Genomic DNA, 141,765 nt, shown 5'->3' with positions numbered 1-141,765 from the left:
AGACCCGGGTTTGATCCCTGAGTGGGGAAGATCCCCTGGAGAAGGGAATGACTACCCACTCCAATATTCTTGCCTGGAGAATCCCATGGATAGAGGAGCCTGGTAGGCCACAGTCCATGGGGTGCTAAGCAGAGTGGCATGCCCCTAAGAACCACAGGGAAGGACGTATGAGGACTGGGTCTTCTCCAGAAGCTCTTGGAGATTCCTTAGTTTCTTTCAGAGCCCTCAGGTTACTGCATAACTGAGGCTTCTAGACTCTTCTTTCATCTGTCCTGTGCCTGCAGCAGTTTACAGACTCCCAAGTCAGATTTTTCTGGCCATGGTTCTCAAACGAGCTGGCATCAGAAACACCTGGAGGGCTTGTTAAAACCCACAACTCCACTGGGCTCCACCCCAGAGCCTCTGGTTCAGGAAGTCTGGGGAGGGGCCGAGAATTTGCCTTTTTCCTGATGCTGCTGGTTCGGGACCACTCACTGGAAACCTCCATTGTAGAAGATGGTGAACTGATTCCAAGGGAGAGTTGCTGGAACCTGGGCCAAAGATTGTGGTGGTTTGAATTTACCCCTCCCCGCCCCAGCCAGGTACAAATTTTCCCTGGCTCATACAGTCCTCTTGAGGAAAGAAGGCAGGCCCCCAGGAGCAGGACTCTCTCCCGGAGATCCCCACATTACCCGGATACGCCTCACCACGGCTGCGGGACGGAGAGCCCAGAAACAAGCAGTTCCTGATCCTTCCGACCTGAGTAACATCACACCAGAGGTTGTGGAGAACTGTTGGTCAGTGGAGGTGTGGGCCAGCTTTCAAGAGAGAGAGGGAGTTGGGCTGAGGGTGGTAGCAGGAGGCAGGCTTCCCGGGAAGAGGAAATCCTGTATACTTATCACAGCTTAAGTAGTTATCAACTTATGTATCTGCTGCACCACCAACACGCACGTACACTTTTCCTCTTCTGCCTTCCTCTACTGGATTATTTTAATATAGATCCAAGACATCAAAACCTTCAGAATGTGGGAATTCCCAGGCGGTCCCAGGGCTAGGACTCTGTACTTTTACTGCCAAGGGTGTGAGTTCAGTCCCTGGTCTGGGAAATTAAGGTCCTGCAAGCCACCCAGCAGCCGAATTAAAGAAAAAAAAATTCTTTTTAAACCTTCAGAATGTAACAGGTTTAATAACAGCCAAAAGCATGGCATGGCATCCTTGCTATGTTGTGAAGCGTTAAACCAGGTCTTTCTTAGTTGGACTTTTTGTTTTATATTTGTCTGCTCTTAAATTAAAATGTTAGTTGCTCAGTCATGTCTGACTCTTTGGGACCCCATAAACTGTAGCCCTCCAAGGCTCCTTTGTCCATAAGATTCTCTAGGCAAGAATACTGGAGTGGGTAGCCATTCCCTTCTCCAGGGGATCTTCCCAACCCAGGGATCAAACCCAGGTTTCCTGCATTACAGGCAGATTCTTTAGCCTCTGAACCACTGCTAATAAATGGTAAGAACCAATAAGGAAAAAAAATACTCTGACCAGTGAAAAGCCTGCTTCTCTTAGCTCTGCTTGTTCCACCAGGGTTGCCAGAGTCCCCTCAGCCTTCCTGTCCCTCCGAAGGGTCAGAGACAGTCTTCCACTGTGTTACTGTTTATTAGCTAATACATGTGGATTTCTAGGCAAGTGCTGTGGGGACCTTCAGGGTAGATCATATGTCTCCCAACTTCTTTGCTCTATCCCTTTCCTCCAGCTCTGCTTTCCCAGTTCTCTAAATTTTTCCAGGAGCAGGAGAAAATGAACACAGTCCAGGTGAATTATTTACTTATTACTCAGGTTTTTTCAGTGACATCTTAAAGTTACTTTGCATTGTTAATAACCATGCTTTCTTGTCGATGTTCTTCATCTTTTTCATTTGCCAGTGTTTTCCTGTGTTATTATTTTACTTTCCTCTTTTTTTCTTCTTCTGGTTTTGAAGGCCCACAGCTTATTTTTATTGTATTGATTGCTTTTGATGTGTTACTTTCCCTGATTCTGACTAATTTTAATAGAGGCCTCTGGAGTATTCTGCAGAATCTCTATGGGTTACATGCCCTCTGAGTCTGGGAATCTGAAAGGGCCTTTTTTCTGCCCCGTTCCATGACTGACTGGCTGGTTATAGAATTTTAGTTTGAAATCCCTTTCCTTCAGCAGATCATAGATGATCTATATTATCTCCTAGCATTTGGGGAGACAGAGGAGAAGTCATGTGACAGCTTGATTCTTGATCCTTTGTTGTAGCCAGTTTTATTTTTTCTTCTTGTAAGTTTTTTCTTTACCCCTGGGTTTCAGCTATTTCCCTAGGCAGTGTGTCTGGCTGCCTGTCTTGTTTCAGAATTCCTGCCTGGTAATTGGACGGATCCTGTGGAGATGAAAACCCACTTGCTCTGGGACATTTTTTGGATCTTTCTGTGTTTATTTCTTCACTCCATCCTCTTTGTTTCTGTAGCCCCCAAATCCCATGAGATAGTCAGTGCTTCTCTTCAGATGGCTATTCTCTCCAAATGTGCTCCTCTGTGTTTCTTTCTTCATTTCCATTCTTCTGTGTTTCATGTATGCATTAAGAGGTTTCTACATTTTTGCCATAGGAGTCATTTTGTTTTCAAGCCTTCTCTTAAGAGTTTTGGGTTTTTGTTGTGTGCTGAGTCAGCAACAAAACTCATGTTTCCTTTTCCTGTGTTCATAGCCAACTTTTCTCCTTTTAGGTAAATAAGACTCTCTTATGTGATTTGCAGACACCAGTGGGAATACTTAAAATTTATTCTCTGCAGTATCTTACTTACATTTGTTTTCATAGTCTTCAATCTGTTGGTTTTGATACTTATCTTTCAGGCTGCTGCTTTTTATTGGCATTCTATTTGTTTGGCAGTCTTCAAGTCTGCTCTTCCTGATGCTTCTTTCTCAGATCATTGTTTTCCCTCTAGCATCTGGGCCCTTTGTTGTTTTCTGGGTGAAGAGAAAAGTAAAGACCTCGTTAGATCAATGGAGGCAGCTGATGTGTGATACTCAGCAGTGCAGAGGTCTGTTTCCTGGGCAAGATTTCCCCCTGAATGAAAGGGCTGACTTGGGGCCTCTTACATGGATTATTGGGTTATGTGTACAGACTGGCTTCTCTTAGGCTCTACAGAGGGGAACAAAACTTGAGGGCACCCCCTTCCCCCTGCTAAAGGGGGCAGCCTCTTACCTGATGGCATGTTAGTCTGTTTCCCTAGAGTTGCCTTGAAACAAATGCTGTGCCCGAATCAGAGGACCAGGTGCCGTACCCTGCTACCCTTTTGGTTTCAAGGTCCATGCAGATATCTGGAGACAGTTCCTTGCTTTTTTAAAAAAAATTTTTATATATTAGAATATGGGGTCACAAAGAGTCAGATATGATTGAGCAACTGGACACACACACACACACACACACACATAGTTGATTTACAGTGTGTTAGTTTCAGGGATACAGCAGAGTGATTCAGTTATATATATACACATATCTACTCTTTTTCAGGTTTTTCTCCCATATAGGATATTACAGAATATTGAGTAGCGTACCCTGTGCTTTACAGTAGGTCTTTGTTGAAGTTCCCAGCTTTTTACAGGGAATGTCCTCCTGGGTGTTAACCCTCAGCCCACCCCTCCTTGGGATCAGGAGTGTGGTGGCCCTTCCATGACTCATGTTCCCTAAGCCCAAGCCCAAAGGCCTTGGCTTTTAGCCACAGCTGCTCCTGTGCTGGGAGGTCTCTCCAGGTTCTGACTAGGACAATTATAAGCATGTAGAGGAACTCAAGTTCTTTTATGAATCACCAGCTGAAGACAGAGGCAGAGTATTCTGGTCTAGTTTTTGTTTCTCCAGTAAAGTACAGGCAGACCTCATTTTATTGTGCTTCACTTTACTCAAGTGCAGATACTGCATTTTTTTTCTTTTAACAAATTGAAGGTTTGTGGCAGCCCTGCATGAAGCAAGTCTGTCAGTGCCTTTTGTCCAAAGACGTTTGCTCATTTTGTGTCTTTGTGTCACATTTGGGCGATTCTCACAATTTTTTGAACTTTTTCATTGTTGTATTTGTTGCAGTGATCTGTGATCAGTAATGTTCCTATTATAATAGTTTTGGGGTGCCACAAACATTGCCCATATAAGATGGCAAGCTTAATCCATCCATGTTGTGTGTGTTCTGATTGCTCCAATGACCAACTGTTGTGTTCTCTCTCTTCATCTCCTTGGACCCCCTCCCCCATTCCCTGAGACACAGCACTATTGAAATGAGGTTACTTAATAATCCTACAGTGGCTTGTAAGTATTCCAGTGAAAGGAAGAGTTGCACATCTCTCATTTTAAATTCTAAAATTAGACATGAATAAGCTTTGTGAGAAAGAAATATTGAAAGCTGAGATAGGCTGAAAGTTAGGCCTTTTGTGCCAAACAGTTACCCAAGTTGTAAATGCAAAGGAAAAGTCCTTAAAGGAAGTTAAAAGTGCTACTTCAGTGAACACGCAAATGGTAAGAAAGCCTTATGGCTGATATGGAGATAGTTTCGTGGCCTGGATAGAGGATCAAGGCAGACACAACATTTCCTTAAACCAAAACCTAATCTAGAGAAAGGCCCTAACTCTCTTCAATTCTGTGAAGGTTGAAAGAGGTCAGGAAACTACCAGCTAGGACTTTTGCCGGGGTCCTTGCCCCAGCAGGACCCAGGGGAACCCTCAGGATGAACGATATCGGCGAGTGAGAGAGAGAGAGAGAGAGAGAGAGACCAGACTGGGGTGTGCAGCAGAGTCTGGCAGTGTTTTATTTTTTGCCGTAGCCTTTATACCCTAAGTTGGTACATTTCTAAGGGGGAGATAAGCACACAGACTTAGTTTAACAACATCAGCTTGTCCTTCACAAAACCAGGTGTTCTCTGCATACTTCTTTGTTTATGAGAGTCTTTTCCCATAGATTTTTTGTACATTATCTTTTGGCCTTGAGCTTAGCAGAAAACAGAAAAGTGGCAGTCTCATGGTACAGCAGGTTGCAACATAGTAGAAGTACAATCCTGTTAACACAAAGGTCAGTCTTTTTGCAGAAGTCCTCAGCTAAATTTATCTAAAAAGTTTAGCACACAAAGACTCTGCAGCTCCGGTGAGGCAGCCCCTGTTTAGCACTCCTGGTTAAAATTAACAATTATCTTATTGTTTTTACACTAGGGCTAAACTCTTATTTTTCTAGATCTTTAACTATATTAACAATAGTTTCCATTGCACAACCTCAGCACATTAACATCAATCAAACGTTGATCCAATAACCACTTTTAAAACAATATTTTTTGTGTTCTCTAATAGGGCTTCCTCACCCCCCGAAGGCTCTGTGCCTATTAGGGCCTTTTTTATGGTTAATCTCTATGTATAATATCTTTTGGCCTTCAGCCCTGTTGACAATTTATGGCTTGCACCTGGTGTAACTTTAAGCAACTTCAGTAGCCGACCCTGTCTTTTTTGTGGTTAATCTATTTTCTTTCTATTAGGTGTCATCTCCATGGAAACTAGATAGGACTACATTTTTACAGAACAGAAATGCAAAGGATTGCAAAAACAGCAGATATAGCACAAAACAGGCTCTTAGTCTAAAAGTTAACTACCTGCAAGAAGTCACCAGCTAATCTCTAAAGTATTTTTTATTAGGCACATTTGTGGCTATTTTATTTGTGGAGCTTTTCTCACCCCACGGAGGGACCTATGCTTAATGGTTTCTTTTGTTAGCATACTGTGTTTAGGATGTTTAGAACAATCATGAGCATTTTTTTGCAACAGGAGCACACATTTATCAAACAAGCCAGAATGCCAGCAAAAGGGTTTAAATTGAAGCATTTCCTTCATTCCTGGCCCCTTCATAGGGTACCAGCGTCCAGGAGATTTATTAATTAGGGTTTTAGGTTGGTCTTTATTCAGTGAAAGAGGAGCAAGAGAGCTCTTGGCAGGCAACACAAGAATCCGCAGCAGGGCAAACAAGAACAATAGCAGAAAAAGGGGGGAGGATACAGGGTGGGGTAGAGGCCAGGACCAACCCGGAGGGTCCCTTGTGTGCTGAACGGCCTTGCATGTCAGGTCTTTTCCTCATGACCTCGTCATGGGTGGGATCTCCCATAATGGCTCCCGGTAGACTTTCATAGTTAGAAGTCAACCCCTAGCTTCAAACTTTCAAAGGACAGGCTGACTCTCTTGTTAGGATCTAATGCAGCTCGTGACTTGAAGTTGAAGCCACTGCTCATGTACCATTCTGAAAATCCTAGGATCCTTAAGAATGAAGCTGAATGTACTCTACCTGTGCTCCATAAATAGAACAACAAAGCCTGGATGGCAGAACATCTGTTTACAACATGGTCTCCTGAATAGTGTAAGTCCACTATTTAGACCCATTGCTCAGGAGAAAAAAAAAAAAGATTCCTTTCTAAATATTATTGCTCATTGGAAATGCACCTGCTCACCCAGGAACTATGTTGGAGATGGACAGTGAGATTAATGTTGTTGTCATGCCTGTTCACACAGCATGCATTGTTCAGCCCATGGATCAAGGAGCAATTGCTTTAAGAAATACATTTTATATGGCGGTTTCTACTGTAGACAGGTATTCCTCTTATGGATCTAGCCAAAACAAACTGAAAACTTCTTGGAAAGCATTCACCATTCTAGATGCCTTTAAGAACATTTGTGATTCATAGGGAGAAGTCAAGCTACCAATATTAACAGGAGTTTGAAATAAGTTGATCCCAACCCTCATGAATGACTTTGAGGGGTTCAAGACTTCCATGGAGGGGGTAAATTCAGACATAGTGGAAATAGGAAGAGATCTAAAGTTAGAGGGGGAGCCTGAAGATGTGGTGGAATTGCTGCAATCTCATGATAAAACTTGAACAGATGAGGAGTTGCTTTTTATGGGTGAACAAAGAAAGTGGTTCCTTGAAATGGAATCTACTCTTGGTGAAGATGCTGTGAAGATTGTTGAAAAGACAACAAAATATTCAGAATGCATACATTTAGGTGACAAAGCAGTGTCAGGATCTGAGAGGATTGACTCCAGTTTTGGAAGAAGTTCTGTTGTGGGTAAAATGCTATCAAATAGCATTGCATGTTACAGAGAAATCATTAGTGAAAGGAAGACTCAATCATGCTGCAAAACATGTTGTTTTCTTATTTTTAGAAATTGCCAATGCCACCCCAATCTTCAGCAACCATCACCCTGATCAGCCATCAACATCACTGCTGGACCCTCCACCAGTGAAAAGATCACAACTTACTGAAGACCCAAATGGTTGGCTTTTTTTTTTTTTTTTCAGCAACAATGTGTTTTATAAATTAAGGCATGTGCGTTGTTCTCTTAGATGTAATGCTATTCACACTTAATAAATAGCATAAACATAACTTTTAGATGCATTGGGAATTCCCTCCCAAGTTCTTGTGGCTTAACTGCAGTTTGCTTAATTGCAGTGTGGAACAAAATCAACAATATCTCCAAGGTACCTGTATAGCATGACAAAAGGTATGTGGTAGATAGCCTTTGTAACATTTTCTGGTAAACTCTTCACAGTGAATACAGTAGGATCAGAATCCATAAGTATTTTCTGTGCCACCCGGTCTTGGGCATTGCAGATTGAGCAGCCTTGGGCTATTACAGGGATCGATGTTGTTCAAGGATGCATTGGTGGACTTCACCCAGGATGAGTGGCAGCTGCTGGACCATGCTCAGAGGCACAAGGATGTGATGCTGGAGAACTATGAGCACATGGTGTCCCTGGTTAAGCCTGGTCCCAGGTGCTACTCCTGACAGCATGCATTTTCTGTCTTAGGGACCAAACCACTGTAGCCTGTCATGAGTTTTGGGCTTGAGATTTTGGCTTCAAAGACCTTTAAGGGAACTTGAAAGGATAATGTATTCTCACCTCCCTAGTGAAAGGATCCGCAGCATTGTATGGCTGCTAAAGCTTCTCCCTTTGGATTCTTCAAAGGCCTTGACCTCTAAGCAACTTTGCCAAGTCTCATGTCCTTTCCCATAACAGGTCACTGTGTTATCAAACCTGAGCTTATAGTGGAGCAAGGAGTTGGAGCAAGAAGAAGAACTGTGGATATTAAAGGGACAACTCCCAAGTCAGAGCCACCCCAATGAGTTAACGAGGTCAGATAGAAGACAACTGGGGAAAACTGGATCCAAACTGGCCAGTTCAGGGGGTGGTATCTTTGAAATGGGTTTTAACGATCTCTTTTAGTGGCTCCAGCCTTTTAGAAGTGACTAAAGGCAGATGAGGTCGCAAAGAGTCGGACACAACTAAGCGACTGAACTAAACTCACTGAAAGGTAAATGACTACCACCCCTTAGATGTCAAACCACCCAATGTCGCTCTCATATATAAATGTTCTCTGTTTTCTGTCTTTTGGAGAGAGAGATTTGCTTGGGTTTTGTAGAATCCAATTGCTGCCTTCCTCATCCTAGGCCCTTATTTCTCTGTTTTTCTCTGTTCAATGATGGAGTCCTTTGCCTTCCCTCCTGTGCCAAATATCCTGTAATTATGCATTTATTAATGCATCATTTTATTCAGTAAGTACTTACTAAGACCTGTTATACACCAATCACTTTCTATTTAAGTCACAGGAGATACAAAAGTGAAATCTCTACTCTTGTCAATAGATCCAAATAGCAAATGCATATGTAAGATTCTGGTAGCAATCTGAATTCTGATTGCTTTAATTCTGAAAAATTAAAGTCAGATGAAGGGGAGGGAGACTGACAGGGAATCCTGTTTCAGAAGAAAGTCAGAGAAGGCCTCTCAGTGTAGGTGGATGTTTGAAGAGGATTTTATTCAGGAATGGAGTCTTAAATGAAGGAATGGAGTGAGCCATGGGCTATCTGAGAGATTCCAGATTGAGAGAACAGCAGGGGCCAAACCTCTGGACAGGAGTGTGCCTGGTGTAATTAGGGAACAGCAAGGAAGTTGATGGGACCAGAGAGGGTTCAGTGAGGGAAGAGATCAAGGGCTACACCCTTGAGCACTGCATTTGGAGGTCAGAGAGATGTAGGGCTCTAACAAGAGAGACCAAGAGAGAGCACCTACCATGGTAGAGGGAAAATCAGGATGCAATGGTATCCCAGGAGCATGTGAACAGTGTTTTCGAGAAGGGGGAGTGAATTCCAAGATGCAAATGCAAATGTAGTCACCATTTCCCTTTTTCCTTCAAATTATTCAAAGGCCACAAGGAAAAATACTTAATGCCAATTCCATTTTTATTATAGATTGGAGGCAGCTGAAACCCCAAACTTTAAAAAAAGTGGAAAAATTGCCAAAAGCAATGGAAATCAGGCTTGTTCATGGAAGCAGAAATAGAAAGTGTCATAGCTGTGGAAATAGTGTTGGAATATATTATACAGACAGTATTAACTTGCCAACTTTAACCACAAATGGAACTTAAAGTATTGAGGAGATTAATTTTTAAACAATGGGATCGTAGCCTTTCAGAACCTGAAAGATATACAGGTTCTGAGTAGAGAAGTGTACTCATTCCACCATTCCTTGTGTTTTATTTCAAACTCTCTACCCATTTTGATGTCATTTTTGTAACAAGCCAAAGCTACTCTTTTTCTACTACCATATATGTTTTTGTTTTCATGTACCAACTAAAAGAGTAAGATAAATCTGTCCTTGGGAGTTCTTTCACCCCAGGAGTCTATGTCTAAAATCTAAGAAACACCTCAACCTAGGTCATTTATGTACAAACCTGTTCCTTAAGAAATATGTTAAGATTTATAATGTATGTTAATTTTTAATATTTCTAGAAGTCTAAAGAACCAATAACATGAAAGAGATAAGCCAAGAAAATGAAGACAGGTATTTGAAGCAAGATTTATTCATCAACAACAAAACACTGACTAAGGAGAGGAATAAGACCTTCAGAGAAACACTTTTTTTTCATTTATTTTTATTAGTTGGAGGCTAATTACTTTACAATATTGTAGTGGTTTTTGCCATACATTGACGTGAATCAGCCATGGATTTACATGTGTTCCCCATCCCATCCCTCTGGGTCTTCCCAGTGCACTAGCCCTGAGCACTTGTCTCATGCATCCAACCTGGGCTGGAGATCTGTTTCACCCTTGATAGTATACTTGTTTCAATGCTATTCTCTTAGAACATCCTACCCTCGCCTTCTCCCACAGAGTCCCAAAGTCTGTTCTGTACATCTGTGTCTCTTTTTCTGTTTTGCATATAGGGTTATCATGACCATCTTTCTAAATTCCATATATATGCGTTAGTATACTGTATTGGTCTTTATCTTTCTGGCTTACTTCACTCTGTATAATGGGCTCCAGTTTCATCCATCTCATTAGAACTGATTCAAATGAATTCTTTTTAATGGCTGAGTAATATTCCATTGTGTATATGTACCATAGCTTCCTTATCCATTCATCTGCTGATGGGCATCTAGGTTGCTTCCATGTCCTGGCAATTGTAAACAGTGCTGTGATGATCATTGGGGTGCATGTGTCTCTTTCAGATCTAGTTTACTTGTTGTATAGGCCCAGGAGTGGGATTGCTGGGTCATATGGCAGTTCTATTTCCAGTTTTTTAAGGAATCTTCACACTGTTCTCCATAGTGGCTGTACTAGTTTGCATTCCCACCAACAGTATAATAGGGTTCCCTTTTCTCCACACCCTCTCCAGCATTTATTGCTTGTAGACTTTTGGATAGCAGCCATCCTGACTGGCATGTAATGGTACCTCATTGTGGTTTTGATTTGCATTTATCTGATAATGAGTGGTGTTGAGCATCCTTTCATGTGTTTGTTAGCCATCTGTATGTCTTCTTTGGAGAAATGTCTGTTTAGTTCTTTGGCCCATTTTTTGATTGGGTCATTTATTTTTCTGGAATTGAGCTGCAGGAGTTGCTTGTATATTTTTGAGATTAATCCTTTGTCTGTTGCTTTGTTTGCTATTATTTTCTCCCATTCTGAGGGCTGTCTTTTCACCTTGCTTATAGTTTCCTTTGTTGTGCAAAAGCTTTTAAGTTTAATTAGGTCCCATTTGTTTATTTTTGCTTTTATTTCCAATATTCTGGGAGGTGGGTCATAGAAGATCCTGCTGTGATTTATGTCAGAGAGTGTTTTTCCTATGTTCTCTAGGAGTTTTATAGTTTCTGGTCTTACATTTAGATCTTTAATCCATTTTGAGTTTATTTTTGTGTATGGTGTTAGAAAGTGTTTTAGTTTCATTCTTTTACAAGGGGTTGACCAGTTTTCCCAGCACCACTTGTTAAAGAGGTTGTCTTTTTTCCATTGTATATCCTTGCCTCCTTTGTCAAAGACAAGGTGTCCATAGGTACGTGGATTTATCTCCGGGCTTTCTATTCTGTTCCATTGATCTATAGTTCTGTCTTTGTGCCAGTACCATACTGTCTTGATGAATGTGGCTTTGTAGTAGAGCCTGAAGTCAGGCAGGTTGATTCCTCCAGTTCCATTCTTCTTTAGAGAAACACTTAATATGGCCACAGATCCAGTACCCTCAAGAAAAATATCCCATCAGGGTGACCCATTTGTAACAAATTTGAAAAGTGTTTCTCAATTAATGATTAGTAATAGAAGTAATGTGAGAAAAAAATCTGATGATTTCAATGGATGTGTATTCTTTGATACTGTGCATGAGAAAACTCATACAGGAAATAAATCCTGTGAAAATGATCAAAAGAAGAAATTCCACATGCAAATTGAGGCCTTTATTGAACATCAGAAGATTTCAGCTTTGGAGCATCTTCTTGAATATAATCATTATGAGAAAGCCTTTCACAGAAAAACAGCCTTTATCCAAAAGTTAAAGCTCAGTGCTTGTCCAAGAACCCCTGGGGAAAGGAATCTACATGAGTCCAGTAAAACTTGGAAATTTTCATATGTGAGGTCAAAACATATACCTCAGAGAGCTCACTGTAAATGTAATAAATTCGGGAGATCCTTTTGTGAGAAGTCAAAACTGATTGAACATCAGAGAATACACACAAGAGGAAAACTGGTGAATGTAACAGAAATAAGGAAGTGTTGCAGAAGTCATCCACCCTCAAAATGAGCAAACTCACACAGGAGAGAAAATTGATGACTGTAACCAGTGTGGGAAATCCTTCCATGAAGAGCCATGTCTGACTCAACATCATAGAACTCACACAACAGAAAAACCCAGTGAGTGTAATGACAGTGAAAGATCCATTAAAAAGGAGTCCTACCTTGCTCTAAATCAGAGAATTAACACAAGTGAGAAAAACTTGAAAGGGAATAAGTGTGAGAAATCCTTCCACAAGCTGTTGAAACTAAGTCAACGTCAGAAAGCAGGCTTGGGAGAACCAAACAATGAGTGTAGTGAAAGTGGGAGGGTTTTAAATGAGAAGTCACACCTCATTCGAAATCAGAGGGCTCACAGAGAGAAGAAAACCTGTGACTTTAATAAATGTGGATGTGGAGACAGCTTCCCTAAGAAAACAGACTTTACTCACCATCAGAGCATGTACACAAGGAAAAAGCCCTATGAATGTAGTGAATGTGGAAAGTCCTTCTTTGTGAAGTTCAATCTTACTGAGCATCAGAGAACTTATACAGGGAGGAAAACCCTATGTGTATCATGAATGTGGAAAATCCTTCTTCCTGAAGTCAGCCCTCATTGTCCATCAGAGAAATCACACAGGAGAGAAACCCTATATATGTAATGAATGTGGGAAAACCTCCTGTGTGAAATCAAACCTTACTCAGCATCAAAGGATGCACATAGGAGAGAAGCCCTATAAATGTAATGAATGCTGGAGATCTTTCTGCATGAAATCCAACCATGCTGTACATCAGAGAACTCATACTGGAGACAAACCCTACAAATGTCCTGGATGTGGGAAAACCTTCTATGAAAAGTCAGCCCTCACAAAACATCAGAGAATTCACACAGGGGAGAAAACCCTATGAATGTAATGAATGTAGACAAAGCTTCAGGCAGAGGTCATCACTCACCAAACATCAAAGAAAAACACACAAGGAGAAAACTCCCACAAACACTTTCCACTGCAGGTCATGCTCACTGAACACCAGCTAAATCACAGGGCAGAACCACAATGATGTCAACATGCAGGAAAGTCTTTATCAATAGGTCATAGCTAATTGTAATTAGAGAAGTAATATAAAAATGAAATAGGAGCACTCTGTGAATGCTTTAGGGCTTCCTAGGTGGCTCAGTGGTAAAGAATCCACCTGCCAATATAGGAGATGCAGGAGATACAGGTTTAATCCCTGAGTCGAGATCATCTCCTGGAGGAGGAAATGGCAACCCACTCCAGTATTCTGCCTGGAAAATCCCATGGACAGAGGGTCCTGGGGAGGACTGCATTCCATGGGGTCACAAGGAGTTGGACATGACTGAGTGAATGAGCACACACTTACAGGAATGCTTTGATTGTGTGAAAGCTTTCAAAAAGTATTCAAAGATATGAAGAGAAATGTATTGTCTTAAGAATGTGGATAAAAATGTTCTTGTGGGAAAATGTTCTTGTGAAAATAGAAGTCATATTTTAGATGTGATGCCAAACTTGTTACAAAAAAAAGATGATAAAATATTCAGTTCTTAATAGAATGTGAAATGTGCAGCTTTTGTCAAAGCAGAAATAAGTTATTGGCATAACAGCATAGAATATATATGGGAGGACTTTCTGAAGTATATGAATAGGTTATATTGTACATGAGTGTACTGTATAACATGAATTATTTGTATGTTGGATTTATATAGGGAACCTATTTCTATCTCTGAATCTCAACAAAACAGTATTTGTAATAAGCGAAAACTGAGCAGTCACATAAACCATGCCTCAATAGTTGCACTTCTGGACACATACCTAAAACCACTGGGCATTCTGAGGGGTGATTGGAAATGCCGGGATAATTTGTTGTCACTATGATTAAGGGTCAGTCAGTTCAGTCTCTCAGTCGTGTCCGACTCTTTGCGACCTCATGGATTGCAGCACGCCAGGCCTCCCTGTCCAACCCCAACTCCTGGAGTTTACTCAAACTCATGTCCATTGAGTCGGTGATGCCATCCAATCATCTCATCCTCTGTCATCTCCTTCTCCTCCCGCCTTCAGTCTTTCCCAGCATCAGGGTATTTTCCAATGAGTTTATTCTTCATGAACTTTCCAATGAGTTCATCAGGTGGCCAAAGCATTGGAGTTTCAGCTTCAGCATCAGTCCATCCAATGAATATTCAGGACTGATTTCCTTTAGGATGGACTGGTTGGATCTCCTTGCTGTTCAAGGGACTCTCAAGAGTCTTCTCCAACACTGCAATTCAAAAGCATCAATCCTTCAGTGCTCAGCTTTCTTTATAGTCCAACTCTCATATCCATACATGACTACTGGAAAAACCATAGCTCTGACTAGACAGACCTTTGTTGGTAAAGTAATAGCTTTGCTTTTTAATATGCTGTCTACGTTGGTCATAACCTTTCTTCCAAGGAGCAAGCATCCTTTAATTTCATGGCTGTAGTCACCATCTACCATGATTTTAGAGCCCCCCAAAATAGTCTGTCACTGTTTTCACTGTTTCCCATCTAGTTTCCCATGAAATGATGGGACCAGATGCTGTGATCTTAGTTTTCTGAATGTTGAGTTTTAAGCCAACTTTTTCTCTCTCCTCTTTCACTTTCCTCAAGAGGCTCTTTAGTTCTTCTTTATTTTCTGCCATAAGGGTGGTGTCATCTGCGTATCTGAGGTTATTGGTATTTCTCCTGGCAGTGTTGATTCCAGCTTGTGCTTCATCCAGTCCAGCATTTCTCATGATGTACTCTGCATATAAATTAAATAAGCAAGGTGACAGTATACAGCCTTGACATACTCCTTTCCTGATTTGGAACCACTCTATTGCTGGTTTGGAACCAGTTCTAACTGTTGCTTCTTGACCTGCATACAGATTTCTCAAGAGGCAGGTCAGGTGATCTGGTATTCCCATCTTTCTCAGAATTTTCCACAGTTTGTTGTGATCCACACAGTCAAAGGCTTTGGCATAGTCAAAAAAGCAGAAGTAGATGTTTTTCTGGAACTGTCTTGCTTTTTTGATGATCCAACAGATGTTGGCAATTTGATCTCTGGTTCCTCTGCCTTTTCTAAATCTAGCTTGAACATCTGAAAGTTCATGGTTCACCTACTGTTGAAGCCTGGCTTGGAGAATTTTGGGCATTACTTTGCTAGCATGTCAGATGATTGCAATTGTACAATAGTTTGAGCATTCTTTGGCATTGCTTTTCTTTGGGATTGGAATGAAAACTGACCTTTTCCAGACCCGGATAGTCACGATGGTGTAATCACTCACCTAGAGCCAGACATCCTGGAATGTGAAGTCAAGTGGGCCTTAGGAAGCATCACTACAAACAAAGCTAGTGGAGGTGATGGAATTCCGATTGAGCTATTTCAAATCCTAAAAGATGATGCTGTGAAAGTGCTGCACTCAATATGCCAGCAAATTTGGAAAACTCAACAGGAGTGGCCACAGGACTGGAAAAGGTCCATTTTTCACTCCAGTCCCAAAGAAAGGCAATGCCAAAGAATGATTAAGTGTACTACAGGCATTTAGTATGTGAGAGGATCAAAGGTACCCAACACCCTGCACTGTCAGTGAGAGGCCAAGGAAGGGACTCACCCAGGATACCAATACCCCCATCACAGGAAAACCCTGCCCTCGAGAAACTCTTGGACATCTACACCCGTAGACAAGTAAGAGAAGGTCCATTGCCATGTTGCAAGTTTTTGTAATGACAGTTGAAAAAAAGAGAAAGGAGTAATGTCCATTGACAATAGACTGGATAAATAAACGTTGGTATGGTTATACAGTGCAAATTGTTATTGTTCAGTCACCCAGCTGTGTCCAACTCTTTGCGACCCCATGGACTGCAGCATGCCAGGCCCCTCTGTCCCTCACCATCTCCCAAAGTTTGCCCAAGTTTATGTATGTTGCATCGGTGATGCCATCCAGCTATCTCATCCTCTGACGCCCTCTTCTCCTTCTGCCCTCAATCTTTCCCAGCGTCAGGGGCTTTTCCAATGAGTCAGCTGTTTGCATCAGATGAGCAAAATACTGGAGTTTCAACTTCAGCATCAGCCCTTCCAACAAGTATTTCAGCTTGATTTACCTTAATACTGACTAGTTTGATCTCCTTGATGTCCAAGAGGCTCTCAGGAGTCTTTTCCAGCACTATAGTTCGAAGGCATCAATTCTTCGGCACACCTCCTTTCTGGTCCAGCTCTCATAACCATATGTCACCACTGGGAAGACCAGTGGAGCTTCGGAGCTTGACTGCATGGAGCTTCGTTGGCAGAGTAATGTCTCTGCTTTTCAGCACACTGTCTAGGTTTGTCAAAGCACTGGAAATACTATACACCAATAAAAATAAACCTCAGTTATACATATCAAGATTGTTATCTTTAAACAGTAATGTTTAATAAAAAGGAAAATATAAATGTCATGTTATTGCATTTATATAAAGGTCAAAAAAATTCAGCAGTACATTGTTTAGGGACACATATATAATAAGCAATAAAACTACAAAGGAAAACCCGTGGATGGTGAACACAAGATCTAGCATAGCAGTTACATCTGTGGAGAAAGGAGGGGACTTACATTTAGGGAGAGACGGAGAGGAAGCTTCATGTTATTAAGTGGGTCATAAGTATTTCTTATTTCTTTATATTTTGTCTCTGCGTGTGTTTGTGTGTATTTGCTATTTAATTTTCAAGAAATAGATAGAAATAATTGTATTATAACATTAGCAAAAGTGTGTTTGGTGTAAAAATCAAGGTTTTTCTCTTTCATCTATTTTTCTGTATCCAGAATCTCTATGATGACTTTTTCAAGTATTTGTACCACTAGTCATTTGGGCCTGGTATGACTGAGTTTCTTGATTGTATTTTTCCTTTATTTCCTAGTAAAAAACTTTCCTAATTAAAAAAATAATAATCAAATGAACACTGACAAACTATGAAGGTAAAGAAAAGTGAAAAAGAAACAAAAAGTACAGTAAACTAAATAAAGATGAAAAATAAAAGTAGTCACAGATAAGGTGAACACATTGAATTCATATATCAAAGGCAGAGGTAGATTAATGCTCAGTTAAAAAACTAAGTCCAACTATGTGTGGCTTACCAAAAAATAGTAAAACCAGGTGACAGAGGAAATTTGAAAGTTAAAGGATCGGGCAAAAGTATATTTATAGATATATGAAAGTGTTAGTCACTCAGTTGTGTCCGACTTTTTGTGACCCCATGGACTGTAGCCCACCAGGCTCCTCTGACCTTGGAATTCTCCAGGCAAGAGTACTGGAGTGGGTTGCCATTCCCTTCTCCAGGGGATCTTCCCAGTCCAGGGATCTCCTTCATTGCAGGCAGATTCTTTACCATCTGAACCACCAGGGAAGCCTATATATATATTGATTCCACTAAAATGTAAGCACTTAAGGGCAAGTCCTATGGTTATATCATTTAACCCAACTGTGTTTTTAACCATTTGATTCTTCAGCCTATCATCAAAGTGACCTTATATGGAAATAATCCATCAACAGGTAAATATGTCCAGGTTTTGCTGCTCTTCTGTCTTAATATTTTCAACTCTTTGTGGTCAGAAAATCCACCGTGGAGGGAAGAGGCTGTCAGGCATGTGTGTCTTTTTGATTGGTGGTACTCCCTTGGTTGACATTTCTAGGAAGAAACTTTTTAAGACACTCGTTTTGACTATTTGGAATGATCACAGGGCACTTGAAAGTGGGCAGCTTGACTTCTAATCTTGACCTTGCCTAATGTTATTCATCTTTAAAAGGAAGAGGCAGATTCAGGTCATACTATTGTCTTCATCTGTTCAGGCTGCTATAACAATACCATAGACCCAGAGGGCTAATAAACAACAAATTTATTTCTCACAGTGCTGGAGGCTGGAAGACCAAGATCACAGCGCCAACAGATTCAGTGTCTGGCGAAGACTTGCTTCCTGGGGCAGAGTTGGCCATTTCCTCACTACTCCTCACATGGCAGAGAGGGTGAGGGGCTCTCTGGGGTCTCTTTTATTAGAGGGCTCCCCGCTCATGACCTATGCATCTCCCAAGGGCCCCACCTTCTAATACCATCATAATACTGGGGAGTTTGAATTTAAACATAGAAATTTTGGAGGGATACAAACAGTCCATAAGAACTATATTATCATTAACCAGTATTATCATTCTAAACTCTGATTGTCGATTTATGGAGCAATCAGCACAACTTTAGAGGCCAAGAGTGACGACCTGGAGAGAAATAGAGAATAAAGCAAGCACAGTGTCTTTGGAGAGGATTGGAGATTAAATTTCCTTAGCTGGGTCTAGCCTCCTGCCCAGACTGTTCTCTCACAGACACCCCGAAATAGGGCCTGTCTTGTGGAGTCCGCCTCCTGCCCATCCTCTGAGCTCAGCTGACTCCTCTGAAAGCTGTCCTAAACCTTCATCACACAGCCCTGATACTCTCTCACGAAGGGTAACATCATGCAAATTTCACACAGTCTGAACAGAAGGACCAAGAGTTGCTTCAGCCCCAACTCCCTGACTGAGGCCCTTCTACCTCTTTCCAGAGTACTGGTGAGAAGTCTTTTTTTTTTTTTTTTTTTTTTTAATTTAAAGATGTCTTTATTTTTGGCTGTGATGGGTCTTTGATTGCTGCATGCAGGCTTTCTCTAGTTTTGAACAGAGGCTACCCTCTGGTTGTGGTGTAACTTGCACCCTAGTCTCTAGGGCGTGAGGGCTTCAGTAGTTGCAGCTCGCGGACTTAGCTGCTCCGTGGCATGTGGGATCTTCCTGGACTAGGGATAGAACCTGTGTCCCCTGCATTGACAGATTCTTAACCACTGGACCACCATGGAAGTCTCAGTAAGAAGTCTTACTTCTTGTGTGTGTCCCCTTGTATTTTTGTTTCTGGAGACTCCTGACACACAACAGCTGATGTATCCATGTGGACTCTATCTGGGTCCCAAAGACGAATTCACTTTAGGTGGAACCCCCGCCCTGGGAACCAACGTCAGTCTCCGATGGTACCCACTGGCCTCTGGAATCTCAAACCTCACTTCTGGCAGGCTCAAACTGGCGCCACTTTGAACAACAACAACAACAGAACAGGCTGGAAGGTCCCTGAGCCATCCCAAGCTACAGGAATGCAGTCTGGCTTCAGACTCCACAGAAACACCAAGATATCCCAGGAGTACAAGGCAGGAGTCAATTTTAATTCACCATTGATTTCCTGAGGTCACTGAAGGGCATTTCATCAGGCTGAGTGCTCTGAAGAATTCAAAGATGGTTATTAAAATACATGTCTGGGTTTTAGGCAATGTGGTATATTGCAGAAGCCTCTAGAAAGACTGATAAAAAGAGAGATAAGGCATAAATTACCGATATCAGTAATGAAATGGGATATCATGACAGACCCTGAAGACGTCAAAATGATAATAGCGGAATCTACGAACAACTTTATAGGCATAAACTTGACAACTTAGATTAAATAGATCAATTCTACCAGAAATATAAACTATCACAACTCACTGAATATGAAATAGAATTAAGGAAATTTAATTTGTAATTTTAAAACTCCCAAAAAAGGAAAACTCTAGGTCCAGATGGTTTCACTAGAGAATTCTACCAAATGTTTAAGGCAGAAATAACCCCAGTTCTACACACTTTGTTCCAAAAATTCAAGAATAAAAAACACTTCCCTGTTCAGTTATGAAGCTAGCATTCACTGATACCAAAACCAAGAAAAAAAATTTAAATACAGTACAAAAAAGGATAGATACAAACCAATATTCCTCTTGAATTAGACACACAAATCCTTAGCAAAGTATTAACAAATAGAATTGTTTATTGTATGCAAAGACATATGAGTATATGAAAATAATTTTATACCATGGGGTTTATTGTAAGGATGCAAGGCTGATGAAATATTCAAAATCAATACATGTAATTCACCATATTACCAAACAAAGAAGAAATATCACACAATTTCCACCAATGAAGAAAAAGTATTTGACAAAATGTACATGAAATTTATGACAAAACTCTCATAAAAATACAAGTGGGGGAAATTGATAAAGAGCATCTATAAAAACCTACAGCTAACAATGTACTTAATGGTGAAAGACTGGATGCTTCCCCTCTAAGATTGGGAACAAGGCAGGATATCTGCTCTCACAAGTTTTACTCACCATTGTGCTGGAAGCTCCAGCCACTGCAACAAGACAAGAAAAGGAAACAAAGGCATACAGATCAGAAAAGAGAGAATAAAACTGTTCTATTTACAGATGAGTGATTGTCTAAGTAGAAAATCTCCCAAAGAAGCTACAAAAAATAACAACAACAAAACAGGAAAACCTCCTAGAACTAATGAACAAGGTCAAAAGATGCAAAAGAAAATATAAAATCCAATTGTATTTCTCTATGCCAGCAATGAACACATGGGTATCAAAATTTTAAATATGATATCCTCTTTTAATTGCTCAAATATAGTTAGATGTAAGCCTAACCAAACATGTCCAAACTTGCATTTTGAAAATTACAAAATGCTGATCAAAGAATATCTTAAAAAATGGATAAACACACCTGATTCGTGGACTGGAAAACTCAACACAGTAAAATGCCAGTTCTCCCTGTATTGATATTTAGCTTTAAGGCAATTTCTATCAAAATCCCAGCAGGAATCTTTTTGTAGATATAAGAACGATTATTCTAAAGTTTATGTATGTGGAAATAAAGAGAAACTAGACTAGCTAAAACAATTTTGAAAAGTAAGAATAAATGGAAAGATCAGTCTACTCGCTAGACTTTTTTTTTCACTTTTATTTTTATTTATTTATTTATTTATTTTTATTAGTTGGAGGCTAATTACTTCACAACGCTAGATTTTTTATAGAGCTACAGTAATCAAGACTGTGGCTCTGGTGGATGGATAGACATGTAGATCAATGGATATAAGAGAGACACCAGAAATAGACTCACACAAATATACACAACTGTATTTTTTTAACAAAGGTACAGAAGCAATTAAATGGAGGAAGGATAGACTTTTCAACGAACAATGCTAGAGCAATTGGACAAACTATAGGTGAATAAATGAACCTCAACCTCCTGAGGAGGAAAGTATGGACTTTGGATTCAGACAGAACTGCCTTCGGATGCCAGTTTTCCCACTTACTACTATGTGATTCTGATTTGATTATTAAACTTTGCTGAGCCTCATGCCCAAGCCTGGAGCTTATCAATGACGTGTTAGAGATGCTGGGGTAACGAATAAGTGGCATTTAATTTGGGGGGGTATGTTCCCAAAGTGGCCAGCAGAGGGCTCTAGTCGCCCATGAAAAACTCCAGCACGTCTCTGCCCTGGCTGAACGCGGTCTGCTTTGCAAACCCTCCTCTCCTCATTTCAGCCACCCATTTTCATTAACCCATATTAATGCACAGTGCCGGGGAGGCATTTTTCACAGTTATGTGTCACCGCATTTCTGTCAAAGAAACAAATCAGATCACTTAAATTATAAGACCGCCTTTTTCCTGCCTGCTTTAATTTTTTTCTTAAAAGACTAGACATGCATTCTCAACAGGGGCAATATTGCCCCCAGGGGGGTGAAAATTGGTTCTTAGAGCCTTAAAAAATCTTTAGATATTACAGTGGTTTGTGGCCCTCAGAGGACCATAGTACATAAAGAGATATGCAGTATATCTGTGGTATTAAATTTTTATGGGGAGGACAATTATTGCAGGGGGGAAAATATCTAAAAAGTCCCCTTGGAGGAGCTATAACTTAAAAAATAAAAGTTGAGAAACACTGGAATAGCGGGAGATGAATCAAGAGATGTCATCTTTGTACCACACATGAAGTTAGGAGTACATAGTACAGTTCTTTTTTTTTTTTTTTAACTTGGAATATAATTGCCTTACAATGCTGTGTCAGTTTCTGCTGCAAACATCATGAATCAGTCATATGTATATGTATATTCAGGCTTCCCTGGTGGATCAGACAGTAAAGGATCCACCCTCAGTGTGGGAGACCTGGGTTCAATCCCTGGGTTAAGAAGATCCCCTGGAGGAACGCATGGCAACCCACACCAGTATTCTTGCCTGGAGAATCCCATGGACAGAGGAGCCTGGCGGGCTACAGTTCAGGGGGTCATGACTGAACAACTAAGCACATACGTATATCCCTTCCCTCTTGAACCTCTCTCCCACCCGTCTGGGTCATCACAGCACCGAGCTGAGAGCCCTGTGCTATACGGCAGCTTTCTGCTAGCTATCTATTGTACACACGCATGCATGCTAAGAAGCTTCAGTCATGTCCGACTCTTTGCAACCCTGTGAGCTGTAGCCCGCCAGGTTGCTCTGTCCATGGGATTCTCCAGGCAAGAATACTGGAGTGAGTTGCCATGTCCTGGGGATCTTCCAGACCCAGGGATCGAACCCACGTCTTTTATATCTCCTGCATTGGCAGGCAGGTTACGTCTGCAGGTTATGTATATACGTCAATATTCAGATATATATACATACATACCTACAATGTATACATATATATACATGTCAGTGCTACTCTTTCAATTCGCTCCTCTCCCCTCCTTCACTCCCTGTGTCCACAATTTTGTTCTCTACATCTGCATCTCTATTCCTGCCCTGCATATTGGTTCATCAGTACCATTTTTCTAGATTCCATATATAACGTAGCACAATTCTTTCTCCTATAATTTGGGTAATACCACGGCACTGCCCAACCTCAACAGTTCCTAACTGAAGGTCTTGTCATGGCTCAGGATGTCCCCATAAAACTTAAATTCCATTTCTAATTATCTCCACAAGTTTTCTGTGCATCTCTGTGCTCCCTCCCTACTGCTGTTCCCCACCCCTCCATCCCCAAGCAATCTCTGATTTACTTTGTCACCATAGGTTAGTTTGCAATTCTAGCGTATTACGTAAATGGAATCAAACACTATGAACTACTCTCTTCTCAGTTCGTTCACTTAGCATCATCATTTTGAGATTCGTCTGTGTTGTTGGGTGTATTAATGGTCCATTTCTTTTTACAACTGAGTAGCATCCCATTGTAAGGATATAACACAATTTGTTGATTTATTCACTCATTAATGGATTTTTGGGTTGTGTCCAGTTTGAGGCAACAGTGAATAAAGCTGCTATGAGGATTTGTGTACAAGTCTTTGTATGGACTTAGGTTTTCATTTCTCCTCTTAAATACCTAGGAGTAAAATTACTGTATTGCATGGGAAGTATATGTTCCCCTTTATAACCAAGGGGCTGGTTAAAGTCTCTTTCCCCAGGCAATGGGACCCCTTTCCCACTCCTCTGGGAGAGGCCACCTTCAGTGATGCAAAAGGAGTCTTTGCTGGGGAGACTGCTCCAAACATGCCAACATGCCCTCACCCACTTCTGGAGTAGCCAAGATTGAGCAGAGGAGGGCCAGGTGGCAGAAGCCAGCTGCATGAGTAAGCAGCCCAGACCCTCATCTCATCCACCTGTTGCCTGCCCCTTGGCTGAAACCTATGGCTGAACGCAGTGGGAGGTGGTCCCTTATGACCAGCAGAGAGAAGGAAGAAGCCCAAGCTTGGTGTCTGGAGGAGGGGTCCAATTTTGAGGGTAAATGGACATGTGCCTCCATCATGGCCTCATACTGAGAACAGCATGATGACCAGGAAGGGCCCAGATGCCTCAGGATGAGGGCGAACAGCCATGCCTCCAGGAAAGCCACTCATATAGCAGGGGGGCCCACGCGGAGGGGAATCCAGAGCTGACAGGTGAGCTGCTCCCCGCTCCACCCACCTCCCTACCTCTTGTTATACGAGGAAAACCAAATTTCTCCTGTGTTTAAACCACTGTGATTCAGGTTTCTGTTACACACACTTCTGGCTGATACAGTATTCCTCACAATAGCCCATGCCTGGGTTTCGTTCACTAATCCTATTTAGCACACTTGGGGTTTTCATAGGACAATTCAGCCCCTTTGAGATTGCTGTAAAAATGGAAACGCTTCATTGTATTCCTTCCACTTTAATTTAGGCTTACTACTTACTTTACTTTGTTATTTCTCTCTTCCTTTTTCTTGTTTTTTACTGGCTTGATAACACGGTCATTTATTATATGGCTTTGGTGTTCTATAAGAGTTAATGGTTACCTTTTCTTTTTCATATTAAAAAAAAATATATGATCATGGGGACTTCCCTGGTTGTCCAGTAGATAAGACTTCAAGCTTCCAATGTAGGGGACAAGGGTTCGATCCCTGGTCAGGGAACTAAGACTCCAACGTGCCATGCTGCTGCTGCTGCTAAGTCACTTCAGTCGTGTCCGACTCTGTGCGACCCCATAGATGGCAGCCCACCAGGCTCCCCGTCCGATTCTCCAGGCAAGAACACTGGAGTGGGTTGCCATTTCCTTCTCCACCCCTGTGCCATGCAGTGCGGCCAAAATAAAAAAAATTAATAAATAAAATATAAATTATCAAAAACCAAAAAACAGATAAATCCCTGAACAAATATTTTTTTAAATATGATCACAATTATATAATCTTCCATCATATGAAAAACACCATCTATTTCCCCACATTAAGACAACCCTTTGTAACAGTTTACATCTCCATCTTCCATAACCCTCAAAGAGATCTAAAGACTTTTATTTTCATCTCCACCTGCCCCTCCCCAAATGCCAGACTGAGATCCTTCAGTATTTATAGTCCCATATTATTATTAGTCTTTCCTTTAGGATTCCTTCTTTCCCCAAAAAAAGTCTCTAAGTAGTATTACGTCATCATTTGCTTCCAATATTGCAGATGAAAAGTCCAATGCCAGCCTCACTGATTTTCTTGGTAGGTTACTTACTTTCCCTCTCTAGAGGCTGGCAAGCTTTATATGTATTCTTGAAGTTCATTTTCCCAGCATGTGACTAAAGGTGAGTATTCTCTTTTGGAAGCTCTGTTTGGAATTCAGTGAACCTTTCAAGTCTTCCGATCAGGTCTTTGTTGGAAAAATTTCAGGGAAAATTTCCTCCATTGTTTTGTTTCATAATTGCCTGCCTTCCAGTACCTCCATTTTATGAATTTCTGTTTTTCTTCCAATAGTTATAATTCCAATACTGAATAATTCAACAGACAAGTATTCATTGGGTTGATCCCATCAGTCCCCCAACCTCTTTGATTTCACCTCATTATCTCCATCTCTTTGAACTTTTTTTTATTTCTCTGTTTGTTAATCCACATCAGGTTTCAACAGCAACCATGCTCTCCTTGGATTCACCTCCTGAGATGTTTTAGTCTGAATACAAGATTATCCCTTGATGCAAAGCATGAGTGTGTGCGCGCACACACCCACCACACTGTATTGTGGGTCTGATCTCAGGGGGCCACAGCATGTAGCAACTTGAAGCAGCACTTCAGGTCCTCGCCAGAGACTGAGGTTGGGTCGCAGTGACTAGAGCCCTGAATCCCAGACACTAGACCAGTGGTCAGGCAAGGCCCTGGTCCTTTGGATTTGCGGAAAAAGAATTCCTGCAAAGACCAAAAGTAGTGAAACAAGTGTTTATTAGGAGGAAAAAACAGTACATGTGGATAGACACACAGGCCCAGCTCAGAGAATGAGTCACACCTCGTGATGGCTTGAATCAGTTTTATGGGACATTTCTTCTCAGTTTCCTTTGACCAGTCACTCTGACTTGCCTGGCTCTGAACCCACATTTGGTAAATCTCAGGATCCTCCCATGTGCACGTGGGCGTCTCTCAGCCAAGATGGATTCTAGTGAAGAGGCCTACGGGTAGTTGACATCACCTACCACGAGGGGACGCGCCCCCCCCCCCCCCCTTTCTGACCTCCAAGGAGCCTTTACGCGCCTGTGTAGTCAGGGAGGTCTCCTTGACTTAGAGAAGGAGGAATACGTGGTCTTTTATCTCCTATCTGGGCAGGGCCCAGCCTCCTCCGTCCTTCCGCTTTCATGCAGTTTCTGCCACAGGGGAGAGAGCTGCTCAGCCTGGGGCCCATCGAGCTCCTGCCTCAGGGGTTGCTTTCATCCTCGATTTCTGCCCACATTCTTTTCTCTCTCCTGCAGCAGGTTAGTACCGGCTGTTCTCTGTGACGCGCCGGTTCTCTCCCTTTCTCGTTTCAAGGACCCCTCGGGTGTGTTGGGGTTTCCCTCTGCTGGCTCCCCCCCAGTCAGGCCCTTGAGCCCAGGATGGCTCAGCAGTCTTGGGTCTCCCGGGTCAGCAGTGCTCCGGCTGGTGGGGTGCTGGTCCCAGAAGGACCCCTCTGCTCTTTCACCTCAGCTGGCATTTCCCCAGGAAAGAAAGGGCCCAGCACACTTACTTCCCCACTCAGCTTTCTGAGATCTGGAGCAGTGAGGCTGAGAACGCCCCTGTGGGCAGGTGAAGCTGCCCCTGCAGGAAGCCTGGGTTCGCCTAAGTCAGATGCTCCCAGCTGTTCCCTCTTTCCTTCTGGCCATCACTCCCGGGCCCTGGGCCCCGCTCTCACTGGACCCAGACTAGACCCCAGAGATGCACGCGACCTTACTTCTACCCTAGACCTCAGAAGCTGCTGGCCTCAAAAAGCATTCAGTAGCTGGCTTAAAATCAAAAGATGATGAAAAAAAAAAAAAATCAAAAGATGAGGGTAGCAAGGATGTATTCAAGCAACCATCTCCCCAGAATTCGCAGAGGAAGTTTCCCTGTACAGTGCATGCAAATGAGTTCCGTTCTGCAAGTGGGTTCTGAGTCCAGTTTGTTGATAAGTTCAACACAATTAGCCTAGGTACCCACCTAAGACAATCGGCTATGTAGTACTGTGCTGTAATAGGTTTATAATACTCTTCACACAAATGATATGTAAAAAACAAACACAAAAAATAAACGTTTAGTCTGACAGTACAGTGCCTTGAAAAGGGCAGTAGAACAGTACCCAGCTGGTACACGGGGGCGGGTACTGAATAATGGGTAAGAAGGGTTACTGACTGGAGGAGGGCGAGGTGTTGGGAGATGGTAGAGCTGAAGGATCGTCAGCAGTAGGAGACGAGGGCAAGCTGCAATTTCATTCAGGCCTGACACTGCTGGAACCCACGTTCACATCTTTGGAAGTTCGCAACTTGAAGGTTCGTATGTAGGGGACTTACTGTAGTTAAAAGGCAGAAGTACTACAGGCTCTTTCACAGACTACAATGCAGTAAAACTAGAAAACACCACCCAGAATAGCCAAACAAAAAATAAAAACCTCACCATCACCAAAACCCCCCAACACATGAATACCCAAAATTCACTCTTTTAGCTATCTATTGGATTAAAGAGAAAATGAGAATGGAAATTATCAATTATTTTGAGGAATGACAATGAGAGCACAAAATATAAAAATCTTTGAGGTGTGACCAAAGAAAAATTCAAAGGAAGAATTACGGATTTAAATAACTTTATTAGAAAAGCAAACAAAAGATTTAATATAATGAAGAGGTCCCAAGGAAAGATAGAGAATTGAATATTCAACTGTAAATTTGGTCCCACTGAGACATCTATTAAAAAGCGTTTAAAGGGATTTTATTTTCACTTGTGTGTTTTGTAAAATCTCAAATCCCCAGAAAAGGTAGAAGAATGCTACAATAAACATCTCTATATGAAGCATTTAGATTCACCAACTGTTATTGTGCCATATTTGCTTTATCTCTGTGTCTTTTGCTTTATACATACATGCGCATTTTGTCTGAATCTTTGAAAATACGTTACCAATATCATGACACTTCACTCTGAAGTATGCGTCCCTTTAGAGTAAGGACAACCTCCTATTGTCAGAGCTGACTTTCCTAGAAGAAAGACTGCAACAGAGATTTGCATGTGAAGTGCTCTTGGGATCAACATTTGTGAAAAGGAAGGAAGAAGGTTTTTTTAAATAATTTTTTTTATTGTTCCTGGCTGTGCTGGGCCTTCACTGCTGCGTGGCTTTTCTCTAGTTGTGGTGCGAGGGCTCCTCTTGTTTCGAAGCACGGGCCCTAGGGTGCAGGGCCTTCAGTAGTTGCAGCACATGGACTCAGTAGTTGGGGGTTCCCGGGTGCTAGAGCACAAGCCCAATAATTCTGAGGAACGGGCTTAGTTGCCCTGCGGCATGTGGCATCTTCCCAGATCAGGGATCGAACCCGTGTCTCCCGCATTAGGCAAGCAGATTCTTTGCCCCTGAGCCACCAGGAAGGCCCAGGAAAAAGGTTTATTAAGGAGTGCTCTTGGGATCAACATCTCCAAAAGGAAGGAAGGTTTAGGCAGAATAGGCTGTCATACCGATTCAATAAAAGCATCTCCAAAGTATTAGAGCTTCAGCTTCAGCATCAGTCCTTCCCATGAATATTCAGGGTTGATTTCCTTTAGGACAGACTGGTTTGACTGATCTCTTTGCAGTCCAAGGGACTCTCAAGAGTCTTCTCCAGCATCACATTTCAAAAGCATCAATTTGTCAGCGCTCAGCCTTCTTTCTGGTCCACCTCTCACATCCGTACATGACTACTGGAAAAACCATAGCTTTGACTATATAGATCTTTGTCGGCAAAGTGATGCCTATGCTTTTTAATACACTGTCTAGGTTTGTCACCGTTTTTCTTCCAAGGAGCAAGCGTCTTTTAATTTTGTGGCTGTAAAGAAGGGCACCACTACTGCATAATTTGTGAAGAGGATGCAATGGGCTTAAAACTGTAGCAGGTAAATACAGAAAGCAAAATTTATTAGAAACACAAAGAGAATCTCATGAAAATATAATTTCAGTAGGAGGCTTCAATATATCTCTTTCAAAATCAGTAGCTCTGATATGGAAGAAAAAAAAATAATCTACAAGCTCAAATAAATAAATGTTTCTTCAAATACAGAAGATACTTTTTATACATATTCAATACATCAATACAAGAGCATTTACTAAAATGTATCATCCCCTGGCTAGAAGGAAAATCTTGAAAAATTCAATAAATTTGATGTTTTGTGGGCTATCATCTTTGCCCATCATTCAATATATGAAAAGTAAATCATTTTTAAAGTCACCAGAATATGCTAACCACCTGGAAATTAAGTCTGTTTGGGAACACCTGAATCAAAGGAAAGTGAAAAAATGAAATTACAGATGATCCAGAAAACAAAGAAATGGCGATTTCTTTATTGGAAAACTTCTGGGAGGTAGAAAAGGCTACATTCAAGGGAAATTTTTTACCTTAAGTAACTTCATCTATAAATGGAAAGAGTGTAATGCTTATGTGTGCTTCAGTTTAGGATTGCTTCAGATCCATGCCACACCCTGCTCTCCACACTTCTTCCCCGCCCGTCTCCCCCTTACTCCCTCTGTCCCCAGGCACTTCCCTGCTTCACTGAACAGCTACTGCCTTGAAAAGCTGACTTATATCTCCCCTCTGAGGGAAGAAATGAGGGCACCTTGTTCTTGTGTGCGCTCCATATATTACAAGAGGGTGAAAGCGGATCTGAATGGTGCAAGGGGCAGGATGTTAGACTGAGGTTATGCACCTCCACAGACCTCTGTACTGTGACCCCCTCAAACCCACGACTCACCCACCTCACCCCTAAGTCATTTGTCTTGATTCCTAGATGGAGAGGTTCTGCAGGGAATGGCAAGCTATTCCCTGGCCATTAAGCCGGGTCATGGCCCCTGCCATCGCAGCACTACGCTGAGGAGCCCCGCGGTAGCACAGATAGAAAGGGAGAGACAGCCCACTCTATGCAGCGGCCAGACTGGCCCGGGAGGTTCTGGCTTCTCCAGAGGCCACAAAACACTGCCTGGATATGTTGAGTTAGTGCCCTCTGAGGCAGACTTTGGGCCACAGGAGTTGGGGGACAAAGAAGGACCCAGTGGATAAATTCATCTCACCTTCTCTTCCTAAAGGATGCTCCAAGCCAGAGTAGTTCATCCAGCCTCTCTGAAGATGTACTGTGAGCCCGAGCAGCTAGCTCCACTGGTTGTAAAACAGTGAGCCCCTCAGGAATGCAACCTCTTACATCTGCTCTGTGCCATCCCTGCCTCACTTTTTCCTTCAACCGGGTTTCCCGCAACTGGTCTGTTGCACAAACCCAGTGAAGTGTTAGCATGTAAACTTTTGACACAGGCCTCTATTTTCTGGGGAAGCCCGGGTAAGACAATAGTCTCCTTGAGAAGCAGAAAAAGAACAAGAAAATAAGCTGGGGATAAAAAGTAAGAAGAGAGAACTCATTAGGATGGAAGATATTTTTTATTCCACAGTGACATGCCATTTCCTTCTCCAGGGGATCTTCCCGACTCAGGGATCAAACCCAGGTCTCCTGCACTGCAGGCAGATGCTTTAACCTCTGAGCCACCAGGGAAGCCAGATAAGAGAACAGACAGTGTGATTTCAGTACCTTTAGACCATGAAATTTTTGCACCTTGTTCTGTGTCCCTGGATAGTTCCAGTGTCTTCTAGTTTATAGTCTATGGGAACTTGGATAGAATTTGTATCCTACTGTTGTGTGAAAACTGTATAAATCTTCATCACATTGAATTGGTTCATAGTGCTTTTCAGGTTTGCTATATCCTTCTACGTCTCTGTATATTCATTCTATTAATTTTTGAGAGCTTGATGTTGAAACTCCAACTAAAACTCTTACTTTATCTGCTTTAAAAATAATTGTAATTATAGTGGAACTATATGTAACCTTGTTCTGTATTTTCCAAGTCTCCTGTAAATGTGTTATCACTTTCATAACATAAAAAAATAAAAATTAAAAAAGATGGAAGATATTTTTTAAACAGTAAGAAAAATATCCCAAATCCTCTTCTTGAAGACCATTCCAGTATACCAGTCAGGGTTCTATAGTGAGTCCTATGTTACAACGGAAGCTGATTCTGATGATTCAGGAGCAAGCAAGTTTTTTTTTAAAGAGATACTGAGTAGCTCACAAAGTCATTAGAGGGCTGAAAAGTCAGACTCAAGGTTAAACAATGCCTCCAAACGATACCCAGTCCTGCCCGATGAGGAAACTGCTGGGCTGTTACTACCCGCCCAAAGCCGCGACCTTGACCTTAAAACCACTCTTGGGGCTGCTATCCTCAAAGCTCATTGCCTGTGCCACCTGGACCCATGGAAATGGAAACTCCTAGAACCTGGTTCCCCATGTAGCTCACTTCCCATTCATCCTTCGAGAGTCAAGCACACACAGTCTAATGGTGAGGGAGGCTGGGAATTTGAGATCTGATGAATTATTTCTCCAAATATAAAAAGACTGTTTAAAAGACAATGGGAGGTGATGAATCAGACAGATGTCTATTATAAGCAATAAAACAGATACACCTCTCAAGAGGCAGATAAAAGATAAATGAGAGAGAATAAAAATGTTTAAAAAATAGTTCTGGCTCTACCAATGGTCAGGAACCGTCTGTGCAATGGGAATATAATGTAAGCTGTGTATGTAATTAAAATTTTTCTCTGAGCCACATTAAAAAGAACAAAAAGAAAATATATGAAGTAATTTTAATATTTTATGTAATCCAATATATCCAAAATATTATTATTTCAACATGTAATCGAGATAAAAGTTATTAATGAGACATTGTACATTCTTTTCTTTCATATCAAGTCTTGGAAATCTGGTATATATTTTAAACTTACAGCCCATTTCAATTCAGACCAGACACAATTCAAACAAAATAATTGCCACCTGTGGTTAGTGGCATGCTGTGATTCATGCGGTTGCAAAGAGTCAGACACGGCTGAGCGACTGAACTGAACTGATAGTAGAGAATGGAGAGATTGAAGAAATAAAATCAGAACCCTATTTCACATCATTTAAACAAACAAACAAAAAATCCAAATGAATTAAAGACAGGTCTAAAAAAAAAATCAAACCATTGAAATCTTAGAAGAATACCCGTAACACTGTACCTTTCAGCCCTCAATCAGATCTTGGGACTATCTGCAATGCAGATGGCAGATGAAAGGTTAATATATACATATATATATATGTATATGTATACACACACACACACACACAGAGCATTTGCAAATTAGTATCAGAATTAAATGGTCAGATGCTATCACTAGACTATGCATAGAAGAACAAATCCAAATGGGGAACAATCCAAAAAAGATGTTTATCTTCCCTAGGAGTCAGGGAAATGCAAATTAAAAACAGTGAGATATCACTTTACTCACATCAGACTAGCAAATTGAGAGCATGATAACACCTACTCTAGGCTCGGAAGGGACTCTCTTCACCACATTCCAGTAGTGATGACCTTGTTGGAGAGCATTCTGGCAACATATATCAAGCTAAAACAGTTCCACACATTCTTTGACCCAGCAATCTCATGCCTGGGAATCCATCCCATAGAAATAAAAGCACCAGAGTATATGTGGCTATGGTTATTCACATCAACAACGAACATGATTGCAATGAAACCCTAAAAATAAAGTGTATGCTCAAATAGTTGAATACATCATGGTACGTTTCTATCATGACGTCACACAACCACACGTCACACAACACTAAAAAAGAATGGCTTAAGCCTCTGTCTGCTGACTTGAAGGTATTTCCATCTTTCATCTCTACAAGATCCAGAGAAATGTACTATAAACTGAGGTTCTATTTTTGTAAGAGATAGGGAGAGAAATCTACATAGATATATACATTTGCATCTGACTTTATGAGCATGAAAAAAATACAGGAGGATATAATCCATCTGCTAGCAAGGTTATCTGGGAGGAAGAAAAGCAGGTGGTACAGAGAGAGAGAAAAACGGGAAGGGAGGAAAGAAAATTTAGAAGAAATTGGAAAAAATATAGAAAAATATAGGAGAAAAGTGAGAAGAGGGGTTAAAAGAAAAACTATTATTTCAAATAGGTACAATGTTTTCAGAGTTATCACATGTGTTTGAAAAGGGAAAACACATTATTTCCATATAACAGATTTATAACTTTATTCTGTAAAGCTTATTAATCATGCTAACGCCTTTCCTGGTTTCTTGACTACTTGTTTCTGTAGATTTCTAATAGGTAAGTTAAAATTTCTCACAAAACTGTGGATTTGTTTTTTCTTTTTAATTCTATCAAGTTTAGTATTACACGCCTCAATTCTGTGTTACTAGGTACATATAGGCACAAAGATTAAACGTATTGGTAGATTGAATGTTTCATCAATATCTATTTTTAAATTTCATGTACTTATTTATTTTTGGCTGCCCGGGATCTCTGTTGCTTTTGTGAGGGCTTTCTCTAGTTGCGATGAGGGGCTGCTCTCTGTTGCAGTGCTTGGGCCGCCCTTGCTGCGAAGCACGGGCTCCAGGCATGCCGTCCTCAGTAGTTGTGGCTCCTGGGCTCGAGAGTGCCGGCTCAGGAGTGGTGACGCCCGGGCTTAGCTGCTCCGCGCCTCGTGGGATCTTCCCAGACCAGAGACTGAACCGTGTCCGCTGCGCCGGCAGGTGGATTCCTGTCCACTGCACCACCGGCTAGTCCCAACGTCTATTTTTGCCTTTTCAATCCTCCTGGTTATTTTTGCTTTGGAATCCATTTTGCCTGATGCTAACACTGATGTTCTCCCTTTGCTGGCATTTTCCTGGATTACCTTTCCCATCTCAGCATCTTCAATCTTTCACTATTACGCTGTTTTTGCTGTCTCTTAATAAACATCATGCAGTTTGACTTTAAGCTCAGTTTAAGAGTCTTTGTCTTTTAATATTGGATTTAATATATTAGTATAGTTTATGTAATTTAATACATGTATTATGGCTACAGATATATTTGCATATGTTCTACCAGTTTACCATGGATTTTCTGTTGCATATGCTATTTTCATGCTTCTCTTTCACCCCTGCTTTTTGGTTAGTTGATAACATTTTATTTGCTCTCAATTAAGTTTCCTTCTAGTGACTTGGAAAATATATATTCTGTTCCTATTATCTTTATATATTTGACATGCATCGTTAAACGCATTCTTTTTTAATTATTTGGCCATGTTGGGTCTGAGTTGTGGCATGTGGCATGTGGGATCTAGTTCCCTGACCAGGGATCGAACTCAGGTCCCCTGCATTGGAAGCATAATGTCCTAGCCACTGGACCACCAGGGAAGTCCCATTGCTTAACATAATTCTTAATCAACATCTAGAGTTAATTAATATCTATGTCTTCCAACTAAATAAAATGAGAATCTCTTACCTCTTTCCCAGATTTTATATATCTCTACCCCATGTTATCATCTTAGCTTTTGATTAACTGTTGTAAATAAATTTGTTTATTTGGACTTAAAAATAAATTTTTTTGGTTCCTTGCTTGCTTGCTTATGTCACATGGTCTCTTCCTGGATTCATTTTCTCTTTGTGGAAGTTTACCGTCTACACCAATGGGTTCTCAACCAGAAGCCTCTGGGGAGCTATATTGCACCCCTTTCCAAGGTAGGGGTGTTTTGTATCGTCACAGTGACTAAGGAGGAACACCACTGGCATGTAGTGGATGGCAGTGAAGGACACTAAATGTGTGTACACGATGATCAGTTGTTCCACCCCAATTGCCAGCAGGACCCTGGTGAGAACGGCTGCTCTGTATGGACTCAGAGTTACAAACAGTTTTTAGTCCATTTGTGTCTTCAAGTGTCTTTATGATGCCCTCACATTTGCTTGGTAGCTTAGTTGGATAAAGAATCCTAAATTCACAAGTATTTCACCAGGGAACTTTGAAGACATCATTCTGGTGTTTTCTTGCTTACAAAGTTGCAAGTGAGAAGCCTGATGTCCACTGTATTCTCATTCCAGCCTAATTTTTTTCCACTTTCTTTTCATGCTCAGGGTCCTGAAATTCCACTGTGATATGCTTAGATGTAGGTCTTTTGACAGTCTTCTTGTAAATTGCAGGAAGTGATTCCTGTGAGCTGTAGAGGACCTGTAACTAGGTTTTCTCCATATAAGAGCACATGTATTTAAATCCTAAAAAAATGCCTTGAGTTATTGCCTTGCCTCGGGGCTCCTCTCCTTCCTTGTCTCTGCTTTCATTCTGTAGCTCACATTAAGCAGACAGTGAACCTGAGTGTCTGTCTATTAACCCTTTGGTTCATGCTTCTCATCTATTTCTTCGTTTTCGCTGCATTCTGGGAGAATTCCTTGGCTTGATCTTCTGGTTCACTAACTCTAGAACCCATTTTGCTCTTCAACCTATCTATTGAGATGTTTACTTTTTAAAAAGAGTTATTATTATTATTTTTTAAATGGAACATTTTCATTTACAAAGCCTTGGGGAGCTTTTAAAAAATTTAATGTGCTAGGCTCTTTCATGTGACCAAGATATTTGTGATACTTATTCTACAGCCTGGTTCTGTGTTCTCTCTTAACTCAGCTTCATCATTTATTAAACAAGAATAATAATACCTACCACTCGGTTTCATTGTGATGATTAGAGTTAATAGAACTTGATGCCTGGCAGGTAGGGAGCTAAATACCTGTTGGATGAATACACAGAGCAGAATAGTAATGTAAAATACCTGACAAGTATATAGTAGGCGCTCGTTAAATGGGAGCATATTATCATTGTTATTATTACCCCTATTATTAGTATTCGCTGAGACAGTGACATTCAAGGATTTTACATTCTTAGTTGTTCTCAACCAAGTGAGAACACCGCCACCCTTCCCACCCCCAGATCCAACAGGGACTGCTTTATCCCTTTGCCGAGGCACAGACTTGAACTACAAATTGGCAGGCTGGTGAGTGGAAAGTGGGAATCTGTCCAGCATCTGTCTCCCAAAATGGCTTTATGTTTTTATTTAATACATGAAGCCAGTTAATCCTCATCACCACCCAAAAGGCAGATGTCATTATCCCCATTTTATAGGATGAGAAACCTGAAGAAATTGCAAGCTCTAGTTGCCAGGCAGAAGTTTAGGCATCTCGGGTCAGCAGTCAGACAGATGGAGTTCGTTCCGACTCAAGAAGTGGGTGCTCTGAACCTCGGTTTCTTTGTCTATAACGCAGGCCTTACCGGGCCTGTGTCTAAGCTGTTGGAATGCCACCCACCCCTTCTCCTTCAACGCGAGTGCAAAGGCAGAGTGGCCACTTCCAGGGATTTGCACCATTCGGGCTGAACTCTTACCACCTCCCACTTCCTCTGTTCCTTCTTTCACCAGAGGCATCACCCTTCTTTGCTGGGAATCAACTAATCTGTGTGTGTGCACCTGTGCCCACCACTGGAGAGGGGGCAACCGAGAGAAACCTGAGGTGACTTCCAAAATCTAAGAAACAAGGCTGCCCTGGGATAAGCAAATGATAAGACAAGATTTAGGGGGGCTAGAGACAGATGCAGAATGTCACTTGTTCAGCTATCAAGCTATTGCCTCTCAGCTCCAGACCCACCTTTCCAAGCTCTGCTTTGTGATGCTGGCTCTGGGATTCTGGAAACGATCTGTGGCTTTGCCAGCAGCCCCCTTCTAGTCTCTGCTAAGTGGGGAGGGTGTCCTGGCAGGAGCTGCAAGCCTGGAAGAGGAAAAGGAACTGCTCTTCCTGTGTCCTTTTGTGTGATTCCTGAGAGCAGCACCCCAGCATCCCATGTTCACCTTTTCCATGTCTGTTTCTTCTTCTCATTACCTGGGGCTTACCAGGTGGCTATGGTGGTAAAAAAAAAAAAATCTGCCCACCTTTTCAGGAGACTCAAAAGACGGGGATTCAACCCCTGGAGAAGGAAATGGCAACACACTCCAGTATTCTTGCCTGGAAAATCCCATGGGCAGAGGAGCCTGGCCAGTTACAGCCACTGGGGTCCCAAAGAGTCAGACTAAGCAGAGCACACGTATCTACATTTCTTCCTGTAACACCAGCTGAATCCAGTTTGCAAGGTTTTCTTTAACACTTGCACAAACCTTTTTTTTTTTAAAAAACATCTTTTTAGTTAGTGTTAGTCGCTCAGTTGTGTCCAACTCTTTGCAACCCCATGGACTATAGCCCACCAGGCTCCTCTGTCCATGGGATTCTCCAGGCAAGGATATTGGAGAAGGTAGCCATTCTCTTCTCTAGGGGCTCTTCCCGAGGATGGAACCCGGGTTTCCTGCATTGCAGGTGGATTCTGTACTGTCTAAGCCACCAGGGAAGCCTATTATTATTGTTTTTGCTGTGCTGGGTCTTAGTTGCAACATGCAGGATCTTTAGTTGTGGCATACAGGACCTAGTTCCCTGACCAGAGATGCAACATAGGCCTCCTGCATTGGGAGCACGAATCTTAACCACTGAACCGCAAGGGACATCCAGCCCCAGGGGAGCGGCTCCCCCTCAAAAGTCAGCGTCCCACCCTCAAGGTCCCTCCTCTGAGCTCAGACACGAGCACAAGCTGGCCAGGGACCCATCCTCATAGGCTTCTGAAACCACCTCTAGGTTTTAATAATGTCAGTGTCTTTCCTTTGTTCCTTGAGCCTTAGAGGTAAGAGCCTTAGACGTTTCCTGCGGTCACTACCTCCGTGAGAACTTAAGAGTTCTTTTGATCCTTTTTTAGATGCCTACTTAACAACTTGATACCTTGTTAACGATTCTTTATATCAATGTGTCTCTCTTAAATAACTGGTGCGATTTCCAACTCCTGATTAGACCATGACCCACACCTCCCCTCGAAGGTGGGGGAGCACCCCCCAGGGCCAAGAGATGACTGCTGAAATGAAGGCCTAAAACCTCCAAAAGGAGAGGATGAACTTCCAGAGAGGATTGGTCAGCCACTGAAGCCTGGACCAGCGACAGCCAGTAGCACAAAGCCCAGCAGGACAGTCTCAGCAGTCACAAGAGGACACACCATCGTCATCTGTAGCCTGGATGACTGTAAGGAGCTCTGATGGAGGATCAGACCACCACTCCGTATTGCAACCAGTTGAACTTATTGCTTCCTTGCATGTAGGAGCACTCGGTTGCTCAGCATAGTCTCATGAGCAAAGCACACGGTTAATCCTACATAGGTTTTGGGAAAAGTTTGTTTTGGGATTGCGTTGGTTCCAAAAGTGGGCGTAGGGTGATGCCAGCCTTAGAAGCATGTTCATTTCAGTGAAGCTGCTGCAGGTTGGCTGGTTTTCAAAGCACAGACTGTCACTGGTTGGCTGGTTTCAGAGGCAGGATCAGTGAGGTGAGTTGCCCTTGACCTGTTAGACAGGTTGAAGACCAGTTCTGGTGGTTATTTATCCCTAGGGCTATAGAAAAATCAGTCTTTTCCTAGGAGTCTGCAGGCTGTTAATATTCACATTGCATTTAGTTCTCCCGCTTCCATCTTTGAACCCTACCAGCCATTCTCAACACAATCTGATCATAGCACCGAAGAGATCTTTTTGCAAAATTCAAATCAGATCTTGTCATTCCCCTGCTTCCAACCCTCTCGTGGATTTCCATAGCACATAGAACAAAACTGGAACTATTTACTTCAGAGCTGACAAGACCTGTGTTAACTGGCTTCTCCCAGCCCATCTCTTCTCTTTCCTTTATAGTCTAATGACCCAGTTCAAGTTGGGATCTCTCCTACCTCCAGGTCTTCCCATATTGCTGGCCCTTCTGCTAGGAACCCTCTCCCCTTCACCTGGCAAACTCCTATTCACCCATCAAGTCTCAATATAATCATCACCTCCTCAGAGAGGACCTCCAAGACAGTGCAGTCCTCCTCCTTTCATTGCTAAAATGTGGGGAAAAGAGTGATCAATGCAAAGAAATAGAGGAAAACAATAAAATGGGAAAGACTAGAGATTGCTTCAAGAAAATTAGAGATACCAAGGGAATATTTCATGCAAAGAAGGGTACAATAAAGGACAGAAATGGTATGGACCTAACAGAAACAGAAGATATAAAGAAGAGGTGGCAAGAATACACAGAAGAACTATACAAAAAAGATCTTCATGACCCAGATAACCATGATGGTGTGATCACTCACCTAGAGCCAGACACCCTGGAATGAGAGGTCAAGTGGGCCTTACGAAGCATGACTACGAACAAAGCTAGTGGAGGTGATGGAATTCCAGTTGAGCTATTTCAAATCCTAAAAGATGATGCTGTGAAAGTGTTGCACTCAATATGCCAGCAAATTTAGAAAACTCAGCAGTGGCCACAGGACTGGAAAAGGTCAGTTTTCATTCCAGTCCCAAAGAAAGGCAATGGCAAAGAATGCTCAGACTACCGCACAATTGCACTCATCTCACATGCTAGCAAAGTACTGCTCAAAATTCTCCAAGCCAGGCTTCAACAGTACGTGATCTGTGAACTTGCAGTTGTTCAAGCTGGATTTAGAAAAGGCAGAGGAACCAGAGATCAAATTGCCAGCATCCGCTGGATCATTGAAAAAGCAAGAAAGTTCCATAAAAACATCTACTTCTGCTTTATCGACTACACCAAAGCCTTTGACTGTGTGGATCACAACGAACTGTGAAAAATTCTTAAAGAGATGGGAATGCCAGACCACCTGACCTACCTCCTGAGAAATCTGTATGCCGGTCAAGGAGCAACAGTTAGAACTGGACTTGGAACAACAGACTGGTTCCAAATCGGGAAAGGAATACATCAAGGCTATATACTGTCACCCTGCTTATTTAACTTATATGTGGAGTACATCATGAGAAATGCTGGGCTGGATGAAGCACAAGCTGGAATTAAGATTTCCGGGAGAAATATCAATAACCTCAGATATGCAGATGACACCACCCTTATGGCAGAAAGAGAAGAAAAACTAAAGAGCCTCTTAATGAAAGTGAAAGAGGAGAGTGAAAAAGTTGGCTTAAAACTCAGCATTCAGAAAACTAAGATCATGGCATCCAGTCGCATCACTTCATGGCAAATAGATGAAGAAACAATGGAAACAGTGAGAGACTTTATTTTCTTGGGCTCCAAAATCGCTGCAGATGGTGATTGCAGCCATGAGATTAAAGGATGCTTGCTCCTTCAAAGAAAAGCTATGACCAACCTAGACAGCATATTAAAAAGCAGAGACATTACTTTACCAACAAAGGTCTATCTAGTCAAAGCTATGGTTTTTCCAATAGCCAGGTATGGATGTGAGAATTGGACTACAAAGAAAGCTGAGTGCTGAAGAATTGATGCTTTTGAACTGTGGTGTTAGAGAGGACTCTTGAGAGTCCCTTGGACTGCAAGAACTAACCAGTCTATCCTAAAGGAAATCAGTCCTGAATGTTCATTGGAAGGACTGATGCTAAAGCTGAAACTGCAATACTTTGACCACCTGATGCAAGGAACTGACTCCTTGGAAAAGACCCTGATGTTGGGAAAGATAGAAGGCAGGAGGAGAAGGGGACGACAGAGGATGACATAGTTGGATGACATCACTGACTCAATGGACATGAGTTTGAGCAAGCTCCAGGAGTTGGCGATGGACAGGGAAACCTGGCGTGCTATAGTCCATGGGGTTGAAAAGAGTCAGACACGACTGAGCAACTGAACTGAACTGAGCCTAATCATGCTCCTAGAATGTTTACCCCTGTTTATAATAATGGTTTTTAATTAATTAATTTAGTTAGTTAGTTGCTTGTTTGTTTGCTGTCTATCTCCACCACGGGACTGTGAATGCTCTGAAGGCAGAGGCCACGTTAGTCTTGCTCACTCTATATAACCCATGAACAGTATATACTGAACACTTGACAAATATCTGTGGAAGGAACAGATAAACTCTGCAATAAACAGGAGCCCCTCCAGCCGTCTCCTCCCCCAGCCAAACCAGGTTTGGTTTGGCCAGGTTCTCTGGCAAGGGTGGGTTTTGCTTTGTTTTTTAAGTCTTTTGGCCATGCAAGGAGGCATACAGGCTACTGGATGCTGTATATCCCTGACCGGGGATCCGAGAATGAACCCAGGACCAAGCACAGAGCCTTAACCACTCTACCGCCAGGGAAGTCCCGAGAGTGGGTCTTCACTTCTATCACGGCCACTCCAGCTTCTCAACACCCAAGGATCTGCTCCAGACAAAGCAAGCCAGTTCAGGAACACTCATGGAGGTGTCTCCAGGAGCAAAAGAAGTGGCAGCCAATAAAGGAACCTGTGCCCCACACCCAAGCTCTCATCTCCAGGGCTGGGCTTACACTTAAAGTGATGAAGGCAAGGGATGGTGAGACAGAGGGGCCCTGGGTCAACAAGGCTACCTCACTCTCCTCGCACACCTAACAGAAACACACGCGTGCACACACACACACACACACACACACACATCTGTTTAGCCACGAATAACAACCCCCATCGACTGAACGCCTACTCAGAGCTACAAGCAGGACCTCTACTTGGTTTCAACTCATATAATTCCCTCACCAGCCCCATGAGTCAATTTCCACTCATCCCTATTTTAGAGATGAGGATAATACATTTCAGAGAGGTCAAGCAGCCAGCCTGAGGACCCACAGTAAGGACGGCATCACTCAGCCTGCGTAGCCACAGCAACCATTAAAGTGGTAAAGTTCCCCCACATTAGTTGATAAATAGTAGATGCCTCAAACCCCTCAGCGTTTCCTCCACAGCTCTAGCCTCTCTGAGCTCTCGCTCCACCTCTGACCCCTCTACCTCTGACCCCTCCACCTCCCCACAATCCAGTTACTAAAGGGTTAAAGCAGCGATGGCCATATGGGAAGGGGGGAGGGACAGAGCTCTTAGGAATCTTCTCCAGGAGCTGTCGGTTCTGATCTGTCAGTCTTCATGCCTCACTGGTTGTTAAATATTTCACATTATTATTTAGGATTCTCGGCTTCTCTTGTAAGTAAAATCTTCCTGGAGGTGAAGCGGATCCATGGGGCCAAGCTTAGTGCTGGCCAGGGGCTTATCTCCGGTTCAGAGAGATGCAGTGGGTTGTAAGACTAGTCCTGGGGAGGAACCTGCAACCTCCCCCCACCCCCGCTCGGGTCCAGAAAGCAGCAAGTCCTAGCAGGCTCACCATTTCCCAAGAAACTGTTGAGCCATTACTGTGTGTGCGCCCTCGGTGAGGCTGTTTACGGGGGACTTGCCAGGGGGCGCTCGGGGCACAAAGAATGGCCATGCAGTGGTTTCCAGAGCATGGACGCCAAGGCTGAGAGTCCGCTTGTTCAAGCCCCAGACTCGCCACTTAATAGCCATACAGCAAATGACTTAACCTCTTTGTGCTTCGGTTTCCTCTTGTGAAAAATGGGGGCAATAATAATCAGAATTCTGACTTTAGCAGGTAGGGGTGAAGGTTCAATTAGATAAAGTATGTAAAAGTCTCTAGGAGCAAATAAAATTAGTAATAAATAAATATAAACAAATAAAATCCGCCTGCAATGCGGGAGATCTGGGTTCCATCCCTGGGTTAGGAAGATCCGCTGAAGAAGGGCATGGCAACCCACTCCAGTGTCCTTGCCTGGAGAATCCCCATGGACTGAAGAGCCTGGTGGGTACGGGGTTGCAAAGAGTCAGGACGGCTAAGCACAGCCCCAAGTCCTTAAAACAGTGCCTGTTCCTAACGTCACCCTGGTAAGTGGTAACCATTATTTTTATCTACTAGGTGTGCTAGTCATTTTGCAAATCTCATTGAATATCTCATTCCCATGATGCCCTCCAACCCCAACACACACACACACACACACACACACACACACACACACACACACACACACGCCCGCCCACCCACAGAGCTGTAGATGTTGGTAGATGACTTCCTAGTGGCAGCAGAAGGCGCTAGTCTCACACAAGCGGCTGGATTCTGTCCCTGCCGGGGCTGACAGCTCACCAGGGTCTTCACCTCCCACCCCCGGCTCCGCTTCCACTCGCACAAACACAAGATAAGCCCCAGTTCCTGGAACAGCGATCTTCGCAAATGAAGTTATCGTGAGTTATGTGAACCCCCAACCTGCAAGAGCTGAGGCTAGACTGGCTGGCTGCCTCCTGCCCTTTGCTTCCCACTTAAAAACCAAGTCACCATGAATTTTCTTAATGATGCTTTATTCGCCTGTTTTAGTCATTTTTCTCCTCTTTCTGAGGCAGAGAGTTGTCTTAAGGGAGACGGTACAATATTGCAGAAGAGATCCAAGCCTTGAAATTCGACCTGTATTTGAAGACTGGCTTAACCACTCCACCAATTAACCCCGGGGAAATGCCTGAACCTCTCTGCGCTTCAGTTTCGTCATTTGTCTAATAAAGGTAATGAGTCCATACCTCATGGGAACGTGAGCATCAAGTGAGACAAATCATGTAAAGACCTTGGCACAAAATCTCTTTTCTATCCAAGCCTAACAAGTGTTTGACAAAGAGTCAAATGCCCAGGTGTATTATTTTTAGTGGTGAGAATAAAGGGAAGGTCATGTGCTTTGAAGTCAGACTGACTTGGGTACCAAACAAGCTGTGTGGCAAGTTTCTTTGCATCTCTAAACCTCAGTCTTCCTCATCTGTAAAATGGGCACCCTAGTGCTTCATAGAAAGTTGGCTGTTTAAAATGAGATCATGTGCATAACAGCCCCCAACACAAGTCTTAGGGCATGTAGACCCGTAATAAGTATGAGTTCTATTTCTTTTAGCAGATAAATGTTGGTTTCGATTATGAGCCATCATATCAGAAACCCTTCTGATATGGTGGCAGGAATCATATTTCAACAATAATTGTTTGTGAGAAGGAACATGCTTAACTTCTGAGTGTTTAGGAAGATTCAAACATAGCATTAGTCAAGCTCATAGAGACCAGTTACCCATGATTTCTTTTTGTTTCTTTGATGATGCAATAAGTAAGATTTTGACTGTGTATTATGCACTAGATATGCTTTAGGTGGGCTTCCCAGGTGGCGCTAGTAATAACGAACCCATCTGCCAACGCAGGAGACATCAGAGATGTGGGTTTGATCCCTGGGTTGGGAAGATCCCCTGGAGAAAGACACGGCAACCCACTCCAATATTCTTGCCTGGAGAATCCCAGGGACAGAAGAGGCCGGCCGGCTATAGCCCACAGGTCACAAAGAGTTGGACACGATTGAGTGACTTAGCATGCACACACATGCTCTAGGTCCTGGGGAGCAAGATTGTCAATATCCCTGCTATCATGGAGTCTACAACCAAACTGAAAGTCATAAAACAAAACAGCAATATGACATCAAGTGCTACAAAAGAGACTGGAGCAGGATAAGGAAACATGGGGAGGGTTGGAGGAGCGGGATTACAGATGATGAGTGGTCAGGGAAGACTTGCTGGAGGAGGTACTAGAGTCTGACCTCAATAAAGTAAAAAGGTAAGCCATGTGATGATGGGGCAAGAGCATTCCAGGAGAGGGGACAGCACGTGCAAAGGCAGAGAGGTAGGAAAAAACTGATCAAGGAATGGGAAATTAGACCTATGAGACTCAAGTAGAGTGAGCTAGGAGGAGAGTGGAAAGAAATCAAATGCCAGATCATCTGAGGTCTTGAAGATGATGGTGAAGATTCTGTCTAAGCACCCCCAGCACTCTAGAGATAGACCACAGTATGGCATAGGTGGATGCTGGTGGGAATAACCAAAGCATCGGTCTGCAAGGGAGAGGAGAGAACTACAGAAGTAACATTTCTGAGTAGGTGAGAGGAGATGAAATACACCTGCACCTCTAGGATCTCCCTTACGGAGAATCTGAGAAGGACGCAGAGCATTCAGGCTCTGATGCAGATGGATGGATGGATTTGCAGTGGGAAGATGAGATTGTTTTCTTCTTGTTGTTTATTTTCCTTTCTTTTTTCTCTTTTGTCAGAGAGATAAGGTTATCAGTTAAGAATAAGGAATTGTCTCCTCTGGCGGACTGATGTGAGGGTTTGTATTTTTCTCTGGCTCCAGTCCGTTGCTGGGCACAGGTGTGGCAGATGGTGACTTAGGTTTAAGCAGAGTTGGGATTCTCCAGGTGAGTAGATAGAGAAAGGGGCATGGGAGTTGAAGGCGAACACAAGGGCATGATTATAGTGAAGATCAGGGTAAGGCAGGTAAGCCGGGTAAGGAGGGAAGTGAGGCCCCAAAGGGAATGACAGACTACACAAATGTGGGAGGCCAAAGGATTAGAGAACTGGGAGAAGTATTTCCATATGCTCCAGTTTCAGATGTGACTTTAGAGGAACTAAAAGAATACAGTGAATACTTACTGAGGGCTTACTATAATTTTGAAGACTACAGACAACTTAATGAGCATTTATTATGTGCCTTCTGTTGCTGTTTAGTCGCTCAGTCGTGCCTGACTCTTTGCAACCCCATGGACTGTATGTAGCCCACCAGATTCCTCTGTCCACAGGATCCTCCGGGCAAGAATACTGGAGTGGGTTGCCATTCCCTTCTCCATATCACGTGCCTGGCACCCTGCTAAGTGTTGGACATTAACTGTATTTCATTTAATGAAATTTCACAACAATCCACCAAGGTCAATACTGTTATCATCCCCATTGTACAGATGAGGAGACTGAGCTTCAGAGAGAGCTAGTAATGTACCCGAGAATGCACAGCTTGGCCTGTATGGTTGGGCCATTCAAGACTGCTGCTTGCTCTCTTGCTCTCTGTACATCCCCCGCTCAACCTGGCCCCGCTTCACTCACATGAATATCCAATTCTCTTAATTATAGGGCTTAATTAGACCCTAGTAACTAATGTTCCCACCTAGCATCAATTCCCCCTATAAACGGTCGCCTCCTCCTCCACCCAAGTAGTGGGGACTGCTGCCATGCCCACCATCTGCCACACATGACAAGGTGTCGCTCCAGGACCCTTTGTGTAAGAGTTGTTACTGTTTAGTTGCTAAGTCGAGTCTGACTCTTTTGTGACCCCATGGACCGTAGCCTGCCAGGCTCCACTTGTCCCAGGCAAACATACTGGAGTGGGTTGCCGTTTCCTTCTCCAGGAGATCTTTCAGGCCCAGGGATCAAACCCAAGTCTCCTGCTTGGCAGGTGGATTCTTTACCCCTGAGCCACCAGGAAAGCCCTTGTGTAAGAGACAATAAACCTTTGATGTCTCTGTCTCTGGGCTCTTCCTTTGGTTTTGCAGGTCTGTGAGGTGCAGGCCAACAGTTACAAAGGGCTCTTGTATAATTACAAGGTCCAGGGACCATAACTATCATGCTGTATTGGCTGCCAGACAGACATTGTGTTGGGCTCGTATAATGATGACATTCAGCCTCAGGTACTTGTAGTTGATTTCAGTCTGAAAACAGGGTGCCTGGTGTGAAATGCCGGGGTCTCAGCTGGGAGTGGAGATGGAGGGATCTGGAGAATTCTTGCCTTGTGTAGTAGCCTTGGTGGAGCTGTAAGTCAGGGTGCCTGCCTTCCTTAGCCAAGAGATGTTTCCTTAGCTGGGCATGCTACCTGAGCCCAGCCAGCTAGACTCTTGCTGCAGGGACCTTGACTCTGATCAAAGAAAGATCTGATCAAGAAAGGGGAGAAGAGGGTGGAATGAATTCATTTTGGCTACCTAAACACCCAAAGCATCTCCAGGCTCTCTCCTTTTCTAAGCCTAGTTCTCCAGCTTCCTGTCACCTCTGTGAATTGCCACTAGCCTGCCAAGAAACTCCTTTTCTGCTAAAGTTAGCCAGAGTTGGTTCCTGAGACTTGCAACTAAAGAACCTGTGCTCGGGGGGTGGGTGGCAGGGTGAGGAGACCAAGTATTGTAAAGTTAAAGGGAATGAGTCATCCCTTGGCTAAATGTGTACTGAACAGGGCTAAGACTAGGGTGAGGCAAGTGAGATACCCAGGGCACAAAATTTAAGGAAGCTTTCACTCTCGGGGTTGTGTAAGTGCAGGGCTGGTTCTGGCAAACAGATACCTACCCTCCCACCCCCCAAAAGTCAATGGTTTAAAGAACAAAGATTACTTTTCTTTCACATAAGAGCATAAGGTGACCTAGAATTATTCCAGGCCTGCACATAACTTTCTCTCCATGTGATCTATTCAGGGACCCCAGAACTTTCTATGTGATGGTCCTTTCATCCCCCAGCATGTTATAATCATCACAAGGTCAAAACTGGACCCAGCTAGACAGAGACGAAAGAGCAGGGAGGAGCCAGGCCTATTAACTAAAGGCCTTGCCTGAAGTTCATATATCACTTCCACTGGCAGAAACTTCCCCAGTCTTTTTTTGTTTTGTTTTTAAAAATTTATTTGGCTGTGCCAGGTCATAGTTGAGTGGCACGTGGCATCTAGTTCCCTGACCAGAGATTATCCCCGAGCCACCTGCATTAGAAGCAGGGAATCTTAACCACTGGGCCACCAGGGAAGTCCCTACCCATTTGTTCTTAACTGTAAGTGAGGCTGGGAAGGGAGGCTTAGCTAGGCAGCCCTGTTACTGTGAAAGGCTGGGAGAAGGGTTTTTGGCAGACAACTAGCTAGCAGACTCTACCAAAGCCATTGCCCACATGGAGTCTATTTCCCAGCAGTCTATTCTCAGTAACCAAGGGTACTAGGGAAACAGACTCACAGACTTAGAGAACATACTTATGGTTACCAGGGGGAAAGAGTGAGAGGGGATAGTGAGGGAGTTTGGGATGGACATGTCCACACTGATATATTTAAAATCCATAACCAAGGACCTAAGGTATAGCACAGGGAACTCTGCTCAAAGTTATGTAACAGTCTAAATGGGAAAATAATTTGAAAAAGAATAGATATCCATACTCATATGTATAACTGATCACTTTGGTGTATACCTGAAATTAACATGACATTGTTAATTACCTATATTTCAATATAAAATTAAAAGTTTTTAAAAAGTGATAAAAATAAAAAGCTGCTTGGTGTAGGGGCTCAGGGAGGGAGAGGTGTTTATGGGCTACAGCAAATGAATAAGGCAGGAAGAGGTGTGAGAATGTTCCTGAAGAAGGGACCTGCAGGAGTTATTACCACCCGAGGCTGGGGAGGGAAAATGAACTTGGCCTGTCATCGTGCAATGGGGCAGGAAAAAAGGTCTGCTAGACCAAGGAGATTCAACCAGTCAGTCCTGAAGGAAATCAGTCCTGAATATTCATTGGAAGAACTGATGCTGAAGCTCCAATACTTTGGCCACCTGATGTGAAGAACCGACTTATTGGTAAAGACCCTGATGCTGGGAAAGATTGAAGGCAGAAGCAGAAGGGGACGACAGAGGATGAGATGGTTGGATGACATCACCGACTCAATGGACATGAGTTTGAGCAAGCTCCAGGAGGTGGGGATGGACGGGGAAGCCTGGTGTGCTGCAGTCCATGGGGTCGCAGAGTCAGACACAACTGAGCTACTGAACTGAACTGAGACCAAGGTGGAACTCTCATGAGCTCCTCCAACCAGTTCTGTAGACAGAAGATGAAATTGGGAATGAGGAAAGCTGGACCTGAGTTCTAGTTCCTGAGTTGACCTCAAATATAATCCTTAACCTTGCTAAACCTTCAGTTTCTCCTTTGTAAAATGATGAGGATGATAACATCAACAGTAATTCATTAATAATTAAAAAGAACAGCCTGGATAATAACAATCTTCTGTGAAGATCTCACAAAGCAATGGTCTACTAAAAGCTTTGGTTGGCAAGGGTTGGGCAAAGTACAGCCACAGGTCAACACCTATTTTTTTTGTAAGTAAAGTTGCATTGGAATACAGCCACCCTTACCGGTTTATATATTGTCTGTGGCTGCTTTCACAGTACAACAGCACAGTTGAATAGTTTTCACAGAGGCTGTATAGCCAAGAGCATTTACTATCTGGATATTTATGGAAAGTTTGCTGATGACTTCTGCAAGGGCTGTAGCTACCTCAGCTATTACTAAGCCACAACCTCCATGAGCATCATTGTATTCACCAGTAAAAGGGGACAAATAAAAGTCATCTTCAATTCCAAGATGTTTTGAGGCTCAAATGAAACAACATATGTAAAACAGCTTTTCAGATGCTTTGCAGAGTGTAAAGTGCCATATAAATGGGAGTCCTTATTTAGTCTCTTTGCTGAGTATCAGTTCATTATTTCCTCTCTTTCTTGAGCATCTGTAAAAGGGACAACAAAAAACCCACCCCTCAGGGGGTTGTAAGGATCTGTGAGACAAGATGGTTAAAGCATTGACTTTAGAATCAATCAGGCACAGGCTGGCGTCTTGCTCTGCCCATCACTAGCTGCGCGGTCAGGGGATCCATTTAATACCTACATCGGAGTTGCAGTGCGTGTAAAAGGGAGGCCGCACGAGTGAGGCCCTGGCGCAGGGCCCGGCTCCGATCTGCAGGTGCAGTGACAAATACCACCTCCCACGGGTCCCTGCCAGCAGTACGGCTGAGCTGTACCCCTCTGCCTCTGCTCCGCGCCCACGGTCAGCCCTGGGTGCGGGTATAATTAGCTCCAGCGCGGTGGTGAGCAGCCGCGGCTGCTCACAGCCTCTGACACGACTGTCACCTCCCACACAGTTCTCCAAACCACAGTTATCCCACTGCTGAGTGCGTTCCATGCCTGTTGGGCACCCGGCCGAGTGCCATTAGAGGACATCTGAGCCCTCAAAACCTCTGATTTATCATCAGGGACCCAGGCTGTGCCAAAAGAAAAGTTTCGGGGAGCAGGGGAATGTGGGGAGGAAAGGCTGCCTCTTGCATTTGCGGGGGGCCGGAGGAGGGGTGGGAATCCCATTTCTCCCAAATCCATAGCCCGAGGCGGGCGAGGCAGCCTGCGCCTTTAAGAGGCCTCCGGCAGCCGGGCGGGGATCGGCGGCTCCCTCTGCCCCGCCCCGCTTGGGCCCGCCCTGTTTTGAGTGACAGGCAGTCCGCCCAGTTGAAGAAAGAGAGTTCAGCGTGACGGCGAAACGGAGCAATAGGAGCCCGGGTCGGCGTGCGCGGGGCGGGGTCCCGAGAGGGCCGGGCAGGCGGGAGGCTCGCGGAGCGGCGACTGGGGGACCTCTGCGCGGGAGCTGGGCCTTGGTCGGCGCCCTGGTGAGTGTGGGGCGCTCCTGGGGCCCGGGTGCGCGGGGCAGCGGAGCGGGGACTGGCCGGAGGGGCGGAGGGCAGAGGGGCCGGGCCGGGGAGCGGGCGGAGGGCTGCGGCCTGCTTCATCCCAGGAGCCTGGGGGCTGGAGAGGGCGGGCCTGGGCCGCCGGGTGCTGGCTCGACGAGCCCCAAAGGGGTCAGCAGGCCCCAGGTGGGCCCGCCGGGACCTGAGGGCACCGGGTCCCCAAGCCGGAAGGGCCGGCTGGTGGGGAAGAGGGCGGACCAGGCCTTGAGGAGCGGCGACTAGGACGGGTAGGGGACGCCAGGTCGGGAAGGAGGAGGGTGGGAGGATGGAACCCGGGGGCGAGACGAGATGCTGGGGGCAGGGAGGGGGTGACTGGAGGGGGAACGGCTGGCTGAGGACTCGATCGGAACCCGGGAGTGTGTGGGGCTGGGTGGCACCCATCGGAAGCCTGGGGAGCCTCCCTTGACATCGCCACCCTGTACTGCACAGACTCTGCTCATCACCCCGCTTTGGCTACCGGGCTGGCCCTGTAGTCCCCCAGACCGTTTATTTACTTGCATTCTGCCGCTTCCCCCTCAGTGCAGACCTCTCTCGCCTCTTACCTGGACTGATGCAGTGTTCTAACCCATCTGCCCACACAGGCGCTGGGGCCTCTCTCCAGTGGGCCTCGCACCATGGCCCGAGGGATCTTCTCAAAATTCTGTCCAGGTCCCTTCGCTGGCTTACTTTGTAACTGGCCGGCTTCCACCTCTTTGCAGGACCACCCTCAGATCCTCACCCAACCTCTGGAGATGGGATGCCACCTACCTTTCCTCCCTAGTCTTAGTCTACTAACCCTTCTTGCTCAATACTCTGGTCACACTGGCCTTTTCTTGTTCCTTCTACATACCGAGCCCTGGGCCAGATCAGGATCTGCACCCTGAACCTTCTTTCCTACTCCCCAGGAAGTACCTTCCCCTCCCGCCTTCTTCCAGTCAAGTCCTCTTTATCTTTCAAATCTCCACACAAGTATCAGTTCCTCTAGAGGCATCCCTGGTCCCCGACTCACCCAGCAAGTGAATTCCCCACTTTCATCACCCTCGGTACTTCTCCTTCACACCACTTGAACAGCAGCTGTTTGACATATATTTATGAACATATTCCTGTCGGTCTATCCCAACCTCCCCAGGTAATAAGATCCACAAGGGAAAAGAAAGGGTCCGCCCTTGCTCCTTGTATTCCCTGCATCTTGCCCAGAGCCAGGCACTGTGAATATGTATTAAACAAATGAACGGAGGACTTGGCTTGGGCCAGAGGTACAGGGTGTGAGTCCTGTCTCTAATGTCCTCCACAAACTGTGCCAGGCTCTGTGCTCAAGCATTGCTGTCCCATGGAAATATAATGCAATATTTGTGGTTAAAAAAATTTTAATAGCCACACTAAAAAAGCAAATGACTTCCGTGGTGATTCAGTGGCTGAGGTTCTGCACTCCCAGTGTAGGGGGGGCCTGGGTTGGATCCCTGATCAGGGAATTAGATCCTGCCTGCTGTATCTAAGTCCCGGAGCAGCCAAAAAAAAAAAGGCGGGGGGGGAGTGAAATTACTTCTTGTCATTTTACTGAACCTAGTAGATTCTCAAATAATATTCTTTTGACATATAATCAATAGAAAAACATTACTAGTGAGGTATTAACATTTTTGTGTGTTATTAAGCCTGTGAAGGGCTTCCCTGGAGGGTCACTAGTGAAGAATCCACCAGCTAATGCAGGAGTCATGGGTTCGATCCTTGGGTCAGGAGGATCCCTGGAGAAGGAAATGGCAACCACTCCAGTATTCTTCCTGGCAAATCCCATGGACAGAGGAGCCTGATGGGCTATAGTCTATGGAGTTGCAAAAGAATTGAACATAACTTAGAGACTAAACAAGAACAATAAGCATTTGAAATCTGATGTGTGTTTTACACCTAGGGCCCATCTCAGCTTGTGATAACCACCTATGAGCTGCTCAATAGCCACTCATAGGGGTGTGTAGTGCTAGAAGCTTTATATACCTGCGGCATTTAATCGCCTTAAACCATTTGAGGTAATTATTGTTACGTGCATTTCACTAATAAACATAATGAAGCTCCTAGAAGTTATGTTGCCTGCCAGCAATCATCCTAAAGTTTGTGAGCGGAGGAAGCAAGATGGGGCCCAGGACCCCAATCTCTTCATCTGGAGTTTGGTCCTTCTGTACCCTATGCCACTTCCAGGAAGTGCCAGGGGAGTTTAGGGGTGCCAGAAGTGGGGGCTAAACTTCCCCCAAAAAATGGCACCTGTGGGTCTATGCTTATTCTGCCTTGTCCATGCAGAGTCAGTGTGTCTGGGTGCATCAGTACCACCTATGTAGGTGGCTCAGGAACAAGCAGGTTTGATGCAGTTGAGGGAAAAATCTGCAAAACCAGTGCTTCTGGGTCCAGTCACCGCAGCTCAGCGCTTACACCAACTCAGCCTGGCCCTTGGGTTGAAAAATGTACCCAGCCCATAGCATCTCATACAAGGTGCCAATTAACTGTCCCGCTGTTCAGTTCAACAGCTGCTCGCTGAGTGAGGTCCCCATCACCGTGAGACCAGCATCTGGGGAGACTGGGGAGTGTGGTCACAGCCGTCATCTTCAGGATGCCAGCTGGGTACGCGGAAAGACAAGGCCAGCTCACGGAATGATTAGATGAGCAGCTGGATGCTGTGCAGTGTAGTGGAGGACCAGCAGCAGTGGCGTGCAGAGGCTGCCGCGGCTGCATAATGTGTCTCAAGTGCTGGGTTTGAAATCCTCTGGGCTTGCGGGGGTTACTTTGCAGTTTCCTACAGTTCCCATGTAGATGCTGCCTGGCTTAAGCAGCCAAAATTTGTGAACCCATTAGACACGCTAGTTTTAACTGAGCCAGTAGAAAAGGTTTATTGAGCACCTGCTCTGTGCTAGGCATTGTATTGGCCACTGCTCTGGAACTCTGAAGCTCTCCAAGGTTCTTCTGCTAGGAAAGGAATGTTAAGTATTATAATATATGTCATATAAGCATTATACTATATTATACAATCGTTAACGATATTTATTGTCTGATTACTATATTTATTATCATTATTTTTATATTTTCCCTCCCTGATTGCCTTAACGTATATTCTTTCATTCTGTCATCAGTACGTTAAAGCCCGGCAGGTAGGGCTTTGTCATGCCAGGGAAACACAGTTACTGTGTTTTTGCAACTTTGTCAAGTTCACACTGTTGGAATTCCTCTTACTGTGGGTCAGCTACCACGCTTAAATGATTTACATGTATTATCCCACCCCCGTGTTCACAACAACCTTATAGGGTAGGGTCAGTTGATTCAAATCCCTATTTTACAGATAAAGAAATTCTTAGAGCTGGGATCCAAGTCCAAGTCTGTCCCACCCCAGAACGCGCGCTCCTAACCTCAGTAAGTTACTCTGCCATGCTAGAAGGTCAAGCTTAGAAGGGACCTCACTTACATCTAGTCCAGTCTCTTCGTGTCGATCAGGACTGAAGGCCCAGAGGCTCGGGCTCGTGGCAGAGCTGTCGGCCAGGCCTCCGGTGCTAAGGGGGAGGACTGACCCAGAAGCGAGGGGCGAGGCCCTCTCTTGTCCCTGACTGGTGGTGGGGCCTTGCCAGCTTCTCTGGACCTCAGTTCCCGTATTCATAAAACAAGAGGCTTGGCCCAGCTTGCCAGCGAGAGCAATGCTGTGTTGTTGGGGTCAGGATTGAAGGAGTTGGGCCCGCAGCCCGGGATTTCAGTCATCCCCCAGGGCTTCTCAGCGCAGCACACCCGCTCCCTACACAGGCTCTGCCTCCCCGCTGCAGCCACTACAGCCCCATGAAGGCCGGCAGGACTTCTGATTCATCCTTCTTTTCCGCTTCAGTGTCTGTTTCATTTCCGGAAACTGAGGCAAGTGATCTGGAAGCACTGACCCCTTCTACATCCACCTCGATGACTATAGGGATTTGCATAGTTCTAGGCAACAGCTCAGAGAAGGCAGTGGCACCCCACTCCAGTACTCTTGCCTGGAAAATCCCATGGATAGAGGAGCCTGGTAGGCTGCGGTCCATGGGGTCGCTAAGTGTCGGACACGACTGAGCAGCTTCACTTTCACTTTTCACTTTCACACATTGGAGAAGGAAATGGCAACCCACTCCAGTGTTCTTGCCTGGAGAATCCCAGGGACGGGGGAGCCTGGTGGGCTGCCGTCTATGGGGTCACATGGAGTCGGACACGACTGAAGTGACTTAGCAGCAGCAGCAGGCAACAGCTAGTCCTCTGTCTTTATAGAGTTTTTGTTTCTCTTTTAAAGGCAGTCAGGTCCAGGGGCATCCTCACGGGTATTTTTGGCGTGGAATCCCGTGGGCACAGCTGTGTGCCAGCCCCTGTGCCGCCAGCTTTAGGGAAAGGTGGGCAGGGGAGTAGATGCGAACTTGATGAGTCCCTGCCCTCAGCTGGCAGCCTGGAGCTATGGCTCCCGGCCCTGGCCGCCCATCACCATCCCCTGCTGGGGGTGGGGAGGTAGGTGTTGCGGCCACCCGGGGTGGGCCTGGATGAGGCATAACCAGAGCGGAGAACCACCGGGCTCGAGTCTGGCTTCTCAGGCTGTCACGTGTGTGCCAACCAGCTGCGGATCTTGTTTGAAAGCAGCTTCTGGTTCAGTGGGTCAGGGCTGGAGTGGGTGATTCTGCGTTATCCCGGGCTCCCCAGCAATGTTGGTGGTGCTGGAGGGCAGGTCACAGTCTGAAGAGCAAGAGAAAAGGCTGCAGTTGTGAATCAGCTGGATTGTGACCGTGTGTAAAAGATGCAAGTGCAAACGAGAGCACAGTTCACTTTACCTGAGGTCAGAGCACCAGGAAGGCCACACAGAAGAGGGACTGTTGGGCCCCGAAGTGCGACGAGAAGTTTGGCAGCCAGACCAGAGGGAAGCAGTAACAGCTGAGACTGAAGTACGACTTGGAAGCGTTGGCAGTCGGGGGAACAGGGTGGTCCGCCGGGACATTGGGAGTATCCATGGTGGGACTGGAAGGAGCCGGGTGCCCTGCTGAGGAGTCTAAGCTCGATTCTGTAAGCATGGGGCCCTGCAGAAGTTTTCTAAGCCAGAGACCTGGGTGGTTCTTAGAGCAGGTGTTACGTGAGAAGAAACCCAGACAGTTACCGGCTTCCCTCACCCTTCCTCACCGCGCTTGTGGCTCTAAGTCAGTGGCTTTTAACTAAGCGTTTGGGTGAGTTTGGTGTCCGGCGAAAAACTGAGGAGAAACCTCAGCTGCCATTGATGCGATGGTCCTTCTAGGCGTTTCTAGCAGTAATTGGCAGAATCCGAGTCTGCAAACCCAGCTTACCCTCCCCGTACCCCCGAGTCTCGCCTTCACTCAGGGGTCTGACCCGAGGGAAGTTGAGTCACTTCTCACTTGAGAAGCTGTCCGAGGACGAAGCCTCTGTGAAGATTGTGCTCTTGATTAGAAAGAGGGTGTGACCTCTGGTCCTCTTTCTGGTGTGGTGGGTTCTGTCACAGGAAACAGAAACCAACCTCCCACGTGCCTCCCCCACTGAATCAAAAGCAAAAGAATGGAACAAAAAGCACAGTCAGCCCTGATCCTTAAAGGAATGAGGGGGAGGGTGGAGAGCTGGAACCTTCTGGCCTTCCTTCTTCAATCTGAATTCCTTACTAATGGCCAGGGATCGGCTTTCACTTCCGTTCTGCTAGGCTCTCGGCATCCCGCTCCCAGGAGTGGTCCTCACCCCGCACCCCCACCCCCACCCCCACGCAGGCGTGGTTAATTGGTGGAGCTCCGTGGGGCCTTTTGTAACTCTGCTGATTTTATAAGCACACCTTCCAGAAGCCACTTAAAGAGGGCTCACTGGAGACCCAGAAGGTCCTGTTTTCCTCTTGTTTTCCCCGGCTTCGCCTTGGAAAACCTGGGCTTTCATTCTCAAGCCTTAGAGTAGAATCATCTTCCCCACATCGCTGTGCATCTCTCTAGTTTGGTGGCATTTAGAGTTTTCCCAGTCATCTTTGTGTCTGTAGTACTTGAAAGGGGGTGGGGTGGGGTGGGGTGGGGTGGAGAGTCATTTAATTCAAAGAGGCTGATGACTTCTTTGCCCTCTGGTCCTGGATGTGGACCCAAAGCTCCCTCATCCTGGCTGTTTGCTGTTGAACTCTATGGGACTGCTGAGCGGGAAGAGCAAGACGCTATTTATAACCCTGAGAATTTTGCAATGTTATTGAATTGCTTCGACCTAATTTTCGCTTCCTTTCTAAAGTGAAAATGAAAAGAGTAAGCAAAGGAGCACTGAAAGGGTTCCCCACAAGGACATCCTTTATCCTCGGGCTGTTTCTTATTGTTGTTGAGTCACTAAGTCGAGTCTGACTCTGTGACCCCTCGGACTGTAGCCCTCCAGGCTCCTCTGCCCTTGGGGCTGTCACCTGGAGAATATTACTCTTCTAGTCTCCTGTCTCCTAATATTTCCAAGGGAGGAAAGCAGAAGGATGTTTTCCCTCCATCTTTTAACTGGAGTCAGAAGTGCTAAATCTGATTCTCCAGTGAGACACATCCTGATGTTAGATGTGAAGACACTGGAAATGCTGTGGAGTTGGAAGGTGCTGGGTCATGGAGGGAACACACAGCCAGAGCTCCCGGTGCCCGCCCCCTTCCGTGTGGCGCCAGCCCTGGCTTATAGGAGTTGAGGAAGTCGGAGCTGCTGGATTTGAGCAGATATGGATGCTCACAGCGCTGTGCTTGGTGATGAAGCTGCAGGGTTGGACCTGACCCCAGGAGGAGAGAGTGGAGAAGAGAGCTGTCTGAATATAAAGCTGTAATGGGGTAACCTGGGAGCCTTCACAGAGCTGTGGACAGAAGGCCATGAGAGCATGGGGTCCCGTCCTATTTCGCTTCGCCAAGACTGGTGCAGAGATGAAATGACATTTGAGCAGGGCTCTGAAGCTTGCATACGAGCTCTCCTGACAGTCCAAGGAAGGAAGGAAATGTGTAAAGACATGGAGGAGGAGGAATGTGCCCTGCCTCGTGGAAGTAACAAGTAGTCCAGGAAGGTCCAGCTGGACCCTAAAGGGCCGAGCCTCATGCAGGAGAGTGGAGGTCACCTTCTTTAGACAGTGGACTCTGTTTTCTGTCACCATGGTGAGCTCTTGTTGGTGTAGCCTTGGCGTGCTTGTTTCAAGTCCAGCTCGCCGACATCCTCCCCGGAGGACCTGCTGTGGGTACAGTGCCCCCTGCTTTCATGTGGCTGGGGTCAGATCCTGGTGGTGCTGCTTACTAGCTGCGTGACGCTGAGCACGGAGCTTAATTTTTCTGCCTCTATTTCTTGTCCGTAAAATGGAGTGACATCACGCAGGGCTGCGACAGAGGAGAACCAGCTGTGAAGTCCCAAGGCCCGGTCTTCTTTCTTTTTTTTTGGCTGCTCTGGGTCTCCACTGTGGCTCGAGAACTTAGTTGCCCGACCAGGGATCGAACCCACATCCCCTACATTGGAAGGTGAACTCCTAACCACTGGACCACCAGGGAAGGTCCCCCTAAGAGCCGGTCTTGAGATCTGGTCTGATGTGGTGTCTTTGTTTTTTTTTTGCGGGGAAGAGACGGGAAGGAGGCATGTGGAAGACCCGTTTGTTATCGCATGTGAACTTTGCCTCATCTGTCTGCTGGGGATGGTGTTCAGGGTTTAGGTGAGCATCAGCAGTAGTAACGCCACAGACGTGTGTGATGAAGTATAAGAGGCTGTCTGCATGTTACTGTTACACACGAGATGAGTGCCACGAAGCCACCACGTAACTGAACTGTTGTAAACAGACTAGACTTGTCGAAGCGGGTTTTGCTCTTCAGTGTTGAGGCCAGTGTTCCTTACGGGCCTGCTCTGTGCCGTCATCCTGTGCGTGTTAGGCTGCTGTCTGTTCATCTCCTTCCTCTGTAAGGCTCATGATTTTTGCATCTTCGCATCTTTGGCCTGCCGTGGTCCCCACTCTGAAGCTGACTGTGGCCTTCTGCTCCAGAGCCCATCAACATCCATCTCCCTTGGCTTGTGTCTTTTAAGCTCAAGAGAGCGGATTGGATTAGTCTGCGGAGGGTGGGTGTTCACCTTGGTCCCATAGGCCGTGGTGTGGGTGGAGAGAGTGCCAACACACATGGGCTGCCTGGGCATTTGGGGAAAGGGCAGAATCGCAGAGAACAGGGGCTTACAGTGTCTCTGGAATAGTCCCGGTGGTTCAAATCCCCGTGCTTTCACATGGATGTGAATTTTTGGAACAGACAAGAATCACTCAGGACTGACTTTAATAAAGAGATAATCAGCCTAGGAAATGCCATATGGGGTCAAAGTGAAGTGTAACTGTAAAATACAATAATGAACATTAGCTTTGTTTAGGAGTTCCAAAATATATGATTTGTTTCTTAGCAGTACCACTGAAGTAAGGGTAAAGCTTCTTATGCAGAGAACTTTGAAATGGGCAGTCTTCATTTGGAATTTTAAGTTCTAGTTTAGAATCTTAGACTTAAAAGGCACATTACACGTGCTTTAGCTCCACAGTCTCGCCTCACAGGTGAGAAGAAAACTGAGACTTGGGTGAAGGGACACGCGCTTATCTCCCAGACACTCAGTGACGGAGCTGTGACGAGGTCCCGAGGCCTCTGGCTCTGAACCCAGGTGCTTTCTTCAGCAGGGACAGGCATCCCAGCCCAGCGCTCTTCCTCTTGCACCTACACGGCCTGCTGATTTTAAAAAGAAGAAACCAGGGGCTTCCCTGGAGGTCCAGTGGTTAAGACTCTGTGCTTCCACTGAAGGCGACGTGGGTTCGATCCCTGGTCCGGGAACTAAGATCCCATATGCCTCACTCTGGCCAAAAATTTTTAAAAAAAAGAAAAAGAAGAAACTAAATAGCAAATGATCTTAGAGGCCATGTTATGCATTTCCATATGTATGAAGTATTATATTAATACAAAAGCCAGCAGGACAAATCCATGGTGATAGAAGTCAGAAAGAAGTTGCCTCTAGGAGGGCTGGTGGGTGAGGGGCTGACCAGAAAGCGGTAGGAGGGAAATTTAGGGTGTGTGAAATGTTTGGTGTCTTGTTTTAGGTGGGTGGTTACAGGAAGGTGCGTGTGTGTGTTTCTGTTTTGTGTGTATGTATGTATATATATACATATTTATTTACATATGTATACACATATACATAAGCTCTGCATTTTATTATATGTAATTCGTATCTAGATTAAAATGATATGACAAGGATACCCTTAGAAAAGAATAAGGGTGTCCTGGGGATCCAGAGATTCATGGTACCATGCCTGCTTTGCTCTGTCACCTGAGCAGAGCATCTCCACCAGGACTTGGGCCTGTCTCTTTTTAGAGATTTGTTGTGTGTCTAGGCACATAGAAATCACACGTGAGAGGTTCTGCCTGGAGCTGCAGAAGCTGTGAAAGCTCTCAGGGCCATGAGGCCAGCCCACTTCACCTCTAGGCTTGATTCAGTTGCAGCGAGCAGAAATTCAGGCCAGCTCAGTGAGGGTAGAGGGGTGGGGGCGCAGGGGGCGCGCTGGCCAAAGTCAGCTCCTTGTCTGTCCCCTTCACTGCTTTTATGCTTGGTGAACTCGCGTAGCTTAACCCACTGAGCTTCAGTTTTGTCACCTTCAAATGGAGATGTCTTCAAATAATCCTGTTCTGCCTACTTCATAAGGCTGCTGACAGAACTCAATGAAGTAAGTGATAGCACGTCGAAAACCATCTCTTCTGCGCTGCGGCGCTCTGACAGTGCTGGTAATATAAATATACCGTGTGTGTGTGTGTGTGTGTGTGTGTGTGTGTGTGTGTGTGTGTGTGTGTTTTGGCTGTGCTGGGTCTTTGTTCGCTGGCTTTCTCTAGTCGTGGTGAGCAGAGGCTACTCTTGTCGTAGAGCCCGGGCTTCTCTTGTGGTGGAGCATGGGTTCTGGGGTTCAATACTTGCAGCTTCTCTTGTGGGCTTCAATACTTGCAGCTCTCGGGCTTGGTTGCCCGTGGCATGTGGGACCTGCCTGGGCCAGGGATCAAACATGTGTCCCCTGCATCGGCAGGCGGTTTCTTAACCCCTGGGCCACCAGGAAAGTCCAAGTGCTAGTATTTTTGACAGTCGACTTCTGAAGCAGCCCACCCTGGTCAGGAAATGGTCAGGAAAGCTTCCTTCTGTCTGAGACCTGTGGGTTGGTAGGGTAAGGGACTTGTACATGCCAAGTCGCTTCAGTCGTGTCTGACTCTTTGTGACTCCATGAACTGTAGCCCGCCAGGCTCCTTTGTCCAGGGGATTCTCCAGGCAGGAATGCTGGAGTGAGTTGCCATGCCCTCCTCCAGGGCATCTTCCTGAACCAGGGCTTGAACTCACGTCTCTTTAAATCTCCTACATTGGTAGGTGGGTTCTTTACCATTAGCGTCACCTGGGAAGTCCAAGGGACTTGTACCCCGTCACCAAAGAGGTTTGCACTTACAAGTACTGTGAGAACTGACATCTGTGCTTGGGTTGAAAAAGTGATGGCATCCATGAATACCAGCTTAGCAACAGCTATGCTGCATGTTCCAGGAGAGGCAGGCAGTATCCATTCGGAAGCAGAAATTGCGGGCGAGTGGTTAAACCAGGAGGATACAGGAAAAAGGTCTTTTTGATGAAGAGCGAGGCCTCTCCTGAAGCTGCGGGCATGGAGTGTAAACACACATTGAAATCATCCATCAGTGGGGTGACTTCCCTCCGGTGACTTCCCTCCTCAGACCTTGGAGAGAGAATGCTTTAGCTGCTGCCTGGAATGCCACTAAGCTCTCAGTTGCCTAGGAGACTGGTCACATGGGCCCATTTTCCAGACTTGTTCAAAATGATTTACTTTCCTTTATGTTGTAGGGCAGTGGGGGAGTGGGGTCAGAAGTACTTCCGAAGCCTTGTCTGATAGTGGGGCCTTTGTGGAGGTGTCCTCACCTCCCTCCACTTCTGTTTTGGTGGCCCTTGCCCTGGGCAATTGGGATGAAAATGGCATTTCCTGTCCTGCTTCTCTTCCCCATTTTTCTGAACCCTGTGTCATCCCACACGGGGGAGGCTTGAGGGGGAAGGAGTGGCAGCAATAAGCAGGGAGGAAGCAAGAGAGCTGTGGCCGGGCCCTGCTGACTCTGAGATCTGGGCTGACCGCAGAGCTGGCGGGGCTCCTTTAACCACCCAGCCAGGAGCAGCCTGTGTCTGTTCTTATTGGTCTTCGGGCATATGTTTCTCCCTCTCAAGGTCCCAGGACAGGGCTTCGCAGTCAATATGCTCATTTACCACGGGGCCCTCCTGGCCTCCAGCTGAAGCGTCACATTGCAGATCTTGTCGCTGGCTTGTCTGCAGTAGATAGATAGGTTTGTCCCTTTTCTACTAGCAAATCTGATCTAAAGAGACAAGCCCAAGGAAAGGTTGTGGTTGATCTCAGAAAGCGCAAAGCAAGTAGTTCTATATGTTTCTTTGGACACTACCTTCTGATTTTTCAAAATATGTAACAAAAGTGAAAACGAAGGCAAAGTCGTTCTTTCCTATTCTTTCTCCCTAGGCAGCTGTGTCTGTGTGTCTGTCTTGGAGAGGCAGGCCCCGTTGGGAACAATGCCACCACCATCAGACATCGTCAAAGTGGCTATCGAATGGCCAGGTGCTAATGCGCAGCTCCTCGAAATTGACCAGGTAAGCTCTGGAAGTGAGGAGTCAGGGAGTGTGGGGCAGGAGGCATCTTTCAGGGTAGGGACCACTGGCAGACCACTGGCATCAGAAGTAGGAGTCAGTCAAGGCCTGTCCCCTGTTCTGAAAGGCTGGTCACCATGGCTGGCAAGAGGCTTCCTCTTCGAGAAAAGCTCTCAGAGAAGAAGTCTGTGTTCAGGCACCAAGCTGACCCTGCCTGGCAGACCCTCTCATCAGGACCCTGGCAGTAGTAGGATGTGGCAGCTGGTGAAGGATCTCTCCCTTCATCCCCACCACCCCCCTCTCTTTCAGAAACGGCCCCTGGCATCCATTATCAAGGAAGTTTGTGATGGGTAAGTTGAAATTGCCCCCTATTTTAGACAGAGGAGCACTCCCAGACCCTGAAAGGAATTCTGCCCGAGGACCTGCAGTTAGGCAGATCCCCAGTCCGGGGCTTTTATGGATCATCGTCCCATGATGGAAGGATCGCTGGTGGGGATGTCCCCAAGATCTGCTGTCAGTCTGTAGGAATGCCCCACCTGAGGTCCTCGTGGGGTCTGAGACCCGCGCTGAATTATATGTGCCACCTTTGTGGTGCTAATCTCTGCAGAAGGCAAAGGAGGTGACTGTTGAATATCTCAACCTAAAGCTTTGTTTCCACCCACTCCGCATGCCTCCCCCCTGCCCCCCGCCCCCCATACATCACAGCGACCACCCAATCCCTTCAGCAACTCTACTGAAAGTTCTTTATTTGCAGCTTCTAGACAGGTCCCGAGGTATGTATGGCCAAAGAGGCTGTACTGTTTTTCTCTTACATAGGTGGTCATTGCCAAACCCGGAGTATTACACCCTCCGTTACGCAGATGGCCCCCAGCTCTACATCACCGAACAGGTTAGTACGGGGACTGGCTCTCAAGTGAGCCGCCTGAGGCGGTGGTGCCGATGGCCCTCGGGATCTTCCACCTCCTGGGGCGAGAGCTGCTGCCTGGGCAGGTCAGAGCACGTCAGCCCTCACTCTCCTGTGGTGGCTGGAGAATGTGGCTTCTGCTTCCTGAGAGGTGCTCAAAAAGCATCTTAGAAATTCATGGCCAAGAAACAAGCAGGAGGAGAGGGCCTGACTAAAGAGTGTCAGTTACAACTCCTTTAAAAATGACAGAAAGTTCCTGCTGACTCAGCTTGCTTGCCCAGTTTTATATTTTATCTTAGCCGCTCTTTGTTTCTCTTTGCCGCCCAGACTCGCAGCGACATTAAGAACGGGACGATCTTACAGCTGGCTGTCTCCCCGGTAGGTATTCTGCTTTCCTTAGGAATTCTTTTATCTGTCAAGCGTACGTGAGTCCCTGCCGTGGGCCAGACTCTTCTAGAAAGGAAGACCTGGAGGTGAAAAATGCCCGTCTACGCTCTCACAGCCTGGTGGGGAGTAAACAGATACAGTATAAGGCCTCCCTCCGGGGTCTGGAGAGAACGTCGCTCAGGGAGCCGTGGGAACTCAGAAAAGGGCGCACTGGACTCAGCCCGAGGAGTCCCGGGAAGCCCTTCCAGAGGAGGGGACACGTGACTCCAGTGTTGAAGGGAAAGCAGGAATCAGCTGAAGAAAGAGGAAAGGGAAATGTACTCCAGGCAGAGAGACATGCTTTGTTTAGGGGGGTCGGGAGTGCTGGGTGGCCGAGGGCCTGTAGCGATCAGTCAGAAGCCAGCGAAAGGTTCCTCGGTGGCCTTCTTGCAGGTTGGACTTTATCCAGAAGGGGATGTGGAGGACACTGAAAGATTTTAAGCGGGAAGCAATATTGTATTTAGATTTGTATTTTGAAAGATGACTTTAGTGACAGTATGGAAGATGGTGGAAGGCATCTTCAAGAAGCCGGTGAGCAGTGTTAACAGCCCATGAAGGCAGTGGCCGTGGAGATGAAAGGGTGGGCGGGGAAAAGTGGAGGTGAGCTTGGTGAAGAAGCTGGAAGGAGCGAGACAGTCCATGCTGGCCCCCTGATTTCTGCCAGGGCAGCGCTGCCAGGTAGCTGAGGAGGCATCCAGAAGGTGGGAAGGAAGCAGGAGCTTGAAGTGGCTTAGGAGCCGAGGGCAGGGGCAGCGTCAGGATGGAGGGCGGCGTGGTCCGCGGTGAGCTGAGAGAAAGGAAACTGAGGACAGAAGAGCCGTCTGATGATCTGGGAGACCGGCTCGCGGCCGCTGGCAGCCAGGTGGCAGTGTGTCGACTTTCCAAGGTGAGGACCTTGAATTCACCGCGTTATCAGGAAGCTGGGTTTAAGAGGAAGTAGATACAGAAGGTACCAGCTCCGGGATACAGAGTTGAAAAGATACACTTTCTTAAAAAGAGGTGAAACATTTGTGTATTTTAAAATCTAAAAGGTTTGACAGAGAGCCAGCAAAAGGTCTCCCTCCAACTCTTATCTCCTCTGCCTAGCTCCCCGCCTCCTCCGACCCGTTAGGGTTGTTCCCTTCTCTGGCGGTTTTTCTGTGTCTTTGAGAATGTTTTCAGATGGAAGAGACGGAGGTTGCCAGTGCGGGAAAGAGGGGGTGAGTGATGGGGCAGGCGGGACCTTGGTGCCCACGGGACAGGAGGGGCCCATCACCCAGTGAGGGGCTCTCCCTGACTGCTCGGCCGGAGCGGGACCAGTGACACGGGGGTGGCCTCGGCACATCTGCAGCTTCTGTTGCAGCTTCTCATGTGTCCTGTTACGGACACGTAATGGAGGGCATTGCCGGCCGCTGTTCCCTGGTAACGTGAGAAACTGCTCCGTCCGCATCATACCAGCAGCTGCTTTTTGCTGAGTGCCTGGGTTTAGCTGAATCCTTTCACATATGGTATCATGAGATGAGTACTCTCGATAGCCCCATTTTTCAGACCAGGAAACTGAGACTTGGGTTCAACAAGTCGCCGGTTGTGGACACTCAGGACAGGTCAGAGCTGCCTCTCAGACCCAGGTCCGGGAGCCTCGGGGCCAGTGTTAGCGGCACCTCCACCTCCCGCTTCCCTCTCTCCTCAGCTGTCCTTGTCCTAAGGACCCCATCTCTGCCCCCAGATGCTCTGCCAGTTTAATGTGACAGCCTGGGAGCTGTTTCCTTCACAGAAGTGCCCAAGTGTTTTCTGGGCCCCTGTGCAGAGCAGGTGACACTCCCTGGGGCAGGGTGCTGCGGGAGGTGGCCGCCAAGAAATGCCGTCTCAGGAGGAAAGTGAACATTTGGAGTTGGAAGGTTCTAAGTGTGATGCAGGCCAATGCTCTTGGAATCATTCTGTCCTGTGGCCCTTTCTCCAGCCCTTATGTTCTCCATGGAGGTGGTAGTGGAGGATTTCCGTGTCCTCGAGACATGTGCGGTTGGAAGGGCCAGACGTGGGCAGCCTGACTCCTTGACAGTGGAGAACGGGGGCTCCCGTCACTTGATTTAGCACTGTAAAGAAAAATGAAGACCCCAGGAGCGGGTTTGCTCTCCAGACTCTTCCATTCCAACCGAGACCATGAAATTAACACACAAAAAATAGAGTGATGAAGCAGTAAGATGTGAGGCTCTGGCTGTAAGGTTAAGAAGATCAGCAACAGGAAGGACCCGTGGACACGAGAGGAGGGGTCGCAGCCGCGTTTGCAGGAAGCGGGCAGGAGCTCCAAGAGGGGAAGGGTCACCTGCTCGGGGGTGGCTCTGGCTCCTGCCATCCTTTTCTAAAAGCTCTCTCGAAATCAGCTGCTGCTTGGTATTCTTAAAGTTCCTCCAGGGCTAGCACTTTGAGGAACAACAGTATGGACTTTTGAGAGAAAGTAAAAATATATATATGTATTGGGCTTACCAATTTCAGATTGAAAAAGAGACCTTAGAGGTCATCAGATTGAATTCTCCACCCAATGCAGGAATCCCTCCCATAGCACTTTTGACCGATGTCATCCAGATTTTCCTTGATTGCTTCCAGTGACCAAGCCCAGTACTTCAAGAGACAACCTCTTCCACTGTCTGATGGCTTTAGTTAATAGAGAACTCTTACGGGTATGGGGAAGGGGGGTGGGGGGGTAAATCAGGAGTTGGGATTAGCAGGCACAAGCTACCATATATAAAATAGGTTAACAAGGTCCTACTGCATAGCACGGGGAACTAGATTCAGTATCCTATAATAAACCATGATGGAAAAGAATACGAAAAAGAACGTATGTGTAGAAAACATGTAACACTTCAGTGTACACTAGAAACTAACACAACGTTCTAAATCAACTGGAAGTCAGTTTTAAAAAAGGAAAACTTTCCAATATTGATTGAACCATTATCTGTTGATTCATTGGAAAAAACCCTGATGCTGGGAAAGACTGAAGGCAAAAGGAGAAGGGGAGGGCAGAGGGTGAGATGGTTTGATAGCATCACTGGCTCAACGGACATGAATTTGAGTAAATTCCAAGAGACAGTAGAGGACAAGGAAGCCTGGCGTGCTGCAGTTCATGGGGTCGCAGAGTTGGACACGACTTAGCAACTTAACAACAGCATTAGTCTGTCTCTTTGTGACTTGCCGTAGGTAGTGGATTGTCATCCCTCAGATCTCTTATATTCCCTCTGTGGGACTCTTTTTAATACATAGACCAGAGTGATATAGAAAGGATACACTTGGCTACAGATCTGTCTTGACCTACTGGTGATTCCCTGATGGATCCAGTAAACATTTATTTAGCAAATATTAAGCAGTGTGAAAAGCACTTTCTGCCTCGGGCTTGAGAGTCCACAGGGGCCCCTGTGAGCTATTCCCAGAGCAGCGACCCACCACGGGGAGCAGATGTCCTGTATCTTCTCCTTGGTCCCGTAGTCCCGGGCCGCACGCCAGCTGATGGAGAGGACCCAGTCCTCCAGCATGGAGACCCGGCTGGACGCCATGAAGGAGCTGGCCAAGCTCTCTGCCGACGTGACCTTCGCCACCGAGTTCATCAACATGGACGGCATCGTTGTGCTGACGCGGCTCGTGGAAAGCGGAACCAAGCTCTTATCCCAGTGAGTGTTTCCAAGGTCTCGATAGGGGGCTCTCAGAGATCTACGACACTCCTCAGGGCATCCCAGCCTCTTTTCCATTGAGTCAGATGCACTTACTGAGCTCCATCTGCATACGGAGCAGCGTGCCAAGCACTGAGGTCCACACAGAGGGGTATAACTTGTTGTGGCCCTAACTCTCCTAGTCTAGTTGGGCTCTCACAAATTCAGAGACGGGGCAAAGCAGCTCTGTGCTAAGTGAGAAGTAAAACTCAGAGCTGAGGATGTTGGAAAGAGAGAGGTCAGCTCGCAGCTGCAATCATTTCTGAAAAGTCGATGTGACGTGATAGAGGTTAGTGAGCGGGCTGTCCGTTATCAACTAGAATAGATACTGTCTGTCTATTCTTAACCACATCCCACCTCCCTCCCTCTCCAGTCACCTCCCCTGCCCCTCATACATAAGCTCCTGATACACAGACATGTGTGGCCCTCCGCTCTAATAGCTCTCCCTCACCCCTTCACTGTCTCCCTGTCACCCGTTTTCACAGTGGGTGGGGTTAGACGGGGCATCCAGAACTTTGTGATGCACCGGAAATGTCTTTGTGCTACTCGAGTGCCAAGGGGAACGTGGCGGGAAAGTGCCCTGTTGATATTAGCAGTGAATAAACATGTTTAGTTTGTCTTCTAAGCCCATGGAACCTAAGCCAGCAGAAAGGGAGTCAGAAATCTTCTCTCAGCTAATGGATCAGCTGCTGAAGTTTCTTAGCCAAACTGAGCTACTCATCTTGGGTATTTGTTTTAAGCCGTGGATTCACCGGCTGCACAGAAATGCTGAAGCCTGTGGCTGCTGTCAGCACTGACCCGGGGGTTCCCAGTCTCGCAGGAGTGCAGGGTTAGTCTGGCCGTGGTTCCCTCCTCTTTAAATGGAGGTGATACCCAGCTGGCTGCCCTGTCCTGAGAAGGATCGTGGGTGAGATGGGTCAGAACGTGCTTTGTAAGTGGAAACACGGTCTGTAAATCATAGAGCACCGGCGCGCCACAGTCCGTGGTGTCGCAGAGTCGGACACGACTGAGGGGACTGAGCCCGCACACGCACGCACGGGTGTGTAACGGATACAGTGTGTACAGAGCAGAGAAGGGGCAGAAACCATTTCAATCCTTCCTGTCCGTCAGCACTCTGGTCAGGTTTCTCATGCCTCATCATCCTGTCCTCACCGCAACCCCGTCAGGTTAACACTGCGAGAGGAACTCCATTTTGCAGAGAGAGAAATAGAAGTCTGAAAAGATAAGATTTGCACAGCTAGTAGGTGGTTGGACAGGAGCTGAAACCATGGGCCAAAGTTCACCCTCTTTCTCCTGCGTTCTGCTGCCTCCTGGCCTAAAGGTGGACCTGGGATGCAAGCTCCCTTGGGCACCCCCACCAGGTGTTGTGGTTTGAGGGGGATTTGGTGGACGGGAGATGGCTGAGGGACTGTTTCCCTGAGATGAGGAAGCCTGGTCGCCCAGCCGCCTTCCCCTCTGTGATACTAGAGATCTGGGGAGGAATCCGCTCCCCGCCTGGCATAGGCGTCAGCCAGGCGCCGGGCCGCGGATTTCTCGCATGGTGCTTCCGCTCAAACCCATGCCTGCTGTAGCTCCCTTCTCGCCTGTGTTCCCTGGTGCTGAATCTTCGTATCGTTTTGTGTGTGTTTTGCACATGTCTCAGCTACAGTGAGATGCTGGCATTCACCCTGACTGCCTTCTTAGAGCTCATGGACCATGGCATTGTCTCCTGGGACATGGTTTCAATCACCTTTATTAAGCAGGTGAGGCTTCCAAACTTCCGTCTCTCCTCCGTTCGTCACCAGGTGTTCTCTAGCCTCAAGGGGAGATGCAGGCAACAGAGCTGCTCCGGGGAGGCTCGGCCTTCTAGCCCCAAGGCCAGGTCTTTCATCCTCAGGCTCTGGCCTTCCTGTGGCTCCTGGAAGATGTACCGAGACTTTGTTATACTCACAGGGCCCGCGCTGAGAAGGTGGGACTGGGCTCCCAGAACCCAGTGTGGCCAAAGTGGGACTGGATTGTCCATGAGACCTGCGGTAGCGCCAGCCAGCCCGCCAGCCCCATCCCTAAGTCTCTTGACTGCTTCCTGAGCCCGCCCTCCTCTTGGGATTTAAAAAAAAAAAAAATGTTCATTTCATTTGCCTTATATTCTCTTACATTTACTAGTGTGCCTTCTGTTTACGAATCTGCAGGCGAGCCTATTTGTCAGATGAACTCAGTGTGGAGAGGAGAGACTTCTAGTTTTGTCCTTCCTCTAGAAGAAGAGGCAGTGTCACCTCCAAAAACTGAACTGAAAACCAATAAGTGCTATCTCAGCTGATCTAGATTGCACCTCTCATTGGCTTGGGACATTGAAAACTTCCTGATGCTGGAGACACTTAGGCACAAGAGCAATGACCGTGTGTCAAGGATATTCTCATGGGGACTGAACAGAGACTAGATTACGAGACTCAGGTCCTTTCCGTGTCCCTGAGTCTGCGTGTACAGGGACAAGTGTACGTCAGGGGAACCGCACGTGGCAAGCATACAAGGTCCCAGCAACAGGAAGAGCCTCTGCTCCTCACCCTCAGCACTTCCAGGCCCAAACCCTTGTTTTTAAAAACAAGGGATTAAGCCCTTTGGTTTAAGGAAACACAGTTGAGTGGATACTGTCATTTGAAATTGAGTTATGCATTATCCATGCCCAGGGACTCCCTGGCACCCTGGCCAACACAGCAGACACCACTGTCGCCTGGGGGCAACTGTCCAGAAAGCGGGCAGCACACCTAAGCCGGGGAGAGTCCTGGGCGGGGGGCGGGCACCCGAAACCTAAGCCTTCAGCCCTCGCGGGTTTCCTGACCGCCTCGCCCTCTCTGGCTCTAGATCGCGGGGTACGTGAGCCAGCCCATGGTGGACGTGTCCATCCTGCAGAGGTCCCTAGCCATCCTGGAGAGCATGGTCTTGAACAGCCAGAGCCTGTACCAGAAGGTCGCGGAGGAGATCACCGTGGGGCAGCTCATCTCGCACCTGCAGGTGTAAGTGCGACCCCGCCCGGCCCGGCCTCCCCTGCCCTCCGCCCTGCTCCTGCCACAGCTGTATTCCCAGATGCCGGTCTGCTTGTGACTCATCACCTCTTCCCTACCACTCACTGCCGGAACTCCTCCCATAATCAGACCTGGTCGTGTCACGCTCCCGCCTGAAACCCTCTGTAACTCTCTTCACCTCTTAGGATAGCATGAAACTGTTCCCAATCCATCCGTGTATCACCATGGTGCCAGACAGAATTAGACGCTTTCTCCTCTATGAGCCCAATAGTCCCTGTTTGTACCTATGACAGTCATATGAAATACTATATTTTTTATTATTTGTCTCCCATTTTAAACATTGAGTTGGGAACTGGGACCAGTTTTGTATCCCTTATTTTAAGTAGAAGCTCTGTTAGTATTTGTTGAATGAACCCTTGCTGAACTAGCAGCATGCAGTTGAGGGTAGCAGGAAGTATCTTGCAGAGCATGAGTTCTAATTCAGACTGCTGCAGACGAGGTCTCAGCCCTCACAAGCTGCCTCCTCTCTTCTGGCTTCAGTTTCCACGCCTCTACCCTGGGGTTAATCCTTCCCACCTCTCAGGCTTGTGAGGATCAAAGGAGAGAAAAGATCTAGTGCAGGGACCCACACGAGATACGTCTTCATTCAGGAGAGGGTTTTTTTGTTGTTGGTCTTTGTTTTTTTAAGAAGTTTATCCCATCCTAAGATATTTAATAGATAGTAAACAGAAGCTAAAGACAGATGAACCCTTTGGAGCCTGTTTTCCCTTCCCCATTCTTTTTTCTTCCCTTTCAGCCGTTCCACGCAATTTAAGGGGCCTGGACTTTTCCAAAAGCAAGGATGGTGATACTGCTGACACCTTCCTACCTCCTGCCCCCTTCCAGCATGTGGGTGGTTGACTGAATATCCTGCCGGTTCCCAGGGAAGCCAGAATTCCCAGACTCGGTTGTTTTTAGCAGCCTTTTCTTCACTCAGCTGTGCTCTCAGCCCAAACCTTCCCACGAGCCCAAGTGAAGAAAAGCACCAGGAAATCTGCAGCTCTGACTCCTTCCTCCTTGTCGCTTCTCTGGGGGATTCTTCAGCCTGTTTTCATGCCCCGAAAGCCACAAAGGTTGATTGAAGTGAGGGGACATGATCAACCCCAGATGGAGAGTTCTGATTTCCTGACCTCAGAGTTACCTCTGTTTCTTTGTTTCTGAATTGGAATGACCCAGTCACGTCCTTAGGGAGGCAAGAGGAGCTAGGCGTTTGTTAGGGGTCAGTCTGCGAATATTTTCAACCCATTGCTGTCCCCAGAAGTCATGTCCACTGCTGCTGGACTGAGGGACCCCTAGTGCCCTCAATCAGACTTCCAAGATGCCCCCGCCCGACCTGGGAGCCCCGCAGCCCCTCTGGAAAGAGCCCCAGAATGCAGTTGTGACACAGCAGGTGGAGAGTTCTCATCAGTTGCTGGGAGTGTGAGGTTCCAGAGGAAAGTGGTAGCTACCGTCTGTTTAAAATAAAATATGTTCACAGTTGAAGAAGACTTCGAAAAAACAGAGAAGCACAATAAGGAAATCATTTGCCCATTATCCCACCTCTGGACATAACCACTGTTAACATTGTTTTTTGTTTTTTTTTTTTTGCCACCCACCCCTGAGGCATGTGAGAGCTTAGTTCCCTGACCAGGGATCAGACCCTAGCCCCCTGCATTGGCGGTGCAGAGTCTCAACCACTGGACTGTCGGGGACGTCTCTAACATTAAATTGACTGTCTCACTGGTCTTTTTTTTTTTTTCCTTCTATGCATACTTGTGAAAAAGTTGGAATCTTAGTATACATAATTTGTGTGCCTTGACTTTTTTTTTTTTTAAACAGAGTAATAGCTCTTGAACATTTCCCATGTCAAAGAACCTTCTAAAAGGGTAGTTCTTAATTTTTTTTGCATTCCAGATGCCTTTGAAAATCCAGTAATGGTTATGAACTCTCACCTCCATGGAAGAACTGTCACATAGTCAACCGGATAAATGGAATAATGGCTATCCCGTTTCTAGGGTGTATAGATACACTAAGCCCATCCCTAACCCCAAATGAAGAACCTTTGTGCTAAAACAGTGACTGCTTAGGATTTTAATATACATGGACAGAGTTGCTTCTGTGGACATTTGGTTATTTCCTGTTCTTCTTTTTAGTAGTACTTTGATAAAACACTTTGCCAGTAGCTTGCACACAGTTCTTTGATGGCTGTCTTTGGATAAATTCCTCCTAGTTGAATTGCTGGGTCAGGGGCTCAGCCCTGTTTTAAGGCTTTTGATCCTTGGCCTCTGATTATTATATGACAGTCTGCCAGTGATTACTGTAAACCATCTCTTGCTGGTCAATCTTCTAATCTCCCTCTGCCTTCTCTCTCCGTTTACACAGCTCCAACCAGGAGATTCAGACCTACGCCATTGCACTGATTAATGCACTTTTTCTGAAGGCCCCTGAGGACAAGCGACAGGTCTGTGGCAGCCTTTTCAAGCTTTTCATCTGGGCTTTTCCTAAAGAAGACCTCACCCAGCCAGTCAGGGACTCTTGGGAGAGTCCTTCGTCCTGTCCCTCTGTAGCAAGAGCCTATCACAGTGGCTTTGCTAATGAGGAATACCCTGGGAAGGCCAAGTGGGGGAGACCAGCCGGGTCCTAGGTCAGGGCAGGGACCTGCAGACTTTTTCCCCTCAAGGCCGAATAAGTATTGTTTTCTTTGGTGGGCCTTATGGTCTACCTGGCAGCTCTTCAGCCTTCCCGCTATAGCCAAAGGCAGCCTCAGACAGGTGGGTGTGGTGACTGTCTTTGCATAAGACCTTGACATCTCATTTGGCCTTGGTGTGGCTACCCCTGGGTCAGAGGATTAAGAAGCAGGGAGAGGAGACTGTCCAGGCAGCCCTGCCGGGTCCTAGGAGACAGAAACAGATGCCATCCTTGCTGAAGGAAGCAACAGCGGAGACACGTGGCTCGAAGTTTCATGTATAAAGATCCTCTCATCCAGGTTCTAAACTTTTCCCTATTAGTTAGCTATGTGACATGATGCAAATTGCTCTACTTCTCTGAGCCCCAGTTTCCTTACCTATAACAGGGGAGCAGCATCTGCCCCATTCATTCATAAGGATGTCATGAGAAAACGGCAGAGCCCTGCTCTCCCAAGGAGGAAACTAGGGATGAGCAGAGCAGTGGAGCCAACACTGGCCTCAGAGGCCAGAGCCCAAGGCCGAGTTTTTCTCACCACTGCAAGGCAAGTGCTCTGACCCTTCTGGGTCTCCACTTCTCTTTCTGTAAAATGCAAGGGCCAGGTTAAAGGATCTGTAAGTGCCCTTCCAACACTACCGTTCTAGATTTCTCTGGTCAAAGCCCAAGAGAGGTACATAAGAAAGGCTGTGTAATTCTCGGTCAACACCCTGGGCTCAGTAAGTTGTAATTCCCGTGGGATCATGTACCGAGTTCTTGGAAGGTTCTGGTGGGAGGACCTGGAGCATCTGTGGTTCTGTCTGTCCTTGTCTTTCTTGGATGGCTTGCTCTGTTCATCTCTTCCTCCCTAGTCCTGTTGTGAATGTAAGCCGAAAGCTCATTCTTCCATCTGCTTCTCTCTGTGCTTTTTGCTTTCTGCCGGCAGGACAAGCACCTTAATCCTCTAGACCTGCCTGTCACTGTAAGTAGCACTGCCGTGTGGAAAGGGGCCCGCTTTCTTCCAGGTGGGGAGGTCAAAGCCAGGCGAAAATCTCCTGATCTGAGCAGGCTGTTCAGGGAACTCCAAGACACAGGAAGAGGTTGTGTGCTGTAAATCTCGTTTGTCAGGACACCGAGGGAAGCACCGAGGATCAGAGTCACCGCAAGGATTAGGGGCTGCCTGCCCCGGGGAACGTGGCCCAGTCTGTGGTTCAGCTGGAGAGGATCGGATTCAGAAATATCTTGTGACTTTCATCTAGATGATGCCGGCTGCATCGCCTTCCTGCTTGCTGCAGCAGTAGTAAAGGGAGATGTGTGCCCTTCTGGATGCTTACTAGACTATAGGAATTGGAGAAGCTTTAGACAGTTCACAGAGGGAGTTTAGATGGTTGTTTCTTGGTTAGAGGGAGCTCAGAGAGGTCAGCTCTACAAGGATATGAAAGAGTGAGTGCTTTCTCCCACCTTCCCCTGCCAGCACCGCAGAGAAGTCTTTGGTTGAAGGCCTTTATGCTCCACTAGCAGACCACTGGCAGTTACCCACTCTGTGAGTTGTCAACAGCAAGGTTTAAGCTCCATAACCAGGCTCCCATAGCTACTGAAGAAGTTTCTAGTCCACCTTCTTCCTCTGCCAGCCAGTGTGTGCTCGGGGGACACAAAGTGAAACTTAATGTTCCTGGCAGCGTCAGCCATCCAGAGTGTGGCCAGAAATCTAGAAGCGAGAGAGGCCTTCCAGCTAAGAAAGATGATTATCTGTGGAATTAAATGAAGGCAGCTTAGAAAGTGCAGTCATACGAATTAACATTATAAGAAGTGATGGCTGACACTGGAAGGAGGAGACAGAAGAATTATGAAAAGTTGTCCAAAAAATTAAAAGCATAGTAATCTAGATGCATTTTGTTTAGGGGAAAATAGCTTCACATTTCAGAAGCCCCTTAACAGTGTCACAACACAGAATAATAACTGATGTGGGTTTTACTGATGCAACCAAATCCTTGGTAGTGATTAAATTAGAATCGTTATAGTCTCTTCAGAAATAAAGAAGTGTATATATTTTGAGAAGATTAGCACAAGAATGGTCAAAGTAATGGTTCTGAGAGGACCCTTAAGGCTTCATTCCCTGGAAGATTCACTTAAGACACTGTATTTCCTGAGTGTGCTAAATAGTTACTGTCAAAATCTGAACCCAACATAATAAAAAAGGTGACCCTGTTGTGAAAAATTACCCCAAAGCACACAACAGATTGTTCTCTAAAACCAGCCAGAAGTGAGTCATGGACCACTTACTGTTTCAGAGCATCCCTCCTGAGCTCCTGCTGGCGTGGTGCTGGGGGCTGGGGGGGATGCTGGGGCCAAGGCCTTTCCCTGGTTTGGAGTCAGCATTTCACCAGAGCCCCTTGCAGCCTTGGCAGTGGTTCCAGCCGGGGACCATGCATGTGGCCTGGGAACCATCACGCCGCTCTGTGCCCCGTGCTCATTGTCCGTCGCCCAGCGTCCTTGTAACGTCTCGTCCTAAAGCAGTCTTTGTCCCTCTCTGAAGATGACTCAGTTGATTGTGCCATTGAGAAGGGAAGCCCTGTTTGCCTTCATTTGTACTCTGAAAAGAAAATGTGTAGGAATTTTTCAGAGTATAAAATACATAGTTGAAGGTCTGTGAATTTTTACCCCATGTGCCCACTTTTCATTTGAAAAGAAGAAAAAAATCAAGGGAAATAGCCTAAGAGCTGTGACATCCCTTCCTTTGGATTGTTGTCACAACTGCAAGCCTGCCACCGGCTCATGTTTGCCTCTTCTTCTCAACAGGACATGGCCAACGCATTTGCACAGAAGCACCTTCGGTCTATAATCCTCAATGTAAGTTCCCAGACAAGCTGTATTTTGTTACTGTTACTGTTTTGTTACAGTTAACTGCAACGATTATTGTTTTTTAAAAAGTTATTTATTTATTTTTGGCTGTGTTGGGTCTTTGCGGCGGGGGCTTGTGGCGAGCGGGGGCTTCTCTCTAGCTGCGGTGTGCAGGTGCGTCCTTGCAGTGGCTTCCCTAGGCGTGGACACCGGCTCTAGGGTGTTTGGGCTTCAGTAGCTGCAGCACGTGAGCTCAGTGGTTGTGGCTCCCTGGGTCTAGAGCACAGGCCCGATAGCTGTTCCGCAGCACGTGGGGTCCTCCCAGATCAGGGACCGAACCTGTGTCTCCTGCATTGGCAGGTGGATTCTTTACTACCAAGCCACCAGGGAAGCCCCTACGATTTTTGTAGTTGTACTATTATTAGTGAAATGACTATGGAGCAAGGTGGGCACTCAGGAAACTTACTGGTAGGTACTTAACCCTTCCTCAGTTGGAAAGCTGTGTTTTGTGATCCTGTAAGCAGGGTTGTCTCGAGGAGGCTGGCCCACAGGGAACTGCAGAGCCTCCAGAGAGGTCCTTAGCCAGCTAATACTGGCTGGCTGTTTGTTGCCAACTGTTTTGTCCCACAACTCCAAAAAAAGTGTATCCAGAAGGACTGTGTTAAAACAGACACAGAAAGAGCAGTTCATTCAACTGACACCAGTCATAACCCCGAGTTGTGTGGGGCCGTGGGAGGGATGCCCGGCCTGTGGGTTCCAGGGGAGGACCCGGCAGTCCTGCCGTGAAGGAGGGGTGTAGGAGGCTCTAGGTGAGGCTGGGAATATGCGAGCAGTCCAATCAGAAGAGGAATTCCTGCGTGGGGAAGGGGGATGCCCAGGAGCAGTGAGTGGTCCTGTAAGGGGTGGAGCAAGGATTTGTGATCGGCTGGTGAGCTGTGCTTAGTCGCTCAGTCGTGTCCAACTCTCTGCGACCCCACAGGCTGTAGCTTTCCAGGCTCCTCTGTCCACGGGATTCTCCAGGCAAGAACACTGGAGTGGGTTGCCATGCCCTCCTCCAGCGGATCTTCCTGACCCAGGGATCAAACCCAGGTCTTCCGCATTGCAGGCGGATTATTTACCATCTGAGCCACCAGGGAAGCCCATGACCAGCTGGTGAGGTAGCAGAGAGGACCTTGGTTTTCTTTTTCAAAAAGCAATTGAGGGTCTTTAATCAAGATCTTGAAATAACCCGGCTGTCTTTTAGAAAGATCACACTGCAAGGTCTGTGTTTTCTGAGGGGCGGTGGTGGGGAGAGAGCTGAGGCAGGCAGTTAGGGCAGAGGCAGAGAGCCAAGGAGCTTGGTTAAAAGGAGGCCATTGTATCGGTTGTCAAAAACAAGGCAAAACTGGGAGACTGCAGTGAAGGAAACAAAATGAGAAATCAAAGAGTCAAGTGTGAAACCTTCAGAATTCTGAACATGAACTTTGGAGTCGTCTGCCACTCCCCGACCCCCCCCCCCCCCCCCCCATTAACCGGTCCTTGATCTTGAGCAATCTGCTTACCTTCTGTGGGCTTCGATTTGCTCACCCGGATGTGGGGACCGATGAGCTAATGTACACACTCAGGACTTAGCGCTCGGTGAGCGCTCTGCTCACAGGGGCAGTTCCTTCACCGTGAACGAGACGCATGGAGGGGGGACGATTCAAGACGTCCCGGTGGGCGCCTGAGAAGTGGGTCAGCTGCTGTGAACAGGCAGAGCCGGACGCCACCCGCAGAACCAGCCCCCGCTCAGAGCCCCCCTGCCAGCGCGGCAGGATGGACAGGCGCAGACGCCGCTGCCCCCGCCTGCCGCACGGGGGCCCGTCCACGTGCCGGGCAGCTGTCAGGCGCCGTCCTCTGCGTGTGTGGGAGTGGGTGCCCTCCCGAGAGAATTTGAATGAATTCCGGGGCTCGTCCTTTACCTCAGTGGGTTTAGAATTTCAGCTTGTTCCTGGACAAACCTGGCGAACAAGCAAGGCTTCCGTCCACTAGAGAAGACAGTTCGGCATCAGGACTCGGGACCCAAACGGTCCGCTCAGGAAAGGTTAATGCGCGCTCACTTCCGTCTGGATTTAGCGGAGTCGAGTCAGAGAGCGGAGGCCTCGTGCTTGACAGTCGAATGAGACTCCATCAGACTGGAGCTGTCCCTCCTTAAGCCTCCGAGGGCTGGAGTCACCACCCTCCCCCCGCTCCGACGTGCCTCAGTGTGAGGAAGGGGGATTATAGTGAATGAAAGCCAGGCTCTCCTCAGAGTGGCTTTGTGACATGGAGCGAGGCGAGGAGGGAGGAACGGGGGCAGACAGGTAGGGAGAAACCAGGGTGGCAGCGGGACCCGGAGAAAGGAAGAGACTCGGGCCGAAGCGGAGGGGCCCGAAGCGGCCAAGGCGGGGGAGAGGGGCTGGTGGGGGCGGACCGTGGAAAGGAAGCTGGAGAGACAGACGGACAGGCCCACGGCGGAGGCGGCCGAAGAGGGCTGGGCTGGGAGGTGAGGGCGGAGCGTGCGCACCGCGGGCCAGGCAGGGGCAGCGCAGGGCCCGCGCCACGGGCGGCTGTGGGGCGCTCGAGATGCGCCCGGTGCGCCTGGAGAACTGGACTTGTCGTTCTGGACAGTTTCAGTTTAATTCCAGTGCCCACCTGTGGCTTGTGGAGCCTGTGATGGGCCTTGCAGTCCAGGGAAAGGAAGAGAAAGGAAGAGCTCTGGAGTCGCAGGTGGGGAGAGGAAGCCTAGGGCAGTGCTGGCCAGTGGGAATACAATGCGAGCCACTGGTTTCATCATCAGTGTTCTAGTAGCAGCGTCAAAAAAGGGAGGAAAATTAATTTTTTTTTAATAGAGTACATAGGGAAAATTAATTTTGATAACAGACTACATTTAACCCCGTATTACATGATTATTGCATGTAATCAATAGAAAAATGATTAAGGAGATATTTTACATTTTTTTTTACACCAACACTCTGATATCCAGTGTGCAGTTTACATTCTCAGCATATCTCGGTCTGGACCAGCCACATTTCCAGTGTTCAGCAGACACGGTTGGCCAGTGGCTACCAGATTGGACTGCACAGATCTGAAGAGAGTGTGCAAGCTCTGGAGAAGGACTGATCTAGAGTGAGGGAGCGCTAGAGTACTTTAGACACAGCAGAACTTTCTGCGAATGGACATGTTCCACACCAGCTCTGTCGCTGGACGGTAGCCACCAGCCGCAGGTGCCTCCTGAGCTGAAAATGAGGCCAGTGCCTCAGCTTCAAGTGAGGCCTCGTAACTTGAGTTAATTCTAACTGACTGAGAGGCACGTGGCCACATACGACAGGGGCTCGCATGCTGGCCAGCACAGCTCTCGAGACGAGCTGGACGGAGGAAGAGAACGCGAAAGGGACAGGCGGTGGTACGTGTGGGGAACCAGGCGGGAGTTTCATTTGATGAGAGAAGACCAACGCGCCGGGGCCTCCGGATGGCGGGTGAGGCGGAGGGAGCATGGCGTGCAGGGAGCACGTGGCAAAGGGCAGGAGGCCACCGCGGGCGGGAGATGGGGTGGGCCGGCGTGGTCAGCCCGGAGGACAGCGGGGCGAGTAGGGCAGGGCAGAGATGCAGCGTGGGTGGCGGAGGAGGCCTGAGGGGATGGGGCAAGCGGGTGTCGGGAGGAGGCGGTGAGCTCCGGGCAGGGGGGGATAGTCAGAGAAGAGGGACTGGGGTAGCGGCACAGGGAGGGGGCCGTACCCAGAGTGAGCAGGAGGAAGGGGAGGCAGAAGGGGTGAGTGGGGGCCCTACAGGGAGCATTAGATGCCCCCCGCCTTTGTGTACATGTCTCAAGACAACTGAAAGGATCTTTTCAAAACCTCTCTCCTCGATGAGGCCATCCTGAACATTTTCCTAAGAAAAGCGTGCCATCCAGTTCTGCCAGTGACTCTTGAGACACACTCTCTGTTGTTGGGATCAACTGGAATGAGGCCCAGCCACCCACCTCCCACATCATAACCTTACCCTTTGTCCTACTTCCCTGCCCAGGGCCGGGCAGAAAAAAAGACGGTGCCCTTGGGGCTTGCAGTGCATCAGCGCTGCCCGAGTCAGGCCCGTTCATATCCCCCCCTTCTGGAGTGTGCAGGCGCTCTGGGGGGAGGAAACCCTGTCCCCTGCCCAGCGCTGTCTCTTTCACCAGCGTGGATGCGACCCTCCAGCAGAAATCACTTCAACCCTCTGCTCTTGTTCTTTCCAGCATGTGATCCGAGGGAACCGCCCAATCAAAACCGAGATGGCCCATCAGCTGTATGTCTTGCAAGTCCTGACCTTTAACCTTCTGGAAGAGAGGATGATGACCAAGATGGACCCCAACGACCAGGTAGGCTGCCAGTGGGACCGGGCTCTCCCAGCTGGCATCGTGTGCCTTGTGACCTGGTGCCCTCCGCCCTGTGTTTGGAGCACTTGCTGAGTGCCAGGAACTGTGCTTCGTTGTGTCTGCAGAAACGGTTTTGTCAGCTCTGTGCCTCACCGCGATCCCTTCCTGCTGGTGATCCTGGGCCAAGCCCATCTGTGTCCTTCTGTGTGATGCCTCCTCAGGGATTGATCGGGGCCAGGGTTCTGCCCGCAAAAGCTCGACCCACTCTTTTCCTTGCTTCCTTTGATCAGCTGACTCATCTGCTGACAGTCTGTTTCACCTCCCAGGCTCAAAGAGACATTATATTTGAACTGAGGAGGATTGCATTTGATGCAGAGTCTGACCCCAGCAACGCCCCTGGGAGTGGGACTGAGAAACGCAAAGCCATGTACACCAAGGACTACAAAATGCTGGGGTTCACTGTAAGTTTCCCAGAGCACTAACACTGTAGACCTTCTCCCCTGACAGGGAGTGAGAGGCCCCCCCCCAGACAGAACCCTGACAGCCCTCCCTCGTAACATCTCGTAACGTCGGGAGCCCCGGAACCGGAGACGCTGAGAAGCTCGAGGGCCCTCGACACTTGGTCCACTTTGGCCGTGGCAGGTTCACAAGTTTATGTGCAACATTTGGCCCCTTGAAACAAACCCATCTGCAGGAGGGCCCAGGAAGTGGGCCAGATGAGTGGAGAGGGGACCGCTCATCAAAGCAGCTGGTTCCATGAAAAGCTGGAGTGTGTATTGTGATAGGAGACAGCTTGAGGATGGAGTTAATTAAATACTTACTGGGCATCTACTCAGCAACCAGCAGTATTCTAGGCCCTGGGGATGCCAGACAAGTCAGCCACAGTCCAGTGGCCAGGAGCCCAAGCCCTTGTAGTAGAGATGGCATGTGACAGGGGCTTCAGCAGGGGCAGGCGTAGTGCAGGGGTGACCGGACGTCCCCCCAAGTGAGCCCCCACACGGGGAGACCGTCACGTCTCAAGTCAGGTGTCTTTCTTTCCCCAGAACCACATCAACCCCGCGATGGACTTCACCCAGACTCCGCCCGGGATGCTGGCCTTGGACAACATGCTGTACTTGGCGAAATTCCACCAGGACACCTACATCCGGGTAAAGGCTGGGGCCAGCTGCCCCCCGCGGACGCCCCGTCGTTGCCTCCCCTCTCCCTCCCTCACGCCCTCTCCTCCCCTGCAGATCGTCCTGGAGAACAGTAGCCGAGAAGACAAGCACGAGTGCCCCTTTGGCCGCAGCGCGATCGAGCTCACCAAGATGCTATGTGAGATCCTGCAGGTCGGGGAACTGCGTAAGTACGCGGCTCCTCGCACGCCTGTTCCCTGGGCTCAGGAGCCCAGTGAGACCCGAGGGTGCGGCGTTAGGCATCCGTGTGACTGGACAGCCTTCTTGGGCTTTTTTTTTTTTAATCACTGAGTGGGCTGTAACCCGTCTACCCTTGTTTATTACCGGAGTCGTGGCCGTGGCTTGTTTGAGCTGATGATTTGAGAACGTTTGGCAGCTTCACCACCACCCACTTACCCTCCCAGTCCTGAGTCTGATTCTGTTCCTCCAGACTGCAAAGGAGCCCAGGCTTCTGGACACGGGCTCCCAGCGTCATCCTTTGCCCTCTTCTCCTTCCACAGCGAACGAGGGACGCAACGACTACCACCCGATGTTCTTCACCCACGACCGCGCGTTCGAGGAGCTCTTTGGCATCTGCATCCAGCTGCTGAACAAGACCTGGAAGGAGATGAGGGCGACAGCCGAGGACTTCAACAAGGTCAGGGTCGCAGAGCTCCGAGGCCTGGGCAAGGCCGCCCTAGGGCAGCTGGCCCAAGCCTGGCCATCCCTGAGCTGGAAGACGGCGTGGTTGGCAGCGCTGAGTCACAGGACAGAGGCGTTGAGAGCGTCAGCGCCCCTGGAACCCTGAGCAGGGGTCTCCCCGCTGGACCGCTGTTCCGCCCGATGGACCAGTACCAGCCCCTCCCGCCTTCCTTTGGGGACAGCAGGGGTGACAGAGCACACAGGCTGCGCAGGCACCGCGGCGGTGTTAGAGGTCCGAGCGACCAGAGTGAGTTCACGTCAGGGCTGCTTAGCAGTAGGAGCACTCCTCGATGCTTTCTGAGTGCCTGCCTCTCTGACGGCACTGCCAGGCCCTCAAAAGCTGGTCATCTAGGAGCTGGCTCTTTTGAAGCTGCTCACCTCACTGTAAAAACTTTGTAAAATATAAAGAAGGGGAACATCTAACTCCCCTGCCCAGTGACCACAATCCTGATTATGTTTCCCTCTAGTATTTTTTTTTTCTGTGTATTTTTCCTTCATTGGTAGGGAGCTGATGGGACGTACAGATGGTGTCCTGCTTTCTACTGTAGCTGTTATTCTAAGGGAACTAACAGGTATTTTGCACTCACACCAGTGGGCCAGGCATGGTGCATCCAGAGATTGGGGGTCTCCTATTCCTCGTGGCGGCCTCCATCGAAGATGTGTCTTCCTTTCTCTCACTCTAAAGACCAGTAGGTGGGGCCTGAGGGTGTTGAGTGAGTTGCTCGAGGAACAGATTAAAGTGCACAGTCAAGCCTTAAACCCCTGTCTCTCTGGTCCAGCCACCTCCTCTCATTCTCCCCCACTGTTGACGTGTTGAGAGGTACAAGAAATGAAGTGTTTGTCAGCATCGCGGTCCTCCGTAACCGTCTAAGGCAGTATGCCTTGAGAGCCAGTGTTCTTCCTCGCCCAGCAGATGCCCGTGGTGCCTGCTCTGCCCAGGACCCGGAGGGCAGAGCCCGGGGTCCGTTTCCCGGGGCTGTGCTGAGGCCGCGCCTCCTCCTCTCTCAGGTCATGCAAGTGGTCCGAGAGCAGATCACTCGAGCTTTGCCCTCCAAACCCAACTCTCTGGACCAGTTCAAGAGCAAACTGCGGAGCCTGAGCTATTCCGAGATCCTGCGGCTGCGCCAGTCGGAGAGGATGAGTCAGGATGACTTCCAGTCCCCGCCGATCGTGTAAGTGCCCGGACGGGGGCGGTGCTGGGGGTGCTGCCAGCACCTTCCCTTCCCCACCCCCCCACACCCCCAGTCCCCGTGACCTCCCCTGATTCAGGTGCTCGTCCACCCCAGGGAGCTGAGGGAGAAGATCCAGCCCGAGATCCTGGAGCTGATCAAGCAGCAGCGACTGAACCGGCTCTGTGAGGGGAGCAGCTTCCGGAAGATTGGGAACCGCCGGAGGCAAGGTGACCTGAGGGCGCATTCCCCGGGCGTCCATCCCTCCTGCCTGGCGCCGCCACTCGCGGGCCTGCGGCGTCCCTGGGGGGAGCGGGCAGGGAGCGAGTCCTCTCTTGGCCCCTTGGATGCCCTGGCCTTTCCTAGAACTGTCCTCGTTCACCTGCCTGGCTTCCCGTGTGTTCCAGAGCGTTTCTGGTACTGCCGCTTGGCCCTGAACCACAAAGTCCTGCACTACGGGGACTTGGATGACAACCCTCAAGGGGAGGTGACGTTTGAATCCCTGCAGGAGAAGAGTAAGTTCAGGTCCCCATTGGGCTGTCGTGTAGCCGGACTCCCTGTCAGCAGATCTGAGTTCTGCTTCTGGCTGCTCCAAACTGGTTATCTGGCCTCAGGCCCGTTATTTCATCTGAACCTGTTTCCCGGGTGGTCAGTGGTTATCTCTACCGGGCTGACGTCAAGGAGCTGTTTGGAGATTCAGTAAGATCACAGATAGGAAAGGGTTTTGCAGATTGGAAAGGATGATGCAATTCTGAGTTGAAAGGCAGTGGTTAAGAGCAGAAGCTCTGAAGCGTGACTGCCTGGATTCAGATCCTGGCTTTGCTGTTAATTCTAATTAATTACAAGTTATTTCTCCTCTCTGCCTTAGATTCTTCTGTAAAACGGGAATGATAGCCACACTGCCCCCCTCAGAGGATTGAATGAGTTCTATCTGTGAAGCACTTAGAACGGTGGCTGGCAGGGAGGAAGAGTGATCATTAGTTGCCGGTCGCTGTGGCCAGCGTTGTCATCCTTGTTACTGTGAAGTGGAAGTGAGGTGTCTGAGGCCCTGTTCCTTCGGGAGACCATGCAGAGGTCCGGCACTGACCCCAGTTAGATTTGACCCAGCCCCGCAGGCCAGGGTCCAGGCCACGGGGCCACAGAGGAGGGAATGACGTAGGCCGCCCTCCCTGAGCTCACAGCCCTGTGGGGCCGGGGGCTAGGGCGTCCCTTTCAGCACTAGGTTGGATGTAGGGACCAACCTATAGCATAAAGCTTCCGGAAACTGATTCTCTTCGTTTTTCAGTTCCTGTGGCAGACATTAAGGCCATTGTCACTGGGAAGGATTGTCCCCACATGAAAGAGAAAAGTGCTCTAAAACAGAACAAGGTGAGTGGAGAAGCGGCCCTGGGTCTGAGCTGCTGTCCAAGTGATCCTGGGCATAGTCAGTGGTGTCTGCTTTCTGGATGCATGGCCTCCCATTCTCTCTCTTTAAACTGACCCTGAATGTTTTATTAAGAACAATCTGAACAGACACCAAAATAGAAAGAACCCTCATATAGGCCTTGCCCAGCCTCATCCAGCATGGCAGTGTCCACGTCCTCTTGTCCCTCTTCACTTATTACTTCGAAGAAAATCTCAAGTGTTATTTCATTTTACCTGTAAACATTTAGATTGTATTTCTGAATTATAAGGACTCTGTTTAACATAATCACAATACCGTTTTCACATCTAAAAGGAGATAAAAAGTTGTTATTTAGAATCAAATATTCCACTGATACTTGATTTTTCCACTAACTGTCTTAAAAAATCCCACTTTCTCCACATAAAAATACATAAATGTGTATAAGCGTTTACACGCACATACTCACACACTCAAACCCAGTTTGTCTGCAAATCAGGGTCCAGACAGGGTTTGCGCATTGTGATGGGGCTTCCCTAGTGGCTCAGCGGTAAAGAATCTTCCCGCGATGCAGAAGACGTGGGTTTGATCCCTGGATCGGGAAGATCCCCTGGAGGAGCAAATGGCAACAAAGTCCAATATTCTTACCTGGAAAATTCCATGGACAGAGGAGCTTGGTGGGCTACCATCCATGGGGTCACAAAGACTAAGACGTGACCGAGTGTGCGAGAGATGCAGACGCACATTGTGATTAGTCTTTTAAGGTTTTTTTAATTCTTAAAAAAAAATGTTTTTAATTTAAATAATTTTATTTGTTTATTATTTATTTGTGGGATCTTAGTTCCCTGACCAGGGATTGAACCCAGGCCCTCAGTGGTGAAAACACAAGAGTCCTGACCACGGGACTGCCAGAGAATTCCCTCTTTTAATTTCTTGATTCATAAGTTCCCCCTCCATCTTTTTCTCCCTCTCTCTTTGCAGTTCATTAGTTGAGGAAACCGGGTTGCTTGTTTGGTAGTTTTCCAGAGTCTAAAATCTGCTGATTGTCTCCCCACGGTGTAGTTGAGTCTTTTCCTCTGTCCCAGATCTGTAATTGGTAGCGAGACCTGGAGGCTTGATCCAGTCCAGGCCTGACCTTTTTTATTGTGGCCAAACTCCTTCCTAGATGCTATCATATTCTATCAAGAGGCACATAATGTCTCTCTCTTTGTGATGTTGGCAGACTCTGGACGCTCAGTGCCTTGTTTCATTAGTACATTAAGGTTTGCAAACTAGTGATATTCCAGTGCAGTCATCCCTTTTCATGTATTAACTGAACTACTTCTCTAAAGAGAAACTTGCCGTCATTGACTGTGGTTTCCCAGTGGTACAGTTTATATAAGAAGGGAGGCTAAACGCTTGATTCTTCCCTTTTAAGTACCTACTTTTAAAACAAGGAGTTAGGTCTCTGGTATCGTCCAACAGTGACTTATTTTGTGCATGTGTTTTGTTTTTTAGTATTATTATAAACTCATGGATTTAAGCCTGTTATATTTCTTTCATTACAGTTGTGTTGTTGATGCTCAAGTTGTTCCATCTGTGGCCACAATTTGTTTTTGTTGTGGTGGGTTTTTTTAAAACTGTTAAGACTTTCAGTTTAATTACCCATATATATATATATATATATATATATATATATATATATATATTTGAGATAATACAGAGTCATGGACTCTGACATTCAAAGGTTCAGAGTATTGAGAAATGAGTTCTCTATAACCTTAAAAGTATCGTCACATCCCAGACATGACTTGGGTGGGGAGTGGGTGAGTGAAGGTTGATGACTGCGGGCCTCACCTCCGGCCCCACTAGTGCACGGGCCCGAGGACCTTGATGCCGTCACATCTGAACAGGCGCATTTGGTGATGGTGCCAAACTGCCAGGACTCTGGCCAAGGTCTCGGTGTGTGGAGCTCAGGCCATTACATTGCTCCAGATAACTGGAACCCTTTCTCCTTTAGGAGGTGCTGGAATTGGCTTTCTCCATTCTGTACGACCCTGATGAGACCTTAAACTTCATTGCACCTAATAAGTACGAGGTGAGCGATGTGGCCCTGTCTTGGACAGCTGAGCCTTCTCTGTGACTCTGCAGCTGGAGGGGAGGAGTGGGCAGAACAGGCACGTCTTTCTAAAGGCAGGGGCCTCCAGAGTGTCTTGAAGACTGTGACACCAAAGATCTGCCATGCCGGGGGTCCTTCCAGCAGCAGTAGGTTGTCTTTAGAAGGACAAGGTCCACTAGGGGTAACTTATTTGCCTGGAACTAGGAAAAGTCTCCTCTTTGCAGTTTCTGCATGGCCACCCACCCAAGAGAACCTGACCAATCCTTCCTCCTTGGGTTTCTGGGGCACATGTTGTAGTGCATCTGACCTGGGCTTTGAAGCCAGGTGGATCTTGCGCTCCTGACATGGGGCCTGCAGTTTCATCTGTAGCACCAGAAGATGCTAGATATTAAAGAGCAACTGTGGTTAACAGCATACGTGTCTGGTGAGCTCTGGGAGCCACTGGAGGGAACTGGAGGGTGGGGCTTCTGGAAGAGGAGACCCTAAGGCAGGGGGCCTGAGCTGCCAGTGGAGTTTATTGGGAAGAAATGAAGAACTTGCAGGTGGGAGACAGGTGAGCAAAGGTATGAAAAAGATGGAACAAGAGGAATTAGGGAGGAATGGGTTGAGAATTCTCTGTTGTTTCCTCTTATCCTGAAACCCTCAAGTTCAGCTTTTCTAGTACTTATTTTTAACATTTATTGACTTTTTTAAAAATTGACTTTTCTTGAAAAAAAGTTGATTTTTACAGGGATTCCTTTCCTGCCTTTTTCACCGGATATGTCTTTCCTTCCCAGTATTCCAGATTTGGGGGCATCTCAGGTAGCTGATGTCCCTGTTTTTAGATCCCATTTTGCTGTTTTCCTTAATAGTATTTTTTTTTAAATCACACTTCATATTAGGGAGTTTAAATGTAAATCCCTTATAAAAATCAAAAGGTCTTTTGAGCAAGTGACCTCCCAGCAAGCACCTCCCAGCAAGCATCTCCCAGCTTACCTTCGCCATTATTTCGGATCGGTCCTGCCTGTCCTGCAGGGGGCCCAAAGAGTCTCTCTGAGCCCTCTCAGCAAAGGGACCTCAGCAGGCCCTCCCACTGACCAGGGGCCCCCAGGTGACATTTGCAACTTGCTCCCCACAGTACTGCATCTGGATCGATGGCCTCAGTGCCCTCCTTGGGAAGGACATGTCCAGCGAGCTGACCAAGAGTGACCTGGACACCCTGCTGAGCATGGAGATGAAGCTGCGGCTGCTGGACCTGGAGAACATCCAGATCCCCGAGGCCCCGCCGCCGGTGCCCAAGGAGCCCAGCAGCTACGACTTCGTCTACCACTACGGCTGAGCCTGGAGCCGGAGCAGACAGTACCCTGCAAGGGACTTGGGGCCCAGGAGGAACACTCGCAGTCTGGTGCCTTGTCTTTGCTTGTACAGAATCCGTAGTGACCGTGGGGGCCAGTCAGTGCCAGTCACACCTCAGACTCACCTCGGGCCACCCCGAGCCTCCTCTCGGTCCCCATCCACTCCGAGTCGTGAAGGCGGGGTGCTCTGCCCTCGCCATCACCGTGGAGCCTGGGGACGGGCCATGAGGGACGAATAGCAGACACCCTTGCCTTCCAGGCCAAGAAACTGCTCCTGGAGCCAGAGTCAACCACAGCCACTCACCTTTTCTCCCTGAGCCTGCTCACCGGTCGCCCGGATCCCCCAAGGGGGCAAGAGCTGGCCCAGGAAAGGCTGCCCGCAGAGGACAGACATGTTGGGTGGTTTGAGAGCCTCAAGTGACCCGGGCCTGTGTCTCAGATCTACGTGGAAGCCTCGGCCTTTGCTCAGTAGATGCCTTGCCCTTGCTTTTGCCGTCTTCGTGAGGGCTCACCCGGCCTTGCCCGGGGCCAACGTGCTGCTGCTGCTGCTGCTCTGACGTCTCTGGTCTCCAGGGCCACCAGGTCCTCTTGCCCACTCATTTGCCTGGGCAGAGGGACATGGCTCCGTGCAAGCTCGCAGTCTCTCATCCTGGCAAGTCAGAGCCATGCAGACTGAGTCCCACCCTCTTAGCCTCGAGGCAGAGCCGAGAGGAGGCCTGGGCCTAGACTGTGGTGCGGTCACTGGAGTCCACTCCTCTCCCCTCCACATTTATATCATGTCCTTGCTTGGGGAGAAAACTCCCACCTAACCTGAACAGCCGCCCTTCCAGTTTGCACTCCTTCGGCCTTCCCGGCCTCGGGAGGTTTGCCTCCCCTGCCCTCCTCCCCCAGCGCTGTGGTCTCTGCCATTGGCCATGATTTCAGGGAGCCGGCTGGGGCCCGCAGAGGCCCCGGCTGTGCCCATGAGGCTTCCCTGGTGCTGCAGCACTCGTAAACCACACGCACGGGCACCGTGGCTTTCAGTATTGGTAGCCTAGCATGGTGGGGACTGCCCAGTGAAGAGTGTACTGTATATTTTCTTTACTATAGGCCATACTTCTACAGACATGTATATATATTTATATAAGATCTACCTATCCTAGGGTGGAATGTTGGAGGGAAAATAAAATGGGAGGCCAAAAAAAAAAAACACAAACCAAAAGTCAACACTTGCAATTGCAAGCCAAGATTGTAACCTGAGAGTGGCCAGGAGCTTCCTGTCAGTAACCATGTTTTCAATAAATACTCTTTCATGTACACACCGGTTCCCACTAACAGCTGTTTGTACTGGCTCCCTGCCCCGGGGAGCTTTCACCTTGACAAGCCTTCATTTCATTGTGTCTGGGAGATGCTGGAGAGCTCCAGCTGGAGTCCTCAGCCACCTTCCCAGAGCCGCCGCCGCCTCTTCAGCCACTCTGCCCCACCACACGTGGGACTGCACACACACACAGACTCTCCCGCCGGGACAAAGTGCTTTCTGCTCGGGCCTGCCAGGTACAGCCCTGAGGACATGGCCTCCCTCTTCTCCCTGCCAGGGACACAACCAGGAAACAGCTCGAGTACTTGTGCCTTACAAGGAAGACATGTTCTTCACCCTGTGTGCTGCCGGTGCTCGGTGCCCAGCCTGCCAGCTGGTGTTCCATACTGTCCTCCAAACCCCAGCCTTGGTAGCCCGGAGGCTTGAATGAGGGCCGTGATGAAACAGATACTTCATCTTGCTTCTGTGGAAGAAGTGGGTGAGGACAAGTGCTTTCAAAAGGCACAGAAAGTGTATGCAGCCTTGACTGAATAAAGCCAAGAGCCTCGGTGCCATTGTAGGTGTTGGTGTAAGTGCTGAATGAACGAATGCCGGGTGATGCCAGCTGGCGGGGGCAGGGCAGCAGTGGTTTGCATGAAGAACTGCTCACACTCTGGCCTTGAGCCTTCTGTTCCGAGAGGCCAGGGAGCCCAGCTGGGTCACTTGCAAGGACTCCTGTTTGCATCCAGCCTGTGAGCCATCCAGGAGGGGCTGGAGAGGGAGAGCAAAAAGTTCCAAACTGAACCCCGCTATGTACCCTAGCCGCTTCTGGCCTCCAAATGGTTCTCTCTCTCGGCATGGTCTTAATGCTTTCCCTGAATTCTGAAAAGTGGGTAAGATCTCAACTCCCCAGTTGGCATTTTGGGGCCTACCACAACCTGCCTTTTGCCTACTTTTCTAACGCATGGTTTTTGTCAACTTCGTGTAAACAAGTGGGCTCCTAGCCAGACTCCAGCCTTCTCCTCGCCTTCTTATTTCTCCTGCCTGGGATGTTCTCTGCTTACTCAAGTTCCTGAAGTTGAGACCATGCTCATAAAATTTTCAGGCACTCAAAATGTTTCACCAATGTTTACTATTTATTCCCTCCCACGGATCTTCTACGTCCTGAAACCTGATACCTCCGACATCACTCCCTAGCTGGCTTGAGCTCCCATAGGAAAAAGCCCAGGAGAGATCCAAGTGTTTCCATGGTTGCCCAGCACTGGGTTGGAATAAGGTAAATACTTAAATTTGTAAGTAGGTGACCTTTTCCTGGCTGCCAGTGGTGCGCAGGGCTCTTGCAGCAGGCACCTTGGTTGACCAGGACCTTGGTTGATCACAGGAAACACAACCAAGGGGGATGCTCAGGCCGGGCTCCTGGGGAGCCAAGGCGCGCAGCATGCGGTTTCACAGACCGCAAGGGAGGACCAGTCCCCGCCCCCGCCCCGGCCCCGCCCCCGGCCCCGCCCCCGACCCGCCCCCGCCCCCAGCGGCTTCCGGCAGAAGCGCCCCCCAGTGGCGGCGGTCGGCCTTGCACTTCCGGCAGGAGGATCCGGGCCTGCAGCGCCGGCTGGGAGAGGTGAGTGGGCGCGCGGCGGGCCTTCCGCGCGCTCCCGGGGTTGGAGGGGCTCCCGGGCGGGGCTGCGAGCGGGGTCCAGGCTCGGCGCCGCGCGCCGCGGCCGCGGGGCCGCCGGGGTCCTCCTCCTCTCGGGCCTCGGTATCGCGGTCGTGGAGGGGCACGGGCTCCGCGCTCGCTCCCCGCGGCGTGACCCAGGCGGGCATCACGCGGACCGGGCCCTGCAGTTGGAGAGGCCGCATCCCGCCGTGGGGTGGTTGTCGGGGGTGGGTGGTAAACACGTGGACAAACAAGGAAACGTCAGGTAGTGGGAGGTGCCACCAGGATTAGACGCCCCCCTCCCCACACCCCTACCCCGACCCAGGCCCCAAGATGTTCAGCCGAGCAAGGATCTGCGACCGCGAATACAAAGGACACAGGCCTGATGTGTTGGACGAGTGGCCAGGGGCCAGCGTGGCGGATAGAGGGTGGGGAGGGGAAGATGAGGTTGCAGAAGCGGGCAGAGGATGGCAGGCCTTCCCCTCGGGTCTGCTGAGGAGTTGGGATTAACCCTGTGAGGGCCTGGTCTGCTTTCTGTGCCCAGGCCACCTCTAAGGCTGGATGGCGGCCTCCAGACTGTAGGAGGAATTGGAAGCAGGGACACCAGTGAGGAGCCTCGTTAACTTTCGAAAAGGTGCTCCCTGTGGGATGGGGTCCTCATGGGGACTTCCCAAAGGTGGCGGGCCTGGGCTGGCTCCTTGAAAGAAGGACAGGATTTGAACAGTGGAGGGAGCGCGTGCATGGCAGTGTTGGGCGGAAACCAGTCCAGAAGCAAGAAGATGCAAGAAGTCGATTCCCAGCAGGGTGCAGATTGCCCTGGTGTGGGGGGTGTGGGGCACGTGAACCATGGAGAGGGAATGCCTAGTGCCAGCAGGCCCGGTTGCCTGTGGGACTTAGCAGTCAGTCTCAAGGAGGAGCGGTTTTGCACCTCCCCCCACCACCACCCGCCCCGGCCCTGCCACGTTAACAGTTGGCAACGTCTGGAGACATTTTTGGTCATCCCAACTTGCAGGGAAGAGATGCTTCAGACCCCTAGTGCACAACGACCAGGGATGCAGCTAAACATCCTCCCATGCACAGACAGGGTTTCTCCCAGCAAAGAATTATCTGGCCCCAAATAGCACTAATGCCACAGTTGGGAAGCCTTGGTATAGAGGAAGGAGCGTGGGCCTGGAGTTCTGTCAGAGGTGGGTTTGGTGCCCGCATGCTTCACTCTCTGGCCATGTGAAGGAGTCTGACGCGGGGAGCACAGGTTTCCAGAATTTCCCGAAGAGAACCACAGCCTCGGGTGTCCTTTGGGCCAGGCCTTGTGCCAGCTCCCACAAGGGGGAGGGGACATGGTAAGCCAGGTTCCAGAGTACAGAACTGAGTGCTTTCCTTTCAGAAAGGACTGGGGGTGGGGGAGGTAAGATATGTGTGATAGGAAGGCTTCCAGAAGGAGGTGGTATTTCAGCAGGCAGGAGCATGGGGAAGGAGAGACACATGGATGGGGCCGCAGGTGGGTCACACTGGACCCGGGTCTGCCTGGTCTCTCCCCCACCCCAGCCTGCACGCTCTGGACGCTCATTAGGCTTGGCTGGATTGATAAGGAGGCAGGGCTTGGTTTCACTGCTTTTCTTTGGCTGAGACTTGAAGGCAGGCACCGCCTTTTTGGAAGTGGTTGTTAGAGGCTAAGGCACAGGAGGCATTAGTTTTCTGGTTCATTTTCAACGCCTCCAAGACCAGATCATCCCCCGAAAATCACGTGCCCTCTCTCATCGAACCACATAGGGAATACAGGGTGCCAGGTGGCCATAAGCTGTCGTGAACACCACGCCTCCTGTGTGCTTGCGGCTCACCGCCTGATGACGGGGCACACGGCCGGCTCTCAGGCCTGGCACACGAGTGATGACGGAGGAGTAGGGGAGCAGCCGTGTCTTGGGGGGCCCGTGGGGGCAGCGCTCCCCCGGGAAGAGCCACCTGAGCTGATGATCAGTAGGACCCACGGAGGAAGGAATGCAGGGTGTGCAGAGCGTTCGGCTCCCTGGGGCAGCAGGGAAGAGCCCTGCGTGTCTGGGGAGAGGAAGGCCCTGGGTGAGACAGGGCACCCAGAGCCCCGCCACGGGGCAGGCCTCCTTAGCCAGGGGAGGGTCTTGGTCTTGCTGTGAGAGCCCTGGCAGCTGCTGAAGGGCTGCAGCTGCTCTGACATGATCACATTTGCATTTTTAAAAGGTCAGTTTGGTGCTAATTCATGGAAAAGAGCTCGGGGTGACAGGAGAATGGAGGTGACAGGTTGCGGGGAGTCCCGCGGCCCGGTCAACCCCTGCTCCCTGCAGGCCAGGGCCGGGGTGGCTGCGTCAGGTCACCCAGCCCCTGCCCCCACCAACTGGCGCGACCCTTTTCCTCTTTCTAGTCTCAACCCTGGGGTCCGGCGAGCCGCATCTGCCACTGATCATGGAGAGGGTCGGCCTGGGCCACCAGCCCCGAAGGTGAGGACAAGAGGACGGCACCTGGGGCTCCGTGGAGGATTCCAGATCATGGAAACGGCAGCCAGGAGGTGTGCTTGCTAAAAGTCGCCGGCCCAGCCCCGACCCGCCCTTCCTGCGGGGCATCTTCCCGAGAGGTGGTTGCCGCCCCCACCGGCCAGCGTCCCGGATGGGGAGGTGCGCCCCCGACGTGGCCTTCGTGTGGAGGGCGGTGCTGACCCTGGGGCTGGTGCTGCTCTACTACTGCTTCTCCATCGGCATCACCTTCTACAACAAGTGGCTGACCAAGGTGCGCGGGGGGCCGTGGCGCCCCCTAATATTTAGCAGCAGGGAGGCACGGGCTTCAGCCAGCCAGCCTGGGAGCCCGCCCACACCCATGGTGGGACAGGGCCTCGCCGGGGAGTCCCCTGAAATACCGGGATGGAGGGGCATCAGAAAAGGGGGAGACTGGGGAGTGAGCCGGGCAAACTTGGGTGTCAGAGGGCCCCTCAAACACTGCAGAGCCCCCAGAGGCCCCTGAACCTGCAGCCAGGCCAGCAGGGAGGTGGGGGGCCGGGGGCCAGGGTGGACGCTCACGGAGGTACCCCGCTCTGTGCTTGGGCTCCCCAGAGCTTCCACTTCCCCCTCTTCATGACGATGCTGCACTTGGCCGTGATCTTCCTGTTCTCCGCCCTGTCCAGGGCCCTGGTTCAGTGCTCCAGCCACAGGGCCCGCGTGGTGCTGAGCTGGCCCGACTACCTCAGAAGAGTGGCTCCCACAGGTGCGCGCCTGCCTGCGGGCTGGAGGGAGGGGGCCGCTCAGAGGGGAAGGAAGGCGGGAAGCTGAGCCCGTCCGGGGTCCCTCCTCTCCTCGTCCTCCCCCCACCCTGCTGCTGCCTCGTCTCCTGGGGGGGATGCGGTGGCTCAGCCTTCCCCACCCTTGAACATGTGCATCACGGCCTGGAGACAGTGGTCAGAGGGCGCATCACGGCCGGCCCTGCGCCCGGCACGGGAGCCCACGGAGCCCAGGGGAGGGCGCCAGCTGGGGGCCGCGCGGGAAGGCTTCCGGGCGCGGGGGACTGGGGGCTGAGACCTGGCTGGGGCGCGGGTCCCCTCAGAGGGGAGGCTCCCGTGTGCCCAGGAGAGGCTTGGTGCGTGGGCAGGTCTGCGAGGGAACTGAAAGTGTCTCCGGAAGCTGAGGACTCGGCTTCGTAGCCGGGAGAGGAAGCGGAACTGAGAAGGCAGCGGCTCAGATCCTGGAGGACCAAGTCCTGGGGGCGGGGGTGGGGGACAGTGTGGTTCATCCCGAGGGAGGCGGGAGCCAGTCTGCAGGGTTTCCAGTAGTGGGTCCTCAAGATCCGATGAACACCCGCTCCCTCATGGTAGGGGCGCGGCGTTCCTAATATCCAACAAGTGGGAAGTTAGACAGTGGACTGTTGGCCTAATGCTGGAGCAGCCGCCTCCCGTTTAGCGGGGTGGGGCCAGGAGTTAACCCTTCAGTTGCTGGGTGGAAAAGACAGCTCCAGAAGGGCTCCTGCCGGGGCGGGGTGTCCCATGGGTGCCCTGTGTCTCCGCAGCACTGGCCACAGCGCTGGATGTGGGCCTGTCCAACTGGAGCTTCCTCTACATCACCGTCTCGCTGTGAGTCCCGGGCCGCTCTGGCCGTCTGTCCAGCAGGTGGGGGCGGGGGGCGGGGGCTGCACCTCCCTGCCAGGCCCCCCCTGCCAGTGGGGAAGGGGGCACGGAGGGCAGAGGGAGCAGCTATCGCGTATCTCAGATTCTGCGCTTCAGCGAGCCCCGTGAGGCTGCCCCCTCTTTCTCCATTTCTCTCTTCCCTCCTTAGTCCTGATCTCCACTAAACAGCAGGTAAATCACAGGACTCGGGAAGCTCAGTTATTTTTTCCCCTGGTGATAATCAGAGGCCTCCGAGTCAGAGATTCCTTCCGACTAAAGGTCGAGTGTCAACCCAGAAGACTCGGCTGCCTTCCTTTGGTCTTTCGTATCCCGAGGGGCCTGCAGCCCTCAGGGAAGTCAGGGGGTCTCCCCTGGTCTCCTCCCACCCCCTGGTGGTGCCGCGTGGGCTCCTTTCCTGGCAGTGAGTCGGCGTTGCCGGCTCCAGCAGCGCGTCACGGGGACTTCTGCCCTTGCAGGTACACGATGACCAAGTCCTCAGCCGTCCTCTTCATCCTCATCTTCTCTCTGATCTTCAAGCTGGAGGAGCTGGTGAGGCCCCAGCTTTCCTCACGTCCCGCCAGCCCCCACCGATGCTAAGAATAGAAAGAGGGAGCTGTGCGGTGGCTTGTCCCTGCCTGTGACCAAGGAGGCGGGCCCAGCTCAGTGGCACTCCGTCCCTGGGGACAGATCCGGGGCACTGCTGGAGAAGATTTAGGAACCGGTGTGGCAGGCGCGGTGACCGCAGGAGACGGGGTTCAAGGACATGGGGCTGGGGCAGTGGGTCCCGGGGGCTCCCCCTGTGCAGCTGGACCCCTTCGTTTGCTGGGTCCAGGGGGGCAGTGGGGCCACGTGGGGCCCTCGGACCGCTGTGGGACAGCACTACCGCCATGAGTCAGGGTCTGGGGTCCGTGCCAGCGGGGTGTCAGCTCTGGTAACCCCGAGGGGAAGGGACCAACCAGGACCCCAGGGTGGGGCAGGTAGAAGGATGCCTTGTCCCAGGGGCAGCCAAGATGGTCAGTGACCCCCAGACTCCCAAGTGTGATGAACTTGAGACCCGCCTCTCCCCACCTCTGCTTTCAGCGCGCGGCGCTAGTCTTGGTGGTCCTGCTCATCGCCGGGGGCCTCTTCATGTTCACCTACAAGTCCACGCAGTTCAACATTGAGGGCTTCGCCTTGGTGCTGGGCGCCTCGTTCATAGGCGGCATTCGCTGGACCCTCACGCAGATGCTCCTGCAGAAGGCGGAACTTGGTGAGCAAGGGCCTGGGCCGCCAGGCAGGGTGGAGGCGGGCCGGGCCGAGCCGGGCACGATGGCTCACCCATGTCACTTGTGCAGGACTCCAGAATCCCATCGACACCATGTTCCACCTGCAGCCACTCATGTTCCTGGGGCTCTTCCCTCTCTTTGCCGTGTTTGAAGGTACGTGGGGTCATCCACCTCGGGGGACCTCGGCACAGAGCTCTGATCTCTGCTCGGAGCCCAGCACTGTGGTCGCTGCGGAGGTTCCAGAGATCAGTGATGGTGGTCCCGACCCTGGCAGTGCCTGGTTTGGGGGCTGGCCAGACCCTTAAACCAAGGGACTAGAATCTCGCAGGATAAATGCCACTGAGAAATCACATGTAAAACACACCAGGCAATAATGATGGTGAATGCACCCAGCCCTAAGGTATGCTAGGGCTGTTCTGATGCTTTTAAACATATTAATTCCTTTAATACTCCCCCAAAACCCCATGTGCCAGTACTAGGACTGCTTCATCTTGCTGATTAAAGAAACTGCGGCAGAGAGAAGTCAAGATAGCCTTGCCCAAGGTCCCGTAGTTCATATACAAGCCAGCCCCTGGCTCTGGAGTCCCTCTCCTAACCACAATGCCCTCTTTCTCTTAGTTTAGAGCACAGAGTCATGAGTGATTCCAGAACGGCGGGGCAGAAAGGCAGATTGAGGCTTCCCAGACAGTGAATTTTTGGAGAATGAATGGGATTTTGACCCCCCTGATGGGGGCAGGCACCCCCGGAACTGGGAACAAGAGGTTCAGACATGGAGAGGTGTGTGGGATTGGCCTTGGCTGTTTCTCAGTCAGGCAGGCAGCAGGGGAGCGAGGAAGGGGTGGGTGTGCATTTCCTTCCCCCCTTCCCCCCTCCCCTCCCAGGGAGGAGTTAGAAGGATGTGTCTAGCCTAGGCTAGGCCAGGGCAGGGGGTGTGGGGGAGGGCACCATGTTCCTCTCCCTGAGGCTTTGAAATTGGTCTTCATCCCCTGTCTGTTTATCCTTCCTCCCAGAGTCCCCTCTGTTCTCAGGGTCATTACAGAGAATTCTGTCCCACATCCATTTAAGTTTCAAGCAGTGAAGCATCTCAAACCTCTCGGAGAAGATTATTCTGCAGCCCCGTTGTCCAGGAAACTTGTGTTCTGCAACCTCTTTTTTTTTTCCCCCTTTTAAAATCTCTCTCCATCCCTTCCTTATGCCCCTCACCAAGCACCACACTCTACCTCCCTTCCCGGGTGTTTACACCATTTCCCCATCTCTGCAAACCCTCACCTGAGAGCCCCTGGTAGTCATCACTTAGCAAAGCTGCATGGATTTAGCTTCTTTAATCTTTTCTGGTAAATTAATCCCCCAAGCGCCTTCATTACTTATGTTGCTCTTCCCCGAATTCCCTTCAATTTGCCAACGCCTTTGCAGTGCTGCCGAGCCTAGCGCCAGACGAGATGTCCTGCGTCGGAAGGCTGTGTGCCCAGGGGGCTCTGATATTCTGCATCTCCTTGGTGCTTCCCTCCAGAACCCTCACAGGGCTCAGCCAGCCTCCTGCTCCCACGAGTGTCCATTTGCCATTCTGGGGCTCACCTTCCCACCGGCTTCTACCCTCCAGGAGCCTTTCCTATTCTCTCGGGTGGGCAGTGCTGGAGGGCCAAGGTCTTCCAAAAGTCTGGGCACACCTTGGTGTGTCGAGGCCTGTGTGGGTGTCTCTGGAACAAGGGGCCGTGGTTTTGTCGTGTCTTTGAACGTGTGTGTGTTTACTTTTTGAGAACTGTTCAGCAAACTATACTGTCCAGTCTAGTCCCTGTCGTTTTGTCAGTGGGGAAATGGTGGTCCAGAAAAGGGCACATGTCTCGGCCAAACCCCACAGCTCTGTAGTGAAATGGAGGTTTGTGTGGATGGAGTTTTGTCCCTGGACCCACCTGAAGTGGAGGGCCTCCTCCAGTGGCCCCGGGCACTGACAGTTCTCATGTAGCAGGTGCCCCATCTCTCTTTGGCCCATGAGGTCTCACAGCTGCCAAAGCCACAGGAAGTCACCCCCCATCCCCCGCCACCTCCTCCCCAGAGACGGGTGGTACATGGGGTGTGAAGGAGCAAGGCGCTTCCACCCGATGCCCTGTGATACCAGCCCCCAGCTCTAGTCCAGAGGCTCAGAAGCCTCCATCACTCCCTGTTAGGATCCCCAGCTTGTATCACCCCCGGGCTCCCTGGCAGCTGGCCCTGCTTCCGGTTTCCCCAAGTCCCCGGCCATCTGCGTGGGATTCTCTGACGCCTCCTATCCCAGAACTCGGGGCCTCAGGCAGGCGACAGGTGCAGGGAGGGTGGGGTGCAGCCGTGGCAAATGACACCCGACAGCTGGGTGGGGTGAGGCCGCCCAGGCAGGCACACCCAGGACGTGGCGCCCCGCTCTCTCCCCCTGTTGCTTCCAGGTCTCCATTTGTCCACATCTGAGAAAATCTTCCGTTTCCAGGACACAGGGCTGCTTCTGCGGGTGCTCGGGAGCCTCTTCCTTGGCGGGATTCTCGCCTTTGGTTTGGGCTTCTCTGAGTTCCTCCTGGTCTCCAGGACCTCCAGCCTCACTCTCTCCATCGCCGGCATTTTTAAGGTACAGTCTTGGAGGCCACCACAGTCCTGTCTTAGAGGGGAGTTCCTCTCCGATGGGTGTCCTAGCTCCTGCTTCCCAGAGCCCTGCAGGGAAGAGATGGAAGTGCCTGTCTCACCTGGCAGCCTGTCCATCATCACCACGGCCCGGAGTGGGGGCGGGGGTGGGGGCAGCCCTGCTTCACACACCGGGAAACAGACATGAAGAGCTGCCCTCACCCAGGGATTATACAGCTAGCAGGCGGCTGAGCTGACTCCACTAGGCCTGGGACGTGTTTACATCTTACCAAGAAAGCCAACTTTGGTCATTAGGCAGCAGCCTGGAGTCAGGATTGAGAAGCCCCCAGTCAGACTCATCAGCATAGGGTTCTGTGCGTGGCAGTGATTGATTGACAGTGTCTGCCAGGAGCACAGTGAGGGATGGTTCTATCACGAGGGCCCTGTGGCTGCTGATCCTGCCTTTACTGCTGTCTAGGAGCCCCTAGCCGTCTCCTTGCATCACTTCTCCCCTTCCTCCCCCCATCATCACTCACTGCTTCCTGCTCGGGGCCGTGGACAGGCAGACCCTGATCCTGGAGCACTGTTCCCTGAAACCAGCCGGACAGGGCTCCCCCAGGGTCTCGCCCACCCAGTGATGATGTGTGAGCTGTGTTTCTCAGGATGAGTCATCTGATCAGTGCCCTTTGCACCCAGTGCTTACGAAGAACCCCGTGACCAGTGTGACTGCACCCCACCCCCGCCCCAGCAGCAGAGGCGCTCCGTGCACAGGTGGTTCTGGAAGGGCAGCTGTCCTTCCTGCCTGTGGACGTGGCCGCGGACTCGCTACCCTGTGTCCCCAACCTGGATTCGGTCTGCCTCTTCCAGTCCAGACAGAATTCTGTGAAAAGCAGCTCCCCTCTGCCCACAGTAACACAGAGCAGGGGAGGCCTCAGGCTGGCCCCGAGCTCAGGGAGGCTTCCCGCTTTGTGCTGCAGGGAGTTTGGGCAGGTCTGGCTCTCCCCTGCAGTGTGACGGCGCTGTCCCCCCCCACCCCCTCTTCCTTGCCAAGGATCTCCACACACACACACCCTCCCCGCCCCCCGGCCCTGAGCACGCCCCCTTCCTGCCTCTCTTCCTGCAGGAAGTCTGCACTTTGCTGTTGGCAGCGCATCTGCTGGGCGACCAGATCAGCCTCCTGAACTGGCTGGGCTTTGCCCTCTGCCTCTCGGGAATATCTCTGCACATCGCCCTCAAAGCCCTGCACGCCAGAGGTACCCGGAGCCCCCTTTCAGAGTTCTGTCTTCTGATGACCCTCTCCCCCTGGATTTCTCCTTTACCCATCCCTGCCGGGAGGAGGCAAGTGGCTCTCGACTCTGCCAGGGCATTTGCAGTCCGGTCTGCTCAGTTCAGCTGCCCCATGTCCTGGCCATTCCTCTGATTTAGGGAGTTTGCCTGGTGATTCGGCCACCGCCGCTCTGAGAAGTCACGGGGGTCATCTCCAGGGAGCGGGTGGGGGCCTGGGTCCCTCGGCAGGCTCTCCCGTCAGGCCGGGGCAGACAGACCCTTGCTGGGTGTGTGACGTGGCTGTCTCTGTCCCCAGGCGACGGCGCCCCTAAGCCCCTGAAAGGGCTGGGCTCCAACCCCGACCTGGAGCTGCTGCTCCGGAGCGGCCAGCTGGAGGACGAGGACAACGAGGAGGAGGAATACTTCGTGGCCCAGGGGCAGCAGTGAGCAGCCAGGGGGCCAGTCGGCGGCTCGGGAACCTGGGTGGTTCCTCCCGGCCGCCAGGCAGCAGCGGGCCCGGCGTCTCCCGGGCCGGGCCTCGGAGGGCATGCGACCGGTGGTGGGGCCGGGGCAGAAAACTGGTGCACCAGGTGGGCATCAGGCCAGCCTCGGGCCTGGCCGGAGCAGGGGCCCAGCGGCACTGGTGTCGCGGCAGGAGCAGGGGGCTGTCTCAGCCACTTGGGCTCTGAGAGCCAGGATGGTGGTTTTAGAGAGAAGACAGGTTTCTGGGGGCCTGGGCTTGAACTGCAGTGCAGTTAGGGATGGGAGATGGGGACGCTGGGGCCCCCGTCACCTGGAGAAGAGTGTCCTTTCTGCGAAAGCAGACCTATTTATAGCTTGGAAATAAAGGGTTTCCGGTCCACTGGCCACCTTGTGTTACCTGGAGGTGTGGGGGCCGGGGCCCGGCCTCTCCCCCTCCGCCTCCGTCAGCAGACTCGCCCTACTCCAGGCCGCCCGGGTCTCTCGTCTCTTGGGGCCCTGCCGCACCCGCAGGCAGCAAAGAACAGGTACTGAGTTTCACATTCTGGGGACTCCAGTGTTTTCACAGCCTGATTTGAATATTGACTCGTCATTCACTGTGTGACCTTAAGCAGATTACCTAACCTCTCTGAACCGCAGTCTTTTCGTCTGGGGAATGGGGATGATGGTTTTCTGGGAGTTGTTCTGAGGACTGAGTCAATGTTGGTAGCAGATCAAACGTTATCTACGCGCATATTCTGAAAGACCTTTGACAACCATGGGGCTAAGACTAAGTGAGCAGGCGTGCTAAAATTCACGGCCCGCGCTGTGTGTCTATGTGTGTGTCTGCGGACATGTATGGAAGGGTTATGGGCCTTTGGGACCTGGGCCTTAGGCCCACCTGCCCTGGACAGGTCCCGCCTGCCCACCAGTCTGCAGTTTTCTTTATAAAATAGGGAGGAAGGAGATGAGATGCGGCCTCTCCTCTGCATGGCTGCCCTCCCTGGGAGCGGGCAGGTGGGTGGTCCTTGGGGCCCCAGTGCGCCCAGCACTCACAGCAGATGGCGCCACCGCACCAGGCTTCGGCTCCCCGCCCATGTCCAAACCCAGGCAGAGTCCTGGGAGGAGGACCCGCCCTGGTGCCTCCAGGTAGAGGGACTTGTTAGGAGTTGGTCTAATCAGATCAGAGCCACGACAGCCCTGCCCATCATGCCCAGGAGAACGTTAATATTTTAGAAACACAGACTTTCTCCGTGAAGGACCAGATAGTAAATGTTTTCCGTTCGGGGGCCATATGGTCCCTGTCGCAGCTCCTCAAGCCTGGCTTTGTAGCAGGAAAGCAGCCACAGACAGAGGTACAGAAGCGAAAGGGCGGGACCGCGTTCCAGGGAACGCTTCCTGCAAAACCAGGATTCCACCTGCTTGCTGGAGTTTGCCAGCCCCTGCTGTAGAAGCAGCCTTAAGAACGATGTAAGTCCCACGCTCAGTCTTAGGGCTAGGGAAACTGAGGCCCAGGAGTGGGCAGTGAGTAGCCTGAGGCCCCCAGAGCTTCTGGGCCCAGGAGGAATTAGAATCGAGGTCTGCCGCCAGCTCAGCTTCACAACGCAGGCTTCTCCCGTAGATGGAGGAGGGCTCCCCTGAGGTGGTGTCTTATCTGGTTCCTGCACCTCCACCCCTGCCCTCGGATTCTGTAGGCTCATAAGGTAGGATTAAAGGAAGCTCATGCTCCACACCGCTGATGTGAGGAGAGCCAGCAGACAGGAGGGGCCGGGGCCTCCGCCTCTGCCAGGGAACCTGCTTGGGATGCAGGATGCTTGGGCAGTGGGGAGAGGCTGCCAGAGCCCCACTGGCTCAGGTGGGTGAGAGCTTCCTGTCTGCTCCCTGCTCCATCTCCCTCTCCCCGCACAGGGAGCAAGTGCTGTCTGGTGCAGTAATTACAGGGTGCAGAGCGGGGGGCCCCACTGTCAGCACGTTGGGTTCAGTGGCAGCCCCTCACTTAGCGGCAATTACCAGCCAAGCCTAGAGGAGGGCTCCCGTCTCCTCCTCCCCCTACCGGGCCCACCCAGTCGCCTGGCCTCCCAGGTCAGACAGCGTCCCCCTCAGCTCTGAGCCTGGGAGCACCCATGCCGTCTGCAGCTGTTGCATCTCAGGGTGCAGTGTCGCCATGGTAACTCCATTGCGTGCACAGGTTGAAGGAAGCTGAGGATGTGACTTGTCTCCAAGGCTGTGGCGTCTGTCCCCACGAAGCCTCCAGCTCCAGTGCTTCTGCTGAGGAGGGAGGAGGGGAGGAGGGCTGACCCACAGGTTCGAGTTTTAAGTGCTTACATGCCCACTGCCTCTCCAGGGGCCTACAGTGGGAGGAAGGTTAATGCCCCCAATATATGAGCCTGTCTGCAGTTGGGGGCGTGGTAAGGATGAGAACAAGCTGGAGTTTGCCTGTGGGAGGAAGCTGAGACATCAGGCTGGACCGGGAATACCCTCATCTTCCTTCTGGTACCTTTTCTGCCAAGAGGGCTTAGGGGATCACATCTTACCCATTAATACTCCATTCTGCTGAGAAAAACCCAGAAGTTCCAGTGGCTTGACAGTGAGTTCCATGGCACCAAGAGAATTGTCTTTGTGGAACTTGCCACAGCTTGCTGCATCATGGACTAAGACTGAGTGGGGTCCCTGATTTGCAATCCAGAGAGCTGAGAGTGGGGACCCCCAGATCATCTGTTGGGGCCGACAGCATTCAGTGAGCGCTGGCCGCATGCCGGACACTGCTGGACCTGGGACAGAGACGTGTGTCCTTGGAGAGACGGCAGATGGGGCCATCATTTCTCCCGTCCAGGGAAGCGTTGAGGCGCAGTGGATGAAGGAAATGGGGAGGAGAACACAGTGGACATTCACCAGGCACCTTCTAAGCCTCACATCAGTCATTTAATCACTAACAACCCCAGTACAGTCAAAATTGATTGTACCTAATTTCATTGCTGTGGAAACTGAGCTCATAGACATCGAGCATGATAGTGCCCAAGAAGGCAGCCTCAGGACTCCACCAGACCTGGGTTCACATCCCCCCTTGGCCCTGGGATCAGCTGTGTGTCTCGGGCATGCCGCTGATCCCCTCTGAGCCCATGTCCTTTTCTGTAAAGATGGAATGATAATATATATCTCTTAGCGAGAGATGTCTGTGATGATGAAGATGTTGTGAAGATGAACTCGTGTATGTAAAGCAGTTAACACATCTGGGGGACACAGTAATGACCATTCAGCAAACGTCAGCCATGGGGATGCGACACGTAACTGGCCTGGATGACAAAGCAAGTGAGTGGCAGAGCAAACATTGAGGTCCTGGCCTTTCGAGGTCACTGTCCCTGCTGCCGTGCCTGGGACAGTGGAGACACTTGACAGATGTTTGTTTCATGAAGGAATTTCCAACAGTGGAAACTGAAGTGAGGTTTTCCCCAGGTTCCGAGGACTAGTCTAGCTTCTAGATGATCTGCCGAACAAGAAAAGTTTGTGCCCTTACCATCACCCATCCCTGCCGGCCTCCCAGCCATCCCCTTGAGCCTCCATCCTAGCCACACAGCCTTGACATCAGCCGGGCCCCTTTGACCTTGTTTCATAGTAACCAATTAGCTTGACTTCTGTTCCCATGGTTATGCACAGTTTCGTTAGCAACTAGTACATTTCCCCAGAAACAGGCCCACAAGCCCTAGTCCGGCTGGCATCGTGCCAACGGGTTCATCTTTTTCTCCTGGATATCTGATGAGAACTCTCCTGCTGGGCCAACAGAGGGACAGAACAGAGAAGCACGAGGAAATGCATTCAAATGCATTCAATAACTGTTTCTGGAGCTAACCCCCCCCATGCCCTGCCCAGCGAGAGCTGCTGGAGATACACAAGGCATTATAGATGCTGTTGCCGTCCTCAAGAAACTTCTGCAGGGCTTTTAAATCTAATGGGTTCCCTGGGAAGTATACCCAGAGGTAAAGATTGAAGTCCAAGATGTTATTTAGAGAGGGGGCTTGGAAAAACACCTGCGGAAGGGAGGCAACTGGAGGCAGGTTTCAGCGGAGGAAGAAGTCAAGCTTCAAGGCATGTGTGACAAAGGCCTCAGTCAACCCTGTGGGGAGCTTTGGAGCTGGGATGACCCTGCAGAGCTGTCCCAAGCCAGGGTGAGAGAGGTTCAGGTCTTTGCGCTTCCACACTGGTCTGTCGCTGGAACTGAGTCTACCCTGGAAGGTGGCATAGCCTTGGATGAGGCAGTTTTCTTCCAGTCAAGACAGCCCTCCAAAGAGGGCTGACCATCCTTCCAGCCACACTCCCAGGGGCTCGTGGAGTAAGTCTTTCATTCCCAAAGGGCGACCTGCAGCCTATCACAACATCCACCACACGTCTGGCCCAAGGTCACTCACCTCCCTCGCCCCCAAGCACAGCCAGGAGCCCTTGCGGTGGGGCTCACACCTCGCAGTGCCCGCCTTCCGCTTGTCTGCTCTGCAGATGACCAGGGATCCCTGAAGAGGAAAGCAACATCTGACATGTTCGTTCTTTTTCTTGGGGGAGGGTTTCTTAACACCCCCCCCCCCCCAAAGATTAAGAACCACTAGTCCAAGGAAAGCCAGACTTATCCAAAACTTCAAAACATCATCAGAGATGCACACTATTAGTGCTCAGTGAATACGAGTGGATGGATGATGGATGGGTGGATGAATAAATGGGCGGATGGATAGATGCCATAACAAGATGGTGTGGAAGGTAGAGAAAAAGGAGCAACCAATTCTGCCTGGGGCAGGAGGAGAGCAAAGATCCCCAGGAGCAGCTGTCCCTTTTGAAGTGAGCCTTGAAGACTGGATAGGAGTTGCCAAGCAGACAAAAGGAGACAGGCATGCCAGGCTGGGGGAAGAGCAGACGCAGGCCCAGGTGTGAGCGAACGGGCCCGGTGCGTTCCACCATGGGAATTAGCTCTCCGTGGGAGGTCACAGGCGCACACGGGTAAGGTGTGGGGGGGGGTCTTCTCCTTTGAAAAGCCCCCAGGTTCCAAGGAGGGATCTTGATAGGAATTGCTCAGGTTCTTCTTGAACAGGCAAGTATCTCTTCTCCACGCTGCCAACACTTTATCTCCAGGTGGGAGGGTGGGGGAGGTCCTAAAGATAACCCCACCCAAGCGAAGGGCATCCGGTCATTTACCACATCTTTTCCCATCCTTTTTCGCCTCTGCAGTCCATGCCTGGGAGGTCAGTGTTACCAGTCGCCCCACTTTGCAGAGGAGAAACAGGCTCCCGGGACCAGGTTACTCGCCCAAGATCACTCACCTCCCTCGCCCCCAAGCGAAGCCAGGAGCCCTCACTGCAGGTCTTTCCACGTCTCTGCTCTGCAGCCCTCTACTAGGATGCCAGGAGTCTTACCTGCCTCCTGGGATTCCGCCCTTCTGGTTAGCGACAGGAAGAATTGCCCGCCGCAGGGGGACCAATGGCCTGGGGGCAACCGCATTCTGCTGTCCATGTTTTGCTCTGGGAGGAATCCCCCACTGAGCCAAAGCCTCCGTCCTGTTCCAGGGCTGCCCCATGAATTAAACATGCCCCCGTGGTTAACTCAGTAATGCTTTTATTAATAGTTAATTACTCAATGCGCACTGGGGAAATGAGGCTCACTCAGGCCTCTTAAATTAAGGCAGTGATCTCGTGAAAGAAGCCAATGGGAGTTCATTACCCCCTCTGTCGCCGCACCCCTTGGCTGGCCATTTAGCAGCACTAAACGACGGGGGGCAGGCGGCACCTTCTCCGGGTGGAGGTGGGAAGCAGCGGATGAACTTACTCCGGTTTCCTCGGTGGAAGGGCCTGGGCTGGGTGTGGCGAGACCTGTCGATGTAATGCGCTGGCGCTTGTCATCGGCCTGTGTTCCTTGTCACTGCGTGGGACTCAGCGCGGGCCCCCCAGGGACTCCGGCCCGGGGCAGGGCCCCCTGTCCCAGGCCTGGCGGAGCAGGTCTCAGGCACTCCGCCTGCGAGCCGCGGGCTCCCTCCCCCACGCGGTCTTTCTCATTTCAGCCGTGTCAGGCTTCCCCGGCTGGCTTTTTGTTGTGGCTGAAGCCAATTTCCCCTCCTGATTTTGCGGCTGAGCTGGAGAAGGGGCTTGTGCTAACCTGGTTTCGCTTTTCTAAATTTAACTTTCTCCCATGTTTTGTTACCCCAGAGACAGAAGCCCCTCTGTTTATCTTCCTGAGGAATGAAAGCCAGCCTCTGCTTTGAACCTACTATGTGCCAGGAGTGGCCCCACCCGCCCTGGTTTCTGTCGATTAGTTCTCAGGTTCAGCTGTGCCTTTGGGTCAGTGACTGTGCCTCCCTGGGTCTCCATTTCTTCATGTGAAAATGGAGATCATAATACTGCCTGCGCCTGGAGTTACCCTGATGATTAAATGAAGTAATAGATGTAAAATACTTTGAATACTGCTGAATACATAGTAAGTTCTCTCTAAGGGGCAGCTATTATTATTACCTCTACAACTGCGCTGCCATTTTACAGATGAGCAAAGTGAGGTTTTAAATCTTTGTTTTGATCTGTTTGAGGATGCTGGACCCAGAACTTCATGTGGCCAACACTCATCACTTCCCTTCTGTGGAGGCCAATCCGGGCGTCAGTCTCTCCTCCAAAAAGGCACACTGCCCAAGTCCCAGCAGCCAGGAAAGATGTGTCCCTGCCTGTGACGCAGAGCCCTGCCAAGGCGGTCCGGGCTGAGACACAGGAGTGCAGACGCTGTCGCTGGGCCAGCTTGGGTTCAAATCCTGGCACACCCACTGGCTGTCACGTCCATCCCTGCAGCCCCAGCTTTCACTTTGGGCAAAATGGGATCCTGGTAGCACCTACCTCCTTGCACGGTCATAAGGATTTCTGCTTAAAAGTGCCTGACACCCCGTAGCCTTCTCCGAGAGCTGCCTGCACCTGGGCTCACAAAAAAACCTCCCTCCCAAGGTCGTTGGAGGCCCCCATGGAGATGATGGCATCCAACTGCCTTCAAGGAAATTGTGCAAGAGGCGAGCTGCTGGTGTTCTCTGCTCAAAGGCGGAGATTTTTGGAGAGCCTCCGAGGTTAAACAGGCTTCCCAGGTAGCTAAGTGGTAAAGAATCCGCCTGCCATTGCAGGAGACACAGGAGATGCGGGCTTGATCCCTGGATCAGGAAGATCCCCTGGGGGAGGAAATGGCAACCCACTCCAGTAGGCTTGCCTGAAAAATTCCACAGACAGAGGAACCTGGTGGGCTACAGTCCAGGAGGTCACAAAGAGTCGGGCACGGCTGAGGCCCGAACATGCATGCCGAGGTTAAACACTTGAGGTTAAAACCCCACAGGTGCGCTGTCCCTGGCCTGACGAGGATTCTCCTGGGACTAGTGACACAGAGGGTTGGGGACAGGTGGCCTCCTGAAACCCACTCTGGCCACGAATTGCCTTGCAGGCGAAGGTCAGCCTCTCTTCTGTGAGCCCGCCTCCAAACTGCCAGAGCCACACACACGGGCAAGGAGTCCGGGCAGGAGCTTGAGGAGTGCAGCTCCAGGTTCATCTATAATACGTGGCGTCAGATTTAAATGTCACTGCTGCAGGCAGCTGACCCGGGTCCCCAAACAATGGGCCACGAGGGCCGCCTTCGCCGCCTCTCCATCTTCCTGGCGGTGGCTGACCAAAGGGAGGGAGATTTGGTTTCTTAAAAAACTAAACAGTTGTTGAGCACTCTGGCGTTGCCTGGGCAACAGCCGAGGGGGAGAGAGAAGCATCTTATTGTTTAAAGTTATTCTTGCTCGATTTCAAAGGGTTGTTCTGAAAAGGCCCAAATCCTCCAAGCAGCCAGGTTGGTCCTCTCTCTCTCTTTCTTTCTCTCTCTTCCCTGGCCTGGCCGGCCATGCAATCCTGGCTCCTGTCCTCCGTCAGCCCCAGCCCCGTCTTCCCAATCGGGGGCTGTGGGAGGGGTCCTGGCCGTGCTGGACATCAGGGCCCGGGAGACAATTCCCTCCTGTCCCCCGTGTGTTCACCCCCCGGCCCAGGGGCCTTGTGTGGAACAGACACACGAGTACCAGGCCAGCAAGGAGGATCCCTGCCCCTCCACTCCACAGGCTGCTTTTCCAGCCACTCGACCTGCGATACGGACATGAGTTTGGCTCCGTGACTCAGGAGTCAGCTCACAGAGGTGCCTGAACTTGGTGGGGTGGGGGCGGGAGGATTCCCGGCCATATAACCCAGAGGTGGGCATCTCGGTTCTCAGGCTCAGCCTGGGCAAGATCAAGGTGACTCTTGTGCCAGGTCATTGCTCAGGAGCCGGGGCTGAGTGTAGCCCCGTGCCCCTCTACCCTTTGAGTGACACTGTTTTGGAATTGTTTATGAGTCTCTCTTCCCCATGAGGCTGTCAACTCCCTGACAGCATAGCCGCATCTATTCATCTCTGTGAATTCTTGTAAGCTGCCTCAAATCCTTTCAGGAGCAAGGCAAATTCTGACAATTTAGATGAGACAAACACATATTTTTAATTAAAACTGTTTAGATAGTGAATACATACATACAAAGCAAAATTCAAAGCTCAAAAGGAATGAATACCCATGTCTCCTGCTGCCCTGTCTCCCTCTATGGGGACAGCCATGGTTTTCTTCTGATGTTTCCTTCCAGAGAGATCCTACTCATATAGAGGCAAATGGGCATCACATAAAATACATTAGTCACATCTCTAGCTCCTGTGTCTAGCACAAGGCCCAGAATACATAGATGCTTGCTAAAAGTATGTCAGATAGCTGGACATACAAACAGATGGATGGATGGAGGGTTGGGTATTGCATGCATGGATGGATGGTTGGTGGATGGATGGATGGATGGATGGGTGGGTGGATAGATGGATGGAGTGATGGATGACTGGATGGATACAGGGATGGATGGATGGATAGAGGGACAGACTGATGGATAATTGGGTGGATGGTTGGGTGGATGGGTGGATGGATGATTAGATGGATGAGATGGATGGATAGTTGGATGGGTGTGTAGCTCTTGTACTGTTAGTTCCCTTTCCCCCCAGATGTCTGAGTTCCCTGACCAGGAGTTCCTTGAGAGAAACCTGGAGACCCAGCATCAGACCCATTGGCCTGTGTTCAGATGGAGACATTTAATAGGTAGTTGGATTGTGGCTGTATCACTTGGCGTCTTATTTGACTGCTAATAACAGAGATCTAACTACAATGGCTTGAGTCCACAAAGGTTTTCTTTTTCTTTTACGAGTTTGATAGGGGTTCAGCCCTCAATGATACCAGAGTTTGACGAGTTTGATAGAGCCCTCAATGATACCAGAGTTGGGAAAAATGAACAGGGAGGAGGCACTTTCCTCTCATCACTCTCCACTGCAGGACTTCACCCATTTGGGACCACAGACCTCTGGGCCTCTGGTGAAGCCTATGGACTCCTTCCCAGAATAGCCTTTTTAAATACATAAAAGATACATAGAATTACAAAAGAAGCCAATTATACTGAAATAGGGAGGCGCTTGTGGTAAAGAACCCACCTGCAAATGCAGGAGACAAAAGAGATGCAGGTTCAACCCCTCAGTTGGAGAGATCCCCTGGAGGAGGGCATGGCAAATTCCAGCATTCTTGCCTGGAGAATCCCATGGACAGAGGAACCTGGGGAGCTACAGTCCAGAGGGTCGCAGAGTCAAACACAACTGAAGCGACTTAGCAAACTGAAATAGAGTTTTCAAAATATTTACAAATGTGTGATACAGCCCTATAGGTGCTTCTCTATTAACGCACTAGATAACAAGATCTAGTGACACCTCTATTAACTCCCACAATTTTGAAGTGCCGATGAGTGTCAATGATATTTTAAAATGTCTGCAACCGCTGTAATGTGATAGGATATATCTGATTTCTGCTGGTGACAAAGTCACAGCGTTGCCAGTACTACATGATGTACTGCCCACACTTATAATTGAGGAGAAATGCTATATTTCATGAAATGAGTGAAATAAAAATGTAAATTTCCCCCTTTTGATTTCACTGACCCTCTGAATTCTGTCTGCAGCTCCCTTGGAAGAGTCTGGTTTGTTTTGATTTTGGTTTTCTTGAAAGCCCTTTTCTCTGTCTGACACTACATATTTATTTATTAATAACTTGCTGACTGTCGGGTCTGTCCAGGAGGGCAGGGGTTTTATCTGTTCTACTGCTGTATCTCCAGGACGTAGAGCACTGCCAGGCACATAAGGGATCAATACCTATGTATTTTTAAATAAATAAAACAAGCAGGGGATGAGGCTAGAGAGACTGGGATGCTGGAGGCAGAGCTGAGGGACCTTGAACGCCACACTCGGGCGGGCATGGCTGTGACCAGCGGTGATGGACTCACCCTGGAAGGAAAGATGCAAACTGGGGAGATGAGAGATGGCCCAGGCTGCATTCCCGAGGCAGCTTTGCGAGAGAGAGGCGCGGGCATCAGCGGTGAATGTCAGCAGCCACTTCACTCCCTACCTCCCGGCTCCTCCTTTGGCCCCACCCACCCAGATATTAAACAGGAACTTTGAAAAAGCGATCAGTTCCTCCATGTTTCCTGGGCAATAAAGACACATCAGGGGCGCTTCTACTTGGCGGTCCCTTGGCTAAGACTCCACACTCCCAATTCAGAAGGCCCAGTTTCAATCCCTGGTCAGGGCATTAGATCCCACGTGTCACAAGCAAGACCTGGCACCGACTGAAAAAGGAAAGCCATACCAGGCAACAGGACTGGGCCCATGGAGCTAGGGAGGCAGGTGCGAGGCTGGACGGGTGGGAAGAGACTCCAAGGCAGCTTCTTCAGGTGGGCGCGCTGGTGTGTCAGACCCTGGAGTTGTTGAAGGGTCACGCCTCCCAGACAGCAGCTGGCTATTCAGAACCAGGGGTTTCCTAGCAACTTGAGAATCCAGGGAAAGGACAAACTTCTGGAGTCAGCCCTCCTTCAGCCTCTTGCTCCTTAATTGCACGCGGTTGAACAGGTCACATAAACGTTCTACACCTCTGTCTCCGCATCTTGAAAATGGGGAGAGAGGATTGAGGATTCAGTGGGGAAAGTGATGGATCTAAAGCAGCCAGCTCCATGCTAGGTGCGTGACTGACGCTCAACAAACCACTGGCGCTGCTAACACGAAGCAAACGACAGGACAATGGACCCTAGTCCCTCACTGCTCGCTTTCCTGAACGATCCGCTTTATCGTCCAGCCCACAAATGAGGGGGTTGGATGATGGGAGGCAGGTACCAGAGGAAACAAGTCCTTGGTGGAGAGAAAACGCAAGTTCAGGAGTTAGGCAGCTCTGAGTTAAAATCCACTGAACATCAATTTTCTCATCAGAAAACTAGGCTGGAACCTTCCTAGTGCGGTGAGGAATGCTGGATACAAAGGATGTCGCAGCAGAGCCCGTGAATACGTCATCAGGGCCCCAGCCCCGTGCTGGACGAGGAGGGGCAGAAACAAGAGGAATGATCCCCCGCTTGTTCCCAGAGGTCCACACTTTCAGAGCACTCTTTCACCCCCATCATTTCACTGGAGCCTCACTTCCTCCCTTCACGAGGAACAGGACTGAGAGTTTGACCCTCATTTGACAAACGGGGGCACAAGAGCTCACGCGGCGATGGACTCAGGGAAACAATCTGCTCAAAGGTCGCACAGCCGGTGAGACTTTGGGCTGGACACGAAGCCAGGTATCTCAGCCTGCGTCTCTTTTCGGCTCAGCCGCTTAGGTATTCATCCGCTCAACGGAGAGTCCCCGAGCTAAGCCCCCAAACATACGGCAATAAACGAGCAGACAGGATTTTCGCCCTTGAGGAACTTGGACCCTGGTGGCAGAGGACACAGAGATCTCTTCCGAGGCTGCACCAACCCCAGGGAAGACCCGGGTCTGCTCACGGATGACAGACGGGGAAGCGCTCTGAATCCAGAGTCACGGCTTTGTGTGCCCACCTTGGGCAGTGAGCAGGGACAGAAGTCTTCCCTGCCCTCGGGGTTGAAATTCACTTGTTAACAAGCCCAGAGATTTGCACCAAGATCTCAGCATCAACAGGAGTCCTAAAATAAAGGGTTCCGTGGCCAGAGGCCTTCAGGAAGAGCTGCACATCTCTCACCCTCTCTTGGGTCACCTTGCTCTGTATCGGACTCCACGTCCCTGAAAAGTCCTGCAGAAAGGAACCCTATTCAACCTGATGCTAACCAGACGTGCTTAACCACGTCATACTCACTAATGTGGGACTATGCAGGCAGTGGGAAAGAGCACGGGGGTTCTGGAGCCAGTGAGGTGGCCTGAAGCCCAGCCTTAGATATGCTTAGTGCTTGGTAAACTGTGGAAACACCCAGAAGAGGGGAAGTGACTTGCCCAAGGTCACTCGGCATCTGACCTTGAACCCAGGTCTCTACTCTGTTGATAATGTGAGAGGTGTCCTTAGGGCATGTTACTTTGCTTCCCCTCAGACAGGGGCGGTTCTGACAACTTGCTGGGTGGGTATAACTGGAATCTACTAGACTAAGCAAGTGCTTTTACATAGATTACAGAAAGGTGCCTCTTTCTCTTGAATCCACAAAATTCCATATGATGGCACACAGATGGATAAAGCATCGTATGGGCTGAATTTTAGCCCCCACTAGCTTCCTTGGCCAAGTATCCTTGTACAGGTTGCAACCTGTGCAACTGTACATGGCAACCCTTACTAGCCTTTTTCTCCTCCTTCCTCCCCTCTCTTTACACCCTTGTCCCCTTCATGGGAGCTGTACTCTCCCCTTAAGGTGAGAGCTGAAGCTGATATGGGAACAGCCGTTATTGGGCTGAGCTACCCAAGCCCCAAAGCGGCATTGGCCAAAGGTGCTGACTCAGCAAACTTTAATTTATCTCACAGGCCAGGGGTGTGCGTGAAGCAATTAGTGAAATAATGGTTATGTCGCACTAAAAATTATTTATAGAGTTGCCGTGCACACAGCTGTGATTAAATTAGACAACCAGGGGGACTTTAAACTGCCAACGGAACCGGCGTCCAAGGCCCCGGGCTCCACTGGCCGGGGTTGGGGTGGGATCACTCATCTCCTGCCCCGCAGGTGAGTCGACCCGGAGCCAGGCAGGGATGAGGAGGGTTTGCCGGGCAGGGGTGTGGCGAGGGATGTCCATCCCAGAGGGCCCGAGCTGCCAGGACCTTTGAAGATGAGCAAGGCAGAGGCTTTCATACATTTGAGGCTTAACAGCCCCTACGACTCTTTCAAAGAGTCTTCTGTCAAACGCCAGGGAGTGAAAGGGAGGTGGTCTGGGTGAATTAGGAAAGATGGGCCTAGAGACCTATAGACTTGACATTGACCCCAACTGTGGCCCCTAAAAGCCCAGAGGCAAACTGGAAACCAGAGATCAATCCAACCCTCTCTTCTTACAGCTGCAGATCCGAAGGCCAGAGATTCTGTCTCTTGTGTTCCTCAGGTGTCAGAGATCTTTGTTCCAGCCCTGGGCTCTGAGTGAGCCTTTACCCCGACCTGGACCTCCATGTAACCCATGAGAGTTAGCGTTGGACACGGAACTTCTACAGGAAGGAACAGATATTTCGAGCACCTGTGGCATGCCGGACATTGTTTATATTTGTCCCTTATTCATGTTTATCTTTATAGTCTTATTTAGCTCTTTGCAATGTTTCAGGCTTCCCTGGTGGCTCAGATGGTCAAGAATCCACCTGCAATGCAAGAGACTTGGGTTTGATCCCTGGGTTGGGAAGAGCTTCTGGAGAGCATAGCAACCCACTCCAGTATTCCTGCCTGGAGAATCCCATAGACAGAGGAGCCTGGCGGGCTACAGTCCTTGGGGTCACAAAGAATCGGACATGACTGAGCAACTAAGCATAATGTTTCTGTGAGGTAAGTAATCTTTTCCCTCTTTATAGATAGAGAATCTGAGCTTCAGGGAGGTAAAGATATTTGCCCACAGCCACAGAGTAAGGGAGGGCAAAGCCATTTCTTTCTTTTTTTAAAAGAAAAAAAAAAAATGGTTGTATTATTTTGCGCTGTACTGGATCTTCGTTGCTGCGAAGGCTGCTCTCTGGCGAGGTACACAAGCTTCTCATTGCAGTGGCTTCTCTGGTTGTGGAGCACGGGCTCCGGGGTGCGAGGGCTTCAGTAGCTGCAGCTCATGGACTCAGTAGTTGCAGCTCCTGGGCTCTAGAGCACAGGCTCAATCATTGTAGCACAAAGGGTTAGCTGCTTCGCGGCAGGTGGGTTCTTCCAAGATCAGGGATCAAACCTGCGTCTCCTGCGTTGCCAGGAAGATTCTTTACCACTGAGCCACCAGGGACCCCAGAGCCATTCTCTTGTGGCCCATCCGACCCCCACGGTGGGGCTTCGAGTGCTTTGAAGGGGCGCCTCCCGGATGCTGGTTGTGATGCCGGAAAGTGATAACAAGGCTTCCTTTACCCTGGACACGAGGGCCAGACGCTGGACAGGATCGTCTTGTTCCATCAGCAGCCCCTTGGGCCCACGTGGAGAAACTGAGTCACAGAGCACTCCTGGAAGGGCCCCCCCAGACTCTTGGACGGCGAGCATCGGGGTGTTCATCAACAGCTCTCCGTTTCTGGCCGAGAGGCAGTCAGTACACCACAGATCTCTGCCCAAGACTGGAGCTGCCTCTCTGCCTCCCGGATTCTCTCAGGGGGCTGAGGGTACTGGAAGCCTAAGGGGTGGTGACCAGGCTCTGGAGTGTGGGTTACAGTCTGGAGACCCTGCCTGCCAGCCTAGCACCAACCCAGGCCCCTATATCTCTGGCATTTCCATCCCTCCCCATCTGAGCTAAAGGCGGGTGCAGAGCATTTCACCAGAGTTCTAGCCTCGGTCATCTTTTAGCAGCCGGAGTTCTTTCTGGACTCACTGGCCCTCCCTCCAAACAAACTGCTGGAGGTGTAGGGCCATGGGATGATGAGCAGGGTGCTGAGTTCAAGGCTTCTTGCCCACCCCAGTGTTCCTCTCCCCTCTCCTCCTTGATTGCAGGCTTCCCTAGCACCCCGCCTCCCCTTTCTCTCCCTCACGTCCGCCCGCAGGTCCCTCCGTCCAATCAGTTTCCTGGCAAGCAGGACCAGCTCGGTCTCCAGATGTCTGCTGCCCGGGGTGGCGCGCACTCACAGATCACCACGAACCCCATGCCTGGGACCCCCAGGAGGAGGGCTAGGTGGGGGGAGGACGGAACTGAGAGAGGAGCCGGATGACCCGGATGTCCCCCCATCTTCATCTCCCCCTGCAGTGAGGAGCCTCTGACAGCGTAGGACGCATGGTCCTGCTCACTGCCCCTTGGCCACTGCCCAGCGTGGCACCTCATCCGAGACAGTGCTGGCCTCCAGATCCCCCCGGGTGTGCCCAGTGTCTGGTCTTCTCTCCCCGGCCTGTCCTGAGTCCCTCTGCTGCCTCCGGCCACTTAGCATGCAGGCCCCGGTCTGCAGGCTGCAGCAGCCAAATGAGATTAGCTTGCGTGCAAAAGCAAGTCCCTACTCGCTGCCACCACCCCCGGGCCCTGCGCAGCCCCAGCTGTTCTGGGGAGCCTCCAGGGCCCAGCCTGGTTTCTGCCACCCCATCCCCCACCCCCATCGAACTCGGGGCCAGCCAGAGCCAGGTCAGAGAGGATGAAGGATGTGCCCAACTTCATCGCCATGCCTCATCCTCCCTCTCATCAGCCCTTCTGGAGTCAGCCAGGGGAGGGGGGCAGCAGAGGGAGACCAACAGGATTAAAGATCCTTCCTTGCTCTGTATCCCTCGCCAGTTCTCCAGCAAACCTCCTGGAGGGAGCAAAGAGGAGGTACACCTTGCCCCTTCTCCTCCCTTTAAACCCCTGAGTGGGGCGGATCAAGGGGGCCAGGCATGGGGAGTGAGCAGACTGAGGACCACCCAGCTGCACTCCGTCTATCTCCACTCCCCAGGGCCACTAGGAATCAAGCAACAAGGTCTGGTCCGGCCCCGCGCCTCCCTGCCTCTCTCCTGGTCGGAGAAGGAAGAGAAGGACCCAGGTCAACCGCCCAGCCCTAATCCAGCTGGAGTCCCTGTCCCCAGTCCCCAGGAAGTTTGCAGGGGTCTGTGAAGGAAACTGGGGAAAGACTGGGTCCCCAAACAGGACCCTGCGAGAGGTGAGAGATGTTTTTGGTGTCAGGACTCCGGTGGGTGTCTCAGGAAGGGGTTAGGGGTGTGGCGGGGCACGCCCTGCCCAGGGCTCCTGCTGCCAGCTGCAGTGGCTCCCCAACCACAGTCCTGGGAACCCTCCTCCTCCTTGTCCCCATCTCTCTCTGTTCTCCAGCCCACGGGCTACCCGCTACCCGCCCAGCCAGCAGTGACTCCATCCTGAGGCCACTCCCATGGCCCCGAGCTGCCCTGGGGCTGGCTGGGTGCCATTGGGCTGCTCCCTTGAAGGTCTGAGTTTGGCACCTGCTGGCTGCGGAAGGCAAGTCCTTGGCATATCCCCGCCATCTACCTAGCCAGCCCAGGTGGGTCCAGGTGAATTGGAAGGGGGCTCAGGGTGAGGGAGGGGCTCTTCTCCTTGCCTGGAGGGGCAGGCTGCCACCCCCTGCCCACCCCCCTCCCTCTCCTTCCCCCGTGTCCTCCACCCGCTCAGCAGCTCAGCTCCTACCCAGCACACTTCAGCTTGCACTTCTCTCTACCCATCTCACTGTTCAGATCTTCAAATCTCTCCAAGCCTCAGTCTCCCCATCTGCAGAATGGGCATGATCCCGCCTTAACTCAAGGGCTACTGTCGAGAAGCAATTATGTCACAACTGTGTACACCCTTGTGAATCACAGGGAGCTGAGGGGTTGCCCATCCCAGGTGGCTGGGAATCACGGAGCCTTCTGGGTTTGCTTCTTTGGCCCACGAGGGCACCCCAAGCTTTCTCCCCAGCCATGCGGATGCTCCTCAGCCTGGTTTGTTTGCAGCAAGCACGGCCCCTCTGTGTTGGGGAACAGGGGTCCCTTTCAGTCTCTGGCCCTGGCAGAGGGAGGAGGGAGCCTCAGGATGCCGGGATGCAGAGGCAGGAGGGTGTGGATTAGAAACCCATCACAGAAATGACTTTCTTATCACGCCACGACCTGAATTGACAGGACCAACTCTGGAAATTGAATTGCCGCCTCCTTCTCCTGCCTCCCCTCCCTCAGCTCCTAGTTTCCCCCCCACCCCAACCCCCATCTCTGAAAGCCCTGTGGGGAGAGACCAAGAGACAGACACACAAGAGTGGGGCAGGCAGGGACCCCACACCCCGGGGGGGGCCACGCGGCAGAGGTGGAGACAGGGAAGAGACAGAGAAGATGGGGTTGACGTGTGACCTCAGCTCACAGCAGGGTGCCCCCCTCCCTGCTGCTTCTCCACCTGGCCCTGCCCCCAGCGGGTGGGTTGGGACCTTCTTCCTGCTGGCCCCTCTCCATCCTCCACCTTGGCGCCCCCGTAGGGTCCAGGGCAGGGCCATGGTGGCCGGGGCAGAACCCTGGGCTGGAGCCCATGGGTGCTTGGAAGCAGCTGGAGTGTGTTCCTGGCAGAGCCCGGCTGCAGGTGGTAGGGAATGGGCGGCGGGCGGCCGGGGGCAGCCAGCTGTGTAATCAGGTGGCACTCACCACAGCCAGCCCCGGGTGGGAGGTGAGGTGAGCAGAGTGAGGGCCTGGCCCCAGCTGCCTCCAACCAACTCCCCAGACGGGCCGACCTGGAGCATCCCATGGGAGCTCAGAGCCCAGGAAACTCAGGAGAGACTCCAGGTGTCTGGGCAGGAGGGCTGAGACCTGGTACATAACCCTCTAGAGCCCTCATGGTATAGACAGGCCCGAGGGCAAGCCAGAAGCTCCATCCTGCTGCCCTGCAGCTGAGCTGATGGGTCCTGGCTCCCCCTTCCCAGCCGCTCTCCATCCAGAACCCGAAAGTCGGGGATTCTCTCGTTCTCTGGCAGCGTGGCCTTCAGCCAGGCAGTGGTCCCTCCCTCACATCCCTCTCTCCCCAGCTCACCCATCTCCCCTTCCACCAGGTATCCACCCATCACTGGTCTGGTGAGGAGCCAAGGAACCCAGCAGGCGGAGGACCCCAGTTCAGGATCATGAGGTCCTCCAGACCTTTCCCTACCCAGCCCATCCTCCCTCCCCAAACACACACACACACATACACACACACACACCCCTTCTTTAGGGTCATTCAGAACGTGTTGTTGGATCTTAAGTTCACGAAGTGTCAACTCCAGACCCCTCTTAATCCAAGCCCCATTTTACAGGTGGGGAAACCAAGGCCCAGGGAGGAGTAGACTTGTCCAGAGTCACAAGGCAAGCAAATCCCTCTAACCCCAGCCAGTCCCTCCCTGGCAGGGGGACCTCCCCTGGATGCCCCCCACTGGCCCCAAGACTCTCTTCCCAGACTTTCCCGGTCCTCCTAGCCTCCCTGCTCACCTGGGCCTCCCGGGTCTGGCCAATTGCTGGGCCCCAGAGTTAATAAATCAAGGTGACTTTGGGGACGAGACTCGGCCTCTTTCTCCCTTGTCCCTCCCATTTACATAATCCTGGCTGGCAATATGATAATGATGTTTGTTAAAGACAGAGCACAATAAATTAATACCGTTAAGTTGTTGCTGCAAAATGCAAAGTAGGTAATTTACTGCCAGCGAGGAACGGAGCCTTTAAACTGTAATGGATTAACTTTCCCAGCAGCAAATGTGTCCCTCGGGGGAGGGAGTGGGGGGGCCGCTTGCCGCCCAGGATCTGGGCCCTGGGTGTCCAGGCTGATCATCCACTCGATGCCAACCCCTTCCCACTGGACAGAAGGGGAAACTGAGGCCTGCATGGGGCTTGGAGCTGTAGAAGCCCATGGGGAGACAGCGGTGATGACCAGGGACTTCTTGTGAAAACCCACACTCCTCTAGAGAGGGAAGCTGCAGGTATCCCATTTGTGGGACCCTCGGGAGCCCCTGCTGCAGACCACCCGTTCTTGAAGGCGGCTAGAGCCATCCCTGCTCCCCGCAGGCCTGACCGAGCCCCCAGCCCAGCAGAGGACTCAGCCCCAGAGTCAGTGGAGGCCCAGGCCCCAGCTCCTCCCTCCAGGGGTCCACATCATGGAAAGGAGGGAAGGATGGGGCTTGGTTAGGGCTGAGGAAGTGGGAGAAGGGGAAGGGCACCTCAGGAACTGAGGGGCAGACCCTGGCCTGATGCCCTCCCCAGCTCCCCCCAGACACTGCCCTTAGGTCCTGAGAAGGGAGGGGGCTGAATAGGAGAAGGGGAGGGGCAATCAGGAGGGGAGTGGTGATTTCTAGGCCTGGGGGATGGGGAGTGGGGTAATGACAGTGGGGAAGGTGGGTGGTCCTTGGGAAGGCAGAGGCAAGAGATGCTGGCAGGGAAGCTGAGATGCCAAACCGGGCCCTCAGCAGCACCTCTCAGGGGCAGCCCCTCTATGAAGACTCAGGCAGCCCCTTGGTCCCTAGGAGATGCGCTGCAGCCCCAGCTCAGGGCAGGCCGCGGGTCTCAGGGACCCCAGCAGAATTCTAATTTCCCATTTATCTCTGCAGCTTTTCCAGCTATATTAAAGGGGCGACGCTCGGCAGGAGGCTCCCAGGCTAATTGGATTTGGGCCTCCTCTCACTCCTGGGCAAGGGAGGGGGTGGGTGGGGGTGGGGCAGCCCTGACTAGGGGAGGGATGCTGGGGACCTGGGCTGGGCCTGGGCTCAGTGTGGGTGGCTGTGACCCCCGGAGTCCAGACCCCCTGTTTATATCCTGACTGCTGTGTGGCCTTGAGCAAGCCTCTGTCCCTCTCTGGACCCTCGCATCCCTCATCTTAGATGATGAAGAAGATAAAAACAACCATCTCTTTCACAGCATTTCCTGGGTACCAGGTACTGTTCAAAGTGCTCTGTGACAGCATACCTCTAATTTCAACAGCAACCCAATGTGCTAAGTATATTCCATTGTACAGATGAGTAAACTGAGGCACAGAGGCATTCAGATTACTGTTCAGAGTCTGGATGACACCCACAATGAGTTTTTTATGTTTGTCACATGTCTGGAGTCCCAAGTTTGAAATCTCGTGCATCCGTGCTAAGCCGCTTCAATCCTGTCTGACTCTTTGCGACCCCATGGACTGTAGCCCGTCAGGTTCCTCTGTCCATGGGATTCTCCAGGCAAGAGAGATCCAGGGGTTCTTCCCCACCCAGGGATCGAACCTGCATCTCTTACATCTCCTGCATTGGCAGGCAGGTTCTTTACCACTGGGGCCACTGGGAAGCCAGTTACACGTAATTAAAGCCAGACTCGGGGTGGCACTCCCTATGCCCGTGTTGCAGATGGGGAAATGGAGGCCTCGTCCATACCTGCTTTCAACTTAAGGATTATGTCACTCCTATGAAACCTCCGTTTTATTCCCTCCTGAGGTTGCAGGCTGGCATTTCCAAGGCGGAAGGCTGGGTTTTCAGAGGGTGTATTTGATGTTAGTGTCTGAGGTAGGGCAGGGGTCCATGTGCCAAATACCTGCCCTTCCTCCATGCTTGGGCTCAGACCTCAAACCTAGTATCCTCTGGGCCTGCTGAGGTCCCTCGTCCCATACGAGGGCTAAGCTGGAGGGCGGGCCTCACCTCCTAAGCACAGAGATGCTCAAGATCCTGACCTGCACTGGATCCTGTTCCTAGAGACCCTGGGGTGAGGTCCTTTGCATAAGTTACCTCAGCTCCTCTATAAGCCAGCCCCATAAGCCGTAAGAGGACTCTTGAGAGTCCCTTGGACTGCAAGAAGATAAAAACCAGTCCATCCTAAAGGAAATCAATCCTGTATATTCATTAGAAGGACTGATGCTGAAGCTGAAGCTCCAATACTCTGGCCACCTGATTTGAAGACCCTGATGCTGGGAAAGAGTGAAGGCAGGAGAAGTGAACGATGTGATCCAGATGATTGGATGGCATCACCGACTCAATGAACCTGAGTTTGCACAAGCTCCGGGAGATAGTGAAGGACAGGGATGCCTGTTGTGCTGCAGTCCATGGGGTTGCAAAGAGCTGGACATGACTGAGCAACTGAACAATGACAGATAAGCCATGCCGCTTGCATGCTCATTTCACAGACAAAAAAAAAAGGAGGCTCTTGTGAAGCACTTTGTGCAAGGTCTCCCAGTAAGAACTTGGTTGAGCTGGGATTCAAACCCAAGTTTGTCTGAATCTAGAACCTGAGCTTTTTTTAAATTATATTTATATGGCTGTGCCAGGATTTAGGTGCGGCATGCGAGATCTTCACTCTTCTTTGCAGCATGCAGGATCTTTAATCACAGCATGTGGGATCTTTAGCAGCAGCATGCAAACTTGTAGTTGTGGCTTGTGGCATCTAGTTCCCCGACCAGGGATCAAACCTGGCCCCCCTGCACTGGGAGTGTGAAGCCCTAGCCACTGAACCACCAGGGAAGTTCCAGACCCTAAGCTGTTAATAGTAGGCTTTCCCAGGTAGGGGAAAGTCAGGACACAGAAATTCCAGTGAAGGAGGCCCTGGAACCAGGGCCCGGAACCAGTCACTGGAACCAGTGACTCCAGTGGAAGGAGCTCTGGGCTGGGAACCAGGGGGCCTGGGCTGACATCTCTACTTGGCCCCAGACTCACTGTGTGATACTTTACTTCTCTGAGTTCAATGGCAAAATGGAGATAATAATAGAGCCTACCTTAATAGGCGAGTGTATTGCAGAACTATTTAGAAAAGCAGTGCCCAGCACATAGTGGATGCCCTATCAAAGGCAGCCATCCCTTCTGTGGATGAACGCACATCAGCCTCCCGAGACTATTGGGGTAGCACATGCCTGCTCCACGGTCTAAGATCATCACTTCTGAAAGCGTCACGTGCAAGGCCCTCACATTTCAGATGGGGAAACTGAGACCCAGGTGTCAGGGCCGGGACACAGCCCTGGGGCTCCTGGTGGGCTCCCTGCTCCAGCCAGGGGGACAGTTCTCTTTTCAGTCTCCTTTTGCCCTGTGTGTCTGCTTCTGTCCATCCAGGTCTCCCTCCAGTAGGAGGCCAGCTGGAAGGCTGACCCTGGTAGCCCTCTTTTGTCCAGCCGCTGGCAGGAACCTGCCTAAAATAAATGCAAAGAGACCCCCCTCTGGAGGCTGCTCTTGCCTTGTCCCCATCCAAATGTTAATTTTGCCAGGGCCTTGATAAATCTTCCTGTCGCCTCCACCCGCTTGAGACATAGATTTCTTCTTATTGAGAGGTGACACTTCTGCCCTTTGGTACCAGCTATCAATTTCAGGCGGCGCCCAGAGTGAAGAGAGATGAAGAACCAGGTTCTGTTAAACCACCTTCAGCCACCCTGTCCTTCTCTTAAACCCCCTCCTGAGATATTGTCGCCTGTCCTTCCAGAAGAAGTACTTGGACCCCACCACTATCGCCTGGCTGTCAGCAATTGCGTGCACACCTGCGTGACTTTCAACTGCCAACATCTGAACCTCTTTTTTTTTTTAAAGATATGTGTCTTGTTCATATTTTTAAATATTTATTTATTTGGCTGCACCAGGTCTTAGTTGTGGCATGCGAGATATTTATTTGTGACCTGCGAACTCTTGGTTGCAGAATGTGGGACCTAGTTCCCTGAACAGAGATCAAACCCGGGCTCCCTGCATTGAGAGCGAGGAGTCTTAACCACTGGACCACCAGGGAAATCCCCTTTTTTCAGGCCTTCAGAGCTAGTTTGCTGCCCAGATGGCAGACTGGAAGAGCTATGGGATAACATCCACACAGTAGCTCTGAATTACTGACTCTTTGAAGCTGGAGTTTAAGTACCTCAGCTCTCTTGCTCTTTGTGGGGGTGGAAACTCAAGTATCCACATGCTGGCTCCCAGAATTCCCTAATGGAGTTAAGCTCCAGTCACCCACAGTGGTAAAGGGCTTGGTCATCACCCCCTCATTGATTCCTTCCCTTCTCCCCCATCACTTCCCACCCTCCTGTTCCTGCTTTCTGAGATGACCTATCCCAACCAACTACTTGACCTTGAATCCTTTTCTTCGGGTCTCTTTCTGTAGGAACCCAAACTAAGACACTCATCAAACCTTTCTTAGCAGCTCAAGATGTGAAGCACTGTAGTTAGCAATGGAGATATGGGAGAGGTTTGACATTTATTGAATGCCTACTATGTGCAGGGACTGTGTGTTTCTTACTCCTGGATCAATTTTTCACGCTATCTGAATGTCTCTGGAAAGCTTTGTCTCAATTTTACAGATGGGGAAACAGATACTCAGAGAGGTGAAGTCACTTGCCCAAGGTCACAGAGCCAGCAACTGAGAGTCAGTATCCAAATTCAGGCAGCCCACTCTCTTACTAGATAAAGGCATGAAATGGAGCCAGGGTCTACTTCTGGGTGTGATCAGCAACTCAGTTGGGAGAAATTCCCCAAGAGGTGGGGCAGGCAGCCTCCAGCAAGGTGCTGAAGACATCATAATAAAAAGATAGAAATAAAAAGATTTCCTGCTCTCAAAGGGGCTGGCGATCTGGTGGGGGAGATAGATGCATAGATAGAAGACCCCTCCCAGAATGCTCCACAGCACCTTCCCTACAAGGTCTTCTTCTTATAGAATCTTGGGGCATTCGTGGTGGGAGGCAGTGGAGAGTTTGTCTATTTCAGCACTTTCATTTTATGGACCGGACAACTGAAGACCAAGAGAGACAGGGACTCACCCAAGGTTGTAATCCAGGGCCAGAGCTCTTGTCTTTGAATTTGGCTGAGCATCAACCCCCACCCCCCGCACTCCCCACCTTCACCCTGGCTTGTGTCTTGGTCTTACCCTGCAATTCCCCAACAGAGGATCCATCATAAGCAATTCTCAAAACTCAGAAGCCTCGAAGTTAATAGAAAACAGGTTTTATTACATAAAATGTTTAAATTTCTGTACAATCTAAGGAATAAAAATGTACAGGCTTAGGAGAAACTTTGCACACAGCAGGTTAAGGGTTAATAGCCTTAATATACAAAGAACATTTACTAATCAATAAGGGAAAGACAATCAGAAAAAATAATGCACGAAAGATATGAGCAAGGGAAACCAGTCTAAGAAGTCAATGCCAGAGCTGTGGACTTCTGATGATCCCGAGAGTGGTAAAACTGTTACAACTTGTTAAATAAATGCTTATTCATTATTAAAAGATCCATTTGTAGTGTGGGTCACACATTACTGCTTGTTAAACCTGGTAACGTGCTAGGAGTCCTCCCAGCTGCCTTATTTTACAGTTATAATCACAGGAGAAGCTGGCCAAATGCCGGAGCTATGACCTCTGTGGTGGGACCCACTCCCTCCCCCTCTCCCACCCGCAGCCCTGGGCCTGTGGTCCCTCAGTCCCAAGCAAAGTGGCCCTAAAGTCAAGTCGCCTCTGCAGCCTAGATGGGGCAGACCCTGGAAGACCTTGGCTGGGGAGTCAGGATGCCCAGCCCTGCCCCTGACTGTGTGATCTTGGCTCCCACCTCTGGGCATCAGTTTTCCTATCTGTAAAATGGGTAGGTTGGCACCAATGATATCAGAGATCACTCTAACGCTGATGAGCCAACATTTGGAGGGAGGAGTGGCAGGGGGAGATTTGGCACCAACCATCTTCCCTGCCCTCCCACTCCCACCCCAACCGCCCCATGCAGAAGGGCATATGCTGACCTGATCAAGGGGAACTCAAGGAGTCTTTTTATGTGACTTAGGTCAAAGATGTCATTTTACAGATGGAAAGTCAGAGGCCCAGAGAAGAGCAGGGACTCAGGTAAAGTCTCCCAGCCCCCCAGTTAGGACTAGAACTCTGGTCCCTGAATTCCTCCTCTTTCTCCCTGAAAGGGATGCAGAGGCCAGAGACAGCTGCAGAGCCTGAGTTCTGGGGCTCCCTGCCCTCCTCTCCTGGCTTCTCTCTCCTCCTCCTTGACTCCGTGGAGATCCCTCCCCCAGGACCATAAGCATCCTTGCAGAAGAAGAGGCTTGTCGGGTGTCACGCCAGCAGTGTCCACCCAGACTCCCTCTGTCTCTGCTCTGAAGACAAACCCTGACTCCGAGTGAGTGATGCTGTCTACCCTGTCTGTCGCTGGGAGCTGCACGGCCCTTCAGGTTAAGCACTGCCCGCTCCAGGAAGTCCCCAAAGGGGCACCAAAGTCCTACCAAACACCTGCTCCGTTTCATCGTGTGCTTAATATCCTTTATCTTAATGACTCCTCTTCCATCACTCTCAAACCGAGTCAGTGTGTGCCCAGGGCTGGCAGTGAGCAGATCAGGGCTTGGGGCCAGAGTCTGCCACTTCCTGTGTGACTCTAGGCGAGCCATGTAACCTCTCTGAGCTTTTCAGTAAAAGAACTGTCACAGGGAAGCATTTGGAGAATAAATGAAAGGTACCTAGGACATAGGGGGAGGTCAATAAAAAGTTGCAGCTATTGTTATCTGAAAAATGGGATTAATAACGTCGACCTGAAGGTTCTTGAGAGGAGGTAATGACATGATGGATCTAAAGCATATGGCAAAATATCAGGTGCTCATTTAGGACCATCCTGGGGCAAGACCAAAGCTGATAGCGGCGGTGACTCAGGCAGGGGTGTTCAGCTCCTTTGTGGACAAGAGGGGTCCATCCGGGTAGCTCCGATGCTCGCCGCAGAGATGACCACCTCGTCAGCTCCCACCTGGGGCTGACCTCAGCCCTGTCCAGCCTCGGGGTGTGACCCAAGCCGAGCACGCCAGCATCAAGCCTGGAGGAGAACCTGGAGCCCAGGAAGACACACATGATCAATACTAAGCCAATCTCCCACAAGATTACCCTGGCCTCTGATATCTAGTCATAAAGAAAATCACTCAGCACGCTAGGGAGAAGTGAAAAATGCCACGGATTACAGTTTGGGATGTTCCGAGTGAGAGTAAGTGAGTTCGGGATTGTTTCCTGCAGTAAATAATTCACCCACTTTAAATTTCATTTTTTCTTGCCAATGTCTTTCCACCCTGCCCCTCCCGCCAGCTCCCTCGCAGACCTGATCTCGCCAAGGCTCCCACCCCACCTCTGTCTGGGGCTTCTCAGCAAGCCGGCAAGGAGCTCGGAAAACAAACGTTCTGAGGCCGTTAATGACACTAATCATCTCTCACTGCTAATTAGTAACACTGCCAAGAGAGACTTCTTTGTGACCCAGCAGAGGACCACCCAGGTAGGAGAGCTTAAGTTGGGGCAGTCTTTGGGGACATTGGAGCTATGCTGGGGACCCAGGCAAGGGGTAGGGCCCCGAGGAGGGTCAGCCCGCTCAGCCGAGGGTGGTCTGGCCAGAGACAGCTCCTGCTCTATAGGACCCCATCCTCTGCTCCATTGGCTTCATCCTCAGGGGTGATGGCTTGAGGCAGGGCTGGGACCCAGCCAGGAGGCTGAGAGAGAGATCTGGCGAGCGATGGCCCCTTTACCACAGCCACAGGCACTTCAGGGCCCTGAGTCAAAAGCGTTTAAGAATCAATTGAATTACCTGGGGGATGAGATGGGGTGAATTAGAGTGGGCGTTTGGGATTGACATATACACACTGCTATATTTAAAACATGTAACCAACAAAGATCTCCTGAATAGCACGGGCAACTCTGCTCAATATTCTGTAATAACCTAAGTGAGAAAAGACTTTGAAAAAGAATAGATGCATTTATATGTATAACTGAGTCACTTTGCTGTCAGACCTGAAACTAACACAACATTGTTAATCAACTATACTCCAAAATAAATTTTAAAATTTTAAAAAAGAATCAACACAACGTTGTAAAGCATCTATACCCCAATTAAAAAAAAAATGGGAATAAATTCTGAGACCTGGGGCAAATTTTAACACCAGCAGCTGGGTCTCCAGGAGATGACCACTCAATAAGCAGACCCTGGGGAGGTGCTGGACACCTGATCTCCAGGAACTCATAGCTTGGCGTGGCTGCTGCCACTGCTAAGTGGTGTCTGACTCTGTGCGACCCCATAGACGGCAGCCTACCAGGCTCCTCCGTCCATGGAATTCTCCAGGCAAGAACACTGGAGTGGGTTGCCATTTCCTTCTCCAATGTATGAAAGTGAAACGTGAAAGTGAAGTCGCTCAGTCGTGTCCAACTCTTAGCGACCCCATGGACTGCAGCCTACCAGGCTCCTCCATCCATGGGATTTTCCAGGCAAGAGTACTGGAGTGGGTTGCCATTGCCTTCTCCAAGTTTGGTGTGGGGAGATGGATAATAACAGACAACATTTATGGAGTTTCATATGCCAGTCACTGTGCTAAGAACATATGCAAATTCATTGATTCCTCCCAACAACCCCCCGCGGTAGGTAGTTTTGGGGGCTGAGGTTTGATTTTGTTTGTTTGTTTTTTGATAGACACTCCTTTTATCTCCATTTTACAGATGAGAAACCTGAGACACAGAAACATCAAGTAATTTATCCACAGTCATGATAAGGCAGAACCAGTAGTGGATTCAGGGAGCCTGGGTCCAAAGTCAACCTGTTTTAACCACAAAACCTGTAACGGGGACATAAGATAGTTTTGATTCGGCATGAGCCACACTAGAATAGGGCCCATTTGGGGTTGCAGGAGCATGGAGGGAGCATGCCATGCAGTCTTGGGTAATCAGTGAAGGCTTCCAGGAGGAGGTGAGGTCTGAGAGAGCCTCGAGGGGTGCATGGGAATTCACTAGGGGAACTGGAGGTGGCAAGGAATTCCAAAAGGTGAGGGCATTGTGAGCAAAGCGCGGAAATAAGAAAGGGCGGGATTCAAGTGGTCTAGTGATGTTTGAGGATAAGGGGTGAGGTGGGGAACTGTCGGAGACCAAGCGGGGCGGACTGGAGGCTCTGGACGCTATGCCAAGGGCAATAGGCAGCCACACAGGGAAAGCAGCAGAGAAGAGCTGACTTCAGGAAGCCCCTTCTGGCTATAGGATGAAGGGAGATGGTAGGGAGAGACACAAGGGAGACTGGTGATGGGCCAGGAAAGGGCTGGCAGGGATTGGGGAGGAGGAAACAAATTCAGTAAGTGATTTGGAGGTAAAAGAGGGCAGAGTGAGTGATGGATTGCAAGCCGGAGGAAGGATAAAAGAGAGAGTCAGGGAGGTGGGACCCACAGATTCCAGGCAGACAGGAGGAGACTGCCGTTCTCCCCTGGTACAGGGGAGCCCTGCCAGGCCTCTCGGGGAAGGGGGCACAGCCAGCTGATTTCAGCCCAGCTTGGACTGTAGGGGGGCCCAGCCGCCAGCAGCTGATAAGAAAGAAAAGTACCCAAGCCTGAAAGATCCCCCGGCCAGCTAACATCTCCTCCTTCGGCACCTTGAATCCCACCATTAGAGCTTGATTCTCTTGGGTTAGATCATTGCATGCTCTCCAATGGAGAGATGGTATTATGCCTTGAACTCCTCTTACACAGCCTTGTAGACAAAGCACACATCATCTTTTTCGCAGGGGCTGCTTTCTGGGGTTCCCTCAGGCAGAATAAATTGTTCCCTCATCTGTGGTGCCAGAGTGCCCTGTATGCTTGCATAGCCCTGATGATATTAGAGTGAATTGGCTTCCCCCTCTTTGTCTGCTGCATTAGCCTGGGAGTTCCTGGAGGGGCGAGGTGACAAGGGATCCATCTGTTTGCATGTGTTTTTGCAAATGAGAACAATTTTGCATGAATGCAATTTTTTAAGCATGTCTCCCCTTCTAGACTGAAACCTCTGAAAGAGGTCTCTTGTCCTATTTTATTTTATTTATCATGCTGGAACATTGACTCTTTTTTGGTGTTCAGCTTTATACATTTCAACATACATGGATTCATGTGACCACCAATTGAATACACTTTGAAGTCACATAAATGGTATTATCTTCAGATCCCCCCTGGCTTCTTACTCCTTTTATTTCATGGTGTAAAGACCCATCCATGTCTGTCACTGTGTACAGTCTGCTGCACGAAGAGCCGCCTAGATCTCCACGCTCTGTACCCCAGCATGTGCCTGACCCTGGCCCCAGGGAGGTCATGCAGGTCACTTCACCTCCCTCCTCCACCACAGATGGTTTTGAGATGAGCACCCCCCAGATTTGCCCCTCATGGACATGCTGAGAACTTCCTTGGGGTGTATACCCAGGATCAGAACCCCTGGGTCATAGATCACCATATTATCAAGGATCTCTAAATCTCATGTGACTCACAAGGGTGTCCCAGCCCACCTTGGAGGACAGCAGACCACGGAGAGCCAGGATGCACAGACACGGCTATTCCAGGTGTTAGAAGTTGACACCCTTCCACCCTAGTGACTAAACAGCTGCTTCCTGTCCTGTAAGTCTCCCAAGGGCTCAGCCCACCTTGACCCCCAGCTCCTCTCAGAGCTCCTGACTTCCCCCAGGATCTAGCAAGTAATGGGTTACACCTCACCCAGAAAAGGCCTCCAGGGTCCTGTTCCAGTTCCCAATGTCCATTCACAGCTGTTATATATTTTGAGTATCATCCTTGTCCATCATCCCGTGTCAGAGAAAGAGCCTGAGAAGGGCCCCAGGGGTTGAAGCTCAAGTCCTCCCCAACCAGTCTTTGGCAAGCCCCTTCCCATTACTGGAGCACAAGATGAGCACTTTAGGGATGGCCATGGCCTCCCAAAACATGTTTGCATCATCCCCACAGCTATCCTGAGAGCCAGGGAGTGGTTCTCCCCACTTGACAGATGAAGAAACTGAGGCCCAGAAAGTGGGAGTGACTTGCCCAGGGTCACGCAGTGACAAGGAGCAGAGTCGGGACCCAAGAGAGTTTGCAGATGAAGATGGGGCCCATTACACTCCTCCTCTGAGGGGTCCCCACTCCACACTACATGCAGTAAAACATACCCACCCCCATTCATGCATCTCTTTCACATGAGTATGGGAGAGGTGAGTTGAATTGCTGTCGACGAGTTGGCACAATGCTAGGTTTTGTAGACATTTAATTAAACACTCATTAATTTCGATTTTGCAGTTTTCATTTTGTGTTTTGGAGCTAATCTTTTTTCTCCTTTTTTCCTTTCACGTCTCTAACTTTTCTGTAGGCCCTCGACAAGAAGATCAAGGGCCCTTTTGAATGCCTAAACGATTACCTGTGGTTCAAAGTCCTGCTGGCAACTGGGCCCAAATCTGTTCCTTGGTCTCAGTGATGGGCCCTTGGTAGATAACCAGGCTTCAGTTGGTCTGGGGGATGAAGGTGCACACAGTTCAGTCAAGCTGGGGTCATTCCCTCAAGGGGCCCCAATTCTGCCTCTGAAACTCAACATTCCCAAAGGCAAAGGCTCTCTAGTCCCAGGAGGCGTGTGCTCAGGGTGTCTGAAGGGAGTCAGTGTATCAAAAAGCAGAGACATCACTTTGCCAACAAAGGTACATCTAGTCAAAGCTATGATGTTTCCAATAGTCATGTATGGATGTGAGAGTTGGACCATAAAGAAGGCTGAGCACCGAAGAATTGATGCTTTCAAACTGTGGTGTTGGAGAAGACTCTTGAGAGTTCTTTGGACAACAAGAGGATCAAACCAGTCAATCCCAAAGGAAATCAACCCTGAATATTCACTGGGAGGACTGATGCTGAAGCTCCAATATTTTGGCCACCTGACGCAAAGAGCCGACTCATTGGAAAAGACCCTGATGCTAAGAGAGATTGAAGGCAGGAGGAGAAGGGGGCGACAGAGGATGAGATGGCTGGATGACATCACCAAGTTGATGGACATGAGTTTGAGCAATCTCTGGGAGATAGCAAAGGACAGAGAAGCCTGGCATGCTGCAGTCCATGGGGTTGCAAAGAGTGGGACACGACTTAGCAACTGAACAACAACAACAGGGAGTGAACACAGAGATTCTCTGAAGCTAGCAGTTGGGGTAAGGGTGGGGGATTCCTGGTGGAGAATGGAAGATATTGGCAAGCTTTTAAAAAAACATTTATTTGGCTGCATCTGATCTTAGCTGTGGCACACAGGATCATTTCTTCGGGGCACGGGCTCAGGAGTTGTCATACGTGACCTTGGTTTCCTCTTGGCACTGAGATCTTAGTTCCCTGACCAGGGATGAAACCTGCATCCCCTGCATTGGAAGGTGGATTCTTAGCCACTGGACCACCAGGGAAGTCTCTGGAAGGCTTTTTTTTTTTTTTTTTTTTTTAAGGTAGAGAGGAAGAAGAAAGAGTGGAGACCTGGGATACCAGGATTCCAAGCCTAGAGCCCTAGTCCAGATTAATCGTGTCAACCAGGATCTATTGGGCACCTTCTGGGGGCCAGGTGCTGGCTTCCCATCATTTTAGTTCATTCTCATGGTATCTGTGGGATGCAGGCAGGGCAACCCAGTACAACATGCCTGGATCCGTCAGAACATCCACCACTGATGCTGGAGCAAGTCCTTGAGCTACCCAAAGGAGCTGACCTTCTGGATCATGGGCAGGAGAGGCATCCTAGGTGGAACTGGGGTGGTAGCAGGGAAGAGCATTGGGTCCATTGGCTGTTTACTGACCGGTCTGGAAGCATTGCAATATTTGAACAAGCCCCGCTGAATATCAGTTCAGGTTATGTGTATTTTATCATCATCTCCACTTTATAGTCAAGGAACCAGGCTTAGAGAAGTGTGGGGCCTTGCCACCTGTAGGTGGGAGGTGCTCCTAAATTCAGACATCCATCTGGCTGAGTCCAGGGCATGTCCCTTTTATCATGAAGCTTCAAGCTTCTGCATTCTGGCTGTTTTTTCTTTATCCAAAAGGCTTTGACAGAGGCCTCCCTGCTGCAACCTCCAGTTCGAAGGATGGCAGCTTAAGCAGGAGACAGGGAAGGGTTAACTAGTGATGGTCAGGGCACCTGGGGCACCTACCCTAGACTTTCATCTCCACGGGCTCCAGGTGAGAGAAGCTGAGGCCTGGCCTGCCAGGGACCCGGCAGTGTGGTTTCCCTTTGATTCCCTGGGAGGCTGCCTGCTCCAAGCCCAGAATCAAAAGCAGGCAAGCAATGGCCAGGGCCTCGGGGTCCCCAGCATGGCCACCTCAGGCTGTCCCCTTCCACCTGCTTGGCCTGGGCTGCCGCTAAGGTTTCCCTTCTGCCAGATTCTCGGAGATCAGGCAGAGCAGGATACAGACTGAGGGAGGCGCTGGGACACAGGGAAGATGGGACAACAATGTAAAGTCAGGGCACTAGGGACTCAAACCCAGGATGGGGGGGATTGCAAGTGGGGGTCCAGGAGGCTGGGGTGAGGAGAGAGCACAGGCCTTCGAGAAGCACAGAGGCTGATCCCCCCAGACCCCCACAACCTCCTAGGGTTTGGGCAGGTCTCAAGGTGAGAGCTGTGGGGGACCCGGTGAGCAAAAGCAACGAATTTAAAAGGAATTAGTCAGGAGAAGGTGACAGGCCCATTCTGAAGCAAGATGAATGGGTTTCAGTTGGCGAAAATGATTCTAATTTATAATCTGCTTCTTGCTGCCGCTCGCCAATTAATTCTCTATAGATACATAAATAGGCCGCGTGTTTGCTTTGCTTCAAACATAATAAACATTACACTCTGTCCTCTTCCTTTGTGCCGGTTCCTGTCATGGCATTAGTCCCCACAGCTAATTCCTCACACCTGTCTCTGCCACTCAGGGGAGCAGAGCTGAGTGGGGAGGAAGTGCCCGGCTCCAGGAAACCCGTGGCACCGAGAGATAAATGACCGATCCAGAAGCGTGGGTACCTGCAGCAAGGCTGGGCTCCCCACCAGCCCAGGAGAGACCTAGGCAGGCAGGCAGGGAGGGAGAGGGATGGAAGGAGGGGAGCCCCCAGCCTCCTGGGCCACAAACTTAGGGACCATCTCCCCATGGAGGGAGGGAGGGAATCACCCATCATTATCCTCTGTTCTTCCATCACTGGGGAAGACAAGCTTCCATCACCTGGCTTGATGGGCTTCAGACACACGTGCCCCCGGCTCTTCCTCAAACACACCCAGCCAGCCTCTGCTCCTGGCTTTTGCACTTGCCCAGAAGGCTCTTTCCCTCAAAAGCCACCTCCTTTGTGTCTTGTCTTTCTTCATATATCTTATCTAGCAGTGGGATATTTCCCAGACCCCCATTCCCCAAATGGAAACCACCCCCCCCAACCCCACCTTTGACACTTTTGGTGCCCTATCCTGCTTTAAATTGCTCCTTAGCACTGTCTAACATACCGTGTATTTTACTACTTACCCCATTTATTGTTCATGGGGTTCTCAAGGCAAGAACACTGAAGTGGTTTGCCATTCCCTTCTCCAGTGGACCACGTTTTGTCAGAACTCTCTACCATGACCCGTCCATCTTGGGTGGCCCTACACGGCATGGTTCATAGTTTCATTGAGCTAGACAAGGCTGTGGTCCATGTGATCAGATTGGTCCATGTATTGTCTTCCTCAGCTGGAATGGGAGCCCTTGAAGGGCATCCCCATGCTCACTGCAGTATCTTCCATGCCTTGGGACATCGTAGATGTTCAGTACTTGTTGATTGAATGAATGAGGTGGAGATGGAAGGGGTGGGAGGAGCAGAGGAGGCCCAAAGACTGAAAAGATTTCTCCATCTGGCCTGTCGTCTCACCCAGATGCCCTGGCAAGACCAAGGCATGGGGATGGGGGTTCGCTTGCCCGAGGTGACACCGTGGGCTATTGATGGAACAAGGACTAGGATCTTAGGCCTGAGCTCCCCTCTAAGGCAGCTCAGGCCCCCTTAGCATATATGCCTCACAATAATTCTTCCAGACTGGGTGTGGGGAAATGGAAACTCACGGAGGCAGCATGACTTACCCAAGGCCCCGGCTGTTTACTTAGTGAAATGACTGTGTATCTGCTGTAGAAATAGGCACTGATTTAGCAGTGGTGACCCAGACACAGATAAGATCCCTACCCTCAGACTTCCCTGGTGGTCCAGTGGTAAAGAATCCGCCTGCCAGTGCCGCGGACGCAGGTTCGATCCCTGGTCCAGGAAGATCCCACATACTGTGGGGTAAGTAGGCCAGAGCAACACAGCTACTGAGCCTGCTCACTGCAACCAGAGAAGCCCCCACTATGAGAAACCAGCACACCACAGCCAGAGATTAGCCTCCGCTCGCTGCAGCTAGAGGAAGCCCACACAGCAACGGAGACCCAGCACAGACAAAGGAAAAAAGAGAGAGAGCCAGGGATTTGTCCCAAAACACACAGGGAATCGGGGCCAGAGCCAGGACTGGGAGATCGCAGACTTCCTGCGGTGACTAGCTCCCTCTCTGCTGTTTCTTTGTTTTCTCTTTCTCTGCTCTTTCTTAGTGGACCATGATTCATGATGGCCTCCTCAGCCTGACAGTCAGGGAAATCCATGTGGGGCACCAAGGGGGAAGATACAGGGGATGTGTATTCCAGGTCCAATGGAGGGCAGAGGTGGGTGAGCTCCGTGACATCTGGTGTGGTGGCACTGCAGCTGGGTTTTGAAGGCTCAGTAGGAGTTTTCCAAAGAGACAAAAGAAGACAGAAATATCCAAAGCGGGCAGGAGTGGCTTTATAAAAGCTCAGAGTGCAATTAAAAAAAAATATATATATATATATATATACATATATATATATATACACTAAAAGTATTTGGCATTTCCAGGATGTATGGGATGAGAAGGAAGCTGCAAGAGATAGAGCTGGAGAGGTGCTGATGCTGGAGCAGTGATGGTGGACTTCCAGGCCACTGCAGAGAAGCTATTTTTAGATGGGTCCTCCTGCCTCATCAGAGCCAGGCAAGTGAGGTGGTTTAGCAAGGGCCACTTCCTTGTGACTGAGGGCCTCCAGGGAGGGAAAACCCAGCCTCTCCAATGGCTACAGGAGCTGAGCAAGTCACCCCATGGTGGGTCTCTCCCCCCAGCCCCCTGCTGATTCTTCTCCCCTCCTCCCGCTGGCTGCTGTCCTCCAGGCCAGGAATAGAACCTCACATCTGACAATCCTCAGCGGTGTTTAAATTTAATGGGCCCTCCTGCTTTTTTCCTCAGCACCTGGGCTGGGCGCCCTGCAGCAGCCTGGGGAGAGGCAGGTGAATAATTCAGGGAGAGTGGAGTGTTTGAAGTGTTGGGGGGGGGGGGGTTGGTGTATGGCAGGGCTGTCTCACTCTCCCACCCCAGGGAAGGGGTCCGGGAGGGATGGTCCAGGTGCTCTGCTGGCGCTGTTCTGCTCTCGCTGTGTCTTTAGGGCCTTTTAGGAAAGCCCAGGGGAACCCTCTCCCCATCTCCAGGCAGCCACCTGCAGTGTGGGACCTCAGGGCTACAGACGCTGTGTCAGGCTGAAGGGAAGGGAGGGGAAGAAGGGAGAGGCGGTGGGCTGCTTGGATGTGGATCCAAAGAGAAGAAAAGGGACAGAATGTGTGGGGGGGTGGGGGGAGGCAGAAGGCTGGAGTCTAGTCCCAGCCTGAGGGTCCAAGGGCTGGGTCGGGGACTGGGATGCAAGCAGAGATGAAGGGAGAGCGCGCCTCACAGGGCCTGGGGGTGTGTCTGCTGTCCATGGTGCTGCCGCAGCCTGGATCCCAGTGGCCACCCGAAACCTGCACAAGCTCCTCTTGCCCAGAAGTTCCCCGGGCACTAGCTCCTTCTTCCACATCAACCAACCCACCCACATCCTCAAACAGAGCAGGCTTTCCATGTTCTAGCTTTTCAGCCATTTTCCTTCCTCTCTTCTTTCACTCATTCGTTCAACCAATATTTATTGAGCATCTACTAGGCAGTATCCACAGGATTCAGCAGTCCACAAAACAGACTCAGTTTTTTAACTCCTGGAGCTTGTTTTCCATCCCTGCACTCCCTCCCTTGAGGAGAAAGGGGGAGAGAGGAGGAAGGAGCCTGGCTTTAACTCCTTTTCTGTCCTTGATTTGCTTTGAGTCTCGGGCTCATTGCTTTCCCCCCTCTAAACCTTCCCCATCTGGAGCATGGGGCTGATAACCCTCCCTTTCCAGGTTGTTGTTCTCTTTATTAATTACAGCAAACATTTATTCTAAGTGTTGACATGGATTCGCTCATTCGCCCAGTCCCTGACGTAGGCACTGTTAGCACCGTGCCTGTTTTACCTATGAGGCAACGGAGACGTGGAGAGATGAAGTCACTTACTGAGGATGACACTGCAGGTAAGTGGGGTGATGGGTTTTGAACCTAGACAGTCTGGCCCCAGGATGAACACGGCGGGGTGGTGTTTAAGTGCGCAGCGGGGCGTTGGGCGCCTGTGGCTCCCCGCAGCGCGCCTGGTCCCTCCCCGGTGGCCTCGCCCCATCCGACCTCCGCCCCGCCCCGCCCCTGCGCTCCGGGTCGCCAGGGTGGAGGAAGCCGGGGGTCTGCAGAGGCTCAGAGTGCTGCGGGCTCCTCGTGGGGGGCCTTACATCCTCGTCCGGGCCCCAGGTCCCTTCCTGGGAGGGGCTGGGGTGCTTCCTGACTACCCCCGCGACGCCCCCCGGCGCGCTGGCGGCCCCAGTCCCCGCGCTGACATTTCTCTGGTTGTTCATGTCACGGCCCTTCAGTCTGCGCAGTTTTACAAATGTGCTGCGGAGATGAAAGGCGCCGGGAACAGCGACTGGAGAGCAAGTTCGGAAAAGCTTTTAACTTCCAGCTCCTACAGACAAAACGGGAGGAGGGGGAGGAGAGGGGAGGAGGGGGAAAATAAAGGGAGGACGGAGGATGAGAGGGGGGAAAGGGGGAAGGAAGGGAGGAAGGAAGGAAGGAGAGGATGAGAAGGAAAGAAGGAAGGAAGGGGAGAGGAGGGTAGAAAGGGGAAAGGGAGGCACTGAGAGCGGGAGAGGAGGGAAGACCATGGGAGGAGGAAGATGGGGACAGAGAGGCACAATAAGGCGGGGGTGGAGGGAAGGCAGAGGGAGACTGAGGGACACAGAGAGAAAGAGACAAAGAGGTGGCAGACAGAATGAATGAGCGAGGGTGGACAGACGGAGTAGAAAGTGGACAGAGAAAGACAGACACAGAGACACAGCTAGGGGGAGAGAGAGAGAGAGAGAGGAAACAGCCAGAGAGAAGAATACAAGGACAGCTAGAAAGAGATAAATAAGGGGACAGACACTAAGAGAGAAAGAGTCAGGGAGACCAGGGAGACCAGAAACACCGATGGACAGAAGGCAGAGGGGGACTGGGCAGGGGGGGACAATCGGACAGTGGGTGAGAAGGCAACAGAGAGAATTGAACAAGGAGGCAGAAAGGGAGAGAAGGCCTGCGGGTGAGTACAGAGACGTGAGGCCCTATGAGTTCTGGCCGCTGAGTAAAGAAATACAGAAAAGGAGGGCCAGGGAGGAAGGCAGAGCCTGGAGCTGAGGGCAGCCTGCCTGCTTCCTTGATGCCTGTGCAAACTCTTGAGCAGACCCTGACATTCAGGCGCCCAGGCTGGAGCAGTGGTTCCCTGTCGAGGAGGGGAGGCGATTCTGTTTCTCAGGAGATGGTTGGCAATGCCTGGACACATTTTTGGTTGTCACACAGAGGGTGGGGATGGGGGAATGTGTTGGCACCCAGTGAGTAGAGGCCAGGGATGCTGCTAAATATCCTACAAGATACAGGACAGCCCCACACAACTAAAAATGATCTGACCCCAAATGTCAATAGTGCCATGGTGGAGAAACCCTGGGCTAGAGGGAGGGAAGTACCATGGGGCCAGGGGACGGCTCCAAAGGAAAACACGCCCTGTCTCAGGACAGTGTTGGAAGCACCTGATGGAAGTGAAAAGAGGACTTTTGCAAACCTCTTTCCGGATTCGCTCTAGCCTGTGCCCCACCCTCTCCCACCCCTCCTTATTCCATCTGTGCCTGGCAGAGCGTATCTCCATTATTTGTACACTCACCAGGCTCTGAGGTAATCCCGCACAGGTTTGGACCTCTGACTGAGGACCTACGATGCATGAGGCACCTTGCTTGCCTGGAGAGGTATGGCACACCAGTTCAGTACTCAGGCTCTGGTACGGTTTGAATCCCAGCTCTGCCACAAACTACTAGTGTGACCTGGGCCAAGTTTCTCAGGGCCTCAGTTTCTACATCTCTAAGTGTATATGTTAGTTAGATACACTTATGAGAATCAAATGAAACGATCTATGTAAAGCAATTAGCACCGGGGCCTGACACAGGACACGTGCCTGCTAAAAGCTAACTCTCGTTATTATCACGTCATTTCATCTGCACAAGGACCCTGAGGAAGTGGCTTGTCCGACACCACACAGCCGGCTCTCAGCCCAGGTCCCCTCCGTGAGTCCTCTGTCACAGCCTCTCGTTACCCCTGTCACACGGCTCCCCTTCTCCAGGACCAGAGGGCAACATCAGAACCAAGGGTCAAGCACCAACCTGACCTCACAAGCTGCCGGCTGTGTGATCTTGACACTTCAGCCCTCTGTGCCTCGGTTTCCCCAGGTGTACAATGGGGGCTCATACTAGTTAGCATCTGATTGTTGGGAGGACTTCAGAGGAAAATCATGGCACACAGCCAGTGCTCCATCATGGCCGAGGGTGATCTCAGCGTGTGCTCACTGCCTAGTGCAGTGCTGGGCCCGGAGTGGATGTTCCCAGGAGGTGTGTTGGAAGAATTAGAAATAGGGAAAGGGAGTCTGAAGAGTCCTCAGAAGAGGAGACACAGATCTAACAAGAGTCACAGGGAGATAAGAGATCAAAAGAAAGATGCGAGAGGGAGTCCCTTCAATGAACATTTATGGAGCACCTACTGGGTGGATGCAGGTGCCAGCAACAGTGTCCCAGGGCCAGAACTACCTGTGGACAATTAAACAGATATGACTCATGAGATGAACACAACACTGCAAGGCCTGGAGGGACTGAAAGAGAGAGGGGGGCAGTGAGAGCAGATAGCCAGAGTGAGTAGGAGGGAAGGGAGAGAACAGAACGCGTGCTGATGCCTCTGGAAGGGTTGGCCTCTGGTCTCTGAAAGCATGAAAGAGTGGAGGCTAAGAATGGGGGGAGAGGGGAGGAGAGAGAGAGGAGAGAGGAGCGGGTGAGAGGCAGGGCTGGGAGAGATCAATGAAGGGGAATAAACTGAGAGAAGGACTTAGGGGAAGGAACAGGCTGGTGAGATGGAGAATAAATCTCAAAATAAATAAAAGAGTGATGGAGTTTAGTGGGAGGGGCCAGAGGGGCAGCCATAGGGAGAGATGATTCCAACCACCCAGAAGGAGAGAAGGACCAGGATATGGGGACAGATGGAAATTAGGGAAGGAGGCAAAGGAAGAAGTGGGGGGTGTGTGCTGAGGTAGAGCCTGGGTCCCTGAGGACCCCCAAGAGTCCAGGGGCCCTCAGGTGCCCTGCTCCTCTTGGCCTTGAACTTCATACATCATTATGGGTCTGGTCAGTGACAGCATGGCAGGATAGAGGTAGAAATGGGGGTCCTGTCTTCTGCCATCCTTCACTCCCTATTCAGCAGCCCTCTGGGGGGAGGCTTCTAAGGGGATACCCAACCCAAGGAAGAAAAGGATCTATGGAACTCAGAGATCCTAACCCACCATCAACAACCTCATACTGAGAACTAGGGGCCAGGGGTCTCCTCCATTAGGCCTCATCCTAGAGAGATGGGACTAAAGAGAGCCATGCAGCGAGGAGAAAGAAACCGGGCCAGGCAGAAAGACCTCAGGCTTTGGACTAGCTGGATTTTAAAGAGCTTGGAAAATGCACCCGGACATGGAGGCGGGTATTTTACTGGGAGGCTCTGGGGGCCAAAGTGGCGCTAAGTTGAGGACAGGGATGCTTGCCTACCTACCCTGTCCAGCATCACCCCACCCCAACCCGGGGAGAAGCTCCCGGGATACCTGACCTCGCACCTCCCTAGAGACTGGTCCCTGGCCTCTGCCTACCTCAACAGGCCGCGATTATTTCTGAAGCCAGAGGGTCAGTGCAGGGGCGGGGGGCTGGGAGGTGCTTTCTGGGCAGCCAGCCAGGGGCGGCCGCTGGAGAAACCTAACCCCCACCTTCTCCTGCGCCCCCCCCACCGAAGCCGGGCTCCCCTCGTAGTGCGAAGAAAACGTGGAACCCTGGACGCGGTAAAGTCAAGTGGTGAAGGGTCAGATCTCAGACTCGGGGTCTCCGGGGAAAGCTGCCAAACGGGGAGGGCGACGGCGCCCCTCCGGGGGGCGCTCCCTTCGCGTACATCTGCGGTTGGAAGCAGGAGGGGCGCCGCCCCCCGGGGGTTCCTGGGACGCGGCCGAGGGTGGGACTGAGAGGCCGGCCCCCGGCGGCGGGGGAGGGGCGCGATCCGGGGACAGGGGCCGGGGCTCCCCGGCTTCGGGGTCCGGCCCGGCGGCCGCCTGCGGCGAGGCGCGGCGAGGCGCTCCTGCCCGGCGGGCGCTGCATTCTCCGAGTCTCCACCAGAGGCTGCGGGAGGAAGGAAGGGATCCGTCCCTTGCACACTTCCCCCCCAGTCAGACACGCACACTTCCTCGCTCCCGCTCGCTCACTCCCTCGCTCTCCCTCGCTCTCTCGCTCACACACACGCGCGCACACGCCGCCGCGGCTCCCCCTCTCGCGCCCGCTCTCCCTCCGGCTCCTCCGGGGCGGCCGCCGGGCTCCGGACTCGCCCGCCCGCCCGCGCCGGGGCTCCCGCCCCACGCAGCGTCCCGAGGCGGCAGGACTGGGGGAGCCCCGGGCCGCTCCCCGAGGTAAGAGCGCGGGGTGCCGCGTGAGGGGTGGCCGGATCGCCGCCGAAGGGAGGCTTGCCCGGCCGGGAGGGAGCCCCCCCTGGCCGGCGGGAGTGGCCCGGCAGGCGGCGCGGGGCGGGGTGGGGGGGGGCGCGCGAGCCTCCCGCCGCAGGGGGAGCCCGGGTGCCCGCGCCCGGCCCCCGCGTGCCCCCTCCTCTCGGCGGGGCGGGCGGGGAGGGAGTTTCCCACGTCCAAACTTTCCCCGGCGCGGAGCCGAGCCGCCGCCTCTCTGCCCGGAGCCCGCGGCCCCCACCCGCTCGCCCACCCAGCCCCCTCCAACCCCGCCTGCCGCGCGCCGCGGAGCCGCCGGGACCCCCGCGGGTCGCCGGGTGGCAGCGCCCGGGGCCGAGCCCGCGCGCCGAAAGGGGGCTGGGGAGGGCGCACACAGCCTCAGCGCAGGGGGCCGGGACCCCGGCGTTCCCGGCGCGCACCGCCCCCCACCCGCCCCGCACCGCCACCCCCTGCTCTGGGGTTTCGACTCCCGGGCCCCTCCCAGAGGCGGGGTCCGAGCCGGGAAATACCGCACGGCGTGAGCGTGTGCGCGGGGGTGTGTGTGTGTGTGTGTGTGTGTGTGTGTATGTGTGTGTGCGCGCGCGAGGTCGTGCCGCGTCCGGGGGCACCCGGAGGCTGACTCAAGCCGCGGCGACACGCGCGGCTGCGGCCACCTCGGGGGGAGGGGGAGAGCTGGCCCGCGAGGGCCCCCCGCCCCGCCCCCGCGGGGCCCACCGGCGCGACCCCGCTACCCTGGGGCCGTCGAGCGGGGCGGCGGGCTGGGCAGCGCTGCCCTCTTCCCAAGCATCCGGCTCCGGCAATAATGTCCCTTCAACGGAAGAAGGACAGGGCCAATGGCCTCACGTCCAAAGGGAGCGCCGCCTGGGGCTGACCCTAGGGGTCCCGGGCGCTGGTGGGGGTGTTGCGGTTTGTACGGGCGCGCTGGGTGCTGGGCGGCCCGCGGAGGGCACCCTCGGGAACCTGTCTTACTAGGACCTCCAGACTTGACCTCGCCTCTCCGTCTTCCAGGGCGCTGTCAGGCCCCTGCCCCAGCCCCGGCGCGGCAGGAGACCAACAGGCGGGGCTGCAGCGGGAGAGCTAATCCGGAGCCCCTCGGGGTCTCCCCGAACTGCAGGGGCACCCCCTGGTGGCGGGCAGAGAAGCTGCCGTTCAAAGCCGCTGGAGGCTTCCCACGTTCGCGCTCCCGGGAACCCTCTTGTCTTCTCTACCACCCCTTCGCCGCCTCCTAAGGTTGCGCAAACCAGCTCTGCTCTCTAGGTCTGGTTCCAGCTTTCTCCGGGTCCCTGGATCTGGCCAAGGTGCCCCCCAGCCCAGCACGGGCAGCGGCACATTTGA

General features: G+C 50.4%; 2 protein-coding genes and 1 long non-coding RNA gene across 4 annotated transcripts; all 3 read left to right on the top strand.

Annotated features, from left to right (window-relative positions):
• The first annotated feature begins 49,746 nt into the window (after positions 1 to 49,746).
• ELMO2 (engulfment and cell motility 2) lies at positions 49,747 to 88,548 on the top strand. The gene is made up of 21 exons (XM_061127406.1): positions 49,747 to 49,838; positions 61,408 to 61,535; positions 61,842 to 61,882; positions 62,349 to 62,421; positions 62,764 to 62,814; positions 66,322 to 66,503; positions 68,185 to 68,284; positions 69,381 to 69,532; positions 71,942 to 72,020; positions 75,020 to 75,070; positions 79,293 to 79,415; positions 79,739 to 79,873; positions 80,456 to 80,560; positions 80,645 to 80,753; positions 81,088 to 81,224; positions 82,277 to 82,440; positions 82,555 to 82,667; positions 82,845 to 82,952; positions 83,723 to 83,805; positions 85,818 to 85,895; positions 87,034 to 88,548. Exons 2-21 carry the CDS (start codon positions 61,458 to 61,460, stop codon positions 87,232 to 87,234), a joined length of 2,163 nt encoding a protein of 720 aa, XP_060983389.1. The 5' UTR covers positions 49,747 to 49,838; positions 61,408 to 61,457; the 3' UTR covers positions 87,235 to 88,548.
• Positions 88,549 to 90,084: 1,536 nt separating this feature from the next.
• SLC35C2 (solute carrier family 35 member C2) lies at positions 90,085 to 100,279 on the top strand. Of its 2 annotated transcripts, none has more exons than XM_061127405.1 (10): positions 90,085 to 90,144; positions 92,573 to 92,934; positions 93,255 to 93,405; positions 94,201 to 94,264; positions 94,774 to 94,846; positions 95,378 to 95,546; positions 95,632 to 95,715; positions 97,980 to 98,155; positions 99,272 to 99,401; positions 99,731 to 100,279. In XM_061127405.1, exons 2-10 carry the CDS (start codon positions 92,815 to 92,817, stop codon positions 99,859 to 99,861), a joined length of 1,098 nt encoding a protein of 365 aa, XP_060983388.1. In that variant the 5' UTR covers positions 90,085 to 90,144; positions 92,573 to 92,814; the 3' UTR covers positions 99,862 to 100,279. The 2 variants fall into 2 exon arrangements, with proteins under 2 accessions (XP_060983388.1, XP_060983387.1); XM_061127404.1 differs by lacking the exon at positions 90,085 to 90,144 and adding an exon at positions 92,033 to 92,182.
• Positions 100,280 to 115,023: 14,744 nt separating this feature from the next.
• Positions 115,024 to 117,892, top strand: LOC133044496 (uncharacterized). The gene is made up of 4 exons (XR_009689948.1): positions 115,024 to 115,654; positions 115,776 to 115,979; positions 116,147 to 116,333; positions 117,852 to 117,892. It is a non-coding gene; the product is annotated as an uncharacterized LOC133044496 (long non-coding RNA).
• Positions 117,893 to 141,765: the final 23,873 nt, after the last annotated feature.

The sequence above is a fragment of the Dama dama genome, chromosome 23, assembly GCF_033118175.1.
Source record: "Dama dama isolate Ldn47 chromosome 23, ASM3311817v1, whole genome shotgun sequence".
Lineage (NCBI taxonomy): Eukaryota > Metazoa > Chordata > Mammalia > Artiodactyla > Cervidae > Dama > Dama dama.
The sequence above is the reverse complement of the archived record's forward strand: the minus strand, read 5'-3'. Positions and strand labels throughout refer to the sequence as shown.

Coding starts and splice junctions, on each gene's coding strand:
- ELMO2 (XM_061127406.1), top strand. CDS start 61,458: ATGCCACCACCATCAGACATCGTCAAAGTGGCTATCGAATGGCCAGGT. Junction 72,021..75,019: donor CCCCTGAGGACAAGCGACAG/GTCTGTGGCAGC, acceptor TCTTCTCAACAG/GACATGGCCAACGCATTTGC. Junction 79,874..80,455: donor ACAAAATGCTGGGGTTCACT/GTAAGTTTCCCA, acceptor TTCTTTCCCCAG/AACCACATCAACCCCGCGAT.
- SLC35C2 (XM_061127405.1), top strand. CDS start 92,815: ATGGGGAGGTGCGCCCCCGACGTGGCCTTCGTGTGGAGGGCGGTGCTG. Junction 94,265..94,773: donor CTCTACATCACCGTCTCGCT/GTGAGTCCCGGG, acceptor CTGCCCTTGCAG/GTACACGATGACCAAGTCCT. Junction 98,156..99,271: donor CCATCGCCGGCATTTTTAAG/GTACAGTCTTGG, acceptor CTCTTCCTGCAG/GAAGTCTGCACTTTGCTGTT.